Here is a 130,777-nt window from a genome sequence, read left to right as displayed (position 1 = left end):
GAGGCTGAGCCACAACCCCGCCCTGACACCCCCCCAGCAGGTCAGGCCTCACAGGGGACTGGCCTGGGGGAATCTCTGCTGGCAGTATTTAGGTGTAGACCCTCCCTGGAGGTTCCCCCCATCTCCCCCTAGGGCCAACAACAGAGGACGTGTCCTGCACCAGCAGTGACGATAACATGGAGGGGCTGCGGTGGAGGCCGGGCCACAAGCCCCGTCCTGAGCCCACCACTGTCACACCTGCCCCACAACGGGGGACACCAGACACTGGTGATGATGGGCTCAGTATGAGCACGTACCTGCTGGGGGCCTTGGCCGTGGTTGTTGTGGGGCTGCTGATCATCACTGGTAAGTGGGGTCCCAGTGGCCAAGGCCCCAGGGACAGGGGAGGGTCCAGACGTCCCCCTCATTGTCCCCTCCTCTCCCCAGGTGGTATCTACGACGTGGCAGATGGTGAGTAGAGGTGACATGGGCAGGGGGACATCTCACAGCAGCCTGGACATTCAGACCTGTGTCCTTCTCTGCAGGCCCCGTGGAGAGTGTGGGGAGCTGGGACTTGGCTGCTGGGGAGCAGGAGTCACTGCTGTCCATAGACAGCAATGTAAGGAGGGGTCCCAAGCAGGTCTGAGTGAGGGCAGAGGGTGTCCTCAGCGCCCCCAGGGCTCCCAACCTTCCTGTCCTCCAGGACTCGCAGCAGCAGCCCCCTCTGCCAGATGATGGGGGCCCGCAGAGCATGCAGTCCATGAGCCAGCTCCTGGACAAGCTGGCCAAAGAGAACCAGGAGATCCGGCTCATGCAGGCAGAGCTACAGGTTGGTGGTGCCCATTACACCTCTGAGCTGCATCGCGGTGCTTCTATCCCGCTGCCACCTCTTTCACAGCCTCCCACCCCTGCCCCAGGCCCACAAGGAAGATCTGCAGGCGCTGCTGCACAAGAGCGAGGGCGAGGCGGCGGCGGCCGGGGCGCAGCAGCAGAGCCTGGCCGCGGAGAACGCGCGGCTGCGCGCGGCGCTGGAGCGCGAGGTGACGGCGCTGCGCCAGGCCCAGGCTGAGCTGCGGCGCCTGCAGGCCACGGGGGACCCTGGCAGCCCCAGGGAGCCACGGGCAGAGCAGCCACGTGCCACGGGTGTGCCAGGGAATGGCAGAGCCACAGCGCGGCGGCACAGCAGCCTGGACTCGCTGCGGCAGGAGTTGGCGGACACCCTGGACCGTGTGCGGGGCTCTGGGGATCTCAAGGGGCTCGTGGAGGAACTGAGCGCTCTGGAGCAGCACCTGGCCCAGGTGATGGAGGCAGACAGGTCCTTCTCCACACCCTGGAAGAAGCCATCCAAGGTGGAGAAGGAGAGCAAGTGGCACAAGCAGCACGGCGCCAGGGGATCCCCCCATGAGCAGGAGAGGAGAGAGCAGGGCAAACACCACAAAAAGGAGGCCCGAGGCCCCCGTGAGCACAAGCCAGGCAAAGCCTGGGGGAAACCATCTCACAGCCACCCCCGGCACGATTCCCATGAGCTGCCCTGGCACAAGCGGTACCGGGCACCGCAGGGCTGCTCTGGGGTGACCGACTGTGCCCACAAGGAGGGCCGGGAAGTGCTTGGGGTTGCCCTGGAGCCGGTGCAGAAGGCGCAGTTCCTGCAACTGCTGCAGAGCTTCATGGGGCAGCTGGGCTTGGGGAGACAATTTGGGAGGCTGGCACCCCAGCTCGATGGGGCCTTCAGGGCTGATGGTGTCTTTGCCCACGACCGCCTGCGGTTCGTGGATTTTGTGGATGATGTGGAGGATCTGCTTGAGGACGTGGCGTGGCAGGAACAGGGTGACAAGAAGGCGGCTGATGGCTTCGAGGAGTACATGCTGCGGCACTATAGTGGGTGAGCTGGGGTGGGCAGTGCCAGGGGTCCCCAGGGATTCCCTCCTACTGCTGCCCATCACATTTTCCCTTCTCTTGCAGCACCTCCGGGAACGTGTGGAGCCAGAGAGCCCCAAGGCAGCATGGCACACGTGGGTAGAGCCAGCGGGGCAGTAGTGTGCCAGCACCCCTATGCAAGGGCTCCCCACATGCTGTTTATGGGGGTCTAGGGGTGACCCACACCCTGTAGGGCCAAGTAGGGCCACATCCCTAACCAAATGCACTGTGTGACGCTGCACTGCCACCATCAATAAAGTCACTGCTGGGCAGAGCTGTGTAGATGTGGGGAAAATGGGGGTGGGAGAAAAGGAGGGTGCTGAGGGAAGAGGGCTGGAAAAATGGGGGTTCAGAGGAGGCAGGGCATGTAAGGGGAGAGCAGATGGGACTGAAGTGCTGTGGAAAAAGAAGGTGCTGTGAGAGGGAAGGAAGGAGTGCAGGGAGGAGGAAGGGCTGCTGGGGGAGAGGGGGTGCTGATGAAAAGGTGGGGTAGAGGGGAATATGGTGTGTTGGAGGGGAAGGGGGTTGCTGGGGGAGAATAAAGGGTATTGAGGGTGCTGGGGGAAAATGATTTAGAGGAGGAACAGTGAAGAGGAAAGGGGAGTGCTGGAGAAAGTGAGGAGCAGTTGAAAAAGTGGGGTGCAGAGGGGGCATAAGGATGTTGAGGAGGAAGGGTGCTCAGAGAGAAAAGAGGCTACTGGGGGAAACGGATGCTGGCAGAAAGCGGGGTGCAGAAGAGGAGTAGGGATTGTGGGGGGAAGAGTCTGGGGAAATGCAGATGCTGGGAGAAGCAGGGTGCTGAGGAAAGGGAGCATCAGAGGAGAATGGAGGGTGTGGGGAGGAAGTGGGGGCACTGGGAGCAGGGGAGAGCAGGGGGCAGAGATGCAGAGGGGTGTGGGATACTGGGGGCAGAGGGGCAGAGGCGTGCGGGATACCGGGGGCAGAGGAGTGCCGGGGTGCGGGATACCGGGGGCAGAGGAGTGCCGGGGTGCGGGATACCGGGGGCAGAGGAGTGCCGGGTGCGGGATACCGGGGGCAGAGGAGTGCCGGGTGCGGGATACCGGGGGCAGAGGAGTGCCGGGTGCGGGATACCGGGGGCAGAACCCGCCGTGTCCCCGGGGCGGCCTCGCTGTTGTGCCGGCTCTGCCCGGCAGGGGGCGCCGTGAGACGCGCGGGCTGCCGGGGGCGGGGCCAGCGTGGGCGTGACCGAGGGCGTGGTCAGGGGCGGGGCGGAGGCGCCGATGGCGGCGCCGCGCTCGGTGCTGCTGCTGAGCGGGAAGAGGAAATCGGGAAAGGATTTCGTGGCCGAGGAGCTGCGGAGCCGGTACCGGGACGGGCGGGAGTGGGGCCGGGCGTGTGGGCGGGGAAGGCACGGCGGGCGGGGATGGTACCGGAGCACAGGGAGGCCGGGACTTGGCCGAGTAGAGGCGGTGCCAGTGCCCGTCCCGTTCGCCCCTCTCCCGCAGGCTGGGCCCTGATGTCTGCACCATTCTGCGCCTCTCCGGGCCCCTCAAGGAGCAATACGCCAAGGTACGGAGCCATGTCACAGCCGCCGAGCTGTACCGGGACACTGCCGTGCTGTGCCGTGCTGTGCCATCCCACGCTCGTACCGTGCCACACCATCCTGAGCTGTGCCAGGACACTGCTGTGCTGTGCTGTGCCATCCCACGCTCACACCGTGCCACACCGAGCCGTGCCGTGCCACACTGAGTTGTGCCAGGGCACATGTTCGCCTGTTCTCTGCCTTCCCTGCTGCACTGTGCTGTGCCATCTGATGCTTTGCCATGCTGTGCTATGCTGTGCCATGCTGTGCCATGCTGCACCACACCAAGCCATGCCAGCACATGCTGTGCCACGTTGTGCCATCCCACGGCCGTGCTGTACCACACCGTGCTGAGCTGTTGCGTGCTGTGCTGAGCCATCCCGTCCCTGTGCTGTGGCATGCCATGCCATGCCATGCCATGCCATGCCATGCCATGCCATGCCATGCCATGCCATGCCATGCCATGCCATGCCATGCCATGCCGTGTGCCCAGGCCATGCCCACTGACCCTCCTTCCCCACAGGAGCACGGGCTGGACTTTGAGCGCCTCCTGGATGCCAGCGCCTACAAGGAGAGGTTCCGCCAGGACATGATCCGCTGGGGCGAGGAGAAGCGCCGCGCCGACCCCGGCTTCTTCTGCCGGGCCGCGGTGCAGGGGGCGCTGCAGCCGGTCTGGGTGAGCAACGGGAGGGTACAGGGCTCTGTGCCGGTGTGGGTGAGCTCTGGGACCCTGCAGCCGGTGTGGGTGAGCTCTGGGGGTGCTGCAGCTGCTGTGGGTGAGCTCTGGGGCTGGTGTGGGTGAGCTCTGGGGCTGGTGTGCATGAGCTCCGGGAGGACACAGGGCCCTGTGCCAGTGTGGATGAGCTCTGGGGGTGCTGCAGCTGCTGTGGGTGAGCTCTGGGAGGTGCACAGGAGCCCTGGGGGCACAGGCCGGGTGCTGATGGAGCCCTGTGCAGGTGGTGAGCGACACACGGCGCCTCTCAGACGTGGAGTGGTTCCGGGATGCCTACGGGGATGTGGTGCAGACCGTGAGGGTGGTGGCTACTGAGGAGACGAGGAAGAGGAGGAACTGGGTCTTTGTCACTGGTGAGCGAGGGAGGGGCAGCTTGGCCTATGTGACACCAAACCTGTCTGCTGCCTCCACTGCCCTTCCTTGGCAGTGGGAGCAGGAGGCTGGGGATCAAGGCCCCCCCACCTCTGGGGGGTGAGGCCGTGGTGGGGGCACAGGCAGACACATCCTGACCATCCCTGGGGCCTCCCTGGGCTCTGTGCTACCAGGGGTGGACGACGCTGAATCTGAGTGTGGCCTGGACCAGGGAGTGGCCTTTGACTGGGTGATCACCAATGACGGCGATGAGGCGGCTCTGGGCGAGCAGCTGGAGGAGCTGGTGCAGTCTCTCCACAGGAGCCTATAGCTCCACGTCTCTCCACTGGGGCTTGGGGACTGCCTCATCCCCCCAGCCCCTCAGCATCTCCACCTCCTGCTGCTGCTTCCTGTTCTGGAATAAAGCTCTGACGCTGGGAAGTGCTGCCACGCTGGGCCTGTGTCTCATTTCTGGGGAAGGGACACACAAGGTGATCCTGCCCCATGCCCACCACAGGTTTCCCAGCTTTCAGGAGGCAGAACTTCTGTCCTGCAGTTCTGTCTAAGCAGAGGGTCACCAGCTGGATGTCTCATGGTGTCTTTTAATAAGGTTTCTAGCAGCCAATTCCCTACAGATTATCTGCTTCCCAAACTCGTACACTCACATCTGCTCCTCCCCTGCAACAGCTGGGCACGGCAGGGGCTGGGGGTGCCTGGGTGGGCTGGGGGTTTTGAGGGGGGATTAGGGCCCTATATAGATCTGTATGTGTGTATCCCATACTCTGGCTCTACCCCTACCCTGACCCCGACCTTGGGGACACCGTGGGACACACACACCCCGTGCCCCCCGTCCATGGGGTGACCCACGCCAGGATGGGAACACCTGCTCCGGCTGCTGCTCGTAATCCCCGGCCTCTAAACGGATTAAAGGGGATCATATCAAAGGAGGGGGGATGCCCGTGAAGGGGGAACCCAACGGGTTAACCAGATTTGGGGTCGTTCGGGACTCGTCCATCGGTGCAGCCCGGTGCAGCCCCGTGCACTACAAGTCCCGAACGACCCCGCAGAGATGCAGGAGCCGGGGGTGTGCTGGGGGGGGAGATCCAAAGCGGGGAGCGGGCGGGGATGATGTCAGCCTGCGGGGAGCCCCAGCGTGGCCAATGGCGCTGCGGGGCCGGGCCAGCGGCAGCGGCGGGGGCGGTGGCGGCGGCGATAGCGGCGAGAGCAACGGAGCCCATTCATGATCCAGCGAACGGGGCCGGTGGCAAGTAAAGCGGAACCGGTGCCCTGCAAAGCGGCGCCGGTACCGCCGTCATGGAGACATCGGGGCATCTCCACGATTCGGGCGTGGGGGACTTGGAGGAGGATGGTCGGTGTCCCTGCCCGTTACCGGGGGATGAACGGTCACCGCCGCCGCCCTCCGCGCTGCCGCCGCTCCAGCACAGCCTGTTGCACTCCTCGCCCGGGTCGTTACGGGCCCCTCCTCCTCCTCCCGCCGCCCCCGCCGCCCTCCACCCTTCCTCCCGCCACGGCAGCCAGCTCAACCTCGGCGACCACCCCGCGGGCTCCGGGGTGGCGAGCAGCAAACACCGGCAGCCCAGCCCTCTGGTCCACCGGCGGGACAGCAACCCCTTCACCGAGATCGCCATGAGCTCCTGCAAGTACAGCGGGGGGGTGATGAAGCCCCTCAGCCGACTCAGCGCATCCCGACGGAACCTCATCGAGGCCGAGCCGGAGGCGCAACCCCTGCAGCTCTTTGGTGCCGGCGAACCCCCCGAAATTGTTGTCTCACGCGAGGACAACCATGCGCCCACCGCCCACCGTCCCAGCCGCCCGCCCGCCCGGCCGGCCCCCACCACCTTTGGCAAGGGGCCCAAGCGCAAGGCACAGAACATTGGATACCGCCTTGGGCACCGCCGGGCACTGTTCGAGAAGAGGAAGCGCCTCAGTGACTACGCGCTCATCTTCGGCATGTTTGGCATTGTCGTCATGGTCATTGAGACTGAGCTCTCCTGGGGGCTCTACTCCAAGGTACCGGCGGGGCCGGGGGGTGTGTGCGGGGTGAGCGCGGAGCCATTTGCCCCATCTGTGCCACGGGATAAATATGGAGCTCGTGTGGAGCGGAGCAGGGGCAGACAGGCTGGCTGGTGACTGGAGGGACGTTCCCAGCGCTTTCTTTAGCGGATGCCGCAGCCACAGGTGTTGCACAGGGTGAGCACCCGGCTGGAGCTGCAGGGGCTTCGTGCTGGCGGCTGCTGCTCTGTCCGGTCCTGCCCCAGGCACTTGCAGCAGCAGCAGGCACCGACCCACTGAGGTTTGTGGTGCCTGTTGCTGGCATGGCAGTGCACTCCTCACGAGCACTGTGCCCCCGGCCGTGCAGCGAAGCACCCCCTCCCTCCTCCTCCTCCTCCTCCACACCCCTTCCTGCCTTTTTTTTTGGCCTTTTTTTTGCCTTTTTTGCCTTTTTTTTTTTTTTTTTTTTTTTTTTTTGCAGGACAGTGTCTTTTATTTATAATTCTCCCCCCCACGTCCCTTCCAGCTCCTGCTCCCAGGGCTGCGCTGGTTGGCAGCGATATGAATAACTCTTTGTATAGACATCTGTCATGTTATTTATACTTATCCAGAGAGGGGGGAAGGCATCGGCACCCCCACCAGCACCCATGGGCGTCAGCGGGGCCGGCGCTGCTGCCGAGGGGGCTGCGGTGCAGCCAGCGGGGGTCCCGGTGCCGCCGGGGAGGGGAAGGAGCGGTGGGAAGGGGAAGGAGCGGTGGGAAGGGGCTGCTCCCCCCTTCCTGCCATGATCCATGGGCACTGCGAGCACGGGAGGTGGAGGAGGGGAGAAATACAGTCGGGGCTCCTGTGATTTTGGGGACCCTGCTGCCTCCCCAGCCAGGTTTGGGGGGGTGGTCCTGAGCCCCATCTTTGCACGGCTCAGTGGGCATGGGGGGTGCAGGCAGCAGCTGCACTGCTCTGTCTGAGGCTGGGGCATGCCAAGCTGGCATCCTCGCCGAGAAAGGAAGATGCTTCAATGCCAGAGCCTTTTTTTCTGGTGGTTCCCACTCCCCCTTTGGCAGGAGCAATGCCAAACCACCATCCCCCACCTGCATCTGCTACCTGTTGAGGCTGGCAGGCTCCGTGTGCCCGCGTGCCTGGCGCCAGGGGGACTGTCCAGCCTCACCAGCAGAATGCTGCCATGCCCAATGGAGCTGCTGTGTCAGCTGGGGAAGACCCCGTGAGTCAGCGCTGCTGCCATGCAGCAGCTGTGACACGCTGCTGCCCCACTGTCACACCAACAACCGTGCTGACAGCCACAAGCAGGGTGCAGGACAGTGCCTGCCTCTGGCCTCTGCAGGCCCCTTGGCCAGATTTGCAGCAGCTGTGAGTGAATCCCCCGGTGGGAAACCAGAACTCGGCGGCAGGGCCGTGATCACGGGTGTGGGAGTGCCTGTGGTGCAGATGGGGCGCAGGCAGTGCAGCCCCAGCCCTGCCCCACAGCCCCAGCCATGCCAGCCACAGGGTGCCAGGGCTGAGCTGGGCAGCAGGGACACACTGGCCAGGGTTTGCCTGTTCACTGACTGCAGGCAGGACAGGGCCTCTCAGTACTGCTGCTCCCACCACCTGTGTGAGGCATCCTGGCATCCCCGGTGCAGCAGGACGTGTGCCAGGGGTGCCAAGGTCCTTCCCCACTTTGGCCCTGACCCCATGTTGTTTGGGATGCAGGAATGGCTCTTCCTGACAGCTCTCCTCAGGCAGGAGGCATTGGTACACCCCGTGTGACGCTCGCCAGGTGCCCCACGCGGGGTTTGTGCCCCTGAGAAGGGTCTGGCCAGAGCCACCTTGGCACGATGCTGCCCCGGAGCTTGCCTGTTAATAGTAGTGTTTAGTCACAGCACTTTTCTTAGCACCAGCCATTATATCCACACAATTGCACAGCCAGAGCCAAGTCGTTAACAATGCGGTGCCGCCTCCACAGCAAATAGTCCCTTCTCTGCGTGCAAACAGCCTGTGGGGATGAGGAGCACGGGGAAGAGGGAGCCCAGAGCTAGCCCAGAGCCAGGCCAGAGCCAGGCCAGAGCCAGGCCAGAGCCAGGCCAGAGCCAGGCCAGAGCCAGCCCAGAGCCAGCCCAGCACGCTGGGGAAGCCAAGGGTTGGGTGCCATGGGCGAGCTGGGCCTTGGCAGGCCAGGTGTGCCAGGCCTCAGCAGGCCGGGGGTGGCACAGAGGTGTGGGATGGGGGCTAAGGGGGATTGGTTTGGGGTAACATCCTGGTGAGGGGCTGCCAATTCTCCCCATCTGTGGGGCTGGACTGTGGCTGGCATGCACATGGGTGAACCAGCATCCAAAGGGAACCCTGAATCCTGCTTTTCACAGCCATCAGGGAATCAGGGGCTGGTTTAATTTACATAAGGCTAATTAGCTGGAGGGTCTGGTTAGATTTTCTGTGTGGACACCGTAACACTGGGCTCAGGCTGGATGGGGCTGGGGCACTGATGTTGCACATCTCAGAGGGGAGGTTGGGAACTGCACTCAGCAGAACAGAAAACAGAATTTAAAAAGAGTTTTTTTTTATTTTTGCTGGTGGTACCAGTGGTGCTGATGGTCCTGATGGTGCCCTTACTACTGTGTCAAGCTGCTTGGGGGGAAGCTGAAGCAGCAAAAGTGCCTTTGAGGATGGGATAGCAGGTGTTGGGGGCAGTGTTTCCCTTGGGGTGTGGAGCCCAGTGCCAGCAGACCCCACAGCTGTGTGCCCCTTAATGCCTTCCCTGCTTTCCCCCTGCAGGACTCCATGTTCTCCCTGGCCCTGAAATGCCTTATAAGCCTCTCCACCGTCATCCTGCTGGGCCTCATCATCGCCTACCACACCCGGGAGGTGCAGGTAGGTCCTGGTATCACCAGTGAGGGGCTGTGGGGTTTGCCAAGCACCTGAGTGGGACACAGCACCTGAGCTCACACCCTGGAGCATCCTTCCTCTTTGTCAGGGTCTTGGGGGGCACTTCTTGGTCTGTGAGAGCCCCAGGTGCTGGGCAGATATACTGGTGGCTTGGGGAGACTACAGCCAGGAAGGGCTCAAGGCAGTCAAAGTGCCAAGGAAAGCCAAGAAATCCTTTCCTAATCAGGGCTGCACACTCTCTTCCTCCCTGGGAAGTTAAAGGAGTCCCAGTTTGTTCCAGGAAAGCTCTGCTTCCCTGTGCTTCGGCACAATGCCAGCCTGCTCAGGGCCTGGGAGGAATGAATCACCAGGCAGGAGAAGGAGCATCCTGGCAAGGGATGTCAAAACCCCTGGCCCTGAGTGCACCAAAATCCCACCCTGTCCCTCCTGAGGCTGGGGGGCTTTGCCATGGAGGGGCTGGCAGCAGCACCCACTCCCTGCCTGCCCCAGTCCCCACTCCAGCTCAGCCTGCACCCATGGGGACCAAGCCTGGGGGTTTTGAGTTGCTCAATGCAAATATTTGAGAGCTCTGCTTGTTGCTGCAATAATATTTACCCCAGGATGACGGTGGCTGGGGTCAGCCGGGTGAGCTGTGCCCTCCGTGCTCGCTGTTTCCTCTCTGCTTGTTGTTCCTGGCAGTGGGTTGGGCAAACACAGCATCCACCCAGGCAGCACACAGGTCATCCCACCTCTCCTGCCCTGAGCAGAGCCAAAGTGCCACTGTGCTGTCCCTCTGCACCTCACCATGATCCCAGCTGCTCTGCCAGGCCAGTCACGCTGGGAGACAGGGAATGAGACAATGAGATGAGTTGGACTTGATCTGCTCCAAACAAAGTAGTGCTGGCTGCTCATTGCCCTGAGTGTTATAAAATGTTATAAAGAAATTGTTGACAATCCAACAAAAACTGAATGGGGCTGCCAGAGCTGTAAATCCTCAACTTCTTGCACCTCTTGGCCAAGGTGGGGGACTGTGCTCAGCTGGCCATGGCACTTGTCAGACCTCCCAGCCCCTAGGAAACAATCAGCCTCTTCCCTCAGGATTCCCTCTTCAGCTCTTGCCCAGGGAAACTGGGGCTGCCTCATCACTGGAAGTGTCCAAGGCCAGGCTGAATAGAGTTTGGAGCAGCCTGGGGTAGTGGAAGGTGTCCCTGCCCATGAAAGGGGGTGGAATGAGATGAACTTTAAGGTCCTGTTCAACCCAAACCAGTCTGTGATTCTATCATCCTACTAATTGTGTTAATTAGTCCTTTGAAGGTCTTCCTGTGCCTCAGTTTCTCTGGGGCTGAGGCATCACTCAGCACCACGTTATATCACAACAGGTGAAGGAGAGCAGTGCTGGTAACGCTGTCAGCTCCTGCCAGGGTGCTGTGGATGAGCAGAGACCCCCTCATCCCTGTGCTTGGAGTGCCTGGAGCTGTTCAGGCTATTGGTGAAACTTTAGTCCTCATGAGGCGTCTTGGTAGCTTTTCTTGGCCTCTGTTTTTCTGGAGACATGGTGGATCTTGTCCCTGCCCCTGCTGGAGCCAGTGATGCTGCATGTGTTGGGAAATGCCCCCTTGGGTACCACTGAACCACTCCAGGTTTCCATGGAAACCCACTTTGATGCTTTACAGGTACAGAACAGAGAGGGGCTGGCTCAGGGGAATCCTGCCCAAATCTTGCTCCTTCCCCTCCCTGGCCTATGGCAGTTCCCCCTCATACAGTCAAAAGGCTCCTGCCTTTTCCGCTTGCTAATTTGTTTATTTTAACACCCTTTTCCAGGAAGGAATAGGCTGTCAGCTTGCTAAATGCCTGAGGATCTCCCTTGACAGCTTGGAGCATTTTTGTAAACAATTTCTCAAACAAAGCAGCTAAAAGGAGCAGAGTTTTCCCTACAGAAAGGGAGGTGGCTGGGACAGCCACTCTGTGACTCAGTCCCCGTGGCTCCTGCCATCCCCAGGGAGAGCCCCAAATGCCACGCTGGGCTGGCACAGGTGTACTGGGGCCTCTGGGGGGTTGCTCCTGGGCTCAGGGCCAGCTGGGGCCGTGCTCCCCACTCACCTCTCACCCTCTGCCTGGGCTCTGCCCAGCCCTGGCTCTGTGAGCGAGCCAGCGTCGCTCCATGAGTGAGGGATTGAGGACACGGACAATGGCACCAGCTGCCACATCCCCCTTGGATCCCTTCCTGGTGCTTCCTTTGGCAAGTGCTGCTTGCAGAGGGGCCCCGAGCCCGTCCCTCCTGCCGGGTGTCCCTGTCACACCAGGGAGGAGCCAATGGCAGCCTCAGGACTGCCCCTGCCGAGTCACCTGCATGGGTGATTCCCAGGGCTCTGCTGGCATCCCAGGGAGGCCAACGGAGCTGCCACCCCCTCCCAGCTCCTGCAGAGACCCCAGCTCCATCACTGATGATGGGAGAGGAGCTGCTGTACCCAGGATGAACCGTCAGTTGCCATGACAACTGAATCCCATCTCCGCCAGCAGCTGGATGCTCCGACTGTGGTGTTCACTGCCCAGATACTGCCCTGGCACTCAGGGTGTGACAACTGTCAGCAAAATCAGTGCAACCCCAGGAGCAGAGGGACTGGGGTGACTCATGCTGGGGCTCTGTGGCACCATGGCTTGCCCATTTCTGTGGCCTGGATGAGGGGGATGTTTTGGGAGGTGGGCTCCTGCCAGCCAGATTTTGAGTGAGCTTGTCCCCATGCTGTCCCTGGGTGTGTGTGCTCAAGGCCAGGCACCTTAAAGTTTTGGTGACCATCCCTGACACACACTAGCAGGGCAGCACAGAGCTTGGTGGTGACTCATTCCCATGTTTTTCTTCCCCCATCCATCCCCAACCCTTCTGGCTGAGCCACACCCAGCGCTCCTCTTAGCTCTGACCCCCAGATCCTGCGGAGGGAGGGTCAGGGATGGCAGTGGGCAGGTTGTGGGGCCACTGGTGACTGTTCTGCATCCTGGCAGCTCTTTGTGATCGACAATGGAGCTGACGACTGGCGGATAGCGATGACGTACGAGCGCATCCTCTACATCAGCCTGGAGATGCTGGTCTGTGCCATACACCCCATCCCTGGGGAGTACAAATTTTTCTGGACAGCTCGCCTGGCTTTCTCCTACACACCATCTCGGGCAGAGGCCGATGTGGACATCATCCTGTCTATCCCCATGTTCCTGCGCCTCTACCTGATCGCTCGGGTGATGCTGCTGCACAGCAAGCTCTTCACCGACGCCTCCTCGCGCAGCATCGGGGCACTCAACAAGATCAACTTCAACACCCGCTTCGTCATGAAGACACTCATGACCATCTGCCCCGGGACAGTGCTGCTGGTCTTCAGCATTTCCCTCTGGATCATCGCTGCGTGGACAGTCCGTGTGTGTGAGAGGTGAGAGGGGCTGGGGTGCCTGGTGCTCTGGGATTCAGGGTGTTTGCAGTGAGCTGGGGTTAGGGGTTTGTGGCAGCTCAGGATGCTCAGGGCTTGGTGGTTTGGGGTGCTCAGCTGTTAAGGATGCACAGAGGTTCGGGATGCACGGAGTTTTGGGATGCAGGGGGGTTTGGGAGGCTCAGTAGTTCAGGATACGAGCATGATGAGCAGCAGTGTGGAGGTTTGGAATGCTCCACGGTTCAGGATGTGCAGCAATTCAGGATGTGCAGCAGTTCAGGACGTGCAGCAGCAGTTTAGGAACGCACAGAGGGTCAGGATGGAGGGAGGTTTGGGATGCAGGGAGGTTTGGGATGCTCAGGACACGAGCATGACAACAGCAGTTTGGGATGTGTGGAGTCTGGAAAGCTCCACGGTTCAGGATGTGCAGCAGTTCAGGAATGCACAGAGGTTCAGGATGCACAGAGGTTCAGGATGCAGGGAGGTTTGGGATGCAGGGAAGTTTGGGATACAGAGTGGTTTGGGATGCTCAGTAGCTCAGGACACGAGCATGACAAACAGTTTGGGATGTGGGAAGGTTTGGAAAGCTCCACGGTTCAGGACGTGCAGCAGTTCAGGAATGCATGATGAGGTTCAGGATGCAGGGAGGTTCGGGATGCAGGGAGGTTTGGGATGCTCAGTAGCTCAGGACACGAGCATGACAAACAGTTTGGGCTGTGTGGAGGTTTGGAAAGCTCCAGGGTTCAGGATGTGCAGCAGTTCAGGATGTGCAGCGGTTCAGGAATGCGTGATGATGTGCAGTGCCTCTGGAAGCTCAGCAGTTTGTGGTTTGGGATTCACGGCAGTCTGGAATTCTCAATGGAGAGGTGATGTCCCAACAGCCTGGAGGAGGGGGGGTGTTGGGGCCTCAGTGGTTCCCTGCACTGAGCCCTGCTGTTACAGATGATAAATTGCACAGGCAGGAAGCAGAGCAGGGTCAGCCCTGTCCTCACAGGGTCCTTGTGGAGGGAACATCTGTGGTGCCAGAAGCTCCAGGAGCACGGCTGGGGGACAAGGAGAGTGCTGGGAGCTGGGGGCTGTGCATGGGGAGGACCCAGAGGTGCTGATGGGGAGTGACAGGGCCTGGCTCAGGCTCCAGCATCGCTGCAAGTGACTGCCATGACAACACTGTGGTGACATACCCACAGCTTGATGGCATCACGCCAGCACCAGCGTGCTCAGCACCGGGGTTGCTGTGGCGACCAGCCTGGTGGGTATCACTGCACCTCCATCTCTCAGGGACCTGCCACCACTCTTTGTCTACTGAAGGAACCAGGGGGCTGTGCTGGTGGCATCCCAGGGCTGTGCCAGAAGGTTTTCTCCACAGCCACAGTGCAGCGGCACCCGGGGAAGGGAGGGCAGGTTCCTCCAGGAGCTGCCCTGTTGTGGTAGCTTTGTGTCATTCGTGGAGCTGAGGTGTGAGGGATCACAGCAACTGGCAGCCCAGGGTTACCTGGGACACCCAGGTTGCTTCTAGATTGCTTTCAAAGTGAGAGGAAGGCCACCCCCCTCCTCCTCGGGGTGGGACCCGTTGCTGTGCTCACACTGCAAAGGGGCATTAGGGCAGCTGGAAGTGCTGTGGCAGTGGCGTGGGACGGCACGCTGAGATTTTATGAGCTTTTACTGCCTGCATTTGCCTTCCTGCCTCCCTTAATGATGCTCTCCTTATGAGCTGGATGCTCAGGCACTGCCTAATTGTGTTTGAGAGATTGTGGTTTGTGCCTCCTCAGCAGGGAGCAGGAGCACAGGCACCCAGGACACACACAGGAGGGTAATCCAACAGCTGGCAAGGCTCAGGCTGGAGGAAGCAACGAAGAACTATCAGGAACAAAAATCCCCAGAAATTATGCAGACGAGGCACTGCAGATCATTGGCAGTTGCCATCACCTCCCTCAATGTACAGAGAGGCAGAAGAGAACCCAGGTGGGCTGGAGATGCGTCAGTCCTGGGGGATGCAGGGCTGGGGGAATGCAGAGGCCCTGGGACACGCTCTGTGTGTGAGGGATGCCACATCCCTGGGGGATGCACCAGCCCTGGGGGCCTCACACAGCTCCCACAAGGGCTACCCAGGACGTGTCCCCCTGCCCACTGGCACTGGAAAACAGCTTCCAGCCATTTGCAGCACCATTCCCCAGCAGCACCCACTGGGCCCAGGCAGTTTAGAGGTGGTGGTGCCTCTCCAAGACATCCTGGGGCTGGGGTGCCACATCTTATTGGAATATTTACCAATCTAGCCAGACAGGACGTGCCTGAGCTTGTCTGGCCCTTGCTGCTGAACCAAAAAGCAGCAACTGCGGTGTTTCACCCCAGAGACACTTTTGGCTGCCTGGGTGTGTGGTGTTTCACCCCACAGACACTTTTGGCTGGTTGGATGTGTGGTGTTTGACCCCACAGACACTTTTGGCTGGCTGGGTGTGTGGTGTTTGACCCCACAGACACTTTGGGCTGCCTGGGTGTGTGGTGTTTCACCCCACAGACACTTTTGGCTGCCTGGGTGTGTGGTGTTTCACCCCACAGACACTTTTGGCTGGCTGGGTGTGTGGTGTTTCACCCCACAGACACTTTGGGCTGCCTGGGTGCTGCAGCTGGGCCCTGCAGACAAGTCCAGGCCTGCAGGAGCTCTGGTGCTGCTGGGATGGAGCTTCCCCCCATAACAGGGGCTGCTCCTCAGGTTTATCTCTGCCAGAGAAGCTTTAAGGGGATGGTGAAGGAAAGGAGTTGGTTCTGATGGAGGGTTTGGATCCAGAGCTTTATTCTGGCCCAGAGGCCTCTGAATGCAGCACCAGCTCCAACAGAACTCCCTGAGCCCGGGGTTGCTGCTCCTTTAACCCTGGGGAGAGGGGCAGGGAAGGGGCAGGGAGCCACCAAGCAGGGACAGGAGGGGAGGGACAAAGGGACAAAGGACACCTGGATGGCCCAATGCCCTCCAGGGGTGGAAAGCATCTTTTGAATTTTGCCAATCACTTCTGGAATTCCAGGGCTGACAGACAGCGCTGGGAGGGGAAAGGAGAGAGGTGACTGACACACCTGGCAGGGAATTTTCACGGAGGGACCCGAGGTTCTGAGGTAAACCCTGAAATCACAACGCAACAACGGCACCGAGCTGTGCTCTCCGTGGCTGTGGGGGCAGCAGCGGCATCCTCAGCATCCTCAGCATCCTCGGCATCCTCAGCATCCTCAGCATCCTCAGCATCCTCCCGTGCGCCGCGGGGCCGCTCCTCTCGCTGCTTAGCAACCCCGCCCGCCGCTCCGGTGCGCGCCCGCCCGGCCCCGCGGAGCGCACGTGTGCCCCAACGTGTGCCCGGTGCACCGGCCGGGGCTGCCCGGAGCCCGAACGTGGCACCGTGGTCACAGGGGTCCGAGGATGAGGGAGGAGAGGAGGATCTGACTCCGTGTTTCAGGAGGCTTGATTTATTATTTTATTATATATATTATATTAAAACTATACTAAAAGAATAGAAGAAAGGATTTCATCAGAAGGCTGGCTAAGAATAGAATAGGAAGGAATGATAACAAAGGTTTGTGGCTCGGGGTCTCTGTCCGAGCCAGCTGGGCTGTGATTGGCCATTAATTAGAAACATCCACATGAGCCCAATCCCAGATGCACCTGTTGCATTCCACAGCAGCAGATAACCATTGGTTACATTTTGTTCCTGAGGCCTCTCAGCTTCTCAGGAGGAAAAATTCCTCAGGAAAGGATTTTCCATAAAAGATGCCTGGGACACAAACGTGTGCCCAGAGCAGCGGCCAGGGCTGCCCAGAGCCTGGGGTTGGTGCTGCTGCACTCAGGGCAGGGCTGTAGGTGATGCTCAGGGCAGCCAGAGAGGTGAGGGTGGCTGTGTGCAGGTCAAGGGATGACAGAAAGTGCCTCAGACCCTCTGCTCTTCACCCCAGAAAGTGCTGCTGGTGTCTGAGCAGGTGGCCCCTCTTTCTGGTCAACCCCTCTGGTTTATCAATCTTGCTCAAAATGCTGCTCAGTGGAGAAAATGTCCCTCTGTCCAGCAGGCCTGGAACCCCCCCTGTCCAGCATGATGCTCTTGGGGCTGTTCCCTCAGGACATTGCACCCTGTGGGATGAGGTGGGCTCAGATCTCCTCAGGACAAGACACTGGATGGGAGAATTTTGTGTGTGCCCCACTGCTGGCACTGGAATTTTGGGGAGCATCACTGTGGTTATGGGCCCTAACTCCCACAGAGCCCATTACCTATCCAGCTCTGGGATGACTGTGGGTGCCCCACTGCTGGCACTGGAATTTTGGGGAGTGCCACTGAGGTTATGGGCCCTAACTCCCACAGAGCCCATAACCTATCCAGCTCTGGGATGATCGTGGGTGCCCCACTGCTGGCACTGGAATTTTGGGGAGCATCACTGTGGTTATGGGCCCTAACTCCCACAGAGCCCATAACCTATCCAGCTCTGGGATGATCGTGGGTGCCCCACTGCTGGCACTGGAATTTTGGGGAGCATCACTGTGGTTGTGGGCTCTATCTCCCCTGGCCAGCCCTGCCCAGAGTGAGCCTCACCAGGGCTGAGGGTGCTTTCTCCTGCACCAGGACCTCATTTGAGTCTCCAGCTGAGGGAAAAAAACATTTCAGAAGAGGAGAAAACCCAACTGCTCTGCGAGTGGTGCTCTTGGAGCTGGGATTGCCAAAAGCTCCATCTGTTTTCCCTCTCCAGATCCTGTGAAGAGGCTGGGAGAAGCCTGCCAGGGAGGCAGGAGAACAACCATCCTGTTCATAGTGGGGTAAAGGCCCTGCCTGCCCCTGCCAGCTTAGGGCTGAGTTTGGCTGCCAGGAGTCAGCACCACATCCCTGGCAGTTGTACCTGCCTGCCTTGGCTGTGCCCTGGGGAGCTGGAGGCAGCTGGGGCCCCTCTCTGTGTGCTTGCTGGAAGAGCCAAAACCCAGCTCTGGGACAGCCAGAATGGTCACTGACCTCACATCCCCAGCAGGGACCTGGAAAATCTGCAGCGTTCCCAAAGCTGCAGCCACTCCACGTGTGCTGTGTCCTGAGTGTGTGGGAGCTGTTCCTGTGTTCCTGAAAGCCAAGGCTGTGCCTGAGGCTCCACAGGGCCCATCCCCAGCAGTTCTGCTGGCAGCTGTGCCCTCTGGAGTGCCACAGCAGCAGTGGGATGCAGGGGGCTATGCCAAGGGTGAGCTGCTGTGCTCAGAGCCTGTGCAGAGCCACAGCTCTTTGTCCCTCCAGCCAATCCTCACTGCAGCACCACTGGGGACACACAACAGGGCTGGGATGTGGTGACAGGTCTGACTGAAAGCAGAAGCCTTTTCCACCGAGTTTTTGCTCTCATTTTGTCCCATCTGGGTTTCCCAGTGCCAGAAATTACGCAAGCACTGCCACTATGGCACATCCTACTGCGCTGTTAATCCTGCACCCCAGCCCAGCCCAGGCTGGGGGAGCCCAGGTACCCCCATTTCTGCCCATCCATCCCTGTCCCCTGCTGTGACACTGATGCCCCTGTCTCCTTGGCAGGTACCACGACCAGCAGGATGTAACCAGCAACTTCCTGGGTGCTATGTGGCTCATCTCCATCACCTTCCTCTCCATTGGCTACGGGGACATGGTCCCACACACCTACTGTGGCAAGGGAGTCTGCCTGCTCACTGGCATCATGGTAAGGGCCATGCGGAGCTGCTTTCCCTTCTGTGGGCTCTGCCTGTCTCCATGGCAGAGGAGGGGCCTCTGGAGTTTACCAGTGCCTGTTTCTCAATGTACAAGGCCTAATGAGGCCAGCTCTGAGGTCTCACAGCCTGGAAGTTCAGAGAGTTGTCTCAGCTGATGAATTTGGGGTGGGTTTGGACCCACAGTCAGTAAGGGTGGAGTCAGGGAGCAGAAGGGCACCTGAGCATCCCTTGGCCATCCTGGTCCACATCATCTGGCTTCCATTGCTCATCTGCCAGGGGTTCCTTTCCTTCTCAGCCAAAAGGCCACCATTCTCCAGAGTACCTGCCCTTAGAAGCCCACCACGAGATCTCCTGGCTTGTGGGACTTTCCTTTCCAGCCAGGGCTGCTGAAGGAGCAGCTGGGGGCTCCTCACAGATGTTCCCCAGCCATCAGCTCTGCCCACCTCAGCTCCAGGCCCTGGGGATGGAGCCATCCCTCCTCCCAGCTAGGGCAGACCCCATGAGTACCATCAGCTGGGGGGGCTCCACCAGGAAGAATTCATCCTGTATCACCTGCAAATCTTTGATGTGTCTTGGATGAGGCCAGATGCAGCTAGGCTGGTGTTTCTGGTGGGAGAAAATCCCTGTGGATGGGGGTGATGCAGCAACTGCCAGCAGAGGAGGAGCTGCTGGCTCAGCTGAGGGGGTTCCAGCTTCCCAAAACCCTTGCCCAGCCAGAGATGACTTTGAAGTGAGGCCCCATCTGTCAAAGTGTCCCCCCACCCCTGGGAACGGAGACCCCCATGCCCTGTGGGGTTGGAGGCTTTGCTGGGCAGTCAGCACCAGGGTAGAGTCACTGATCCTGGTGGCAGCCAGAGAGTGCAGCAGGACCTTTGAGGACACTGAAGGATTCAGGCCAGCAGGTTAATTAATGGCTCTTTAAGGACAGCTTGCCAGGCTGACAGCTCTCTGCCAGAGCTCTGGGGGCAGGGGCCCAGCTGGAACGAGCAGAGCTCAGGAGCACAGCAGGCACAGAGGCTCTGGGAAGGACAGCTCAGCACAGATGTGCACTGGAGATGGTGGCTGCCACGCACATCTGGCCCTGATTGCTGGGATAAGGGAGTTCCCAGCCGCACCAGTTTGAATTTGGAGCCCCTTCTCTGCTCTCACCTGTGCTGCCTGGTGTTTCCCCACTGCTCTCCCAGCCCAGCCCTCTCTTGGGAATGGAGGGCTCCTCATCCCACAGGGCTCTGGCACGGGGCAGATCTCTGGTCTGCAGTGGCACAGGCTCCCCATCAACCACTGCTGACCTTGCTGACAGCCCTGGCCTCTCCTGTTAGTCACAGAGCCCTTCATCAGCCACTCAAGGACACCCAGGCTCTGCCAGATCTTGTCAGGATAACAGGGAGGACACGTAGCTTTAGGAATCTGCAGGTTTCAAGGGTGAGGGTGGGAGTGCTGGTGTTACAAAACAGTGACAAAAACTGTTTCCCCACCTGATGTCCCTGCACAGGGTGCTGGATGTACAGCACTGGTGGTGGCTGTGGTGGCCAGGAAGCTGGAGCTCACCAAAGCTGAGAAGCACGTCCACAACTTCATGATGGACACACAGCTGACAAAGAGGGTAAGGTGCCATGGGGGCATTGCTGAGTGCCAGGAGCTGGGGTTTGGGCCACCGTGGCAGGAGGGAGGCGTCAGCACCTCTGGATCCTGTGGGTATCACAGTGGAAGGAGGTGCCAGCATCTCTGAGTGAAGCTACAACAGGACAGGAAGGTGTTGGCACCTTTGGGTGCGGGTCCTGTGGGTACCACTGCTGAGGAAGTTTTCCAGATGCTGTGGACATTGCACAAGTGTTACACTGAGACAAAGAGCAGCAGCTCTCTTCCAGGCATTGAGGTGATTTTGGGAGCACACTCCCTCCTCTTCCAGAGCATGATCTCACTCCTCTTGCTGTCAGGAAGACAACTGGATTTCAGTGATTCAGTGTCCACCACAGATAAGAACCATACTGCAAGGCTCCCCTGAGGAGAGCCTGCAGCAGGGTGCTCATGGGGTCACCAGAACTGGTGTCACATCCCTGCTAGCATGTAGGAGCAGCAGGAGGTCGCTGGTGTTGGCAGCCTCATCGTGGCAAAGCATCAGCCAACCAACAGAGGTGTGTCATAGAATGGCCCCTGCTCAATAGAAAACATTTCAGAGGGGATGCTGGCAAAAGGAGCATCAGTGCAGCCCTTGGAAAGGCAAGCAGTGGTGGGATGCAAGCAGGGCACCCACTTCACCCCAGAGAGCAGAGCCCCAGACAAAGCCCTGACATCCCAGCAATAGTCAGGACCTTGGTGTGACCAGGCTGGGAGAGCAGAACAGCTGGTGAGCCCCTCTGCTCTGCCATTGATAGGGATCTGCAGGCTCCATGCCAGGCAGAGAGCAGCCAATTGCTCCTGGAGTGAGCAGCTCAGCTGTGGTTCAGGCACAGAGCCTGCAGAAATCACATCCCAGCACCAGCAGCACAACTGGGACCTGCTGGTCTGGGACCTGCCAGGATTCACAGATGGGTTCCCCCCTGTCCATCGTGCCCAGCAGAAGCTGCTGCTGATCTCTCTCAGGAGGCTGCCAGCATAGCAATGGAGAATATGTTAGAAATTCTGAGAAAGAGCCTGAAATGCAGCATTTTCTCCAGCCTGCAGGCAGCTGGTGGAGAAAAAAAACTGGTTTTTTTTTGGTTTTTTTTTTAATTGAGGTTTATGGTACAACTTTGTGTGTAGGCAAAGAGCCAGGACTGGGATGTGGGTACACCAGGGGCCAACAGCTCTGCCTTCTCTTGCTGCTTGAAGTGCTCAGCATCCCCTGGAACAGTCCAGGAGAGCTTTGTGGGTGCAGAGCCCCGCTCCAGCTGGGGCAGGGCATGTGCAGCAGGTCCATGGCAGAGCCAGGGCAGCGCCTCTGGGCTCCCACATGGCTGGTGACCTGCAGCCACTCTTCCTTCTCAGATCAAGAACGCGGCAGCCAACGTCCTGCGGGAGACATGGCTGATCTACAAACACACCAAGCTGCTCAAGAAGATCGACCATGCTAAAGTCAGGAAGCACCAGAGGAAGTTCCTACAAGCCATCCACCAGTAAGAGGCTGTGCAGTGGGCTGGGGGCAGGCTGAGCTCCAGATAAAGCAGGATCCTGTCCCTGGCAGGGCTCTGGGGACAGTTTTGCGTTGCCCAAGATGCAGGCAGGTGCCCAAGTGCAGTTTGGAAGAGGGGAGGGAGTGCAGCCTCGTGCTCTTTCCTTCTCCCCAGGTTACGGAGCGTGAAGATGGAGCAGAGGAAGCTGAGTGACCAAGCCAACACCCTTGTCGACCTCTCAAAGGCAAGTCCCACAGGAACCCTGTGGCTTGGCCAGACTGAGTGTTTCTCTTTGCTTGGAATAAGTAAAGCAGACTTGGCTGACCGCAAAATGCTCCGACTCAGTAAATGTCAGCAAGGAATAGCTGCTGTGGGATGGCTGCCCTTGCAAAGCAGGAGATACACATTCATGAGCCAGAGGTTCCCTGCAACCCTTTTTGCAAGGGGTACCACGGCTCAGCAGCACAGGGCCAGCAGAGTTTCCTTGCTTTGACGGCCAGGGATGAGCCAAACTGCAGTGGCAGAGCCCTTGGAGAAGCTGGGGTGGGCTGAGATGGGGCAGCTCTCAGGGCAGAAAGGGGTAAAGGGGTGAGCTGAGCCAAGCTGCAGTGGCAGAGCCCTTGGAGAAGCTGGGGTGAGCTGAGATGGGGCAGCTCTCAGGGTGAGCTCTGTGGCATTCACCCCTCCAGCCATGGTACTAACTGTCCCCCGTGTGCCCTCCCCAGATGCAGAACGTGATGTACGACCTCATCACAGAGCTAAACGACCGCAGTGAGGACCTGGAGAAGCAGATCAGTGGCCTGGAATCCAAGCTGGAGCAGCTCAGTGCCAGCTTCAACTCCCTGCCCCTGCTGATGGCTGACATGCTGCGGCAGCAGCAGCAGCGCCTGCTCAGCGCCGTCCTGGAGGCCAGAGGGGTTGGGGTGCCCGTGGGCACCCCCCAGACCCCTCTCTCTGAGAGCCCCATCGGGGTCAGCTCCACCTCCTTCCCCACCCCTTACACGAGCTCAAGCAGCTGCTAAAACACTTCAGCCCCTTCAGCCCCGCCGTGGACAGGGGAAGCATTTCCACACAGATCGCGAGGTCTCTGTGAACTTTTCCTCTGGTCCTTGAACCGCTGCAGGAGCCTTCAGCTGGAGCCAGTAGTGGGACCAGCAGTGCCGAGCGTCGCTCGGAGCTTTGCCAACGCCTTGGTATTGGGAATTGCATCCCTCTTCAGGTGCCTCTACACGTGGTGAAGGAAGGGGACAGAAGGTGATGCCTTGGGCCAGCCTGTGCCGCGGCGTCCGGTGGCAGACGGGAAAAACCCACGCTCAATCTCAGGTCTTCACATTTGAAAACAAAACAAAACAAAACAAAACAAAACAAAACAAAACACCAAGTCAGAAGCACTGAAGCAACGGAGACACCGGAGGGAGAGTTTTTTCTCCCTGGGGCGCCCCCCTGGCCCCCTGGCCCTCTCAAGATTGCCAAACCTCGCCAGGCAGATGCCAGCGTGGGGAGGTTGGTGATGCAGGCTCTGGCTGACGCTGCCTATGCTCCATTCCATCTCCTGGCCACAGGACAGCCCCCTCACACTGACAGCTGGGTGACCATGCCTGACTGTAACCTTCCTGTGGAGTTCTCTGGAGCTGTGAGTGTTTTCTACCCAGAGAAGAAACGATGGACACTTCTTCTTTCTGGTCCTTAGTGTCACATTCTGCCTGGAGACACGTGCCAGAGCCAGGAGAGCAGTGCCTACAGCGTGCAGGGCCACGCAGGGCTGCCCCCAGAGCCAACGTGTTGGTGGCCAGTGGTGGGGCTGGCAGGCCAGCTCGGGCACTGAGGGGGTCTCCAGGTGCTCACATCACTGCCTGCTGGGAGCCTCCCAGCACTTTGCAAAGCCAGTGGGCTCTTTGCAGCAGTCTCAGAAGTGCTGGATGAACACCCCATCAGCTCCAGCTGTCTCCACTCGTGCTGGGAACATCCATGCTTGAGCCCAGTTGGCAATGCCCAATCCACCAGGATCAAGCAGGAGCTCACTGGCAAGTGATGTGGTAGCAGGGGCAGGTGCTTCATCTGTTTAAAACAAAGCCCATGGCCTTCATGCCACTTCTGCTGGGTTTGGTGGAGGGCAGCCGCACTCTCTGGCTCCGTCTTGGCACAGGCACTGCTGCCCATGCCTGCCAAAGAGCAGCACATCAGACCCCATTACAGTTTTTTTGCTGGTGTTCAGCTTCCTGAGGTACCCTTGGCATCACCTGGCTGCTTCTGGAACCAGCCACTTTCTGGTTTGCTTTCACCATTTCTCCCTTTTTCCTCCTGAGTTCTTCTTCCCCAGTGTCATGTTCTGGCTTTCCTGGGTCCTTGCATGGAGCCATGCCAGGCTCTGACTTTGGGGTTGGTGTTTGCTGCTTTCCACGAAAACTCAGCAGAGAATATTTCTATATTTTTAAACAGATGAAGTAACCATGTAATTACTCTGCAATATTAATTGCACCTCACCCAGCAGTGTCAGTAATTGTAATCAGTCACTGTGTTACTCCAGGTATACTCAGCCTGTAACGCTCTCCTTTGTAACTTTTCCCCCTTCCATAAATAATGCTGGATTTTGTGCACACGTAGGGGTAGAGACCCACCACCCTCCTGCACCACCACCACCACCCCTACACCCCCAATGCTGAAGGATTTCCTTGCTGCCAGTGGTGTGAGGTGGTTTCACTCCCTGTGCCCTGCAGCTGGAGTTACATAGAAAATAAGCAGAAATTAGTGAGGAGTGCTGCCCCCATGCTGGCCCTAGGAGGAGGAGGAGGAGGAAGGCTGCAAAATGAGATCTCTGTGCTGCAGAGGTGTTGGAAGCAGGGGACAAACACAACCCATCCCTGTTGCCTTCAGGCAGGCACGTGCCCATTGCTGCTGGTCCTTGGCCAGTGGGAGAGAAACTGGCTTTGGGAAGGAGCTGCTCTTCCAAGCTCTTGTAATTACTATCACTGATGTCCCACGGATGGCTGGGGATTCACTGCTGCCTTGGAAGCCCCCCATGGTCTATTCTCAGCCCAGCTGCTGCTCCCTGGGTGCCTGTGGGTGCCCCCCCTGTCCATCGTGCTGATCTCTCTCAGGAGGCTCCCAGCAGAGCAATGGAGAATATGTTAGAAATTCTGAGAAAGAGCCTGAAATGCAGCATTTTCCCCAGCCTGCAGGCAGCTGGTGGAGAAAAAAAAATGCTTTCTGGGCTTCAGATAGGAGCAAACTGCCCATGGAATGGTGCTGTGAAGATGTGTCCTGGGGCATCAGGGAGCCAGAGGAAGTATTGATCCTTAAAGATCAACGTTGCCAGCAGGAACCTCCCTGCCAGGCACAAATCAAGTCTGGGAAATCCAACCAAGTGAGACAAGAGCAGGAGCTGCCTGGAGGTGCTAAGGGCCACAGTGAGAGTGTTGGGATTGCAGCTGGAGCAAGGGCCCCCTGTTCTGGGGCAGAGCAGCTGCTGCTGCTGCAGTGGGATTTCCACAGGGCTGGGGCAGTGGATCCCTGTGCACCCCACAGCCTTCCTGCCCTGGCCTCATCTCAGCACAACCTGCAGTGCAGCCACCCTTCTGCCTGTGACCTGGGGTCTGCACCCTGTGCCCTGCACCCTGCACCCTGCATCCCACAGACCCTCACACCCATATCCCCACACCCCTTCACCCCCATTCCACACCCCTGGATGCCCATCCCAATCCCCACTCCCCTATCCCACCCCTTCACCCCCATCCCACACCCCTGAATGCCCATCCCAATCCCCAAAGCCCCCATCCCACCCCTTCACCCCCATCCCACACCTGAATGCCCATCCCAATCCCCCTATCCCACCCCTTCACCCCCATTCCACACCTGAATGCCCATCCCAATCCCCCTATCCCACCCCTTCACCCCCATTCCACACCTGAATGCCCATCCCAATCCCCACACCCCTATCCCACCCCTTCACCCCCATTCCACCCCCCTGGATGCCCATCCCAATCCCTACACCCCTATCCCACCCACCCCCCTGCCAGTTTGAGCAGCAGCCCTGACCCATTGCTCCCAGCACCAGACTCCACCATGGCCAGCACTGAGACCAACCCCCTCCAGCCCTGCTCCAGGAGCCCAAATCCCACCTGAGGCCACGGGGGGAGGCAGGAGGAGTGAGGAGCCCCCAGGGCCCGCCGTGCCCACCCAGAGCTGCTCCCTGATGGCAGCTCCAGGTCACCAGCAGCCTTGGCTGGCACAGCCCCGCTGAACAGCTCCAGTAAATGCTCCCCAGCCAGTCCAGCCCAGCCCACACACCTGAGATGATCACTTTGGGTACCCTAAGGGACATCAGGACAGAGAGAAGAGATCGGCAGCCGAGGTGGAAGAACAGCACGAGAGGAAAATCGCAGAGATGCCGACCTCCTGCAAGCTGGGAAGCATCTGATCCCACAGCCCAGTGGGGCCAATGCCCCTCCAGGACCCACCTGACCCAGCCAGTCCCATTTTTGGCACAGTCTTGGGGGCTTTTTTTTTGGCTCCACGAGTCTCCTTCCTGCTCCGCCTGCAAGGAACTGTCCTAGAAATCCCAGAAAAATTCCACAATCTCTCTGCAAACTCATGGATGTTTCTGTCCAGACTTAAGGAGCTTTGACCTGGGTTTGCATCTTGCCTCTGTACTGCTCGCTTCTTTTTTAATGATAGGGGAAAGCATAATAGTTTATTTTAACTATGAAATATATTGCTATATTATGATGGTTATGGTAACTTTCAATTATGGTTTTGTACCCAACACGGTTGTTAGCAAGGCAGCAACACCAGGCTGCTGCCAAAAATGTCTGTTTCTGAGTACAGCTACCACTGCCAGTGAGGATGGGGGACAGGGAGAGGTGCAGAACCCACACTCTTATCCTTTATCACCCTTGTACTCATTTCCAGTACTTGGAAGCTGACCTCTAACAGGTCTGGATCTGTGTGTGGCCCAGTGGCACCAGAGCTTTGCTTCTCCCCACAGAAAGGTCAGGCTCCCCCCTTTTTTTTTCCCCAGGTTCTGGAAAGCCATTTTGCCCCAGGTTGTGTCCTCCAGCAGAAGGAGGGACTCTGCTCCCTGGGCACAAGCTCTGCAAGAGTCAAAATTCCCCTTTTCCTCCAGGGTGGAGGCTCTTGAGAAAGCAGCGCTGCAGAGCACATTTTCATAGAATTATGGAATCATTAAGGTTGGAAAAGTCCTCAGAGAGCATCAAGTCCAGCTGTTAACCCAGCAGCACCACCAAGCCCACGTGCCCGAGTGCCACAAACACAAATTTTCTGGATTCCTCCAGGGATGGGGACTCCACTACTGCCCTGGGCAGCCTGTACCAGAGCCTGGCCACACTTACACGCCAGAAATTTTCCCAATATCCAACCCAAACATCCCCTGGCACGACTTTCGGGCATTGTCTCTTGTCCTTTCACTTGTTACTTGGGAGAAGAGACTGGGACAGGTCCAGTTCACGTTTCACACCCTGCCCTGGGGAGCTGCAGCTTCTGCTGAACCTCAGGGTATGATGGCATGGGAGGACAAAACCCTGAGCCTGAAAGAGAAATGAGAAGAGGCTGCAGGGATTGTTTTGTCTCAGCATTCCAGGCTGCCCAGAGTTGTGTCTGCCCCATCTCTGGAAGTGTTCAAGGCCAGGTTAGATGGGGCTTGGAGCAACCTGGTCTAGGGGAAGGTGTCTCAGCCCGTGGCATGGGGAATGAGATGAGCTTTAAGTCCCTTCCAACCCAAACTGTTCTGTGATTCCATGATTCTGTGATTCTATGGGCTCCTTGAGCCTCAGAGAGCATCACTACCTTACCTCCAGCCCCTCCTGAGCTGCTGGACCTGATCCCTGCTGGATCCTAAGTCTTAAACTGCTCTTTGGCAGCCACACTTTGCCCTGGCCAGCTTTCACAGAGCACGATGTGTCTGGGAATGAGCAGCACCTATGGAAACAATTCCTGCTGCTTTTGTCCAGAGAAAGTCCAAAAGTCCCTGCACTGGCCCTTCCTGGTCAGAGCTGCAGCCACTGCCATGCTGTCACCATAGAGCTGTGCTGGTCTCACCCTTCCAGGCCAGTCCAACCCAGCAGAGCCCCAGCAGCAATGAGCTGCCATGAGGTCTGGATGCTCCTTGCTGGACCCCAGACCTGAAATCTCCCCGCAGAAACCAGCTCTGATGGAGGAAAGAGGCTGGTTCTTCTTCTGAGAGGCCAGGGCTGAGCCTCTGCTGCTGCCAGCCAGGTCTGGGGCTGCCAGGGGATTCCTGGTCCTCTCCCTTGGGCTTTGCCTTGGCCACCAGGTATGTTTGGTGGGGGGCAATGGTGGTGATTGCTCAGCAGGTTGGGAAGATTCTGCTGCCAGGCTCTTGACTGCTCTGAGCTTCTTCTCACCTAACTCCAAGCTCCCTCCTAACAGGCATCCAAAGGGTCCAAGGTTGTAGAGAGGGGAGTTTGCAGGAGAGAGAAAAAGCTTCTTCCCCATGGCATTGGTTATTTCCCTATGGGATGAGCCACCTCAGAGCCCCGTGAGGCACCAGGCAGGGCTCCAGAGCCCAGTGGGTGCTCTTGGCTGGGGGCTCTGCGCACCCAGCTCTGCTCCTTCTTCCACCCAAAGTGTTCTTCCCCCCGCTGGGGTCTCAGCACTGCCCATGCACCTTCCAGTGGGAGCTGCTTGCATGTTCTCTGTGGTCAGGAGCCAGTCCTGGGCTTTACCTTCCTCCTTCAGGGCCGGTCTCTCAGCTGGAGGACAGGAGTGAGGGCTGGCCTGTACAACAACAGCCCATCCCCACAGCATTGCCATAAACCCGAGCTGTACCCAGAAACAGGCATGTTTTAAACTATGGCTTTAACCTGTTCACTGTAAAAAGTGCCTTGGACTTTAATCTGAAGAGGTCACTATCTAGAAGTATTTACCTGTGCGGGTGTGTAAGGATGCAGCTCTGTGTGCAGAGTTACACACACAAATATATGATCTATACGTACAGCCACCAGTGCCTCAGACCCTCTGTTCTGCAAGCCACGAGAGCTCTTTCCTTTCAGGCAGGCATTCCTGACCCAGGCACCCCTGGCCAAGGTGAAACTTTGTGCTCGAGGGTTGTGCTGGGTGCAGGGATTGCCCTCAGCAGTGCTGTTCATCCCCAGGAAGCAGGTTGGTGCTCCTCAGGGTCCATCTGCACAGCCTGGGAAGCCCCCAGGGCAGGGGATAAATCCCTGTCCCCTTGTGCAGGGGTCACATCTCTGGGCTCCCCATGCCAGGAGCTGCTGGGCACTTTGGAAAACCAGGGGGAACCCCCAGGTGCTTTGTTCTATGGGAGTGGTGAGGAGTTTTCCAGACTCCTGGTCCCCAAAAGGATTTTTGGTTGCCAAGTTCTTGGGCTGTGGCTCGAGAAAGGAGCGTAGGAGGTTGGTGCTTTTTCCTCTGGCTCTGCACTGAGGCTCCTCACGCTCACCCAGCTCTGCTCAAACATCAGAGCTGGGCTGCTCCCTCCAGTTCATCCCTCACCTCTATAAAAAACCACAAGGATAAAAGTTGTCTGGGGTGTGCAAAGAGCGCACACATAACTTTCCCAAATTGAATGCACTGGTTGAGATAAGGGGAAGCTTTCCCAGTGAGCAGCACTCTGAGCCCAGCAACGGGGCAGTGCTGGTTTCAGCTCACCCTGAAGATGGTACCCCAAATTCCACCCTCATTTGCAAGCTAGGAGGATGCCAACAGAAACAGCTCCCCCAGCTAAACATGGTGCTGTGGAGCCAGCAGAGGAGGAGGGAGATGTGCAGTAGCTGAACTGTGATTAATCAATAAATCAGGCTTTTTTAGTTTTGAGCTAATACGTCTAAATCCTAAAAATACCTCCAGCAGCCCGGGGGGCTCTCTGATAGGTGATTAAACCCTTGGAGCTTCATTTCCAGGATTAATGGCTTAGAGCAGCAGAGCCCTGCTGTACAAAGGCAGCTCTGGTTCTGATACTGCCCATGAAGGCAAGGCAAAATATGTTAATCTTTATGTGCAGCATGAAATCTGTTTTAAATAATGGCTCAGGATTAAAGTTTCTCTGAACAGAAAGGTAATAATGGCCATAGTGCAGATCTCCACCTCCCTGTGCCTGCCCTTTGCTTTCCCAGTCCCAGGAGTGGGAGGGAGGAGGAGGAGGATGCTGTTGGTGTGAAGGTCTGGGCAGCCTTTTACACCCAGCTCAATGTGCCTGCATCAGTGCTGGAATGTGCAGTGACAGGAGGGGAAGTGCATTCTGAAGAAAAGAGGGGAAAAAAGGAAGGGGGGAAAAAAACCCAAAAACCGAAATAAAAAAAAATCGACCAAAAAAAAAAAACCAAAAAAAAAACCAACCCCCCCCAAAAAAAAAACTAAACCCCAAAAACACACACAAAAAAAAAACCAAAAAAAAACCACAAAAAACCCACCAAACCCCAAAAACACACACACAAAAAAAAAAAACAACCAAAAAAACCCACAAAAAACAAAAAAACAACCCAAAAACACACACACAAAAAAAAAAAACCCAAAAACCAGAAAAACTCCCGAAAAAAACCCCCAAAAAACCCAAACAAAGCTGTTGTTTTGCTAAACAGTTCCTTACAGATAGAACTTTCATAAAAAGTGGGGAACTACTGGCTTTCCACAAGGCCGAGGAAAATCCCAAGCAAACCGGCTCCACAGGGCACAGGTTTGAATCAGCATCTGCCTGCTGGGAGTGAGCAGATGTGGGAGGCAGCTCCTGGGGGCGAGGGAGGGGCAGGCAGGGAACAGGGGCTTTGGAGCAGGCTTTGCCTTTGCAGGCAGGCAAGTGTTCTGTGCTGAGCTGAGGCCTCTAAATAAAAATAAAAAATAAAAATAAAAATATAAAAATAAAAAAATAAAAATATAGAAATATAGAAATATAGAAATATAGAAATATAAAAATATAAAAATCATAAAAATACAAATAAATAAATAAATATATAAATGTATAAATGTATAAATATATAAATATATAAATATATAAATATATAAATATATAAAATACAAAAATATATAAATATAAAAATATATAAATATATAAATATATAAATATACAAAAATACAAAAATATAAAAATATAGAAATATAAAATTATAAAAAATATAAAAATATAAATAAATAAAAATATACATATATCAATATATAAAATATAAAAATATAAATATATAAATATATAAAAATATACAAATATAAATAAATAAAAAGGTCATTTTCCCAGTCAGGAGCTGGGAGTCTCACTCCCTGCAGAGAAGCTTTTGCTTCCTAGGGGATGGGGTGGGTGGTGAGTGAGCAGGAGAGGTGGATTCCAGCTGGGCAATGCAGATCTGGTGCCCAGCTCTTGAAGGCAGGAAGAAAAGCATTCAGGAAAGCCTCTTCTGCACTCGCTGCAGAGATAAAATGAGGTGGTGGGGACCTGTCCTGTAGCTATTTCCATCTTGGATGTGCTGCTCCTTTTCCAAGGTAAAATTGAGGCTGCTGTGCTGCTAATTCACCCACCCAGCCTTGGTGCTCCTGGCACGGAGGGGTTCATTCATTATTGCTCATTACCAGCAGTGGTGTGAGCTCTGCAGGCCAGATCAGAGCGGGTAACATCAGCCAAGCAGCTTGGGCACCACAAAAACTGCTCCTGAGCCCTCACAAACCCACTCAGGGCTGCTCCAGGGATGGAGCAATGGGATCAGGGAACTGCTGGAGCCTGTGGCAGTGCCAGCTCCCCTGCTCAGGCAGGAAAGCACAGCTGGGGCTGCATGCAGGGGCTGGGGGGAGGCTTTTTCATGCTTTTTCCCTTCTGAGCTTCCTGCTCAGCCCCAGCATTTGCATCTCGGCTTCCTCCTCTCTCCCTGTAATTCCTGAGAGCACCTGCAAAGGATGGAGCTGCCTGATGAGAGGCCAGGCTGGATTTAACAGCATCTGTGCCCCTGTACATGTTAAACAGGTGGAAGAAGTCATCTCAGTTTCCCAGAGGCTGCTGGCCTGGTGCTGCCACCATAAGAAAGGTTTTTGAGCAGGGATGGGCTGGAAAATGACTCAAATGATGGTTTTGGGGTTTTCTGCTGGGGAGCAGTCACTGTGTTGGAACAACAGCAGCCATCCCAAGCCAGTTGGTGCTGGGGGCTTTGCTACAAAACCCACAGACAGATGAAGCTGTCACTTCATCCATCACGACATTTCAATAGAACTAGCAACCCAGGGCCAGGAGTGGGGGCCAACTCCTGGGTCTGCTGGGGAGGAGCTGTGAGAGGACAGCAGAGCCCCCACAGCCACCCTGCACCCTTGCACAAGTCACAGGGACCAAAGAATTAAAACCATGAGGTGGCATTGCCAAAAGCATTTGAGATGTGAGCAGGTGCTGAGATGGGGGATGAGGTTGGACACTGTCACCTAACCTGTACCAGCCAGTGCAGAGCCTGTTTCCATGGAATCACAGACTGGTTTGAGCTGGGAAAGAGCTTAAAACTCATCTTGTCCCACCCCTGCCATGGGAAGGGGCACCTTCCACTATCCCAGGTTGCTCCAAGCCCTGTCCAACCTGGCCTTGGACACTGCCAGGGATGGGGCAGCCACAGCTTCTCTGGGCAGCCTCTGCCAGGGTCTCCCCACCCTCACAGGGGAGAATTCCCTCCCAAAATCCCATCTAACCCTGCCCTCTGGCAGTGGGAAGCCATCCCCCCTTGTCCTGTACCTCCAGACCTTTGACCAAAGTCCCTTTCCCACTCTCCTGGAGCTCCTTTAGGCACTGGAGAGGGCTCTAAGATCTCTTTGGAGGCTTCAATTCTCCAGGCTCTCCCAGCCCATCTCCAGTGCAGAGGTGCCTCAGCCATGGGAGCATCTTCATGGCTTCCTCTGGAACCTCTCCAGCAGCTCCATGTCCTTGTGCTGGGGCCCCAGAGCTGGACACAGCCCTGCAGGTGGAGGGGTCCCCAACACCCATTCAAAACTGAAGAGGCAAAAAAGCAGAGAAATCATTTCACTGCAAACGAAGCCGAGCTCTTTCCCATTTTAAAAATAACTGGATTTGTGGGAGAAGCGGTGAGCAGTTCCCAAGTGAGGTCAGGCACAGGCACAGAAATCCCTGCGAAGTCTCAGTTACTCCAGTTAATCCCAGCCAAGCCCCTTGCTGCAGCTCAGCGTGCAACAGACACTGGCATGCTTGGCTCTCCTTCATCCTGCTCTTGCTGCCTCGGAGAAAGTTGTAGGAGCTGGAGTTTGCCTGAATTCCCAGGTGTGGAAGAGGCACTGTCAGCTTCACACGGCTCCCCGAGGTTCCTCTCCTCCCTCCATGCCAAGCTGTGCTGGTACAGGGCCAGGGAAGATGCTGCTTTCTCCAAAGCTGGCACTGAATGCTGGTTGAGTGCAACAGGTTTTGTTCTAATTAAAGAGGAATCAATTAGGCTGCAAGATATTCAGCCACCTGGTGCTTCTGACTATTTTTTCCTCCTCCTTCTCTTTTTTCCTTAACATGCTGCTGCTGCCTCCAGGGAAGCCATGAATGAAGCAAGACATGTTCCAGTTTCTTGCATTCTTTTAGATTAAAAAATGCTGTTTTGGGAGGAAATCTGTGCAAGCCAACCAATGACAGTGCTGTACATGTCCCTGTGATCTGCAGCTGGCATCTCCTCTGCCATCCATTACTCCCTCCAGTCAAGCCTCCTGTGTCTCCAGCAGCACATGGCACTGACTCCATCAGAAGTCAGTTTGTGCTGCATGGAAAAAAAAAAAAAATCATCTGCAGCAATTAAAGAAAAAGCAGTGGAAGAGGTGTAATGGGACCTCACGGGAGGCACAAAGGAGTCCTACGTGCAAGGAAGTCCTTGGGAGATCCAGCTGTGCCAGGCTTTTCCCTGTGAGCTGGTGCTTTAGAATCTCTCTGTGCTCAACAGCACATAAATCAAGAGGAGAGGAGAGCAGCAGCTGCTGCCTCGGGCAGCTTTGGAGTTTGCTGAGCACTGAGCTCCAGGAAAAAGGGGGGGGTCAGCAAGCACCTCAAGCAACACAGGTAAAAATCAGGCACTGGAGTGGTGCTAAGTGGTGAGGGAGTAGTGGTGGAGGGCTCTGTCCTCGGTGCATGTGGTGCTTTTCCCCTCAGGTCAGTGCTTTTCTCCTCAGGGCAATGCTTTTCCCACCCATGGCTCTGCCTCAGGGATGGGTTGTGAAATCCCTTTGGTTTGTCTGAGCACATGATAAAGCCCCCGTGCAGCTAAATCAGATTTAATATTAAATATGAAAGGGCAAAAAGGGGAGCCTGGGCTTGGATGGTGATGTAAAGGTCACAGAAGGGAGTGTTAATGCCACGTCAGCTGACATGCACTGGGAAGATCTTTGAATTCTGGCTTTAGGAAGGATTCATTAATTCAGCTGATTGACTCTCTGGAAACCTCTGCATCAGATGTGCAGGAAAGGGAACCCCCTCGTCCTCACAAGCTGGGAGGTTCATGGCCTGTCTAGGATCCCACCTGACCTCCTGCAGCAAGGCTTTGGCCAACACCTGAGCCAACAGCTCTGCAAGGGACAGGCTGACCATGGAGCCATGCCAGGGACACACTGACATTTGAGCAGCCAGGATTCCCACAGCTCCTTTCCAAGCTGAAGGAGCCCCTGGGCATCAAGGCACTGGGAGGGAGCCCATTCCAAAACCACACATGCTGTGATGGCTCTAAAACCACACAAAAAGAGCCCCCGAGTGTGAAAAACGCCAATCACTTGTTTTTAAGATTTTAAAAGTTTAATAGTAATAACATGGTTATAAAAATAGTAACACAATTAGAGTAATAATAATTTGGACAATTTGAATTAGGACAATATGAGACAATAAAGACAAAGAGTTACAAACAGTCCAGGTACCTTTTTCTGGGCAGCACGAGCCCCATTAACAAAGGATTAACCCTTAAAAACAACAGCCTGTTGCATATTCATACACTTCATCCATGATGCATAAATTCCATTCAAACACAGGATTCTGTCTGGTCATCATCAACTTCTTCCTCTGAATCCTGACAGCACCTTCGAGGTGGGAAGAAGTTCGTTTCTTCTGATAAGAGGGCAATAAATTCCTTTTCTCTGAAAGATTGAGGTATCCTGTGGCTGCTATCTCGCTGTGAGTCCTTTCTTTAAAAAAAGTATCCTACACAGCATCGTTTCTATTTTAACATTTTGTTATAAGCTAAAACTCTATTTAACACAGTACTTAAGAGAATGAATACAGCATTACTTTCTAACACAACACATATAATATTCATTTTAATATTTAAAATAATAACAATAATAATAGTAATGACGATAATAATAATAATAATAATAATAATAATAATAATAATAATAATAATAATAATAATAATAATATATTTAATAATAATAATATTTCACATGAGCATCCAAGAACTCAAAGAGGAGGCCGTGCTCACATAGCACGTCCTGCCTGAGCCACAGTCTGCCTTCTGCCTTTTTTCAAGGGTACCTTTTGTACCAGGCAGAATAAAACCTGTGCCTGCTTCCCACCACTGCAGCTGCCGTGGGAGTCAGCGTTGCTGCCTCCTTCTGCTGCAGATGTGCCAGGCCCAGCTGCCTTGCAGTGAAGCAGCTCCTTGCTCTGGTGCCCATTCCAAGGGCACAGGCTCAGAATGGGGCAGCACCTCCCATGTGTTACCTGCTCCATGTTTACAGCTACCATAAAAATCAATTGGAAGGAAATAAAGCATTTTTTTTCCCTTCTAGGGGAACCGATGCTGTGGAGTTAGGAAGATTTTCCATGTCAGTTCCCAGCTGTGCGTGTACAGACAGACTGTAGAAAGTGCAACACTTAGAAGGACGTGGGAACCAGCTCAGCCCAGCTCCTCACTTCTCATATGAGGAGCCTGCAGTGTTTGATGGGTGCTTCTGCAAGGAGGCCAAACCCTAATTGCACCTCTTAGCAGTAGTGTGAGAGCACAGCTTGGCCCTGGGGCAGAGAGGGGATCAAGCAGCAGCACAGCAGGTGATAAACCACCACTCCCAGGGCTGCCTTCCCTTGGAAACCACCATCAGCTGACTAAGAAGTACAAATCTCTCCTGAAGGAACAGGCTGTTTGCAAGAGCAAGGAAGTGATATTTTAGAGTGTCTAATAAAGGAGCTTAAAATGAAACTCTGCAGAACAATAGCCTGAGCTGGTAACTGGCACCCGAGCAGAATGTCAGGCGGGGGAGCTGTGCCACAATTTATTTCCTCTCTTTTCATTTCATAAGAGGGAAGCAAATCCAAGCAGACACCTGAGGCATCTCCAGCTGATGCTGGAGCTTTAGTGAATGCTGCCATCCTGTGGGGAAGCCTCTGCTCAGCCTGGGGAACGTGGGAGGTTTGGGGCAGCCCCCAAAGAAGCAGGGGAGCAGGATGAGACTCAGCATAAAAGAGCAAATAACGGAGCTTTTTCCACCCTCCACCAAAATCAGCCAGGCAGCCTCAGGTACGGTGGTTATCAGCTCCTTATCTCCACCACAAATTGACTGCTTTGGCCATGCCTGCAGTCTCCAGAGGGTTCAGGAAGCTTCTGTCACGGCCAAGCAGATGCCATGGCTGTGTCAATGCTGGGACTTCAGCAGCTGGAGGTCTCCTGCTCTCCCAGCCCGTTCCTATGGAAACAGGTTGGGAGTCTGCCAATTTTCCATAAAGAAGGAGAAAGGAGAAGGAGCTTGTGTGGATGAAGCGCCTGTTTGTCAGGTTTAGGGTGTTGCAATTCTAAAGGATACGTGGCCCAACAGTGCCAGCAGCACAGGATTTCACGAGCAGCCATGTCACACCAAGCAGGGCTGGAACCCTCCCATTCCATCTCCACAGCAGCCAAGATGAATCACATCACTGAGCCTGGAGCAAAGCTTGGGAGTGATCACCAGCAATTAAAAGAGGGTGGAAAAAAAGAAAAAAAAGAACAGATTGAGGAGTGGGTAGTTGTGTGCTCTGTGTGCTCAGTGAAGTGGATGGGAGACACTGCTGATGTGCACTGTGACCCCTGTGTTTGCCATGAGCCTTGTCCCAGGCAGGAGCCTCTGTGCTTCCAGACCCTCCAGGAACAGATGTGACAACTTCAGTGAGTGTGCAGAGGTCTTTTTTAGGCAAGGAATCTCTCCATTAAAGAAAAAAAACCAAAACAAAACACCAAAACCACGCCATGACACAGAAGGCCTAAAATCTCTAAATCCAGAAATAATCTGAAAAAGAAAAAATCCCCAAACCCTGAACAATCCACAACCTTCACTGAACAAGAGCAGCAGCTGAGCCTGGCAATTCTGGGGTCTGATTCACCATTTCTGCACCCTGCCACTACTCCAGGTTCATTGAAATGCCTTTGGAAAGCTGCAGGGAAGAGCCCACGGTGGGTTAAGGTCCCCACTCCACTGGGACACACACAGAGCTGCTGGGAGGACCAGGGTGCTCTGAGGAGCTTGTCTTTGTATGTTTTGTCCATTCATGGACAAATGTAGGCAGATGGACACCTAAAATTCATCCAGAACCCGTGACCATCCCTCCTGGCTCCCTCCACAGCCACCACTTGAGTGGAAGAGGGTCTGGGCACTCCCAGGGGATGGTGCTGCATGTGATGGTTGCTCACTGGTTGTACCACAGCAGCAGGGTTATAGAATTGCAGATTCTCAGTGCTGAGATTGGGAAAGCCCTGTAAAATCACAGATTCCAGCTCTTGATTCCCCACCACTGCCAAGGCCACCACTAATCCATATCCCCAGATGCCACATCCATTCCATTTCTGAGCACTTCCAGGGATGATGGCTTCACCAACGCCTCTTCCAGTGCCTGATCACCCCTTCCCTGAAGAAACATCTCCTAACATCCAATCTAAACCTGCTCTTGTGCATCCTGAAGCCATTTCCTCTTGTCCTGCCACTTGTTGCCTGGAGCAAGAACCCGACCCCCAGGGCTGCTCCATCTCACAGCTCGGCTCCCAAGCCTTTTGGTTATGATCCTGTGAAAAACGCCAATCCCTTGTTTTTAAAATTTTAAAAGTTTAGTAGTAATAACATGGTTATAAAAATAGTAATACAATTAGAGTAATAATGATTTGGACGATTTGAATTAGGACAATATGAGACAATAGAGACAAAGAGTTACAGACAGTCCAGGTACCCTTTTCTGGTACGAGCCCAAAAAAGGGACCCCCATTAACAAAGGATTAACCCTTAAAAACAACAGCCTGTTGTATATTCATACACTTCATACATGATGCATAAATTCCATTCAAACACAGGATTCTGTCTGGTCATCATCAACTTCTTCCTCTGAATCCTGACAGCACCTTCGAGGCGGGAAGAAGTTCGTTTCTTCTGATAAGAGGGCAATAAATTCTTTTTCTCTGAAAGATTGAGGTGTCCTGTGGCTGCTATCTCACTGCAAGTCCTTCTTTAAAAAAAGTATCCTACACAGCATAGTTTCTATTTTAACAATTTTTATAACCTAAAACTCTATTTAACACAGTACTTAAGAGAATGAATACAGCATTACTTTCTAACACAACACATATAATATTCATTTTAATATTTGCAAAAAGCCAATCATAAAACACATGCATTTTTCACACCCCCACGTGTCCATTTTGCTAGAAAGAACCTCGGACAGGGTGGGATGTGACTTACTGCACCTCCAGCATTAAAATAATGGATTAAAAAGGGGCTGAGAGGCGTCCCACAGGAAACCTGTGGTAAAAGAGGAGCCCCGCTGGGGAGACCTCGGTGAGGGGCACAGGGGATAAGGAAGCTGCAAGGGAGGAGAGAGCCCATCCACAGACACAGAGCCCACAGGAAATGGGTGTCCAAAAGGCCATGGCGGCGCACGGAGGAGGGGAGAACCCCCCCAGCCCTGAGGGCACCGCGGCACGGCGGGGCCGGGGGGGACCGGAGCCGTTCGGCGGCGCTCAGGGCGCACGCGCGGGCCGGGGGAACACCGTGTGAGGCGCACGGGCAGCACCGCTCAGGCCACCGCTCCCCCGCGGCACAGCGGGAGTGGCGCTGCCTTTCAGCCGGGGGACTGGGCGGTTGTGCTGCCTCTCCCACAGCGGAGCGGCCGAGCCGAACCCCACCGGGCCCGCGGCACCGGCACGTCCGAGCGCTGCCCACGGCAAACATGGCCGCGCCCAGGCCTGGGGAAAGATGGCTGCCGCAGGGCTCACTGCGCAGGCGCGCGGGGCTCGCCTGCGTCATCAGCGGGCGCCGGCAGCGGCGGCAGCGGCAAGGTAGCGGGGCGCGAGGAGGGGGCGGCCGCGAGCCGGGTCCGGGCCCCCGTGCGTTCCTCCGGCCTCGCGTGTCGGGTTTGGGCCCCTGTGGGTCCCTCCGGCCTCGCGTGTCCTGCAGTGGCCGCGGGTCGGGTTTGGGCCCCCGTGGGTCCCTCCGGCCTCGCGTGTTTTGCCGCGGCCGCAGGCCGGGTTCGGGCCCCCGTGGGTCGGGTCCTGGTCCCCACGGACCTTCGGGGATCCCTCCTGGCCTGCGTGTCCCGCAGTAGCTGTGGCCGGGGCCGGGCCCCTACGGCCCCGCCAGTCCCGGTGACACCGCGAACCCGCCTCCAGCGCAGGCAGCCCCGCGAGCGTTCGGGACGCGGTGTGACCGTGTCCTGGCCCCCCAAGATCCTTGTCGGGACCGGCTTCCACAGGGCAGAACGCGTAGAATAAAAGCCTCGACTCCCGGCTTTCGGTGCTCGCCGCCCTGTATCCCTGAGCCCACCCTCCGGGCTCGGCGGCCTCGTCCGGTGCCGCCACTCCCGCCGTGGGTGCGGGGGAACGGGGTTTGTTTGACACGGGTGCGGGCGGCAGCCGTCCTGCCGCTGTCCCCAGGTGTCCTTTGGGGTGTAGCTGAAGGTGGCAGGCGCTCCCGGGGGCAGGCGTTCCCGGGCAGGCGTTCCCGCAGCCCCTCCCTCAGCCCGCTCCGGTGTGCGGACCGGGACCCCGTCCCGGCGGCGGCTCCTGAGCGGCGGGGCTGCAGCGCCACAGGGACCGGGGGAAGGAGCTGCCCTCCCGGGGTCCCCTTCCCGCCGCTGGTACGGAGCCTGCTGATCGCTCCCGAAGCCCGGAGCCTGCCCGGGAAAGCCCCAAACCCGGCCGGCCCCCGCTGCGAGCTCCCTGGGCGGGGCGGAGCGGCTGCTGCGGGAAACGAAACTGAAACGGAGCTCGCAGCCATCTTGGCGGTGTCCCGGGTGCCTCTTCTGCTGCTCGGCCTTTGTTTTTTTTCCCCCCTGTATTTTCTCATAAAATAATTTGGCGTGCGGATGAGACTGAGGTAAGAGCGGTTTTGGTTTTGTTTTTTTTTTTTTTTTGTTAAAGTCCTCATCCTGTTTTTGCCCTGCCCTTGGCTCAGGGAGCGCTTGTAAAACGGGGTCACTGAGCAGGGGGCAGCAGTGGGACTCGCGGGGAGGTGGGGACCTGGCGCTCTGCACTCTGCCTTCCCCGTGTTTGTTGTAAAAATAAGTCCTGGTGAAGGCAGCCGAGTGCAGCTATTCAATGGAAGTGAAATTTAAGTTGACCTTGAGGTGTTTGGTGAAGATGGGGAGCTTTATGAAGATGAAACTCGGATCAGAAAAACTATCTTTGTGACGAGAGATGCCGTAAGGAGGTCAAGGAGGAGCAGGTGGGACGAGGACCCGGCACCGTGTATCATGTTCCTTGTCCTTATCCTCTCAGTTTTGTAGCAAGTGTTATCAGAAAATTAGAATATGCTGGGCTGGATTCCTTACTTTTAAACAGCATATGAATAGTTTAGTCTTACCCCTGTACCCCAGGGGGGGCAGCACGACTTTGTGTGATAGAGTGAAATTTGGGCTATAATGGAAAAGAACTTGTTGTACCATTGCCAGCTGCACACCTATCCAATTTCTCTGCCTGTTATCACTTTCATTCCCCTGTCGTGTGATGTTTTGCCTCTACAGGTCACAAAATGTCCAGGGAGGAAAAGACACTTGGCATTTCAGACTGTTTTGGCCATGAATCTGACAATAATTGCAGCTCTGCTCTGTGTGACCATGCAGGTCGCTCCAGCTCCTTGTTCTCCTTTACCTCCTCATGCCCCCGTTTCTCAGGTTGCAAAGTAGGTCTGAGATTCTCCTCTCCCTCGAGGCAGGGCAGTGGAGCTCGCTGCGTTTCAGGAGTGCATCCTGAGCAGGCCACCCAGCCCCGTGCTGGAATCAAGCCCGAGAGTGGCAAAGATGCTTCTTGGCATTGACTTGAGCTGCTGGTTCTCTGCCGGGCAGCTAGAGTTTGCCATTTTTGTTTTTACAGGACTAGACTACTAGAAAGTAGAAAAAAAATAAAATCGACAAGCGAGAAGATGCTCGAAGTGCCTCAGTAGCTGGGCAGCTGTTTAAACTGCGTTTCTGGAATGCTGTCGTTGTGAGAAGATGTTCTGAGCTGCTGTGTTTTCTCTCCTCAGGGCGGGAGAGTGTGGAGTGAGTGGCAGCTCCTGTCCTGGCTCAGCAGCAGCCTGGCTCCCCCACGTGTCCCAGCAGTGCGCTATGAGCAGAGGCACTGGGCGAGGCAGAGGCTCCTGTCTCCCCCAGCCAAGGCACCGTTACCCCAACACTAACCGAGGTCCTTTTAACCACCCTCGTACCCCACACGAAACTAATCAGGAAAGCTTTTTACACCAGCGGCTGCTGGCAGAGCAGGACGCTGAAGTCTCTGTGTTACAGGGATCACACAAGGAGTGGCGCACCAGAGGCGGGCGGGCTGCGGCACCGGCTCCTGCAGGCAGAGGTCAGCCCAGCTCCGGCAGGGCTGCCGGCCGTAGCTTCTTCTCCAGCCAGCACCCGCGGGTTGAGACTCTGCCTCGCTACTGCCCTCCGCAGCACCACTGGCAGGAGAGCTCCAGGAGAGAGTCTGACGCTGTGAGGCTGAATTTCCAAAGGCTGTCTCTTGCTGGGCAGGACTATGAACGAGAAATTCTGACTGTTTTCAGGCAGCTCGGGGAGGGGAGGACTTGCACGGCTCATGAGCTGGCACGTAAACTTAGAACTCAAAAGAAAGAGGTCAACCGTGTTTTGTATAAACTCCTCAAAGAAGGGAAATTGCACAAAGAGGGAGAGACACCACCACTGTGGAGAGTTGCCAGCCCTGGTTCAGGGAGAGATAGAAGCCCTACTGACCACAGTGCCACCTGCACAGACCCAGCAAATTGTGAGAGCAGAGGAGGAGAGCGGAGCGCGTTTGGCTTGGGAGACACAGAGATGGCTGAGACAAAGGAGAAAATCTGCAACTACTTGTTCAGTGTGGTGGAAACAACAGCTCTCAATCTTGCCAAGAACATTGGGTTTTCGAGAGCCAAGGATGTTAATGCATTTCTTAGTGCTCTGGAAAAGCTGGGGGACGTCCACAAGCAGAATGCAACTCCACCACGGTGGTCCCTGACAGACAGGAAACGTGAGAGGATGCAGATGAGGATGAAGGCCAGCACAATAATGCAGATGGCAGATGCCACACCTCCTGAGCCAGGTCTTCCCTCTTCCTTTGTCCCTCCATGTCCCCCAGAGGTGACTGCAGCTTCGCCAGCAGCGGTGAAAGAAGAAGAAGAAAGTGCAGAAAATGGGCAGCAGCCTTTGGGGCAGGCTGGTCAGGGCAATGTCAGTGACACAGAAGCAGATGCATCTGAGGACACTAAGCCTGACTTCTCCAGTTTGAATAATTATGATAACTCAGAAAACAGCAAGTGGACCACAGATGATATCCCAGATAATCTGAATGCTATCAGCGAGCAGCCTGATAAGTCAGAATGCATCATGAATTCTCAGTCTTCCCCCACTTATGCTGCCCAGTTTGAAACTGCTTTGCCATGTACACCTGTAGAGAAACTGATGGCTTGTCAGGAGAAGAACCCAGTGAGTGGCCTTACAGAATATTCCCAGTACACATACCAACACTGTGATTTTGTCATGCTGGAGCAGAATGGACCCTCTCATGAGCCACGGTAAGAAAATGTCCTGCCTTTTCTGAGCTCTTTTTCAATTAAATTATTTAAGTTCACCCACTCAACTGTCCTGAAGGGGCCTGCTATTAATGTTTCTTTCATTTCAGAAGGATTAGCCTAGTTGATTCCTTGCATCAACTTAAAAAAAAATAAAGCAAGGCTAAAATTTAACCCTAGGTAGCCCAGTTTTGGTATTCTTCAATCTGAGCAGAAAAATATGGGATTAATTTCTTCACTAGGTCCCATCTCAATTATTTACCTTCAATTTGACCATACAGGGGGAAACTAGTATTTCTAAGGTGCCTCTTAAGATGCTCTCATCCTGGAAATGGTGTAAAGGGAGCCCAGAACAAAGTGTTTGGGGGAGATAATTTAAACAAGGTGGCCCCACTTTGCACATTTCTGTGTTGTAGCAGGTCAGAGCCAATTCTCTGAGCTGAGCATGTGGCATGACACTGCAGTTGGCTAAGTCAGTCTCTGGAGTCCCTTCAGAATCGTGGCTGTTACTGAGCATAAGCAAGACCAAGAAAATCTCCATATGTGCCACACTGGAATATGTCAATAGATCCACCAGACAGGAAAATTGGCCTAATTTCTAAAGATGGAGAGATGGAGTCCCAGGGTTTTGTTATTTTGTTTTTTTGGTTTTTTGGGTTTGGTTTTTTGTGTTGGTTTTTTTTTTTTGTTTGTTTGTTTGTGTTTTTTTTTTTTTTTTTTTTTTTTTTTCTTCTGTTATTTTTTTTTAAGAAAGGATCTGAATGGATTCAGCACCATAATCCCTCTCCAGATCTGGTTTGAGCCACTCTCCTTGGAAGGAGCTTGCCAGGGCTGGAGGATGGAAGATCAACTTGTTTGTTAGAGGTCACAGGAATGGGGGAGGCAGAAATGTCAAAGGCAGGAGGTTTATGTGAGGCAACACCTTTCAAAGAGAATGCCAGAGGGAGCAGTGACCCCTGAATGATGAGGTGCAAATAAAACAGTGCTGGCTGCTTTTGAGCTTTCTTATTGCTGGCCAGGAGCCACAACAGAGCTGCTGCCTGCACACAGCCATTACCTGCTCCTGGCACCTGTGGTGGAACACAACAATTCATCCTGATCCTTCAGAACAAAACGTGGAGCTGCTCCTCTGTTGTGAAATGTAATGATGGAAATGTAATGATGTAATGTAGCCTTGGTATTTTTGTCTCCTGCTCATGGCAGCCTGGATTTACTCTCCCAGCTGGGACCTGGCTGTTTCTTCTCCTTTGAATTCCAAGAGCAGCCTTGCTTGCTCTGAGCAGACCACACTTGTGCCTCTCAATATGCTCATTTGGTTTTCTCTTTCAAAGGTTTAAGTTCCAGGTAGTGATCAACGGGCGCCGATTCCCACCAGCAGAAGCAGGGAGCAAAAAGTTGGCTAAGCAGGAGGCAGCAGCTAATGCCATGAGGGTCCTGATAAGTGAAGTGGAGAATGGAAGGCAAGGTGGAATTAAATGTGAGGAGTCATTACCCTCCAACAGCTCAGAACCAGAACTGGTGAGTGCTGTTTTCTTTACTTAGTGAAGCTCTTCAAACAGTATTGAGTTCTGATTTCCTCCATCTTCTTGCTGTAGCCTTTGCAGCTGGAGCCAGAGCTGGCATCTGCAGCAGCTCCCCTCAACCTGCTTCCTGGGAAGCACCCTATCAGCATATTAATGGAGTATGGTCAAAAATCAGGGAACATCATTGAATTCCAGCTGCTCTCTCAGGAAGGCCCACCTCATGATCCCAGGTATGGCATATTCTTGTCAGCTGTGAGGGAGGAAACTCTTTCTTCACTGTCCTTCCCCTTCAGCACGCTGCCCACATTGCTGGATTTGCCACTGGCCTGGCTGAGTGCTTCTCTTAGCCAAGGATTCTGGGCATGTTCCAGGTGGAGACCCAAAGTGGTGCCCTTTCTCAGAGCAAGGATGCTGCTGCTTCTACCAGAGCAGGAAGGGGCTTCCAGTCCTGTACCCTTCCTGGGGCTGCTCTACTGGAAGTGTTTAGGGCCATCACAGTAGATTTCAATTGGAGATAACCCAGAAGGATTTATCTGGAAGTGGGACGTGGGGATAATAACCAGATTGAGACACCTGTGGTTAACACTTTTCATGTACTATAATGTCCTGTCAGGTTCAGCTACTGTGTGAAAATGGGTGACCAAATTTTCCCTGCTGTGGTAGGAAACAGCAAGAAGGGAGCAAAGCAAATGGCAGCAGAAGTTGCTGTGAAGATTCTTTCTGGAGAGTCTGTACCCCATGTCTTGCCTGAACAGGTATGAAGAGCTTTTTTATAAGACCCAAGTGTTTGGAATTGGGTGTTCCCCCCCCTTTTATTTCCTATTCTGCTGGATTTCACCCCACAAGGTCACGTGGGGCAGTTTTCCGGCACTAAATGCAGCTGCTCAGTGTTTAACAATCTTCTCCTGTCTAACTCTGCTCTAGCCTGTTGTGAAGCCCCTCAGTGACCAGTCCATGCAGGATATTGCCACTCCAGATGAATCCAAAGTGGTGAAAACGAAGGGTGTTGGGGAGCTCATCAAATACCTTAACGTCAATCCTGTCAGTGGCCTGCTGGAATACGCCCGTTCCAATGGGTTTGCTGCAGAGTTCAAACTCATTGACCAGTCAGGACCTCCCCATGACCCCAAGTAAGTAGCAGCATCTGGCTGAAGGAAGTTTTTTGTGCTGCTGCTGTTGTCCTAGGAAAAGGGCAGAAAGCTCAAAATGGCTGATGCCTTTTGAGATGGCAACGGGGCTAGTTGCTGCCTCTGCCAAATCTTGTCCCTCTGATTCCCTCCTCTCTCCACTTTGAGAAATGTAAAAACCAAACTGAAATCCACAGGTTTCTTGGTTTCCTTGTAGGTTTGTCTATCAGGCAAAGGTTGGAGGCCGCTGGTTCCCAGCTGTAACTGCACACAGCAAGAAGCAGGGCAAGCAGGAGGCAGCTGATGCAGCTCTCAGAGTCCTGATTGGGGAATCAGAGAAGACCGAGCGCATGGAAGGGATGAGCATCACTGAGGTGAATCTTCTGCCCAAGCTGGGCTTGTGTTTGTAGTCCTGCCTATCCCCCTCCTCTCAGTCCAGCCAAAAAAATGCTTTCAAAATCAGCTGTGATCCCTTTGTTCTCTGCAGCTGTTGATAACCTGATGTGGTTTTCCTGAAGTGGGTTAGATGTTTCCTCAGGGCACAGAAATACCCTTCTGTCCTACAGGCCTCTGCTTTAGGGCTAAATTATTATCAGATTCTTCCACAAGCTACTAAAATGTGTTCCTGTGTTGAAGTAGGAACATGCTTATTTTTAATTGTACGACTTTTTTTATTACTTCTTCCAAATTTCTTTGTGCTGCATTAAAAATTGTGTGTCACCTCAGAAAATTCATGCATCAGTTAAACGCAAAGCCCTGGTTATGTCAGGATGGCTGTCCCAAACTTGGGCTGATATAAATCACACTTAACAGTGTTGTGAGCTCTGAAAAGCCTCATTCCAGGCAGCACAACTGGGCACAGCAGCTGGGGCTCTAAATACCAAAGCCATCAGGGAGGATTTGTCAGTCAGCAGTGCTGGAGGAGATGGGTTGGCCTGTGCTGGAATGACTGTGCACTCCCCTCACAGGCAGCCAGAGGAGCAATTCCTCCAAAGCCAGGAACAGATTTCCTTGGCTGAGTCTCTGCAAATGGGCAGGTTGGTTTTGTTCCTTCTTGCTCAGGGCTTTCCCTGGCATTCTCAGGAGGCCATTCCTCAGCCTGTGTCGCTTGCTGCTGTCTCTGATGTGCCTAAAGCAGAGCTCAAAACATTGGATGAGGTTTTCCCAGAAATACCTAAAAGAACTCCACCTGCCCATTGAAACAGCACTGCCCAAAGCTCAGGGTTTTCTGTGCCTTCTGCTTAGAAAGCTGTGAAATAGGAGTTTCCTTGAGCCAGGTCTCACAAGCTCTTGGAGATCTATTTCACACCCAAGATAGCTCAGCTGTTTTAAAAGGCATAAAATCAGCAAAATGGCTTCTGTGGCAGTGTTGGAAACAAGAAGGTTTTAATAAAAAGCAAAATAACAAACTCTTTACAAAGAAAAACTGATTCAAGTGCAAGAGTCCCTCCTGCCCCTAGTAAAACACCTCACAAAAGCAATTGGTTTCTTTGCTCTCTTCTTTTTCTAGTAAATTGCCTAGGCAGGACTTTTTGGCTTCTGTCCAATTAGCTGTCCTTAAATTTGAAGTCCCCCAAGTCCTATGAGATGTCTTTTTCACCTAATCAAACAGAAAAACTTCTGGGCTTATTTCCTTTTTAAGGAGACAAAAGATACTTTGGTCACTCCTTCAACAAAGAGCACATTCCTACAAAGCTGTGCTGCAGGTTAGCTCACTCTTGAGTGTGGCCACCAAAAAATTGTTGTGGTGTTGCTGTGAGGGTCCCCAGGACGAGGTGAGAGATGAGAATTGACTCCAAGTTCTCAGAAGGCTGATTAATTGTTTTATTATATGTGACATGATATATGACATTAAAAGAAAATTATATACTAAAACTATACTCAAGAAAGAGAAAGTAGACATCAGAAGGTTAGAAAAGAATGAATAATAAAAACCTGTGACTGACCAGAGTCCTGACACATGCTGGGTAAAACAATTCTCCAAATCACATTCCAAAGGAGCAAAACATGGAGAAGCTGAGGCTTGCCGGGAGAAGAAATCCCGGCGAAGGGATTTTTCCATAGAATACCACAGTGACACTGGAGCTGTGTGCTGTGACCTGCTCACACACGTGTCCTGTGCTGCTGTCCCTGTCCCCAGCTCCCTGTGAGTGGCAGCACCCTGCACGATCAGCTGGCCATGCTGAGCCACCAGCGCTTCAACTCGCTCACAGCTCGACTCCAGCACAGCCTGCTGGGCCGCAAGATCCTGGCTGCCATCATCATGAGGAGAGGAGACCAGGGCCTGGGAGTGGTGGTCAGCATTGGAACAGGTATGAGCAGCTTCTTGAGCACACTCTGAGCTCTTTTCCATGCTTGGTTTCCCTGTCAGCCGTGGTTCAGGGATGGGTGTTGCTGCAGGCGTCCTCAGAGAGGGTACAGAGCGTTGCCAGGGCTCACACGGTGTCATGAGGGATCTGGTTAGAGAGAGAGAGAGAACAAAGCAAATGTGCCTGCAGCTAGATTGCTCTTAATCTTTGCTTGCATTGCTGTGTCCTGCTCTGTGCATCAGAGCATGGGTTCCTTATGTGCACATGATCCCCCAGTTTCTGCCAGCTGCACGTACCTGATCTCCCTGCTTTGCTGCCAGGCTTCTACCTGGAGTGATGGGGCTGAAAAGCCCTCAGGAAGGTACAGTCCCCCAAAACTCATGGCAGTTTGTCTGTCCTTAAAGTGGTGTCCCTTTGTTTTCTTAACTATAGAATTTGCAGGGAGATCCCCGACGAGGGGAGAGAATGATGAGGAGGACTCTGTCTTATCAGAAGGCTAATTAATTACTTTATTATACTATGTTACATTACATCTGAACTGAATCTGCCAAGCACTCAACTCTGCACACAACTGCACAGAATCTCATGACTCAGTGACAGTCCTGACACACACACACACACACACTTGGCCCTGATAGGCCAAGGAAACAAAACCCCATCACTTTGGGTAAACAGTCTCCATATTGCATTCTACTTTGGCACAACACAGGCACAGCAAATAAGATAAGAATCGTTTTTCCTTTCTCTGAGGTTCAGAGAAAGTGAATCTCAGAAATATTCTTGGGAAGAATTGTGCCTTGCTTTTCTCTGTGAAGAGAAATGTGGTGGCATTTAACAGCTTGTGATAGTGATTTAATAGGCAGGGTGCTCGTGCTGGTGCTGCTGGTCAAAAGCCCAAAGAAATAAGAATTCCTCCCTCTGTCTCTGAAGCCATCTTGACTTTGATACCTGCCCTATTATTTGATTCTCTCTTTCTTTCTTTGTTTCAGGAAATCGCTGTGTGAAAGGAGAAGAGCTGAGCTTGAAGGGGGAGACAGTAAATGACTGTCATGCAGAAATCATTTCTCGAAGAGGCTTTGTGAGGTGAGGAAAGGGGAAACTCCAAAGGACAAGGAGAGGGACCTGCCAGGAGCTGCTCTCCCAGTCTGGAGGGGTGTAGCTGAAACACAGCCCTGGTTTTTTGCTGTGCTGAGAGATGCTGTGATCCTCAGACAGTGTTTGCTCACGTGTTGTTGAATAGAGGGAAGTTATTTCTCATAAGAAGGGGCCATACCTGAATGATGCCCAAGTAAGAACTGAATGGGAGACTTGCCAGGAGCCCAAGGGCTGCATTTGATGGACTTTAATATTAAGGCTCCTGCTGAAGCTGCTGGGTTGATGTACAGGGGGCTCTCCAGCCTGAAGCTCCTGCCACACCAAGCCACTGCAGGCTTGCTCTCCTGGCCTTTCTGTGGAAGGATTCATGAAAACATACTGCATATGTTTGCTTTGATAATTAATTGTTTTTCAGGAGCTGGAAAGGGTTTTGCCCTTTCTACACAACTAAACAACACAATTATTTTCTTCCTCTTCCCCTCCCACATTCACTGTGGCACTTTTTAGTTTTTGAAACCTAAAGTGAGATGAAGCTGGACTGCTTGGTTAACATCTGTCCTTCAGTTATGAACAAAAATCAGCTGCTTCCTCCAAGGCTTTGTGTGCTGCCTGTGTGCTCTGCATTCCTCAGCAAGGGGAAGTGTTGAGGGCAGGTCCCTGGGAAGTGATGAATCAGGATTGCATCTTGCTTTACTGGCTGTTTCAGCTGTTACTCTTGACAGCAGTGGCTGCTCTGGCACAGCAGAGTGAACTCTGCCTCTCCTTAAAAATCAGTCCCTGCACAGCCTCTGCTCAAGGACTGTCTGGGAGGCTGCAGTTTCTCTTTAGTTCAGGGTTTTCCCTGGCCAGAATCAGCCATAAAAGACCCATCAGTGTAAAGAGATCATGGGCTCCTTCTAATACCACTTGAATTCAGCTGCCTGCAGGTTTGTTTACTTTTAATGCAAACTTGCTGCTGACTAAAGGTGCTGGTTAACAACCTTGAAGTCTTCTTCACACTGGGATCAGATGCATGAGAGCAGCACCTGGACAGGATACTGCTTTTCTACTGCTTGTCCTCTGCATGGCAGAAAATCTGCTGGATTTTTTTGCCCTTTTTGTGCATCAAGCATTGTTTGCTGTCTTCCCAGGCATCCTCAGCCACAGCTCCTGGTCTCTGCTCTTCCATGTGGCAGGAATGGGTGATGTGGGACCCTGCCTGTCAGTCGAAGCATTTGTTTTCTGAGATACAGAGCAGCCTTTTGACAGGATGGTGGTTTGTTGGTTTGTTTTTTTTCAGGTTTCTTTACAGTGAGCTGATGAAGTATGACCCATCTAATCCTTCCTCTGCAGAAGAGAGCATTTTTGAGCAAGCAGGAGGACAGAAACTCAAAATAAAGAGCAATGTTACCTTCCACCTCTATGTCAGGTTGGTGGGGGGAGTTGAATGCCTGGTGTCAGCAGCACTGTCATGCCCCTGGCCCTGGCTGTTTCCTTTACACTCAGGGCTAACCAGGGAGGGTTTGTTTTCTAGCACAGCACCGTGTGGGGATGGAGCACTCTTTGATAAATCCTGCAGTGATCAGGCAAACGAGATGGGGCAGCCCCAACATCAGCCTCTCTTTGAGAACCCCAAGCAAGGCAAGCTGCGGACCAAGGTGGAGAACGGTGAGTACAGTCACTCCCTGCACCATGGGGTGGCTTCAGTCCTCTCCTGGGAGCCTTTCTGGTGCTCCAGAGCTTCCTTACCCCTCTCTGTGGGCTGTTGTGGGATTTGAAGCATTCAGGAAGCAAAAGAAGTAGATGGAAGGCTTGAGAGAGAGTCCCTTTCCCCTTCCCAGCCCTGCCTATTGCACTGCCATGCTTGTGAAGTTTGCAGCTGAAGTTTGATGCAAAGTTCAGATATAAGTCTGTGTCCTGGCTTTCAGGCAAAGTTCTATTCTGCTTCAGCCATGTTGAAAATTATTCATCAGTACCCAAATACTGAACGCCAGATTCTTCCCTGAACCTGGTGTCAAACTCTGCGTATCCAGAAGTTTCTCGAGCACTTGCTGGTGGGGTTTTGATTTATTGAATATCTGACACTATACAGAAAAGCTTTTTTCTTCTCTTGTGCAGGGGAAGGTACCATTCCTGTGGAGTCAAGTGACATTGTGCCCACGTGGGACGGGATCCAGCACGGGGAGCGCTTGCGGACCATGTCCTGCAGTGACAAAATCTTACGCTGGAATGTTCTGGGCCTGCAAGGGGCATTGCTCTCACACTTCCTGGAGCCAGTTTATCTCCACTCTCTTACACTGGGTGAGAAACCCTCTGTCCTCTCAGGGTGAAACCAGGCTGCAGTGACAGCTTGTCTGATGGCCACGTTTGTTTGTGGAGGGTGTAGGAGTAGCAGACTGAAATGGCTTTCTTGGCAGAGTTGTTTGAAAATGCAAAGGGAATCTCTGGATTTTAGGCTGTGGGTATAGACAGTGTCTCTGCAAAGTTCTGGATTTTTAGGAGGCACAAGTGGTCTAGGAGAGTGAGACAAAACCTGCATGTTTGTGTCTTGAGTGAGAAGTGTTGCAGTGTGAACACCATTGTCTTACTCACCCAGGATACACACAGCTATGCTGATCCACATGCTCTGAGCCTTCAGGAGCCTGTGAGCAGTGCTGCAGGTTTTGGGGTTTGGCCAGTCCATCATCCTGTTTCCTCACACCCTCCCCTCTGTCTCCACAGGTTACTTGTACAGCCAGGGTCACTTGACCCGTGCCATCTGCTGCCGTATGGAGAGGGATGGGAGCACTCTGAAGGAAAAGCTCCAGGCTCCATATCACATCAACCACCCCGAGGTACTGCAGCTGTAGCACTTCTTCATCTTTGCCTGTGCCTTTGGGGGTCCCTGAGGTGCTCTGCAGGGAGGGTCATTGTGCAGCAGCCCTCCAACCAGGGGCAAGAATTAGTGACCAGAAGCACAAAATCATACAAGCAAGGGATATCCTGGGTTGGAAGGGAACCACATCAGGTGTCTCATCAGGTCTAGCTCCTGGCCCTACACAGGACAACCCCAAGAACCTGCCCTCTTTGTGTCACCCCACAGTTTGGGGGTTACTGGCAATGTCTTAGGCTGGAAAAAAAGGACACTAAAGTGCCTCTCCAGCCTTCAACTCAGTAAGAACCTTTTCCTTGCGGCTCTGGAAAGTTTGGGATGAGCTAAAACTGTGAGAGATGAAAGAGGCAAGAGACTGAGGCACCAGGTTAAGCTTCCTTTCTGTGCAGGTGGGGCGAGTCAGCGTCTACGACTCTGCCAGGCAGACAGGCAAGACCAAGGAGTCCTCAGTGAACTGGTGTCTTGCTGATGAAGGCGAAGTGGAAATCTTGGATGGCACCAAAGGGAAAGTAGATGGGTAAGAGGAGCCTTTCCTGACACTGCCTTTTCCTGACACTGCCCGGGGGAAGGGGGGCAGCTCTGAGGTGGGGAGTACACTCTGCACTGTTACAGCACCCTGTGTAGTGGATGCTTTTACCCCCAACAAGGGGGAGAGAATGATGCATCTGACTGTCTTATCAGAAGGCTAATTAATTACTTTATTACACTATATTATTCTGTATTATATTACATTACATCTAAACTGAATCTGCCAAGCACTCAACTGCACAGCATCTCCCAACACACACACACACACCTGGCCCTGACAGGCCAAGGAAACAAAACACCACCACTCTGGGTAAGCAATTTTCATATTGCATTCTACTTTGGCACAACACAGGCATAGCAAATAAGATAAGAATTGTTTTTCCTTTCTCTGAGGTTCAGAGAGTGTGAAACCCAGACATATTCTTGGGAGGAATTGTGCCTTGCTTTTCTCTGTGAAGAAAAAGGTGGCAACACCCTACACATGGGGAGGGTTGGATAGAGGAATTTTAAACAGACATAAGCAAACACTCCTGAAGGAAAACAAAATGTTCCCCTACCTGGACCCTACCACTGAGCCCTGCCAAGCCCAGAGCTCCTCCATCATGGGATTTTCCTGAGCTCCCTGCTTCTCTTGGCTCTCCTCTGTGTGCTGTCCCTCATTGCTGTCATTGTCTTCCTTCCCAGTGTGAAGCTGGAGGTGTCTCGTGTGTCCAAGAGGAAAATGTTCACCCTGTTCCAGCAGCTCTGTGCAAAGAACAACCGCAAAGACCTGCAGGGTTTCTCTGTGTACTCAGATGCCAAGGAAGCAGCCACAGCTTACCAGGCAGCCAAGCAGAGCTTCTTCAGCACGCTGCAAGAGCTGGGCTACGGCAGCTGGATCCGCAAACCCCAAGAGGAAGAAAATTTCTCTGTCCTTGATGCGTAAGGAAGCACTCTGCAAGGACTGGGGGGTGAATGTGCACAGGCTGGGCATGGCTGTGCTCATCCTTCTTTCACCACCTTTTTGCAGTGGAATCAGGACTGTGCAGTGGTTTCCTCGTAGGCCTGGCTGCCTTGTCACTGTCACTCAGACCCTGTGTTTTTAAAATGTGCATGTAAATGATTCTCCTGTTTTTTAAAGCAAGGGCAGGCTCAGTCCCCCTTTGCTTTTTTTATAGTTTTGTCCCCCCCTTTATTGTTTTTTAAAGAAGGCATGAGAAACCAGAGGAATTTTCGAGACTGTGAGCTTGAAACCTTTGGACCATGTACTGCAAATCCCTCTGGCAGGTTTTGAGGCAAATTTTCTCCTTTGAGATTAAAAAAAAAAAAAAACCAAACCAAAACAGGCTGTTTGATTGGTTTTCTGTGTCTCTGTTGGAAGATGACTGGCAGCCCAGCCAAGCTGGGACGTGGGACTGACCTCTGCAATGTGCAACCATAGGACCAGCCTAACATTCTGCATTAATAACAAAGAAGAAAGTTTCAGCAGTGTTGGCCATGGGTGTTTTTAATTCCCACTGAGGTGAAGAGGGCCCCGTGGTGGGGTTTGGAGAGGGACAGAGATGATTTAGTGTTCGCTGGATGATGAAGGGAGCCAGGTAGAGCTTGAACTTGAGCCTCAAGCCCAAAGTGAGGAGCCCAAGGCTGGGAGCAAGACCCCAGCTCTGGCTGTGGATCTCCACAGAACAGCCAGGCTGGGGCCAAGCAGGGTCACCATTGTCACACGTTCACCCTGCCTGCAGCTGCCCGTGGGCATCCACTGCCATGCAGAGCTGCCAGGGGCAGGAGCTGGGGGCTCCTCTGTCTGAGGCTGCTCAGGGAGCTGTGCCTGAGGCTCTGGGGGCTCTTGTTGTGCTCCCCACACTCTCCCAATACTGATTGATCTCCAGTCCCCACCGGGATGCAGCAAGACCCTCCCATCCTGCACTCACTGAGGTGGGACCAACAGCAGAGTTGGCACAGAGTGGGTGGGATGAACTGGGACGAGTCCCTGCCACGGGGCTGCTTTAGGAGCAAAGCTCTTAACATTGAGGTATTGGGGTGCACCCCTGAGCTCCAGGAGCAGCAGCTGCAGCAGCTGGGATTTCTCTGGCTGCGTGAAGTGCTGGGATTTAAATTAATTTCTAGCGTGCAGCTTCCCCTGGCCCTGTGTGTCGCCAGGCCCCGCCACCACCACTCCCCCCAGCCTCGGGGATTAGTGGTATTTATAGCAAACACTCCATCTCAGTTTTCCCCAATGAGGCCAATTCCTGCTGGCCAAGGGAGTGCAGGCAGTGCTGCTGGCCTTGGTGTCAGCCCAGTGACCCACGCTGGGGCCCTGTTGCCAGCAGCTCCCAGCTTGGGTTGATTAATTGTGTTTTCCTTTTCCTTGTGCAACTCATCTCGTGCCTGCTCTTGGCTCCAGCACGCTGAGCCTGGAGTGGAACAGAAGAAGATGAAGCTGGAGCAGCCCCTGGCACTTGCTGCCCTTGCCCTGCCTGCAGGTAGGACCTAAAAATAGCATCTTCTGCTTGGTCCATGTGTTCACCTCAGAGCCAGGGCTGAGCAGCTCTGTCCTCTCCATGCCTCTGCTCCTGCTCTGTCATCTCCTGGGAGCCCCAGAGCTGGCACAGGGCTTGGCAGCACCAGGGGCTGCCCAATGAGGCTGGGGCTCTGGCCCCACATGGTCTGAGAGGAGATGCAGTGAGTGACTGGTGCTCCCAGGAGCAGAGCAGAGAGCTGAGCACGTCCCCGTGGATCAGGTTTCACGCTCCTGTGCTCTCTGCCTCGGCAGCTGGGATTTTCCTCTCACAGAGATGATGCCTTCCTACCTTCTTACCTTGGTCACAGGCAGCCAGAGTCACCCCAGCCCTGGCTGCATCCTGCTCTCTCAGGCCTGCAGAGCACAGTGTAGGATGAAATGACACCAGATGGAACCAGCCCGGTCCTGTGGGAATATTTATTGGTTTGCAGGGGCTGCCTGAGCCCAGTACCCATCTCTCTGGCCCTGGGACTGGCCATTCCCCATGCTATTTGGAGGTGGGGGTGCCCTGGCCGAGCTGCAGCAGGGAGTTGGTGGTGTAGTTCTGGAAGAGGGGCTGCAGGAACATGCCAACGGTGCCAAAGACACAGACGAAGACGAAGATCCATAGGAAGAGGCGGTCGATGACCATGGCCACGTACTTCCAGTCCTCGCTCACCTGCACGGGGCCAGGAAAAACGCTGGGTCAGGCTGGGGCCTTGGGTATTGCCTGACACTGCCCTGGCTGGGGATTTGCATATCTCAGAGCCTGGAATCTGCTCCCTCAGCACTGCAGCGCCTGGGGCTGCCTGCCAGCCTGCCGTGGGCCCCGTGGGGCTCACTCCCCCTGCTGTCACCCGCACTGCTGAGCCCAGGAAACATTTCCCCAGTGAGCAGAGCTGGCAGGGGGGAACTCTGCAGAATCTGCAGCCTGACTGCCATGCAGGGCCGGGCCTGCTGGGAACCTCTGTGTTTCCAGAGCAGCTGCTTCAGCCTGGCACTGCAGTGGTAGGTCAGGGATCAGTGAGCACGGGGCTAGGCAGGGATCCCCTTGGTGCTTGTGCACATCACTCCTTGTGGCACAGCCACGAGCCAGAACACCCTCTACACCCCCCCAGCTCTGCCCACTCCCAGATTCTCACAACTCACCTCGATTTATGCTCTGATGGATCAGGGATCAGTGCTGGACCCCACTGAGCACGGGGCTAGGCAGGGACCCCCACTCCCTGTAGTGCAGCCATGAGCCAGAACACCCTCTGCACCCCCAGCTCTGCCCACTCCCAGATTCTCACCACTCACCTCGACTTAGAATCTGATGGGTCAGGGATCAGTGCTGGACCCCACTGAGCACGGGGCTAGGCAGGGACCCCCTTGGCGCTTGTGCAGTCACTCCCTGTGGCACAGCCACGAGCCAGAACACCCTCTGCACCCCCAGCTCTGCCCACTCCCAGATTCCCACCTCCACTTACGCTCTGATCGTCGTCCTCGCTGCGCATGTGGTCGGCGATGAAGCGCACGCCGTCCACCGCCTCCTCCAGCCCGCAGCCGCAGCCCGCCCCGGGCCCCGCCGCCTGCCCCTGCCGCTCCCGGTAACCGTTGAGCCCCTCGGCGGCCTTGGCGGCGCCGGGGTTGGCGTAGCAGGTGCAGGTGTGAGCACCGGCCTGCACGAAGAGCGTGGCGGCGGCGGCGGCCGCGCGTTCCTGCGTGTGCCGGCGCTGGCGCAGGCGCTGGCGGGCGCAGCTCTGCCGCGGCTGCTTCATGAAGAGCAGCGCCGGGAGCTTGTGCAGGAAGAGGGTGCGGACCCAGGGCGGCATGGTGTGCGTGGTGGGCGAGCGGTGGTGCACGTTGAGGACGCAGACGCTGGTGACGATGGAGAAGGTCACCAGCACCATGGTGAACATAAGGTACTTGCCCACCAGGGGTACGTCCAGTGAGGTGGGTGGCACGATCTTGGAGATGAGCAGGAGGAAAACGGTGAGGGCGAGCAGGACAGAGATGCAGAGCGTCATCTTCTCGCCGCAGTCGGATGGGAGGTAAAACACGAGGATGGCCAGGGAGGTGATGAGGATGCAGGGGATGATGAGGTTGATGGTGTAGAAGAGCGGCTTACGCCGGATGATGAAGTCGTACGTGATGTCCACGTAGGTGGAGTCGTCGGGGTTCTCATTGCGCCGCCCCGGCAGCGCCACGATGTCCCACTCGCCGCTGGGGGTGAAGTCATCCAGGCTGGCCACCTCACTCTTCAGCACCAGGTCGATCTCGGTGCGGTCGTAGGTCCAGGAACGGAACTTCATGGTGCAGTTCTGCTGGTCAAAGGGGAAGTGCTTCACCTCGATCTTGCAGGCGCTCTTGTAGATGGCGGGCGGCAGCCAGAAGATGCTGCCATCGTAGGAGATCACCGCGTTGGAGTAAAAGGAGACCTCGTACATCCCATCGGCACTGGGGTGAAGAGAGCTGCTGTCAGTCCTGCTGTTGTCAGCCCCAGCAGTACAACGTGGCCCCCTGCCCTGGGTGGGGCTGGGGAACACATAGCCCCCCTCCCTGCCCACCCCCCAGAAATGACCTACTTGTTGTAGAGCACCACATCAGGCAGCCAGATGTGCTTGGAGGGCAAGCGGACCTTCTTCATGTTGTCAAAGTCCTCAGGCTTCCACGTGAGGCGATAGTCCTCCCACTCCTGAGGACAGGTGGGATCAGCCCAGCCCAGCCACAGGATGGGCAAGGGGCTGGTTCAGGACAGGGGGGACACAGGGGTCCCACACGGGCTTTATGGGGGGCTATAACAGGGCAGGGTAGACATTAGGGTCCCACAGAGGATGTATGGGATAGGGATGGGTCTCAAGACAGAGGCAGGGTGGACATAGGGGTCTCAGGGCCACGTCAGAGTCCAGGGTGCCCACCTGGGTCAGCCAGACATTCGTGGTCATGATCTGCTCCCGCTCGTGCTGCAGAGAGAGAGAAGGGCCAGTCACCCAGGGTGCTGGGAGGGTTTGGGGCCCCCCTCACTTTACCAGGAGCAGAGTCCTGGCCAACTCACCACGCTGATGAGCTGCGCCAGCGACACCATCAGCTGCACGGTCACCAGCTCCGAGCCATTGGTCGCCGGCCGGATCAGCTTGTTATAGCGAGCAGGGTCCAGCAGGTACTCAACCAGCCGCTCCTCCGTGTCCGTGCCCAGGCTCCCTGGGGCATGGCCGAGCCTGAGCCCCGTGGTGCCGGGCAGGGCCCCCACGAGGCTCTGGGGATCCCCCGGGATAGAGCCTGGGGCTCTGAGCCTGGCAGCCCGAGAGCAGGGATGGTGGGGTGCACGGTGATGGGGTGCACGGCGATGGGGTGCACGACGATGGGGTGTGGGTGCCACAGCCGGGCACGGAGCAGGGAGGGCCGGGGTGGGCTGGGGGGCTCCGGGAGCTGCTCCGGCTGCACCGCGCTGGGGGTTCCTGTCCGCCCTCCCCTGCCCGTCCCCGCCATTCCGCGCCCGTTCGTGACACCCCATCCCCTGTTCAGGTCGGTCCCTGCCCGCCCCTGGCACCGCCTCGGGGAGCCGCAGCCCCGGGGCGCTCGGGGAGCGGCACCGGCACCGCGGAACGGCCGGTACCGGCCCCACTCCGGACCTGTCCTGTGCAACAGGCGCAGCCCCCGGGCCCGGCCCGGTCCGCTCCGGTCCCCTCCCCGCCCGTGCCGGTGCCATCCCGCCCAGCCCCCGGCACTTACGTCTGAGGGCAGCGAGAAGGCAGAGGACGCGGAGCAGCGCCATGGGGGCGGCCCGGTGCCGCCACCGGCACCCGGCGCTGTCCGCGGTTCTGGCCGGGCGCTGTCCGAGGTGCTGGAGCCGGCGGCGGCGGCGGCCCGGGCGGGGCGGCCCCGGGCGGGAGGCGGTGCCGGGCGCTGTGCCGGGGCCGTCCCGTGCTCCGGCTCCGTCGCCGTCACCGCCGCCGTCAGCGGCCCCGGGGCCGCCCCCGCCTCCGCCCCGCCGCGGCCCGGGGACACGGCGGAGGGCTCTGAGCTGCCCCGGCCCGCCGCTGCACCGGGGTCCCTGCGCGGGGCCAGCGGGGCGGCGGAGCCCCGGGCTGGGATCTGAGCGGGAGAGTTGGCGGGTGGGGGCCGGGACCGGAGCGCCCGCGGCCCCGCCGTAGGCCCGTAGGGGGGTCTCAGAGCCGGCACTGCCGGGCCTCGGCGAGCGCCGTCCCCGCCGGGCTCCGGCCGTGCCCGGTGCCCCCCCCTCCCCGTGACCCCCGGTGACCCCTCCGGGCAGGGGCGGGGCTCCGCGCCGGCCCCGCCCCGCTTCCCCGGGGCTTAGGAGCCGTCACTTCCCGTATGTCGCGAGACGCTTCCGGCGGGGCCGCCCCGCCCGTTCCGGCGACGGCACTTCCGGGAGCGGGGCCGTCCCGCCGCCATCTTGGGCGGGCTCCGGGGCTGCGGCGGCGGCGGCGGCGGAGCGGGTCCCTCCATGGGAAGATGCAGCGGGCGGGGCCGGAGGAGGCGGCGAGGACGCAGGCGGCGGCGGGGGGACCCGGGCGGAGCGGGGCCGAGGTGGCGGCGGCCCCCGCCGGGCGGCTCCTGAGGCGGGAGCTGCGGCTGCTCGAGTCCATCTTCCACCGCGGCCACGAGCGGTTCCGCATTGGCAGCGCCTGCCCGGACGAGATCAGCTGCGAGTTCGTCCCGGGGGCCGGGGCCCGCGCCGGCGCCTCTGCCTCCCGGGGGCCGCCGCCGGGACCCGTCCGCATTCACTGCAACATCACGGTGAGGCCCGGGGGGCGGCGGGCCCGGGCTCTGCGGGGGCACCGCCAGGCGGCCCCGGCACCGAGGGCTGCTCCTTCGCGGGGACGGGGCTGTCGCCGTTGGGGCCCGGCGTGAACCGGGCCTGTGCCCCAACGTCCCTGGCGGTGGCTGCGGGGGGCGGCTGCCCCCGTTCCCGTTCTCCGTGGGGCCTCCGGGAGTTCCTCGGGGCCGCGGCTCACGCAGAGAACAACCGGGGGGCAGTCCCGCCGTCCCGGTGTACGAGAGCTGGCGGTTCCCCGTGGCGTTTGGAACCCACAGTCCTGTCCCGCTGCTCGTCGCCAGGCATGGAGCCCCGTTTTTCCCGTTTTCCCCCGGTTTTGTTTTGGAGGGGGGGCCTGATCTCCGTGGAGAAGCGGAACCTGGGGCAGCAGCGGCAGCTCCTCCTCCCTGCTCTGGTTCATCCGCGCCGGTGTTTTAGAGATCCCGGTGCTGCTGTGCCGATGCCCTCTTTGACCACGAGTTACAGCTGGTTTGTGTCTCCAGGCGAGGAGGGCTAGCAGAGCTTGGACAGCCCCTGGTGTAGAGTCTGAATGGGACTAACAACCAGAATTTTCTGGAGGGGCATGTTGGGAGTATTGCCAGAGGCTTTGTCCTGGATTAAAGGTGCCTGCTTGGCCTCTGCTTTGCGTGGGTGCTGCCAGGTTCTTCTGTAACTGCTGGTGCAAAGCTGTGAGGGCAGTCACCCATGGGACACCCTCAGTGTCCTGCCTCTACTGCCTTCCACCCCCAGTAGCCCCACAGCCAGAGGGGTGGCCAAAATGCCACTGTCCTCCCTCCCTGTTTTACCCTGGGTCAGGGGACACAGCCCAGCATGGTCACAGTAGGGGTTTGTGCTGCCCTCAGCCCCAGGTTTATGCTAGAGGGGGTGGATCAGTCAGCTGTGGCCTGATCTATGTGGTACAGAGGGATCTTCAGCCCTCAGCCCATCTGGCTCACTGCCCTGTGCACCACAATGGTTTCCATCCCACCAACACCCCCTTCTCCCCCTGTCCAGGAGTCTTATCCAGCTGTTCCCCCCATATGGTCTGTGGAGTCAGATGATCCCAACCTGGCAGCTATCCTGGAGAGGCTGGTGGAAGTCAGGAAAGGAAACACCTTGGTGAGATGTGCTCTGCTGCCTGGGCAGGGGAGGGCTGGCACCTTTGGGGGGTAACTCCCTGCTTACATGTCCCCAGCTGCCTCAAGTGGGGATTGCCTCTGGTCCCATAAAGGTTCCAGATATTTGGGGTGAACTTCTCTGACATCATTTGATGCCAGGGTGGGATTTTGCACCTGTGTCTCCTGCTGCTTGGAGCAGGAGGGAGCAGCCCTGGGGCTTTTGCTGCTGGGCACAGAGCTCCCCACACTTCACTGACCCTCTGTTCTCTGGACAGCTTTTGCAGCACCTGAAGCGAATAATCTCTGACCTGTGCAAACTCTACAACCTCCCCCAACATCCAGATGTTGAAATGCTGGACCAGCCTCTGCCAGCAGAACAGGTAAGTGGCTCAGGAAAAGGCTCCCAGAGCTCAGAAAACAAGTTTACATGTTCCCTGATGTTTGCTCTGGAGGCTTCTGGGCTTACCAGAGGAGGACCACAGTGGGTGAGAGGTTGGATTCCTGTCCTGGGTGATGCCAGCCTGCTCTGCTGGCCCTTGGTGCTGTTTTCTGTAAAGGCTCTCAGCTGCTCTTTGCTTTTAATTTGGCTCTGCTTGTTCATCCCTGTTTGAGCTCGCTTTGGAAGCGTCTGGGAAAGCAGGAGAGCATTTCCCCAGGATGCTGAGCACACAATCTCCATCCTTGTCCTCTCCACAGAGCACCCAGGAAGAGGTGTCCTCTGAAGAGGAAGATGAAGAAATGCCAGAGGTAAGTGCCACCTTAGGGTGTGAGGAGCTGAGCACAGGGAGAAAGGTGCTGAAAGGTGTGAGGGCACAGGGGTCTTGCTTGGGAGAAGCTTGTGGCCACCAGACAGGGAAGTTTGGACCAAAGGCTGGATAATTCTTGGCATTTTGATGCTGAGGATTCTGAGGCACAGCTGGGCTCCACATAGTCACAAACCCCAGGAGAGCACCATAGCCACATTTCTCTTCACAGAGAAAAGCAAGGCACAATTCTTCCCAAGAATATTTCTGGGTTTCACATTCTCTGAACCTCAGAGAAAGAAAAAACAGTTCTTATCTTATTTAGTGCTCTGGTGTTGTTCACAAGTGGAATGCATGGTGGAAGATTGTTTACCTGAAGGGAATTGATAACTGGATTCTGGTGGGAGTGTTTTGATTCACTGACCAGTTGAATCCAGGTGTGTGCGTGTGTGGGGGGACTGTGGGCTGACAGCCATGAGATTCTGAGCAGTTGAGAGCTGGGCAGAGTCAGTTTAGATGTAATGTAATATAGCATAGAATAATATAGCATAATAAAGTAATTAATTAGCTTCTTGATAAGATGGAGTCCTCCTCATCTTTCCTCTCCTTCACTGGGGGCAAAGATATCCACTACAGAGCACAGAGGCTCTATAGAATAATATAGTGTAATAAAGTAATTAATTAGCTTGATTGATAAGGTGGAGTCCTCCTCATCCTTTCTCTCCTTCAGTGGGGGCAAAGATATCCACTATAGAGCACAGAGGCTCTATAGAATAATATAGTGTAATAAAGTAATTAATTAGCTTCTTGATAAGGTGGAGTCCTCCTCATCCTTTCTCTCCTTCATTGGGGACAAAGATATCCTCTATAGAATAATACAGTATCGAATAATATAGCATAATAAAGTAATTAATTAGCTTTTTGATAAGATGGAGTCCTCCTCATCCTTCCTCTCCTTCACTGGGGGCAAAGATATCCTCTATAGAATAATATAGTATAGAATAATAGAGTATAATAAAGTAATTAATTATCTTTTTGATAAGATGGAGTCCTCCTCATCCTTCCTTCACTGGGGGCAAAGACATCCACCCTAGAGCAGAGCATGGCCATGTAGCCATGGCCTCCAGAGGCATGTGGATGAGCTGTGAGCAGAGCTGCTGGGGCAGTACGTGCTGTTCTCTGAAGCCTGAAATTCCTGCAGGAGAGCTGCATTTCTGGGTTGCTGTTGCTGGCAGGGAAATCTCTGTTGCACGGAGCTCCCACAGAGAGGATGAGGTCAGGTGGCTGAGTGTGCAAGTGAGCTAATTGCCAGCAGTGGTGGAGGCAGCCACACTTCACTGCAAGCTGAGGGCACCTTGCTGCACAACCCACAGGCTCTGCTTGTTTGGTTTGCAGTTTAGAGATCTGTGGAAGTGGGTGGAATAATCTTGGATCTCCATGGTGACGTTTAGCAATGCCTCAGACACGAGAACAGCACGGGCACTGAGTCAGCAGTGCTGTGGAGCCTGGGGGCAGGTCACTGAGCAGCAGCACCCAGCACTTGGGGGGCTTTGGCAAAGTTAATTGCTTGCTAAATTAAGGCTGGGCTTTGCCACTGTCCGTGGGGAAAAGGGGGAGGGTTAAACTGGCACCAGCATAACCTTGTGAATCTGCAAATCTGCAGCTTTATGGCAAACCAGAGTCTGCAAGGCCTCCACTCCTCTGGGCTGGAGAAATAAATCCTGAGGAGCTGAGCATTCCCTCTTGTGCTTTTTGCCAATGCCAGGTGTTGTGGAGGGAGAGTGCTCGTGTAGAGCAAAGGTTTTGTGCTGAGCACTGGGATTTGTTCAGCTGTGTGGAGGAGTGAAGCAGCAGAACTGTGCCCTGGCACACAGATTTATTATGCAGGTTAATCTACTCGAGGGATTTTCTAGGAGGATCTGTTTTCCTGTGCGAGTCTAAAAATGTCCCAGCCCTTCCAAAAACACTGCTCAGTAGCCACAACCAGCCCAGAGAGGCCAGAGGAAACACTTGTTCAGAGGATTTAGTGCCAGAGCTGGAGCTGTGCATGCCCACAGCCATTTCCAGGCAGCTGAACCCTGAGTGCACGGGGAGAGATTTCTGTAGTGGGTCCAGATGGCTGCAACTGGTTTTTCCTATCAGGGGATTGTACTGCCATGTGTTATTTTGGGAAACAATGAGGGCCAAAGGCTCTTCTGAGGTCAGGTACTACACTTGGGGTGTGCTGAGCTGATCTACTGAGAGACCTGCTGTGAAATCCCCGCTCTTATTAAGGGAATAACATCCCATGCAGCTGGATCTGGGTGCAGGGCTCTGTTCTTCTCGTGGTGCTGGTGCCCTGTGTCCCTGTTGGGGTTTGGCTAGCCCAGGGGGTCTGGCAGCTCTGTGCCAAGGGGCTGTGCTTTGTTCCAGCCACCACCAGTGTGGCAAAAGCTGCTGAAGCCACAGGTGTGCCAAGATCCAGGGCCATGGTTACATGGGGCTTGCTGAGGACTCAAAGATTGTTATAAACGGGCATGAGACGTGGCAGGGGAGAATCCAGCAAAGATCTCACATGAGCCCAGTTGAGTGCCCAGACCTTGTGTTTTCCACTCTGTTTGTACCTCAGATCAGGAGCTGGGACTCCCTGAGGTGAAGGATTGCACTAGGGATCCTTCCTGGGTGAGGGCAGCCCAGCACTCAGAGCAGGGAGGAGCAGAGGCACATCTCTTTGAGCTTTCCTCTTCCCTTCCCAGGACACTGAGGACTTGGACCACTATGAGATGAAAGAGGAAGAGCCGGCAGATGGGAGAAAGACAGAGGATGAAGGCATTGGGAAAGAAAACCTGGCCATTTTAGAGAAAATAAAAAAGAACCAGAGGCAAGATTACTTAAATGTACGTGTCACCCAGTGGGCAGGTGGGCTGGGGAAGCAGAGGGACTCAAGGGCAAGAATGATGGAGGCCCTTGCCAGCCCTCCAGCCCTGAATCAGAGGGTCCCCAGCCAAAGTACAGCAGTACCAGTTCTCCAGGGCTGATGGGGCTGAAGCAGAGCAGTCTGTGAGCTGCCTCTGCAGCTCAGGGAGGGCGCTGGGCTGACCCCAGGGGCACTGGTGCCTCATGGGGCACTCCTGCAGCAAGATCTGGGGCTGCCTTGTGCCCCATGAGCTGTGCCCCTATGAGCACCTGAGGCTGTGGAGGTGGATTGTGCTTTTGTACCCCTGGGCTGAGATTCTAAGGCAGTAGAGGGACACAGAGGTGTTTCTGCTGCAGCTGTGCTGCCTGAGGTGACACATTTGGGGCTGAGAGGTGCCAGGCAGGATAGAGTCTGGTCTAGAGGCTGGACTGAGTTGTAGCTCAGGTGTTGAGCTCATAGAGCAGCAGCCATGGTTGGGTGCAGCATAACAATGCAACTTTCCCCTGCCTGTTCCTTGCAGGGTGCAGTGTCTGGGTCTGTGCAGGCCACTGACCGGCTGATGAAGGAGCTCAGGGATATTTACCGATCACCAAGTTTCAAGGGCGGTGAGTGCTGCCAGGAGCTCGGGGCAGGAGGAGGATTCCTTCTCCTCCTCTGGGGTACCCAGTGGGCCTTGGGGCTGTGCTGCTCAGCTGAGGGGGAGGATCTCCAGCATTGCATGGCTGGGGCTCTGTTAAGAGTGATCAAAAACCACCTTATAGCCTCTCTCTTCCCTGCCACTGCTGGATGGAAGTGAGGAGCGTGCTGTGGGTCAGAGAATCATCTGACTTTGAGGGGGATGGTGTTCCTGCTCCTTTCCTGAGCCCAGGGACTCAGAGAAAGAAACTGCTGCCCTCAGGACTGTCCTGGATAGGTGCTGCTTCTCATGGAGGGACAGTGCCCAAATGAAGTTGTGCTGCAGAGCCTGGGGAGTTTGAAATCTGGGTGATGGCTCGAGCCCCTCTCAGTGTCCCCCCACAGTGACCCCCCTGTGTTCTCCTTGCAGGATACTATGCAGTTGAACTAGTGAATGACAGCCTGTACGATTGGAACGTCAAACTCCTGAAGTAGGTGGCCCAGCTTGGGATCATGCATTTGTTGGTGATGGGACCAGTGGGGGGGACATGAGCATGGCAGGGCAGCACCAAGCAGACCTTGAGTTAGCCTCTCTCAGGCAGCTGGCTTGCTGTCTCCACGACAAAAAGGAGATGATATCTCCAGCCCAGGTGAGGTAATCAGAGGACTCTGCAAGTCTCTGCTGTTCCTAGAGCCCGCAGAGAGGCGCAGCAGGCAAACCCTGAGCTTTCACACCCTCCAGACACCAGTGCTGCCTTTTCCTTGGGCCAGGCAGCCTTTATTTTTAAGCTGGCAGCATGGAAAAGGGGTGTGATGGTCTTCTCTGCAAACCAGAAGCAGAATGCTGGCAGTTTGTGCTGTCTGTGTGGCTGTGCAGGTACGGCAGCTCCGGGTGTTGGTGGCAGCGAGCTGGGCTGGCCTGGGGTGCACGGCCCTGCCTGACCCCTCTGGGCTTTTCCTCTCACAGGGTTGACGAGGACAGCGCTTTGCACAACGATCTTCAAATCCTCAAAGAGAAAGAAGGAACAGATTTCATCCTCCTCAACTTCTCTTTTAAAGTAAGGCTCCCCCTCCCTGAGAGGCGCCTCACCCAGCGAGGCATCAGAGAACTCAGTGGCTCTGCTTCCCTTCTCTCATTGCAGGATAACTTTCCTTTTGATCCACCATTTGTAAGGGTTGTATCCCCAGTGCTGTCAGGGGGGTGAGTAATTATCTGTCTCTCTCTGTGCTCTGCAGTGCTGCTTTCTGCAGCAGGTTTCACTGGGTTTATCCAGAGCTGTGACTTCCTTGACGTGGATTTGCCATTGGGTACCAGACAGTGATGGTGTTTTTAGCATATTGTTTCCATCATAAATCTAATCAGAGAAGATGTTTCACCTCTGGAGCAGTGGGTGGGTATAATCACACATCTGTCTGTGTGGTAACTTTGTCTGATTCCTTCCCAGGTATGTTTTGGGTGGTGGTGCCATCTGCATGGAGCTGCTTACGAAACAGGTGGGTGCTGATCCCTGTGGGAGCTGTTCTGCCTACCACACTCCATATTCCTGACATCTCCTGCTCTGCCACTGCCTGCCAGAGCTGGGGAAGGCCCTTTGGTTGCTCTGGGAGCACGGTTGGGTGGGTCTGGTCTCACTTTGTGTTTCATCCCCAAGGGCTGGAGTAGTGCCTACTCCATCGAGTCTGTGATCATGCAGATCAGTGCAACGCTGGTGAAAGGGAAGGCACGAGTACAATTTGGAGCCAACAAGGTAGGGCTTGGGCAGTGTTGGAGAATGGGGGCACAGCCAGGTCTGGCTGCACCTTGGTTTCTGCTGCACTAATGGTCTCCTTGCCTTCTTCCCTTGCAGAACCAGTACAGCCTGACAAGAGCACAGCAGTCCTACAAGTCCCTGGTTCAGATCCATGAGAAGAATGGTAAGGGCTGAGGGAGAGGGCCTGCATTTTCCCTTGCTTGTTTGGGCTGCCCAGACAAGCCACTCGAGTTTTGTCCTGCCTCAGGTGCAGAGGTGACAGCAGCAATGGCAGCTGCTGTAACACAGTGTGGCTGCAGAGGGCTGCTGCCCTCTCTGGGCTCTGAGGCTGTAACTAGAGGTAGCCCCTCACTGATTGCTTGGACTTGATGATCTGAGACATCTTTTCCAACCTAAATGATTCTGTGTGGTGTTGGGAAGTCAGCCAGAGGGAAAAGCTCCCAATAATCAGGAATATGTGGCCCTTTAGAAGTGGGACTTGGCTGCTTTTGACAGCTTCTCCAGGTGCAGTTTCCTCCCTCACAGATCTCTCCTCATTGCAGGTTGGTATACACCACCCAAGGAGGATGGCTAGTGTGGATGCTGCAGGACCAATCTGAATATCTTCTGGATGCTCTACTTGGATCTTAGTGATGCCTCTTGGCTTTCTCCCAGGATGTAATAGCTCTGCCTGTTGCAGGACAATACTGGCTGTTCAAAACTCTAAATAACTGTTTAAGGAGTTGGACTGACCCAGAACACTTGCTGGGCCCATGCTAGCAGGCATTCTTGTTAAAACAAACTCTTGAGCCTCTTGTATTGCTGGAAACTTTTGACTCTACTCCAGTCTAGAGCATCCTCCTTACCTATGCTATGGATTTAATTTATTTTCTTATTTCATGTACACTGCTTTTTTTTGTTACGGTGTATGATGGATGTGTATGGAAAATGTATCTTTGGAGAAAAATTACAGTTTGTTAATTTGAGAATGCTGGTCTAACTAATTTTTTTTTCCAAGCTCCTGCTGGGTGGGTTGTGCCCTGCAAACCCTGCTGCAGCCCTGGTCCCAGGGTGGGGCAGTCGGTGGAGCTGTGCTGGGCCCATACCCTGCAGGAAGACTTGGGAGAAGAAAAGCCCTTTTGTTTTTTGGCATGGAGGGAGCAGGGTTTCTGCCCCATCTCCCCTGGGCAAACCCAGCTTTTCTCTGTCAGCTGCAGCCTCTCAGCTCAAAGCACAGAGGGGGAGATAGGTGAGGCTGCCCTCTCTGCTGCAGTGAGGAAGGGTCTGTGGGTGTACCCAGGGCTGCCAGCTCCCACCCCACACTTCTCCCTGTCCTCCTGCTGAGCAGTGAGATGAGCTGAGGCCTGAGCTTTGCCCTCTTTCTCCCCACTAGCATGGAGGCTGAGCCCCTTGTCCCCATCCCTGCTGTGCTGTGGCTGCAAGCTTCTCTTCTGCAGGGAGTGGAGCAGGGGCACTGCTCTGTCCTGCCACTGCCCCCAGCCCTGGCCAGGACCCGTTCCAGCAGTGAACACCCCGTTCTATGGGGTTTTCTTTTACTCTCCTTAAGCTACTGTTCCTGCTCGCCTCTTTGTGCTCCAGCCCTCCATGGATGGGGTTGCTGCAGTTGTGGCCTCTTTCCTTGAACCCCCACAGCCCTGGTTTGAGGCAGCTGGAAGGAGATTTTGGCTGTTGGAGCTCCTCCACCTCGGGCCACGTCCTCGTCTGGAGGACAGAAGTGACGCACCAGTGTCAAAGATGGAACCATGCATATCAACTCACTGTGTTTGAATAAAAGTCATTAGAAAATCAAAGAGCCTCAGAACTCCATTATCTACTCCAGCAGCTGCTTCCCTGTCCTGCTCTCAGAGCCTTGGAATAAAAAGATGCTGTTAGGAGAAGGATTACTCACAGCTGCAGGAGTGGCCCTGGCCTCAGCTTGAGGACTATTTTTAAGTACTTTGCTGAAGGACCAGAGGATTTGTGAAGCTGAGCAGCTCTGCCCTGTGTCCTCCAGCCCAAACCAGCACCTCTTGGGGTTCTGGCTCCTCTCCAGCCCTGCTCCTGGTACCTGGGGCTGGGAGGGCAGAAGTAGCTGCACTCAGTTCCCACCTTTAGCTCAGGAATCTGCTAGGTAGCAGGATAACTCAGTTTAACGAAGGTTTAAAACATTTGTGGGGCTGTCTCTTGGGTGAAGGAGGGGCTGCTCTGCTGAGCCCAGCAGTGGGGTTGGGTTGGGACTGGGTGTGCTGAGTTGGTCGGGAGAGCCCATGGTGTCTTTACAGGCTGGGATGAGCAGAGCTGAAAAGGGCCCTGCAGGACACTCTGTCCCTGGGACGCTGACCTGGCGAGCATCAAGGCTGACAGTGGAGCAGGAGCAGGTGTCTTGCAGGCCCCCTGCCAGTCCTGTCTGCTCACACCTGCCCAGGGAGGAGCCATCCCCCTTGAGCAGGGCTTGGCCTTCGTGGCCACCAGGCTGCTCAGGGAAGGAGCTGGGCAGAGCCACCTCTGCCAAAGGCACTCCCAAGGCCCTCCCCTGTGGGAGCTGGCAGAGAACAAGGACGAGGGAAGTCTTCCTGAAGGAGAAATGTGGCACATTGGTGTGAACACCACTGCAGCACAAAGCGACAGTGCTTGCCTGCGTGTCTGTCCAATTCAGGCCCCATAAAAACTGAGGGGGATTGAAATCTGCCTTATGAAGGAAAGAAAAGAAACCAGCACCCGAGTTTGCTGGTGGAGAAGTAGAATTTTCCTAGGCCTCAAGAAGGCAAAGCTGAAGGCAGGAAAGATCCCAGCGGCAGTTCGGGCACCAGCCTGCCAGGGGCATCGCACACTGCACGGCACATCCTGCCCCGCAGCGCCAGCGAGGAAATCGCCATCACTTCCTATGGCGCTGCCAGCGCCCAGCGCCTCCCCCTGTACAGAAGAGGAGCCTCTGTTCTGCCACAAACTCCCATCCTGGGGCTATGGGAGCGATTCTGCCACAAACCCCTCTTCTCCTCTTCCCGTGCAGTTGCAAAGGGGTTGCTTTGCTGTTGTGAGGCATTGCAGCCTGACAGAGGCCAAACCAGTGGGCTCTGCTGTGCTTTTCCAGCAAGGTGACAGCACGGTCACAACTTGGCTGGAGTGGTGTGAGCCACAGAGAGTGCCCTGGCTGCACGCAGCGCTTGTGCCCCGTCGGGCTGTGCTCGGGGTCTCTGTAAAGGTGCTGTGCTCGGGGTCCCTGTAAGGGTGCTGTGCTCGGGGTCCCTGTAAGGGTGCTGTGCTCGGGGTCCCTGTAAGGGTGCTGTGCTCGGGGTCTCTGTAAGGGTGCTGTGCTCGGGGTCCCTATAAAGGTGCTGTGCTCGGGGTCCCTATAAGGATGCTGTGCTCGGGGTCCCTGTAAAGGTGCTGTGCTCGGGGTCCCTATAAGGATGCTGTGCTCGGGATCCCTATAAAGGTGCTGTGCTCGGGGTCCCTGTAAGGATGCTGTGCTCGGGGTCTCTGTAAGGGTGCTGTGCTCGGGATCCCTATAAAGGTGCTGTGCTCGGGGTCCCTGTAAGGGTGCTGTGCACAGGGGGCTGTGCAGAATCTCCATCCACAGCGAGCAGAGCCCATGCCCAGGTTCAATCCTCGGGCTGCGTGCCCAGGGTCTCTGGAGGGGCCGCTCTGCGCTGTCCTGGAGTCTCTGCGCGGGGTCCACTCGTTCGGTCCGTCGGGGGATCCCTGTCTAGGGTGGTGCCATCAGCCAGGCAGGGTCAGGGAGTGTCTCAGCCCCACCGGGACCGGACCCCCACCGAAGCTTCCCACGGCTCCCCGGGCCCGCCGGGGCCGCGCCGTTCCCCGGGGCCGCCCCCTCCGGATCTGGGCGGGGAGCGCCGGCCCTGCCGCCCCCTCCGGCCCCTCCGGCCCGGCCCGGCCCCGGCCCATCCCGTCGCAGCCGCATGGGGCCCCCCGGGCCGGCCTGACCCCTCTCCGAAGCCCCTCTGCCCCCGGAGACCGGCCCTGCCGAGGAGCCGCAACGGGACCCCCCGGCTGCCCCTTCCCGGCCGGGCCCTCCCGAGCTCGGAGAGACCCCCACGAGCCCCGTCCCCAGGGGCAGCGGACCCCTGGAACCTCCCCGGGACTGCCCCGGCCGGACTCCTCCGACCCCCGGCGGGACCCCCCGACTCACCCCATTGCTGGAGCAGATACGCCGAACCCCTCCGAGACCCTTCCCCGGGGCCAGGGACCTCCCCGGGCCGCAGGAGCCGGCACCCCTGGGGACCCACCGGCCGTCCCCGCCGGGGCCGAGGACGCCTGGAGCCCCCCACGAAGGCCCCGGTCCCCCGGCCCGCGTCCCCGCTCCCGGGCTGGCCCCAGTGCGCAGAGGTTCCCGTTGCCGGGGCTGGGGGCAGCCGGGCTGAGCCCACTCCGAGCCGGCGGGGCAGCCGGGGGGTGTCGCGGAGCCCCGGGGGGGCTGCGGCACCCTCGGTCTCCCCAGCTCGATGGCGGCCAAGTGGTTCAAGGAGTTCCCATCCAACCTGAAGACGGTTTCAGAGAAGGCTCGGCCGGGCAGCGGGAGCCTCGGGAAGAGCCGCAAGAATTCAACGGCTGAGCTGGGGGGGTACCGGGCGGCCGGGGGTGGCAAGGAAGGGGGCAGCCGGCTGTCACGGGACAACCTGCAGGGTCTGCTCCAGGCCGCCACCGGGAAGATGAGGAAGAATTCCCGAGTGGAGGGAGGCGCGCCGGAGGGACCCTCCAAAACCTACATCAACCGCCTGATCAAGGTGGAGGCTTCCGAGAAGAACGGGAAGGGGCACCCCGGAGCCCTGCCTGCCAGCCTGCCTGCCCCCGAGCAGGACAAGGGGAAGCCCCCCAAGACAGAGACGGTAAGGCAGGGACTGGGAGCCGGGGACAGAAGGGGAGATGTGGGGAGCGGGAAGCGCTGGCAGCTTTAACTGCTTTGGTCTCCGACTCATTAGCCTGGCTGACTTCATCCTTTTATCCTGCCCGGCTCCACTGCCTTTAAATTCCTTCAAAGCTGCCTTCATCCCAGCTGCCCTTCATCACCCATTCGGGGGTGGGGGGGCACCCTCATCATAGCCAGCCTGACCCCAGAGCTCATCTGCTGGTTAAACAAAGGCTGATGCAAAGCTTTTCTGGGAAGCTGGTCTTTCACCCCTGCACAGCCTTGGGAGCACTGGCTGCCAGTCAGCAGGGTTGCTGCCACCCAGAAGGGTCCCAGAGCTCCCCCCAGGCTCTTCACCATCATTGAGGGGCATAGGAATGGTCTGGACTGCCCCCACCCAAAGGTGTCACTGGGTGCATCCTCTGGGGTTGTGGCACGGCTCCATTTACCCCAGATAAGCCGCCATCCTTCCCTGGGGACCCCAGTGTGCCTGTTCCCTGCCTGGCTCTGTGCTGGTGACATCTCTGCCACCCCTGCTGGGACCCCCACGGCCCCCTGAAGCCAGACACGCCTGTTCTCTGCCCAGGTCATCATCCTGGAGGATTACGCAGACCCTTACGACGCCAAACGCACCAAGGGGCAGCGGGACGCTGAGCGCCTGGGGGAGAACGATGGGTACATGGAGCCCTACGATGCCCAGCAGATGATCACAGGTAAGTGCCACGTTGAGCCGTGCCACAGCAGCACAGCTGGCACCACTCCCCAGGCAGGAGCCTGTGGCTGCCCTCGGAGCCACCCGGCTCAGGAGGCTCCGGGAACAGGAAAGCTCTCGCCGCTTCCTGCGGCTGCGCGGGGCCAGATAAGGAGTGGGAGCAAGGCCGGACACTGACCCGTGCTGGCCGGCCCCTCAGCCGTGTCCGTGACCTGCTGCCATCACCCACGGGCACATGTGGCCACTGCAGAGCCCTCCATGCCCCCCAGCCATGCCAGGGTACCACCCCCCAAGAGCTCCCCATGGACGTGCCCCCCAGGCAGCGACACCCCGGCCGGCGTGGCCACCGTCCAGCTGGCCACAACAACAGGAACTGACTGGGCCGGAAGCTGGAAATAAAAGATTTGCTGCTGATTTTTTTTTTTTTTTTTTTTTTTCCGTGCGGGGCAGCCCAGGCTGTTAAGCAAGGACTGGCGCCGTGGGGAGAAGCAGGGGGCTGGGAGGGGCGAGCCCCTGGGGCGGCCTCCCGCACAGCTGAGCTCCAGTTTGGGGTGTAGCATCCTGCTGCCATGGAGCCCAGCTGGCCCCACTGGCATGGGCCTGTGGTGCCAGCAACGCCAGGGCTGGACAGCAGAGCAGGCGCCATGAGGATGAGGATGAGGATGGGCCCCTTCCTGCTCCAGCTCCTCCCGAGCTGGCTCCCAATGGGGCGTTGCCGGCACATCCATCCCTCACTGAGGGCTGGTAGTGGGATTGGGGGGGTCTCAGGGGACACTCAGACCCACCCCTGACCCACCATCCCTCTTCCCCACAGAAATCCGTCGTCGTGGCTCCAAGGATCCCCTGGTCAAAGCCATCCTGCTGCTGGATGGCCCCGGAGAGGCTGGGGAGGGGGGTGCCAAGTTGGATCTTGCCAAGAGGCTGGGGGGCAAGGAGGTGGCAGGGAAGGGGCCACAGCTCTATGACACCCCTTACGAGCCTGGGGAGGGGGTGGCCGGGGGGACCCCGGAGCGCAGGGTGAGGGCTGGGGATGGGCGCCTGCCCGAGAACGACGAGCGCCCGGCCGGGGAGTATGAGCAGCCCTGGGAGTGGAAGAAGGAGCAGATTGTCAAAGCACTGTCAGGTAGGGGACAGGGACAGGGTGGGAGTGAGCATGGGGGGAAGGGACAGGCGTGGGGTGGGAATGGGGGTGGCAACAGGGACGGGGATGGGGACAGACTTTCTAGCAGGGCTTGTGACAACAGGACAAGGGCAATGGTTTTTAACTATAAGGGGCACTTTAGATACAAGAATTTTCTTGGGCTGAGGGTGGCAAGGCACTGGCACAGGTTGCCCAAAGAGGTGGTGCCTGCCAGGTCAGGTTGGATGGGGCTCTGATGTAACTGAAGGTGTCCCTTTTCATGGTGGGTGTTGGACCAGATGGGGACAGGCACATGGTTGGAGAAGGGGTTAGGACTGGCAACGGGGGAGGTGCTGGGGCTGGGGACAGGCATGGAACTAGGGATGGGGATCAAAAGTAGAGGTGGGGCTTTGGGGGGCTCACATCTTGTCCCTCCCAGTCCAGTTTGAGGGCTCGGAGCGTCCTAAGGAGGAGACTCCGCGGCAGCACCTGCGCCAGAAGAGCTGGACCCCCAAGATGCTGAAGCCGGCGGGCACCGAGCACAGCGAGGGGGAGCGGGTGGACCCGGCCCTGGCGCTGGAGAAGCAGCCGTGAGTGCGAGGCCGATCCAGGCGTGGGGAACGGGGCGAGCAGGGACGGAGTGGCCGCTGTTCTGCCAGGGCTCAGCGTCGCTCCCCGTGTCCCGCAGCTGGTACCACGGGGCCATCACTCGGGCGGAGGCGGAGAGCCGGCTGCAGCCGTGCCGGGAGGCCGGGTACCTGGTGCGCACCAGCGAGAGCGGCAGCGGCAAGTACTCCATCGCGCTCAAGTGAGTGTCGGGGTGCCCACAGAGATTGGGGGTGTCCCACCCTCCTGGGGACGTGCGGGGAATCCTCACCCTGGGGCGCTGCTTCGGCGGGAGTTGCCCCTGGTTGTTCCCACCAAAAACCCTGATGGGGAGGGAGCACCCGCACCCCCAGGGATGGCACCCCCCGATCGGGGGGGACCCAGGCATCCTGGTGTGAGGCCGGGGCGGAGGGGGGGTACGGCGTGTCCCCCTCCCCGGCGCATTGTCGGGAGCGCCAGCGGCGTTTCCTTCCTGAGGAAGTGCAGCCCCTGGAGCCGAAACAATCAGAGCGGGACGGGAACAAACAGGGGTGGATACGGCCGCGGGGCAGGCGGGCGCCGGGGGGCTGGCGGCAGCACTGATGCCTGCTGGCCGCCCAGGACCAGCCAGGGCTGCGTCCACATCATCGTGGCCCAGACCAAGGACAACAAGTACACGCTCAGCCAGGCCAGCGGCGTCTTCTCCAGCATCCCCGAAGTTGTGCACTACTACTCCACCGAGAAGCTGCCCTTCAAGGGGGCTGAGCACATGGCCCTGCTACACCCCGTCCACTGCAAGCTGCATTAGCGTCGCCTGATGCCGCCCCCGAGTGGTCTGCGAGCCTTCCCCACCCCGAGGCATGAGACAACGATGGGCATGAACCACGGGAAGGGTCCGGTGAGAGAAACCCTGTCACGTCTGCAGTCCTGAAGGGACCCCGCTCCTGGACTCCAGCAGGGCTGTGCCCCTTTCGCTGGGACAATCCTGACCAGAACCGTGCCCGAGCTGGGGGCATGCAGTGAGACTGGCATGTGTAATGATCTAGTAAAATAAACTTGTTGGCTGAGAGGGAGCAGTGGTCCTGGGGGCTTGGGCTGGGCCTTGTGCTGGCAGGAGTCACCACAGTTTTGGGGGCCAGTGGTACTGGGGCTCCCCCAAGAGCACATCTGCATCCTGCCAGGCTTTTTATAGCAGGGGGCCAGCAGAAGGGAAGAGGAACACGGTCCCCAGGGTGCCTGAGCACCCTCTTCCCTCGAGCTGTGGTTTCCTGCCCGGGTGCAGCTGCAGCTCCCTGGGCTGTTGCACAACCCAGCACAGGGTGGGCACTGCAGGGCAGAGGAGGCACGGCTTGGGTGCAGGGCAGGGGGTGCAGGGTTGGGGTGCAGGGCTGGGAGTGCAGGGCTGGGAGTGCAGGGTTGGGAGTGCAGGGTTGGGGTACAGGGTTGGGAGTGCAGGGTTGGGGTGCAGGGCTGGGGTGCAGGGTTGGGGTGCAGGGCTGGGGATCTGTGGCAGGAAGACGTGCACAGCACAGGGGGTACAGCCTGGGAGGCACCACTGAACCACAGAGCACAGCCTGGGGTACATGGTGGGGATGCAGAGAGTACAGGAAGGTGAATAAAGTGGGGTACAACCCCACTGGAGCCACTCCCAGACAATGAGGGGACTGCAGCGACCCCTCTGCCACCCCACTCCCAGCAGCCACTCCAGTATAAATCCAAAGCATTTATTTGAGCCACATTGTCCTGTTTCCCCAACATGTGTTTTAAAAAGGAGCCCCAAGGGGGCTGCAGCAGAGGTATGGGGCTGATCCAGCCAGGCCCTCCCTCCCCGATCCCTGTGGCACTGTAGGGACCAGGCCCTTCCTTCCCTGTGGGACCCCCAGACTGGGTCCCAGGCCAGCTCCCAAGCTCTGGTTCCAGTGCTGTCACTCCTGGCCATCCCAGCTTGGTGCTGAAGGTGCCCCCAGGACCCAGTTTGAGTTTTTCCTAGCTGCTCCCCATGGGGGATGGCACTGATTCTCCTCCTCAGAGGCTTGTCCCAACCACAGAGCCACCAGATACTGGGGGGAACTGCTCCCAGAGCCATATCAAAGCCTTGGGACCCTCCATCCAACCCCCAAGCACCTACCAGCATATTCAGCCCCTGGCTACTGCCCTGAGGAGGAATAATCTGCCTGAGCTGTGTGGAGCCCTCCAGGGGCTGAGGGGGCAGGGTGTGGGAGCAGAGGGGTGTCACTGAGGGCGGGTGGGGGTAAGCTCAGAGGCACCAGCATGTGCTGCCCCTCGGCCTCTGGCTTGGTCGTCTCCTGGCCACTCGTCCACCACATCTGCCTGTACCTGCAGGGGAGAAGAGAGGCTCCAGGTGAGGGAGGGGGCAGACACAGCCCCCTGGGCCAGTCCCCCTGGCACTCACCTCACCACGATGCCAACAAAGAGGGCGATGCCAAGGAGCAGACTGCCCCCGGTGACCAGGAAGGCGTAGGGGGATGCCACAGGATGGGTGCTGGATTCCATGACAGCCCCTGACACACAGAATGGGTGAGGATAAGGGACTGGGTGTCCCTGCCCCCCCAGCCCCAGTCCAGGAATCCTTCCTCACCATTAGTATCTTCCTCCTCGAAGAGCCTGGGGTGCAGTGTCACCCCATAGATGCCATCTTCTGTGGGGACCTGCAAAGGGTAGGGGGGCACAATGGGACAGGTCAGCCCTCATACCCTGGTGTCCTCATGTCCCACATGGGGACAGGAGACCCCTTCAGGAGCGTGTGACGCTTCCCAAGGCTGAGACCATTGTTACCTGTGAGCTGTAAGGCTCCATTTCAGAGGTGAGCTCCCAAGGGTCTGCACAGAGAGGGGGGGAGTATGAGACTGGGAGAGCCCATGCTGAGCCCCCAGTCCCAGAGCCCCCCAATCCCCTCCTACCTGTCCAGGGGGTGCCCACAGCCTCCTGGCTCCACTCGCTCCACGTGCCATGGCCAAACTCATCCTTGGCCCTCACCTGCACCACGTGCCTCGTTCCACGCCACGCATCTCGGATGTCGAGCCAAGTTGTCATCACCTGATCTACCTGGAGGCGGGGACACGGGGCTGGGGACAGTCTGGCCAGGGACAAGGGGCGTGCCAGCGGGCGGGGTCTCACCTCCGTGAAGGTCTGGGCGGGCTCAGGGCGGTAGCGGACCTGGAAGCGGAGCCAGTAGAAGCGGGGGTCCCAGGAAGGGGGGTAGGACCAGTTCACCTGCAGCCGCTGTGGTGCCTTCTCCAGAGCCTGCACCGTCACATTCACCGGCGGGTCTGGCCTCACTGCGGGGGGAATGGGGGCTCAGGGCCTCACACCGCACCCTCACCACCCCAGCTCCCAGCCACGGGCAGCACTCACGGACACTGCTGAGGGTGATGATCTTATCTTTGCCAGCCGAGCCACCGGCGCCGTTGCTGACACACGTGGACACCACGAGGCTTTTGGTATCGTCAGTGCCAGGCGGCACCTTCAGCCGGCAAACGAACTTCTGTGCCTTGGAGAAGTAGCGGCACCGCTGCTCTGTGGCATTCTCAGCCACAAACCTGCGAGGTCACAGCTCAGGGAGGGCTGCAGTGTGCTCCAGGCACAGGGCAGCTGTGGGGGACATGTCCTGCGCTGTGGGGTCCCCAGCAGTGTTAGAAAAAGGGTCTGTGGGGAGGGATACATTCTGTGCCACGGGCACATGGGGCCATGGGGAAGGAACACGTCCTGTGCTGTGAGCTCCCAGCTACCAGCAGCTGCTAGGGAAAGGGTCTGCAGGGAGGCAAGCAGCCTGAGCCATGGGGTCCCAGATGGCACCAGGTCCATGGAGAGGGACGTGTTCTGTCCTATTGGGGTCCCAGCCCACGGTGGATGCAGTGGACAGCACTCACCTCCTCCTCACCCAGAGCATGGCCCGCGTCCCTAGGGACGGCTTCTTCTGCTGTGGCCACTCACACAGGACATCCTTGTCGTGGCTCCGCCGGTAGCAGGACACCTGGGGAGTTTCAGGGGGCTCTGCAGACAAAGCAGGGAGCTGCTGGGGGACAGGGGCCATCACAGGCATTGCTGAGAGGGACATTCCCACCCCAGCGTGGACCCACCTGCCACCAGCAGCCGCAGGGAGCGCAGCAGGTGGCTCCCCACGGAGCAGCTGTAGTGCCCTGAGTCCTCGTAGCGCAGCTGCCTCAGGAGCAGCGTGTTCCCCTCTGCCAGCTGCCCTGCTGCTCCCTGCTTCTCCACCTGCCACAACACCGTGGTGTTTGCAGGCACCTCGTCCTGGCAGGTCAGAGTGATGTTGGCTCCCAGGCGGCCCAACACCGTGTCCCGTGGCAGTCCTGGAGGAACAAGAGGGGAGCAGGCGATGAAGGTGAGACCTCAGGGTGTCCCTGGAGATGGGAGGCACCCAATCATCCGCTCCCCATGTCTGGTGATTGCTGGGGGTCAGGGCACTGAGCTGCAGAGTGGCTCCTCGCATTGTGGGATATGAGGGGTCTGGTGGTGGGGAGCACAGCTCGGGGAAGGTGGCACACAGGGACTGGTGGTCCCGGGAGTCCCTGGGTCCAGTGCCAGAGGGGTTAAGTGACTGTGCTGGCTGCCGGCCCTCGTCAGGCCTGGGCAGCGCTCCCGGCTCCTTCCAAAGGTCAGCGGCCAGCGTGAACCTGCTGTTCCCTTTGGCTCCTGCTGCTGGGAACGCACCCAGCACCCACGATATAGCACGGGGACGCGGCACAGCACCGGGACTCAGCACCGGGACACGACACAGCACCGGGGACATAGCACCGGGGACACAGCACTGGGGACACAGCACCGGGGACACAGCACCCGGGACACAGCACCCAGCACCCAGCAGCACCCGGGACCCCGCACCGGGACACCGCACCCAGCCTGAGCCCCCACTGCCCAGGGGTCCCGCACCACCCCCCGCCCGCCTCCCCGGGCCCGGCTGAGCTCCTGTGGGGCCGGCCCGGATCCCCGTGTGTCCCCTCGCCGTGGCCGGACCCACGAGGCCCAGGTAGCGGCAGAGGCTCGGGGCCAGCCCCGCTCCCGCCCTGCCCGGTGCCGGTCGCACTCACCGGCGGGGCCGCAGGGCCGCCCGGCGGCCTCGGCGAGGTGCAGGAGGAAGCGGAGAGGAAGGAGAAGGAGCAGAAGCGGCCCCGGCGGCCGCGCCATGCGCCCAGTCCCGGGTAGGAAAACATCGGCGGCGGCGCCGGGGTTGTGAAAGCGGCGCGGGGCGGAGCGGCACGTGCGCCCGGGGCCCGGCGGCCAACACCGCCCCGTCCCTGCCCCCGCGCCCCGGGACCTCCGCCCTCCCGCTCCTCCTCCCCCGGATACAGGACACGGCACGATCGGCTCAGAACATTATTTTCTTTTTTGGAAATTAAAAAAAAAAAAAAAAAAAGCTGTTTTGGGGTTGTTTTTTTTTTGTTTTTCCCTTAAGAACTATAAAATGATACTATTCCGCCAGATAGAAACGTGCCAGAAATGATCCAGCTCGATCCGCGGCCCCTCCACTGAAACAACCCCAAAACCTCCCTAAATCTCCTCCAGCCCTCATCAACACCCGTCTTAATAAGCTCCTCTTTGGTATCGCGTCCCTGGGAGCCCAGCAGCTCCAGAGGCTCCCCAGGATCCCCGTTGCCCACCCACACTTGAGTCCCGCAGGAGCTGGAGAGGAGGAGGAGGAGGGAGGAAGCAGAGGCCGAGCGTTGCGCAAGACCACGCGTGGGAGTGAATCACGGCAGCCGCCAAATCCGAGCCTCCCTGTGGTACACAACACTTCCCCTTTCCGACCCGGCACCCACCGGCCTGGGGAACCCTGAGGAGCGTGAACTTCCTCCCCCCTTCTCCCTGTACCCAGCCAAGAAACGAGTCGCTCTGTAAACTCAGAGTATTTTTCCCTTACCTTTTTTTTTGTTTGTTTTGGTTGCTATTTTTTTTTTGGGGGGGGGGGTGTCTTTTTTTTTTTCTTTTTTTTGTTTATATTAAAAAAAAAGACACGTGGGTGAAGGCCAGGGAGAGGCCACACAGTCCTCCCACAGCCCTGCACCTCTGGTACAATACATTCATGTGCGATGGGGCGTTTGCACTCAGTGGAATTGAATACTGATGGAGGAGTGAATGGGGGGTGGGGTGGGGCTGATGGTGATGACATCCATCCATCCATCCATCCGTCCATCCGTCCATCCATCCATCCGTCCATCCATCCATCCATCCATCCATCCATCCATCCATCCATCCCAGGGAGGGACAGACTGTATTTTTTGGCTAGAAGGCGACAGTCCAGACTCCTCCAAACCTCAGCACTGGCCCCCACATCACCTCTGCTCCTACCATGAGACCCTGCTGACAAGGGGCTTTGCCCTCCTCAGGGCCAGGGGCAGAGGAGGGCAGCCCCCAGCTGCACAGGAGGGGATGTGACCCCTTCCAGCCTCACACCCTGAGAGTCTTGTCGGCCACGCCACTGGGGCTGCCGGCGCTGCTGCCCTCGCCGCCCTTCTTCTTCCGCAGGGTGTCAATCCAGCTGGTGCTGGGGCGGGGGGCAAAGCTGGACAGTGCCAAGGAGCTAAGCCTCATGTTCTTGCCAGACATGATGAGCTCCCCAAAGCCCTCCTGATGGGAGAAGGCGTAGCCAGAGCGGCGGGAGCCCGCGCGCCCTGCGTGCTGCATGCACCGGTGCTGTGTCTTCTGCTTCTTCCGTACCAGCTGAGTGTAGCGCACCTGGGGACACAGGGCAGGCTCAGGGGCCTGAGGAACCCCCTCTCCTCAGGGCTGGGACCCTGTGAGTGCTCCTAGAGCCACGCACTCTCACCGTATCCGAGAGCTCTGGCTTCAGGTCCAGCTTAAGGAAGCGAAAGGCCACAACGGGCACGATACAGACTACGGCGGTGAGGGCGATGGTCAGCCAGACCGTGGGCTGGGCCAGCGTGTTCTGTGCGTTACCTGGGGGAAGGAATGAACCCAGTGAGGGCCAGGCCAAGGCAGCTCCTGCTGGGGTGGGAACATGGGGCGCACAGGGACTCACCCACAAAGCGGAACTGGTTGGGGAACATCCGGAAGAGGCCGTCGCTGTGCATGGTGAAGAGGATGGCGAAGTAGGCGGCCAGGCTGCCCCAGATGAAGAAGTGGTTGATGGCTGTCCAGAATCCTGTGTCTAAGCCGATCTGGTGGGGGGGATGCAGGAAGAATCAGGGCTCAGGGGATGCCTGAGGTGCCTTGAGGGTCTGGGGCTGAGTAGCCACGTCCCTACCTGCACACTGACGACAATCACGAGGGAGGTGGCGACAGTGACGGCGAAGGACTGGTAGTCGGCCAGCTGGGCACCATCATCACGGGTGGCATCAGCAAAGACGCCATAGGGGATGAAGAACATGAGGATGGAGGTGTAGATGCCCTGGGCAATGCAGATGAAGAACTCCCTCTTGTTGAAGAGCAGGTTCAGCTGCCCAGGCTCGTAGAGTTTGGGGTACTCCATGCTCCGCTGCTCTGGCACATCCTGGGGGCATGGGCACCTCCCCTTAGCCCTGGGTGGGAGCAGCCTCCACCACAGTCCATGGAATGACAAGGACAGCCTGACTCTGGCACCCAGGCAGCCCTTCTTCCCACAGGGTGGGTACAGACTCCTCACACACCCAGGGACCTCTCACTACCCCCTGCCATACCTGGTCAAAGACACCCATAGCGAGCACAGGCAGCGATGTGTAGACAATGTTGTACAGCGTGATGAAGTACTGGTCATACACTGTCTGCATGGAACAGAGCACTCAGCAGGGCACAAGACCTGCCCACCCTGTGCCCCAGCCAGCCCCCCAGTCCCTGTGCCCACAGCTGCAGGGACAGGAGAGCTGTCTCAGCCCCCCAGGACTGCCCACCCTGACCACAGATTCCTCACACACTGCACGCTGGATGCCAGGCTCTGCCTCCTGGCTCAGGATGAGTCCCCACGGGGAGTCCATGGACCTGAACACGCTTCAGAGCCGAGGAGCCCTGCAGGAAAACCCTCCCCAGCTCTCAGTGAGAAAGGCCACCAACCCACCTGTGCTGAGAAGCCGCAGAAGAAGCCAAACCAGAAGTGGACCATGGTGAAGGCAAAGTTCTTATAGAAGAAGTAGCAAAGAAACTTGCACATGCGCAGGTAGGACCAGCGCCCATGCACCAGGAGCAGGCGCTGCAGGAACTTGAACTGGGAGAAGGAGTAGTCGGAGGCCAGCACGGCCTGGATGCCTTCCTGCCCACTGATGCCCACCCCAATGTGGGCAGCTGTGGAGGGAAGGAGAGATAGGTAAAGAGAGGGCTGCCAGGAGCACAGGGGACGAGAGCAGCACCCCCAGCACAGGCACTTTGTTCCTGTGGGGCACAGAGGGGTGAGCACAGAAGCTCCCATGGGCCCCAGGACGGTGCAGGGGGGTGGCCTGTCTTCTCCTGTGGTCCCCCAGATCCCAGGCCTTACTCTTGATCATGCTGACATCGTTGGCCCCATCCCCAATGGCCAAAGTGACGGCTTTCTTGTACTTCTTGACCAGCTCCACCACCTGGGCTTTCTGCAGGGGTGTGACACGGCAGCAGATAACGGCCTTGCAGGCACACGCCGTCTCCAGGAATTCCACCTCCATGTCTGCCTCCAGTGCATGGGCCTGCAAGGAGAGCAAGGGACAGCTGGGATCATGGTGCACAGCCAGGCCTTGTCCTGCCTGGCACTCCCAGGGCCCTACCAGGCTGTGCCCGTTGATGACCAGGGCGTATTCGCCCGCAATGGCTTCCAGCACTGAGGTAAGCTTGGAGGAGAGTTTCTCCTGGTAGGAGAAGCCATTGCACACAGAACGTGATGCATCCATCATCTTCTCCCGGGCTTTCCTGAGGAGAGAGGGGCCACAGGGTTCCATCTCAAGGCCTTTCCATAGCTCTAGCTCCCCCAGCCACAGCTGTGCCCCACACTGGCACTGCTCTGTGTCCTTTGCCCCACAACCCTCACCTTAGCTCCTCTCGCACCTCCAGCACAGTGTGGCCTGTGACCACAAACACCTCTGTCATGTCATCTGTCAGCATCTTGCAGGAGTAGCCGATGTTCACAGCTGTTTCTGTGGACAGGAAACCAGGGGCTGAGCCAGAGTCCATTCCAGAGAGAGCACTAGGGATCCCAGGCAGGTGGAATCCAGCCCACAAACACCCTCATCTCCAGCCAGCACCTCAGCCACGCCTCACCCTGCTTGTCCCCCGTCAGCACCCAGATCTTGATGTTGGCCAGCGTCAGGATGGCAATGGTTTCGGGGACCCCCTGCTGCAGTTTGTCCTCGATGGCCGTGGCTCCGAGCAGCTTGGGGACCCAAATGGGTGGGAGGTCAGCAGGGGCTGACCTGCAGCCACCACCAGCCTCAGCCTCCAGCCCACCTACCATCATATCATGCTCCACCTCATCGTAGAGCCGAGCCAGGTGATCCTCACGGGCCTCAGGGGCACTGCCAGCTCGATGCAGCCGCTCAGACCAGTCCTTGTAGTAGCTCTCCTCCAGGTCTCTGTAAGCCAGCACCAGTGTCCGCAGCCCCTCGCCAGCGTACTCCTGCAAGAGGTCAGAGCTGGCTGTGCTGGAGACCCTCAGTGTGTCCCCAGACCCCAGCAGCGCTGCTAGGGCAGGGCACAAGCCCAGCTCAGGCTCTGGGCAGCCACTCTTTCCTCCCCACGCTGCCTGCAGGACCCTGTCCTACGCACATTGAGGTGGTCGGTGGTGACGCTGGTCAGCTCCTGGTTGAGGGGGTGCAGCCTCTCCAGCAGGATGGTGTCAGCACCTTTGCAGTACAGCCGGATCTTGCCCTCAGGGCTGCGCACTGCAGGGAGGAGGGGAAGAGATGCCTGGCTCAGGGGTGCAGGAGCAGATCCTGCTCCTGCTCTGACCCCCAGGCATCAACCTGCTGATGCCTCCACTGTCACATCCCCATCAGTGCTGGACTGGTCCCCCAGCACACCACAATGAGCCCTGTGCTGCAGCCCCACGTGCCCTCCCAGCCCCTGTGCTGTGCTCAGGACCTCACCGATGACAGACATGCGCTTGCGGATGTTGTTGAAGTCCAGGATGGCCAGCAGCTGGTAGGTGATGGCCTGACCCAGCTCCTGCACTGTGATGGTCTTGGGCGTGCGGGACCGGAACACAAAGCCAAAGTTTCTGGCAGCTGTGACCAGTGCTCCCTCATCTGGGGACTGTGCCTTGTACAACAGCTCCCCTGCAGACAGCACGGGGCTCAGTGACAGTGTCTTGTGACCCACAGGGACAGATCCTGCCCCGCTCTGCCTACCTTCACTCTTCTCCTCGGACATGACGGTGTGGCAGAGCGAGAGCAGGCGGAAGAACTCGTGCACGTGGAGGTCTCCCAGCTTGACGGCTTCCAGCAGGCTGGGGTCCCAGAACTGGAACCGTGGGTCTGCCAGTGGGTTGAAGGAGAAGTCTACAGGCTCTGGCCTCTGCAGGGGCAAAGTCAGGGTTACCTAACCCTTACCCAAAGTTAGGGTTACCTCCCCGTGGCACTTAGTGTGGGCAGGCACCGAACTGACAGCACCCTTACCTCTCCCAGCTCTGCCTTGTGGCCCAGCACGTCCTGCACATCACCTGCAAAACAGGGCATGGAGTTAACTATGACAGAGACCCAACACCACAGCAGCTGTTGCTGCCCCACAACGCTCTTGCTAAGCCCCCTTGTCCCCTGACTGCCCCAAACAGAGGTGGGGAGCCCCAGCCTGGCATCTGGAGCTCACCATAGCTGTGCCCGTTCACAGAGCACTTGCTGAAGACCATGATATTCTGGGTGAGGGTGCCAGTCTTGTCAGAGAAGATGTACTCCACCTGCCCCAGCTCCTCGTTGAGGGTGGTGGTGCGGGCTTCAGCCGGCGTCCGGCGCTTGGCACAGTACATCTTCTTGTCCCAGTTGATGAAGTAGCTGTGCCCAAGCCGGATCACCTCGACGCTGCAGGAGGATGGCTGGGTGTCACTGGGGCAGGGCAGCACACTCTGCTGAGCCAGCGACAGGCACACACATGCCCACCCCAGACCCTCAGTGCCCTGGGCACTCCAGCACCCCGGGTGCCCCCCATGGCTTGCTAGCCCCCACACCCTTCCCAGGGGCTGGCTTGCAACCCATTCCTGCTGACAGCCACCGCTAAGCCAGGGCTGGGGACCAAGGCAAGGCACCCAGGGGAAGCCCATGGGGCTCCCCAAGCATCTCACACACCTACAAACCCTGAACCCCTCCCAAGCCCACAGGGCAGACAGCAATGAGTGGGAGGGGTGGAGGTGACACATTCTTACCTCGGGGCTAAGGGTGACAGAACCCATGCTGGGGAACGAAAAGAGAGAGAAATTAAAAGAGAGAGAGAAGGGGACAGTGCAGGAGCCTGGGAGCTGCAGGAGGGCAGAGCAAAATAGCCAGCGTGCAGCCAGGGCAGGGAGAGACGGGCAGCCAGACACAGCCAGGGGGGCCCTGAGGGACCTGTGTGGTCCTTAGGTCTTGGGGTGTCCCTGAAGGCAGACATGGCCTGTCACCAAGAGAGTAGCCCACACCCACCCTCAGAACACACCGTTCTGCCTGTGGATCTCCATCCCTGTCTCCCCTCCCCAGAGGGCACCCCTAATTTCTCATACACCCCCTGCCCAGCCCCTCTGCCCCCTGCCCTACCTCACATAGAGCGAGATGGGCACCACAGTGTTGAGGATGATGATGTAGGACCAGAAGGAGAGGAAGCCAGAGAAGAAGGCACTGTGCACCCCCTCGTCCCAGGGCAAGTAGATCTGGAAGCAGACGCCCACCTCGTGCTCCCAGATGGCGTTGCCAATGGCCAGGATCACTCCCATGCACACCAGGAACCCAAAGATCTGGGGAAGGAACATTACATAAGAGCCCTGACTGGGTCAGAGCCAGGGCTCCCAGGATCTCCCTTCTGCATACCCAGAGCACCAGTGTGTTCATCAGCCGGTCGATGCTCGTCCGCTTAAATTTGGTCCGGCCGCTGTTCTGCATCAGTTTTGTGTCAGGTCCTGGGGAGCAGGAAGGCATCAGGGGGGGTCTTTCCCTCCCCTGTGTGCAGCACAGCAGCAGCTGCTGCCTCAGCCCACCTGCAAAGATGACGAGGCCAAAGCACCACTCAGTGTTGCGCAGGACGCAGCCCCGCAGCAGCATGTTCTGGTTGCTCAGGGGGTACTTGTTCTCCTTCCAGTACAGTGTCCCACCAAACTTGTCCAGCTTGTTGTTGGGGGGTTCACAGATCACCTCACCTGGGTGCACAGTATGGCTCAGCTGGGACTTGCCTTCTCCACAGGGCCAGCTCCATCCCAGTGCTGCCAGCACCATCCCTGGCTCCCCAGAGATCCGCTTCGAGCCACAGCATGACAGTGCCACGTGGCTGGTCCTTGTCTACCAAGGGTGGGAGAGGAGGGAAGGTGGGGGGCTGCCCTGTGGCAGAGGGCTGGGCACAGGCACTCACCATCAAAGAGAGCCAGCTGGCTGGTGTCCCCAAGCTCTGCGGTGACAGGGATGGCCTGACGCACCTTCATGTTGGTCTCTCTGCAGGCAGGATGGCACCACATGGGTTAGAGACAGCCTGGCAGGGACAGCCTTTGCAGGTGCTCCTGCCCTGCCTGCAGCCCAGCCTCACTCCCACCTCTTGCCTCCCCTGGCCCCCCAAGGTGAGCAGGGACACCTACCCATCCAGCTCTGCAGTCTCTATGTAGCATAACCCATGGGGTTCGCTGCTGGAGAGGAGGAGGAGGTCAGCCTGCTGGGAAAGACTTGTGAAGGGTTGTGCCAACACTGGGGCTCCCCCATGCCTTCCCCAGGGAAGCCTCTGGCCCTTGGATGTCCTTGGAACTCCCTGGAGCATCTGCAAAGGCCATCCCTAACCCCATGTGTCCTTTGCACCATCGCTCCAAGTGCCCACATCCTCAGAGTTCAAAACATGGCACCACTGTGGCCCCAACTCTCCAACCTAAATGCAACTTCCAGGCTGGAAGTCCCTAAAATCCCCACCCCGGGCAGAGACAGAGGAGCACAAAAGCAAAGTGGGAGTGGCACCACACCCTTCCATGGTCCCTGTGTGCCAACCACCCTGCTGGAACCACACTTGTCTCAGGGCTGCACTCACCGCCACAAACTGGTTGTTCTCCAACTTGATGATGTCTCCAACACGGACGTTCATCCACTGCTCCTGCCGAAGGCTGAAGAGGGAACACCAAACTGTAGTCAGGCAGGAGCCCTGCCCTGCCCACTGCCACGTCCCACAGGGTCCCTGGCTCCCTCTGCACTGCTCTGTGCCCGTGACACTCACACTCCACCGATCAGGACCTGAGACTGCCGGTTGTTCACCTGGTTGTCGCTTTTATGGCGGAACTGGGAGCAGGGGGAAGAGACAGCAGTGTCAGCCTCTTGGGGATGGGGTGCTGCACTCCCCCAGCATCTCAAATGCCACGGCCCCAGACACTGAACCCCTGCACAGCATCCCAACCTCCTGCCCAGAGGGCAGAGGGGCGCAGGGGGAACCACTCACGTAGTCATCGGTGGCATCTTTGACAGCTGTGATGGTTAAGACAAGAACCAAAGGCACGATGGTGGTAAACCAGGAGAGCGAAGAAATCTGAGGAATCAGCTGGGGACAGGGAACAGGAAATTACACAGGAACCAGCCAGCCCCAGGTCCATACTGCCCCTGCTCAAGGGTGCCAAACCTCTCCACCTCCAAAGTATGGCACTACTTGGAGCCCTCCTGTATGTCCAGGCAGGGAAGGACTGCACTCACCTGCAGGATGAGGAGGAAGAGGAAATAGGTGTTGGCCACTTCTTGGAACTGCTCGAAGAGGTTGACAGGCAGGAAGGTGACAATGTTGTACTTGGAGGTCTTGATGCAGTTGCTCTAGGAACAGATGGGGCAAGAAGGGGGTTTACAGGCTGCCAAGGCCCCATAACCCCCCAGGATGAGATCACTCTGGAGGGCAGGGGCTGTGGCTCACCATGCTCTTTTTTGGGGGGTCAGGCTCCTGCTCCTGTGCTACCTCTGGCAGCTTCCTTGGGAAGCCAGTTCCTCAGGCTCAGTCACCAGCTGGTACCCTGGGACCAGCAGCAGCACCTGGCCCCCACAAGGGTGACCCCAACCCAGATCCCCCTTCTCCCCTCTCTGCATCAGCTCTGGAACAGCCAAGGATAACCTCCAGCGTGGGGGGAGGTCAATGTGAGCACTGCCCTCCCTTGGCACCTTCAGAAGCTACCCCATGATCCACACTGGGATGTGGCACCAGGCTGGGATCTGGGCAGAGCCAGAGGGTTCTGGGCCTTGGCCAAGGATGGGTGGGCTGAATCCTCCACATGGACAGCACTGTGCCCAGCCAGCCCCACAGCTATACTGGCATTCATGTCATCAGCACCATTTTTTCAGGGACAAATATCTATTTTGTAGTCATAACACCTCCCCCCTGCCACCGAAGTGTGGGTGATTCAGACCCCAGCCCCACAGACCTGCCCGAGGAGCCCCGGGAAGGGGTTCAGCCCCCCTCACTCACTGCGTACTGGAACTTCTCGTTGTACTCCCGCGCGTTGGCTCGCACTCGACGCTCTTCCTCTACAACACAGCACCCTGTCACCCCCAAGCACCCCAACACCCCCTGTAGCTGCAGCCAGACAGCCCCAAAACCCTGAACCCTGACACCCCAATCTCCTCTCCGTCCTGGGAGCCAAGCTAGTCCCAGAATCCCAGAAGGCAGGGAACGGGGAGTCTCCCCAGCTGTGTGATGTGGTCCTGTGCTCCCCCATGCAGGACCTGCATCCCTGCCCACCTTGAACCCCAACCTTGCTTAACTGCACCTCCACTCCCAAACTCTGCATCCCCAGATCCCCCCAAGCCTGTAGTGCGAGACCCCCAGCTCTACTTACCTGTACTCCCAGAGCCTCAGATTCTGCATCTCCCTGCTCCCCCAGCTCGGCACCCTGAGGTCACCGGGCCTTTCCAGCCCAGACACTGCACCCCCAGAGGACACCTCTGCTCCCTCAGCCCTGCTTTGCTGCATTCCTGGATCCCCAAAGTCCGCCCTCCCAGCCCCGCTTAGCTGCATCCCCATCTCTGCATCCCCGGCCCCATTGCGGCTCCCCCGCCGCACCCACCGCCCCGCCGGGGTCGCGGAGCCGCTGCCACCCCTGGGACATCCCCGGGGCACGGCCCCGGCCCAGCTGCCGCTGCTGGCCCGGCCCGGCCCTCCCTCCCCACCGCGTTACTGAGGCAACGCCGCACCGGGGCCCGCCCGGGACCCACCCGGGCTTCCCCCGGGCCCAGCGCGGCCCCGCTTACCCGGAGCTTGGCGGGCCGCGCACCGCTCCATGTCCCGCGGCCCCGCAGCCCATGGGGAGCGGGCGGGCGGCCGGGCCGGGCCGGGGCCGCTGCCTCTGCCGCCGCCTCAGCTCCCCATGGCCGCGGCGGCGCCGGTCGGCGGCGGAAGTGAGGTGGGGGGCGCGGGGAAGCGGCGGAGCGCGGCCGCGGGGCTGGCCGAGAGTGCGGCCCCGGCGGCGGCCTGGCCAGCGGGGCGGCTCCCGGGGAGCCGTGTGAGTCCGGGAGGAGGGCAGAGACAGCCCCACGGGGTACCGGGGGCAGGGCCGGGGTCCCGGGACATCCCCGGATCCCATGGGGCAGCCCCACACTAGCAGCTCGTGTCCCCCTGCAGCCAGGCCTGGCTGGCCTTCCACCACATCCCTGCATCCCCCTGTGCACAGACAAGGCACCCCGTGCTCTCCAACCCCACACCAGCAGCTCATGTCCCCCAGGCTGGGGTCTGCCTGCAGGGCCTGGCTGGCCTTCCACCACATCCCTGCACCCCCATATTCATAGACAAGACACCCCGAGCTCTCAGGACTCTTTTAATGGTGTGATAGCGACTGTGGGGGGGACTGTGCTGCTGGGGCTCTGTGGTGGGGGATACTCGGCAGGCTCTGTCTCCCCAGAGTCCGTTTCCTTGGGCAACCTCCCAATGTCTGCGCTGCTGATGGCGGTGTTGACCAGAACGATGGAGCCCTGCTCTGCCAGGACTTCGCTCTTCTCCTCTGGGTAGTGGAAAGCCACGAAGAGCTGGTACAGGTACGTGCCCACGGCGGCCCCCAGCAGCGGTGCTACAAGTGGCACCCACCACCAACCATTGCCCCTGCTGAGGATGGGACAGGGTAGGCTCAGCATCATCCCTGCCATCCCCACCTCACCCCCCTTCCCTCTACCCACCTGAAGACCTCTGGGCCCCAACCTGCCAGATAGGTGAAGAGCCGGGGCCCGATGTCCCGGGCAGGGTTCAGGGGGCAGCCACAGTTGGCCCCCATGGAGCACTCGATAGAGAGCACCAAGAGAGCCACAACCACTGGTTCCAGGCCCTTGGGGACAGGCTTGTTGCGGGGGTCCATGATGCCCATGACAACAATAATCAGGACCCCTGTGCCGATCACCTGCGAGGACAGCACAGCAGCTCAGCACCACGGGGACTGAGGGGGCTCGGGGGAGCTGACAGTGGCACCCACCTGGTCCAAGAAGCCATTGCCAATAGACACAAAGTCAGCAGGGTAAGTGGCAAAGATGGAGGCAGTTTCTTGGGGGCCAGTGACAGTAAGGGTCCCATTGCTATGGTGCCAGATGGCATCTGGGGGCAGAAGCAGAGCATGTACAAAAGCCTGGCCACCTCAGCATCACCGTGGAGTTCCCCTGTCCGATGCTGCTCCCCCATACCATAGTAGAGGATGTAAACAGCTCCAGCAGATATGAAAGATCCCAAGATCTGCACAACCACAAAGATGGGAAACTTCCACCAGGGGAACTGCTCTATCAGGCACATGGCTAAGGAGAACGCCGGGTTCATGTGGGCCCCTGCAATGGAATAGGGAGAAGGGCTGGGAGTGGAGGGTCCTGGGGGACTCAGAGCCAGGGGATAGCAAGAGCTGGGACGCCTTCCTCGGTCTCACCAGAGATTCCCCCTGCTGTGTAGATGCCTGCCATGACACCCAGGGCACCTCCCAGGTAGCTGGTGATGAGGTTCCCCTTTGTCTCAAAGAAGGCAATCTTCTGTGCAGCGCTGGCCAGGGTAATTGTCTGGAGAAGAGGGAGCCCCATCTCAGCCCTGGTGGCCTTGTGCTGAGACCCTCCCAGCACTGATATTGCAGGGCAGCAAGGCGAGGGCTGTGCTGGTGCTGTCCCCCTGGTTTTGCTCCCCAATACTTGGACACCAGACAGGGACTGGCAGGGAGGTGATTACTGCCCTCACTTGTGATTTTGATGGCAAAATAACCAAATTATAAGCAATTAAATAAACTGCTTTCTGTGGGGAGGAGTGCCACAACATAGATCCGGGGACACCATTTGCCATCATGGGATGTAGCCCAAAGGCTAAGAACAGCACCAAAGCCCCAACCTTTGCCTGCTCTGAGGCAGGAGGTATCAGGGCACACACTGCCCAGCACCACACCCTGATTGCACTGCAGCTGGTGGCACAGGGTGGACCATGCTGTGGGAACAGGGTCCAAGGGGGAGGACAGGCAGTGCTGAGTTACACATTTGAGTGTGTGTGGTGCAGCCCCAAAACCCTTCCAACCCCAAGGGGCAAGCAGCAGAGCCCCAGGGACCCCTGGCACCTGCCAGCACGACACCATCAGCCCTGTGACACACACATGACACCCCCCAGCCCCAAGCCACCTGCGTGCCCTGCTTACCATCATCACGAAGGTGGCCAACACCTCAGCCAGGCACTCCCTCACCAGCTGGTTCCGGATGCGGAGCAGCCTCTGGGCTCTTGTCAAGAAAGAAGTGGTGCCCATGGTGCCAGCTGGGCAGAGGCAGCAGTGGCAGCGCTGGCAGTGGTGAGAGTGGTGTAGATGTCTAATTCGCAGCAGGTTTTATGAGCCCCACAGCCAGGTGGGTGATTATGTGCAGACTTTAAACCAATCATGGCTGCAGCACGGGAGACGCCTGGCAGCGACCAGAGTCCTGTGTGTGGCCGGGGACACCGTGTGACAATGCTGCACCCCAGCAGGGCAAGGCCAGGTAGGAACACCCTGAGCCCCAAGTGGCCCTGGGGAGCCAAGACCTCGCTCAGGTGAGCAGGCACAGGTATTGCCTGACCAGGAACCTCCTTTATCCCTGGCCAAGCCACAGCTGCAGTCAACACTAATAAAGAGATCCTGGAAAGCTACAGTCAACACTAATAAAGAGATCCTAGAAAGGCCTCCAGGCTGGGCCAGGCCCTCAAGAGTGGCCCAGGGGAGGCATTAGCACAGCATGGGGCAGGGAAATGGCAGAGGGAGGTAAGAAAGAAGCAGTGCAGGCACAGGAGCCTGGCAATCACCTGCACCCCTGAGGCAGCCCCCCAGAGTCATCCTGGTGGACAGGGGGAATCTGCCTCCAAACATATGAGATTCCAGTCTGAAGGAGCATGGAAGGTCACCATTTAGCATAAATAGACTTTATTGCTCTGTACACACATACACTTGACCCCCACAGGGCTCCCTGTGGCTCTGCAGCGCTGCAGAAGGTGGACAGCCTCCAGCCCAGGCACCACTTCCCAGCAAGATCTGACCCATCTACGACAAAAACAGGTGGTGAGAAGAGGCTGCTGCCCACTGCCTGCTCTGACAGGCCTGGCAAGCCCAGGGTCCCACCATCCTGCACCTGTCACACACGTGGGCTGCTCAGTCAGGACTGGACACAGCTACCAGCTCGAGAACCAGCGTCGGAGGAAGCTGCCCAGCGCAGATGAGGGGCCTGGGTTGGCAGCAGGAAGCTCTTCTTGCTGTGGCCACGTGCCAGCAAACTGTGCCAGCTCCCCTGGGAGGGCAGAGAGAACTCCCTCAGTGGGGGCCCCCATCCACTTTTTGCCCCCTCCCCAGAGCTCCACTCACGGTCATCCATGTTGAGCACCTCCTCGCGGTAGTCCTTGCTCTGCCCGTGCTCCCTGGTGGTGCTGATGAAGGCCTGGTCCCCTCTCCGCCGTGTCACCGTGGTCTCGCGGCGGCCCTGGCTGTCCTGCACGGTGCGGCGCTCCTCCACCCCCTGCGCACAGCACCGAGCCCTGAGAGACCCCCAAACCACGGGGACGGTGTCCCCAGGCCTCCCACAGCCCTGCTGCACCTGCAGGGACACTCACCCCATCAGGGAGAGTCACTGTGGTGACAGAGACGCTCTGGAAGTAAGAGTGGGACCTGGGCTCGTTGGGTCTCAGGATGGTGCCCAGCCCAGCGGAGGAGACCTGGGAGTCCAGATCTGGGGGGAGAGGGAAGGTGGTGGCTGCAGTGCGGGGACTCGCCTCAGAGGCTGTGGCAGCACAGGCGGCTGGAGCAGGGAGGGCCCCTCAGCCCCTGCTCCCAGCACCCACCTTGGTCTTCCTTGAGGCCGGGAGGAGCTCGGGGAGCATCTTCCAGCTGCAAGACAAAGCCACGCACCACTGACGGCAGTGATGGGAAGCAAAGCACGACACTGGGGCAGCACCGCACCGGCACAGAGCTGGCTGCCGCTGCGGGAGGCAGAGCCCAGACCCCTAACCCACCCCTAAGAAGGGTCTCCATGGCCGGGCCAGATCGCCGGAGCTCCCCGGGGCGGCGCTGGCAGGGGGATTCTCCGGCTGCTTCAGCATCGAGTCCCGCAGCGGTCGCCTTGCGCTCCCTTCCCCGGGGCCAGGCAGGGCGGGCTCTGGGCAGCACAAGGGCGTCGGTCAGGCCGAGGGGCTCCGAGCGGCCCCCGGAGTCTCGCTCAGCCCTTCCCGTACCCACCGAAAGGCTGCTGGGGCGCGGCCCAGAACCCCCCCAGGACGCCAAGGAGCTCGCCCATGTCCCGGAATAGCTCCTCGAAGGCGCCGCGGGAGGAGCCAGGGCTGAACCCGAAACCGAAGTCCTGGGGGGGCTGCGACATGGACGGGCCGCCATCCTCCTCCTCATCCTCCTCCTCGTCCCACGCCGCGCCGCCGAACAGCGGGTCCCGGGGTCTGCGGGACGGCGGCAGTGAGAGACCGGACAGCCCGGAGCAAGCGGGGGAGGGCCGGGGCCGGTGGGGCAACGGGCGGCTGAGAGAGGGACAGGTGCGGGCGAGGCCGGGGGCACCCGGGGGACGGGCGGGGTCCCGGTCACCTGCACCGTCCCGGGAAGCCGAAGAAGCCGCGGAACACGTCGTAGAAGCTCATCCCGCTCCGGGTCCCTCCGGGTCCCGCTACCCCGTCCCGACCGGGTCGCGCTGCCGCCAAGCGCCGCGGCCGTAAAGCGCCGCCGGCTGTCGCGAGGCGTTGCGGCAGCGCGGCCGTCCCGTGTCCCACCCGGGCCCTCGAGAGCCGCACGGGCCGGAGCCGCCCCGGTGTGACCGGCCCAGACCCCCGAGAGCTGCCCCGGTGTGACCGGCCCGGGCCCTCGAGAGCCGCACGGGCCGGAGCCGCCCCGGTGTGACCAGCCCAGACCCCCGAGAGCTGCCCCGGTGTGACCGGCCCGGGCCCCCGAGAGCCGCACGGGCCGGAGCCGGCCCAGACCCCTGAGAGCCGCACGGGCCGGAGCGGACCCGGTGGGACGGGCCCAGGCCCCGAGAGCCGCTCGGGCCGGAACCACCCTGGTGTGACCCCCCCCGGGCCCCCGAGAGCCGCTCGGGCCGGAACCACCCTGGTGTGACCCCCCCCGGGCCCCCGAGAGCCGCACGGGCCGGAGCCGGCCCAGTGTGACTGGCCCAGACCCCTGAGAGCCGCATGGGCCGGAGCGGACCCGGTGGGACGGGCCCAGGCCCCGAGAGCCGCTCGGGCCAGAACCGCCCCAGTGTGACCCCCCCCGGGCCCCCGAGAGCCGCAGGGGCCGGAGCGGACGCGGTGGGACCGGCGCAGCCCCGCAGGCCCCGCTGTTCGCCCGAGCTACCCCGGGGAGTGCGCCGGGCCCCCGTGGGGGCGGTGGGGGCTGGCAGGGTCCCGGGCTTCGGTAGCGGCACCTGCGCTCTCCCAGCCGCGCTCCGGAGCCCAGCCCGGCCCCGCCGCTCCCCCGCAGCCCAGGAGGGCTCCAGCTGTGCCCCGGCCCCTTACCGGCAGCGAGGGGAAGCTCGGCGGGCACTGCAGGACTGGGCACGGCTTTTCCAGTGTCTCACTGCCCTCCCCGGTGCCTGTGAGCATCCTCCCGGACTGCCCGGCGGGGATGAGGGGCTGGGGATAGCACCCCTGAACCCCCAAAAGGAGGAGCATTAGCACCAGAGCTCAGTAAGAATAGGAAGCAGAAATGAAGGGTGAAGGTCGGGCATTATCCCTGTGCTGGCATCCTGGTGCCCAGCGTTGCAGCTGGGAAAAGGAAAAATCCACAAAAGGAGGGGACAAAAACACCAGCAAGAAGCTGGGGAGGGGTGGGGGAAGTGCTGCCCCCACCGCCCAGGGCCACCCAACCCCCTGCACCAAAAATAGGGAACGAGGCTGAGAAGGTGGAAAAAATACACACATCACTTTGTGATCTTTATTCTCTTCAGTAAATCCCCGCTCGGGGCTGCAGCTGAAGGGATCAGGTGGAACTGAAAAATACAAGATCTGGACTGCATAGAAAAAACCAAAAATAATACCCCCAAAAAACCAAACCAAATCAATCAAAATCCCACAAAACAAAACAGGAAAAAAAAAAGGGAAAAAAAAAAAAGAAAATAAAAAAATCCCCAACCCAAAAGCAGAAGATACTTACAGCGTGCAAGCAGGGCAGGACCTGCACTCTGGGCCCGTGAGGATGGAGGGACGCAGATGGAAAACATAAAATACCAGGGGGGACCCCTCGGTGGGGTGGGGGAGAAATGAGAGAACTAGAGGACAGCATGGGGTTTTTGTTTTTATATACAAGACACATTTATCCATTAAATTTAGAACACGGTACAAAAAAAACACTTCAACTAATTAATCTTACAATGCTGCTCATATCAATTACTGGTCTTAATCCTAATAATAAGGGGGTTTGCTGTAGGCGACTTGCAGCTTCCACTCCTTTGGATCTGAGAGATTCTGGGGCAACTGGATGGGAGAGGGGATAGAAAGGAGTAAAAACCAAAAAAGGCCCCTACGGCAAACGGTTCAGATCTGAATGCGGAGAGAGAGAGAGAGAGAGAGAGAAAAAAAAAAAGGAAAAAAAAAAAAAAAAAGAAAAAATACAAATTCTATATTACATACAACAGGAAAGTGGCTGAAGACAGACAACGCAGAGGTGCCTGCGGCCTGCCCTGCAGGGCCCTGCTGGGCTGGGGGCCCGGGCGCTCCCCGCCGCAGGGCTCTCTCCTCCCTGGGGTCCTTCCTCATCATCGGGGGCACTGGGATTCTCTTCTGGAAGCGAGTGGTGCCGAGGGCCCGGCCTCAGTTGGCGCCCCAGCTGTAGCTGTTGTAGGCAGACTTGTTGGCCTGGGATTTCTGAGGGATGGAGCTGCCTTGGCTGCGCTGCCCGGAGCCGCTCTGCAGGAAAGGGCAGAGGAGAGGGTGGTGAGTGCAGGGGAGGCACCCCCAGCCTGCCCCACAGGGTAACACCGGCATGCCTGGGCCCCTGGCCAGGTGCTCTGCGCAGCTGCTGATCCACCTGGGCCCAGCTCAGCTCCCTGGCACTGGGGCAGCCTCCAGCACCTCACAGCTGTGCCCCAGCACCCTCCCTCGGCTGCACACCTTGCTCCAGGCCAGCACACACAGGGCTGTGGGCAGCAGGGAGGGAGGAGACGGGGAAGGGTTGGTGTGGGTTGTGTCTGCTTGCAGCTCTCTGTGTGTGTGTGTGTGCACATACTGCCTGAGGGCCTCTCTCCTCACCTCCTGGGGCCATGGGGGAGAAGGAAGGGGCTGTGTGATCCTGGGGAGCCTTAGGGGCAGGGGCAGAGCCCACGGCAAGTGCAATGCATTTTCAGAGAGTTCATTACCTGATCTTCCTGCTGGCGTTGGCAGCACAGTATCATCTGCAAATATGGAAGCTGTTGCAGTACCAGGATATGTAAAATAAAGGGACAAACTATGACAATAGAAATCCACGGTTAGACCTGAAAGCTCCTGCAGGGTGGTGGCTATGGCGAGGAACCCCTTTGGTGCTGGCCTGCAGAGCTGCCCCTCAGAGGATGGGAGAGGTCAGGGTGCCCCAGACGTGTCTGCATGAGGGGGCACTACCTGGCCATAGCTGGTGCAGCCCGGCAGCAGGGTACCCACCCTGGCAGAGCACACCCCAGGCCTTCCTCCTCACCTCATCATCCTCCTACCGGCCCTGTGTGTATGTGCAGGTGTGAGCATGTGCCTGTCGCTGCATGTGTCCGCCGCAGAGCATGAGGGAGGGAGGGACAGAGGGACAGAAGGACCAGGGAAGTCAAGGGGGAGCACGAGCCCTAGGAGATAGCCCAGCAAGGGGCTGAGGTGCCAGGGGCACTGCTTACCTGCCCATCCTGCTGCAGGTGGTGGTGGAGGATCTGCGAGTGAGGCTGCTGATGCGGGGTCAGGATGTGCATGAAGGGGGTCGGGGGGTACGCCGCCGCCGTGGCGGGGTTGATGGGGCCACCACTGCCCAGAGCTGAAGGCAGGTTGAAGGAGGCTGCTGGGGTTCCAGTGTGAAATCCCTGCTTCTCGAAGGATTGCTGAGGAGGAAGGAGATGCCAAAGGCAGAATAAGGGCAGGGAGCCAAGCTGGCAGTGTGCCCCTCCCATCTCTACACGTCACAGGCCCACAGTCAGCCTGTGGTACACAGAACAGCTAAGAGTCTCTTCCCATGGCTCTTTCTGGCCTTGGAATTGCTGTAAGCTGGGAAATGTCAAGCATTTCCCTTCTCCCTGGCTGTCTGATCCAAGGGGATGAGACCTCATTGCCCAGAGAGGCTGTCTCAGACCTTGGCTTCTCCTCCCCAGCAAGGCAGGAAGCACACAGACACTGACCTGAGTTTTGGAGTAGACAGAGCCCGAGATGTCTGGCACGCCTGTATTACTGGATGTCACGGATACACCTGGGGAGGAGGAAGGGAGAGGTGGGTGTTAGGCAGCAGCCAGTGGGTCAGCATGAGCCTCTTGCTGCTAACACCAGCAGCACCTGCTGGAGAGCTCCAGTGGTCAGAGATCTGCAGCCAGATTGGCCTGTGTCACAGACATCTTTTATGAAAAATCTTTTCTTTAGGATTTTTTCTCTTGAGAAGATGAGAGGCCTCAAGAACAAAATGTAAACAATGGTTATCTGCTGCTGTGGAATGCAACAAGTAGATCTGTGATTAGTCTCATGCAGTTGTTTCTAATTAATAACTAATCACAGTGAGCTGGCTTGGACAGAGTCCGAGCCACAAGCTTTTGTTATCATTCTTCTTTATTTTTCTGTTCTTAGCTAGCCTTCTGATGAAATCCTCTCTTCTATTCTTTTAGTATAGTTTTAATATAATATATATCATAAAATAATAAATCAAGCCTTCTGAAACATGGAGTCAGATCCTCATCTCTTCCCTCATCCTAAGACCCCTGTGAACACCATCACAGGCCTGGGCATGACCACCTGCAAAGCACCCATATAAGTTATTTTGCTCTGGACACACTCTGTTTCAAAATGCCTCCAGAAACCAGCTGAAGGGCTGGCTGCCACCCAGAGAAACACATGGAAAACAGCAGGTCTGAGGAGAGCTGGAGAACACAATGGACAGACAGGAAAACAAACCCACAGCAGCAAAAACAACCCAAAAGCTCCTCTGATGTAAAACAGGCAATTGCATGTAAAGGCAAATCAGCTGTAGGCTGGGATGGCTGGTGCAGTGACTGACAACACAAGCCCTGTGGGGTGTTGGCTGTCCATAAAAGGGGGTGGCCATGAGGACACCTCAGCCATCATTTAATGCCTGCCTGGAAAAAGTGCTGAAATGAAAGCAGTTTGAAGGACTCAGCAACAGGTGACCCTGTACAAAGCTGAAATACCTTCTCAAAGAGAAAATACTATCTTGAAGGGCTCTAATGCAGTGAAAAAAGGGACAAAAGGAATTTAAAGACTGGCAGAGGGAGCCAAATGCAGCCCTGTGTAAGTCAGCCAGACACCAACCAAGTACCAAGACAGGCAGCAGGTTCATGACCTTCCTGCATCTTTGAATCAAGGACACTTCCTTAGAAAGTGTCTGCCAAACACTGGTGGGAAACAAGTTCAAATCCACAACAACTGCTGTTCTGTTAATCACATACAGGCAGATAAAAAAAACAACAAACCAAACCATTGAGCAGCTTAAGCTTCTGATAGTAGTGCAAGGGCCCAGACAGCTGATTGTGGGGCACAGAGGAGGACATGAAGTTATCTGTAATCCCCAAACCTGCCCCAGACCTGGATGCAGAACAATCCTTTCTAAGGATAATCAATCAATCTCCTTGGAAGCAGCATCCCTGGAATTTTTCTGCTGTATTACTGCTGTAAGGCAGCAGTCCCTACCACAGCCAGTAAGCAAGCATGAAGTGATCTGTAACCCCCAAGAGGATCTGTAACCCCACAGAGGAGGGCATGAAGTGATCTATAACCCCCAAACCTGCCCCAGACCTGGATGCAGAACAATCCTGGGCCTTTCTAAGGATAATCAATCTCCTTGGAAGCAGCATCCTGGAATTTTTCTCTATTACTGCTATAAGACAGCAGTCCCTATCACAGCCAGTAAGACTGGGAACAAGCCCTGCTGCTGGGAAAAGTGCTCTTGTGGGTCTCTTACCAGTGCTGTACCCATGAGAGCCATAGCCACTGGGCTGCTGGAAAGGGGTTGCTGATGCATTGACGCTGACATTCACACCATGCTGCTTGGAAGAGGTAGGAGCAACCTACAGAACAGAGAGGAAAGGAGTGAGGAGAGGCTTTGCTGTGCCACCCCCTTCTGCCCAAATGCCACACCTTGCCTCTGGGGCACTCACAGGGAACACGGCGGGCCCGTACTGGAAGGTGCTGGGGAGCCCTGGTACCCCTGTGTAGTATGGCAGACTGGTGTAACTGTAGCCAGGAGGCAGCGCCGGGTTCAGGAACGTTTGCTGCGTGGTGTGGTGGGTCTGGGTCTGGCTCTGCTGAGGCTGAGCCAAAGTTGTTGCAGGAGCAGGGGAAGAGGCATCACCACGGCCAAATTTTGTTAAATCACCTGAAATAGAGGAGGTGAGAGTGAAGAATAATCTCAGATCCTGATGCATTTCAACTCAGCCCAAAGGTGAGCCAGCCTTTTGATAAACAGTGACTTCAGTCACACCGCCCTCCCCCCCACCTCCTGCCAGTGCCAAGGACTGTGGTCCTCAGACTTTTGCACACTGATAAGGTGAAGCTATTAATTGCCCCTTGGCCCTAACAGGACTACAGAGGCAAAGGGAAGACACAGTAGCAAAGCCCATAATCTGGCACTGGATAAACCTGCTAGCAGAGCCTGATTCCAGAGCTGTCCCGCTCCATGCACCACCAGCAGGACTGAACACAACCCAGATCCTTGCCTGGCTGTGCAGGGCTTGGCTGCAGGGCTGGGGGAAGCTCCCTGTTCTGATCTTGATGAGCACTCACCTGGCTCATCCATGCAAACACACTCTCCTAGTCAAAGCTCACACAGTTCAAAGCTCATAGAGCTCTGAGCTTTCAGCCTCAGCTGGGCAAAAGCACTTCCACACAAACCAGCTCCTGCCAAAGCTGAGAAGTGGTGCTGGAAAAAGAGTGAACCTCCAAGTGCAACAATTCCTAAAGCATGTGAAAGCTCAGTCACCACCCACTGCAGACTGGCAGTGTGTTAACCAAAGTTAGCAAGGTCAGTGTGAGGTAATGCACCCACTGGGTGCTTGGCTTGAATTTGACAAGTCCCAAATTTCTCACCTGCTTTCTCCATGAAACTGTCCCATATTAAAAAAAAAATTAATTTCTCCATATTTTGTGTTTCTTTCTATTTTTACTCTTAGTGCTTGAGAAGCACTGCTTATCACCTGCCTCACAACCACCTGGAAAGCAGTTCCCCAGTTGTAGGCCTTGAAGAATTTTCCAGCCCTTTTTCACTCCCTTTCTAACTGCCCCACATTAAGTCCTATTTTGCCCACCTCTTCCCAGTATCAGACCTTGACACAACCAGATGCTCAAATGGAAAGCAAGAATTTAGCTGTGAGAAGCATGCTCCAAAGCAAAAGCACTGCAGGAGGCACAGTGCAGGTGCAGAGGTAGCTCCAGTGAACAAACAAAGACACAGGACCCTGGTAGAAGCAGCACAAACTCTGGTGGGATGGGAATCAGAGCAGTGTTTTTCCCTACCAGAGTATGGATTGCTGCTCAGGCTGCCATCTCTTCCAGTCAGTGGTGTGGTGGGTGTAGGGAATGGGATGCTGTAGTAATCCTGATGAATAAAAACAAAAGAAGGCGTTTATCAGCTCTGTCCAAAGTGCAAAGCAGTATATTTGGGAGAGAGGAATTTCTGTACTCTAGCTGCAAGATATGTCTGAGTATTGCAGTCCAACCAGCCACATCAGGCTGATCACAGCCTACAGCAGCCCCAGGTTTTTGTAGCATGTACCATCCCCCTCATCTGGCTATTAGAAGAACCAGATAAGGTCTACTGGTATGCAGCTCTTTAACTGGCTGGACTTTCCCCCCCTCTTCACAATAAAATGGACATGTCCTGTTGCTAAATAAAGCCCATTCTCATCAGGTATTTAGTCACTGGCTCTGTCATGGATCAGAGGTGAATCTCTATAATGGCCCTGCTGCTGGAACTCGTGCTCCTTGGCTCCACAAGGAATATTGCTGCATGAGTAACTCGTGCAGGCCGCTCCCCACGTGCCAAGGAGCAACTGATTAACTCCTCACTGCATTACAGAGGTGCATCCAACCAGCAGCTCCATTCTGCCAGCTCTTCAGCCGACTTTGTCTCTACCCAAAAGCAGCACCAGGGGAAGTGGCATAGTGGCATGTCCTTGTCATTCTGCAGTACTCACCAATGGGAATCTCGTCTGGAGCATTTGCAAGTCATCATATCCATACACCTGTGGCTAGAAAAAGAGCCAGGGATGACATTGGGGACATGGACAACATAAGGATTTTAGATTAAACATTTAGATAAACATGAGAGAAAGCCAGAAGTAGCCACTCAGCAGCCACCAGGTGCAGGCAGCCAGGGCCTTGACACAGGCTGATGCTGCCAGAAGTTCCTGTGAGTTGCTCAAAGGAAAGTGCTCTAGACCATAAAAGCCACTTGACAGTTTTTCTCTGGAAATCATCCCAAAACTGAAGTCTGTCCTCACCTTTAGGAGAGGGTGTGACACATACCCCTAGACTTTGTGGCTGCTGCTACCCTTGCCCTGAGTGCCCTTTGTCACACCATATTTCTAACACAGCTCTGTGCTTCCACACACTGTGCTCTGCCCAAGGGCTCTTAAAAGGCTGGAGAGGCTTCAAAGGACAGACTCTGGGGTGATCACACCACACATTTACCCCCACAGGCACATGGAAATTATGGAAAAAACCAGCAGGTCCAAACTCTGCCTGTCCAAGGCAATCCTGCTGGGCTATGTCACAGTTTTTAGTTTCCCCACTATGCTACATCCATCCCTCCCTGCTGCAGAGGGAGCTGGGACACCACTGCCAAGTTCCACTCACCGGGTAGGCATGTAGCAACCCTGGAGCCATGATGTATGGATTAGGCAACAACGGTGGGACTCCAGGAGGGAGATTGGGAGGGGCTTTTCCTGCAAAAGGAGGAGAAAGGAGAAGTTCCACAGTGAAGCAAACAGCAGAAGCTCACTCTCTTAGCCCTCACACTGTTCTCTGGTAGTACCTGATGTGGTTGCAACAGAGCTGCGAGTCGAGGCCGTCACTGTGGAGTTGCTGCTGAGGCTGAGGCCCAGGCTGCTGACATTGCTGAGGCTGGAGGAAACGCTGACAACTGGTGGGGCAGCTGACACCGTGCTGGAGGAGGTGGAGAAAGTACTAGCAGAAGAATGGAGGCTTGCTTCACTCTCCACACTTGTGTGCTAAGGAAGGAAGGGAGGAGAGTCAGGGGATCAGGAGGATGGAAACAAGTGCACAGGTAGCACAGGACATTCACTGTGCTGAATATCATGCACCTCTGTCTGCATCTGGATCTTTCTGCAGTGAGCCTGGCTTAAGTCCAAAGTCCTGACAGCAGCCATTCCCTAATGCTTACAAATCTCTCTCGTGGTTCCATCCCAACTCATCTGTCTGAGGAGCAGAGCAGGGCTTGACATCACATTTGCAGCAGGGTGATTTATTCTGCTGCAAAAGCCAATACCCAGGAACTGTGCTGCAAGAGCTCCAGCAGTAGAGATATTTGGTTCCACTGCATCAGCTACCAGTTTGCTCTGACATGTGGCTGTGACTCTGCAGCATCTTCAAGGGCTACTACAGGCTCAAAAGAAGGCACTGCTCAGTCAGAAACAGGCAGAGTGTCAACAGCCTTGAGCCACAGGTGTACAGTGCTCTGACACAACCCTCTGTTGTCTCTCTCCACACAACATCCAGACTCCAGCAGGACAGCCAGCAGCCTGGCAGCTCCTGCCACAACCACAGCCCCAAGGGCAGGCACCCCAGCAGACCCTGCCAAGCTGAGCAGAAATGGGGCACACAGTGGGAGATCATACCCAGACTCACCAGAAGGGTTGAAGTTGATGTTCGCCCAGAGGATGTGGATGAGGACAGACTGTTCTGCTGGGTGGGTAATGCACTGACAGGAAGAGAAATAAAACATTGTCAGACCAAGGTGAGAGCCAACATCAGTAACACCATCCCATTCCCCATCTGCTTGAATGGGATGAGTCATCTTAGTCTTCCTCACTAGACAGACCCTGATGTCTGCTATAGATTCCTGCTTCTAGCTCTGCTTCTTCAGAAATCCACCCCTGACTCCCTCACCTGCTGAGCTGGGCAGTGCTTGTACTGGGGAGCTCCTCGCTGTGGCTCAGGCTGCTCAGAGCTGTTGAGTGTTGGCTGGCTGTTGTCAGCAGGGACGATGCAGACACCCCATCGTTGAGAGGGGCAATGCTGGGAGCAGAGGGGGAGTCGGATTTCACTGCAGGGCCCGTAGCACCTGAGAACAAAAGCTTTGGGTTAAGGGCAGCTACTGGCAGCTTCCAGAGGGTAACACAAGGGCAAGGATCAGCAAGTGCTCAGCTAGAGGAGCTGTGAGATTGATTTGGAACAGTTATACACTTATGATTGTGTTCTATGTCTCACTTTACCCCAACACTACCACTGGCTCTGCAAAGAGCTTCAAGACCTACAAATGAAGTGCCTTCCACACACAAAGCAGAGAAAGTTATTGTCATAGGTGACCCTTCAAGGATCAGCACAAAGTTGAATGTTTTGAGGCAAACAATTAATCTGAATGGCAGCAATTAGTCCAGCAAGGAAAGGACTTGCTATTAGCACAGATAAAACTCCTCATTCAAAGCAGAGAACACAAGAGATACAGGACACCCACTGTACTGGCAAGACTCTTACCTTCAACAGCCTGTGTGGTTTGTAATGGCGTGGGTTGTACAGAACTGAAACCATTCTGAGGAAGAAGAGAAAAAAGGAGTATTGGGCATTATTGCTACACATTTCCAGAGGCAGAGCTAGTGTCACCTCTCTCTCCCACTCCCTTGCACAGTTATGAAAAGGTCCTGCTACCAGCATGTGCCAGCAGACTGTGTTTGGGTCAGTCCCAAGGTCCAGCCCCATGCCAGCATGGTCCCCAAGTGTATGTGAGAGAAATCAGTGCAAGAAGTTTCTCAACACTCTCAATCCAAGCTCATTAGCCAAACCTGACATTACTGAGCTGGTGTGCAGCCTACAGGAACCAAATCCATAACACAAAACAAAATTCTTTGTCTGCATGCCCCTCTAGCAGGGTACATGACACAACACATGCCCTGCAATCACCTTGACTGCTCAGGCACAAAACACAGCAGCCACAAGAGAGCTCTCATTAGAGCCCACAAGCCACACAATGAGGCTGAAAGGTGACAGAACCCTTTGATAAGCCATTCAGCTTTCCCCAAGACACTTCACAAGTGAGGCTCACTCAGCACAACAGGTGAGCAAAGCTGCTGTCTTACCTTAGCCTGGGTCAGATCTTTCTGGGGCGAAGAGGAGATAGAATTTGGGTATCGCCTCGTCTGGGTGGATCTCTGTTCATACAGTGGTCCCTGAGCACTGTTCTGGGAGGTAAATGTTGCTGTCTGTATTGTGCCACTCTGGTAACCAGACTCCTGGCTTTGATTGGACGAAATTGTGGATGAAGATTCACTACAAAAGGGAAAAAAGAAAAAAAAAAGTGTTCCTCTGTTTTGCTCTGAAACAGCCCTGCTGTAAGCTGCTGGCCCAGACTGGGCTCTTCACTTCAAATATTCAAGATAAAAAAGCTCCAAGCATCAGTATAAAGGCACCACATGAAGCAGCCAAGCCAAGAAACATGCCCAGAGAGCAGGGATGGACATCCAGCTGCAGCCTTGCCTCACACACTGCTGTGCCTTAGGCAACACTTCATGAGCTGCCAGCACTCAGGTCCCAGTACTCAAGGGACTGGCCAGTTACTGAGGGTCAGCCCAACAGAAGACAAACACACCATCACTGAAGATACTCCTACCCCACTGTGTCCCAGTTTGCCAGGCAAAAAGAAGGACAAAGCACTCAGAATGTGTTCACTAGAGACGTGGAGCAGTTGTGCTGGAGATTCCCCATCTGTGTTTTCAACAACACAGTTTAAAGGAAGCAGAAAAACTATTTTCTGTGCAAGTGCCACAGGCCAAAGAGCCACAGAGCTGCCCAATGAGTCTGCTGGCAACTTGTGCTTTGCTGTTGCATACATTGTCCCCCCTTTATGACCAAAGCATAGTCAGAAAGGGTCTACTAGTATGCATGACAACTCAAGTGCACAGGACCAACTTCCAAAGCTTCCTGCTTGGATTCAAGGCTCCTGGTGCTCACCTGGCCGAGCTGGTGTAGAGGCTGCTCTGAGACTGGCTAACGGCGGCGCTGGTTGTGGGCGTCGATTCATACTCAGCAAGAACAGGCTCTGAACCAAACTGTAATGCCCCAAACTGCAGGTTTAGCCCTGAGATATCTGAGGAGCCAGGCATTTCCACAGCAAGTGCAGGAATCTGCAAGGGAGGAACAATAGAACGGGTCAATCATTCCCAGGGATTAGCCCAGAGAATGATTTTATTACCCTTGTTTCCCTGCACACAGTAGCAGTTACAGGCTTGCAGCCCCTGAATTACAGTGTTCAACCCAGGCAGGCACACAACTCCATCACCCCCACAAGCACTCACTGCTAACTAATAAAGTACTGGAATGAATAATAAAGTACTGGAATGCTCTTCCCAGGGAGGTGGTAGAATCACCATCTCTGGATGTGTTTATAAAAAGACTGGACATGGAACTTGGTGTTAGAGTCTAGTTGAGGTGTTAGGGCATAGGTTGGACTTGATGATCTTAGAGATCTCTTCCAACCTCATTATTCTGTGATTCTAACAAGAGGAAGGCCAAGCCCAGACCTTCCCTGAGCAGCCCAAATGGCTGTTTCTGCAGCTCTAACACAACTCAATTGTCTCCTTCCCCACCACTGCACCTTTGATGTTAACGATGCTTTTTTCTTTTGCTGCTTGAGCTTCTGCTGTGCTGGCTGGGGACTGGAGGACTGGTTGTCCGAGGAGCCTGGAGACATCTGGGGAACTGGATTGGTTTTGCTGGGCAGTGGTGAGGATGGAGGGGCCGGTGTGGTTGTGGAGGCAGTCACCACAGGCTGCTTCTCCTGCATGAACACTTCTATCATGGTTGAAGTTGATGTGAAGCCCTGACGCTTGGTGAAGGGACTATGCACGGAAGAGTCTGTTGGATTCTTGAGATCTATGGCACAAGACAGAGGTGAGTCAGCAGGGTTTGTTTCCTGAAAAATAACTCAAATTCTGACACTTAGCAAGAAAAAGAAATCCTTTTCCTCTCTTTCATCCTGAGGCTTGTTAGAGAGCAGAAAACTTAAGCATCTCTGCTCCCAGCCTCACACTCTCACTGCCATCAATGCCAAGCCTTTTTAAGCACTTTATCCTTCAATTGCTTCCACCACCCCTACAGGACAAAGCCAACTTGCACGGCTGAAGTCCTCCATTCTCCAAGCAAAGCTGGGCTCCAGAGTCCCTCGTGTGGAGACACTGCATATCAGAGTCCTGCAGGCCACTTCCTTCCCATCTCTGTCAACAGTCCTGCATTCCATGGCCTCACCCTTCTCCTGCAGGGATGAGGTATCTCCAAGCAACATCACTGCTTGGGGCTGCCTACCCTCAGGTTTTTGCACCACCTTCCTCCTCTGACTAAGCCTTTCCACAGTTGATTCAAAATCAACTCCTATTCTCTGTGACTCTCCTCTCCAAGGATTCTTGTCTGAGAAGATCAGAAGCTGCCAACACTGACTGTCACTAGGACAGGGCTCGATTTTTCTTCAGCTTAGATTTGAACCAGAGCCATTTCCCTATAAAAAGCACAAGCTGAAGGAAATGAAACTAGCACTCAGCCACAGCAAAACTCAGCTTCTCATGTGAAAAGAGCCTCTCAATCCCTGATTATTCCCTCATGCCAGCCCAGCAAGAGAGTTACTTCTTGGCATTTAACAGCAAATCCCCTTAAAATTCCTTTAAAAGATAACAGGAATTCAGCAGGGAGAAGAGACTGACAAGTCTCATATTTGGGAGCTATTCCCCACAGGTGCTCTTCCAGAACTTTTTCTGGCACAGCTTTACACTGGGAAGTAATTCTGCACACTTGGAGAGGCTCAGGAACATCAGATCCCTGGCCCTGAACCTGTCTGGAATGACAAATTCAACTGTTCCAAGTATAAAAGGAACAGGGAGAGACTCACACACACACTATTACATTTTAGTCTCACCCACAGCTCTCTTTAATTTTCCCAGCTAAACTTCCTGAGAGTTTACATTCAATGCAAAACCCATCTGCAGTTTAGAAACCTAAATTCCCACAGTCCTCAGATTTTTTTTTGGTGCCCTCATAGCAGTAGTGGGAAGGCTGCTTTCCAACTTGTGAGCAGATCCTCTGCTGAATCCCTCCCACTGCTGCTCCCTGCAGTTCTGGGGGAACACATTGCCTCCCCTCTGGGAGCTGCTGCTCCTCCTTACCGTACTGCACCAGAGACGAGGTCTGTGTGGTGGATGCCATGTCCCAGGAAGCAGCAGTGGTGCTCCCAGCAGGCTGGGTGTGCTGAGCTGCCAGCTGAGCCAGTGCCTGGGCTGTCTTGAACTGCTCCAGGAACTGGGACCCTGTGGTACTGCTGCCTTTGGCCTCCCCGACATCTCCAAAGCCTTTCCCCAACATGCTCACCTGCAATTTCAACAAGGAGAAAAAGTCAATGTCTGCCATGGCTTGGAACTTGGCTCAGAGGACAGACACAGCTCTGAATATCATCCCAAACGCTCTGTACCCTGCTGCTTCTCACTGGCTGCCTCACTCAACACTCTTGAGCTCCAAATGCACACACACTGCTGGCAGGAAGGTTCTTTCCCAGCCTCCACCATGTGTGAACACAGGTATGTTCATCCCCTGCCCAACCCATGCCATGGTATGGTGTCACAGGGGGTTACAAAGGAAGTTAATAGACAGGATCTTTAAAAAATATACTGAATTATTCTCATGCATTCAGTTGCACTAAAAGAAAAAACATCAGGAGATCTTGGCTTTATAGTTAATGTGGTTTTGAAAATCTTTCCTCAACTATCTCACCATTAAGCAAACAATTTTTATTTCTTTTTGCCCAAGTTACACAAAGCAGCATCTGCCCAAGTCTCTGCAGATCCCTGACTCTGACTCAATGTCTCCTTCCTTCTCCTGTCAGTGGGTGCCAGCATTCCATCCCACACCAGTCCCCAAGCAGTTCTGTTTCTCAAACTGTTGGAATTGCAGCCCTGGACTAAAAGAGCTTTTCCTTTCCTTTAAGCAGGAATGAAGCATGTGTTGCAAATCTGACAAGGGCAGCAGGGGAGGAATTATCACAATTATTTCAAATTGAGCAATGAACTTCAGGCCACTGCTTTTAAAGCAGACTAGCAAATTATTTCACTTTACCAGCCCCAAGCAGAGAGCATCAGGATTGTATTTCCTATATTACCCAAACAGACACAACAACAGGGGACAAAAGCAACCTCAGGGAAACACCCACTGGGCAGAGACCAGCACTTCCTTACCATGCTGTGGTGAGAGAAGGAGTTTCCAGAGGCAGGCTGGGATAGAGCACTCTGTTTAGAATTGCTGAACACCAGTGGCTGTGCCAGGGAAGGAGTCTGGGATGACTCCAGGTTTGTTGACTCATTCTCCATAGAAGAGGGTGTCTTTCCTAGCAGGACTGCGAGATCAATTCTGGGTAGACAAAGACCCACTGAGGTTACCAAAGCTCCTACTTCCATGAGAACAAATTCCCCCTCAAGCCTCACAGCTTTTACTTTACAAATGGGAGGAATCTGAAGAACACCAACTCACAACTGCCAGTAGCAGCCTCAAAAAGACAGATTGACCAAGCAAGACCCTGCATGGCCTTTGATTTTAAATAATTTTAAATGGACAATAATTTAATACAGCAAAATTTCCCCAAACCTGAAGAATCAGCAATAGAGCCTAGGAAAATTCTAATCCAGGATTAGGACCCAATAACTCCAAAGTCAACTCTTCCACCCCACCTCATTCAGAGCTGCTGCATTTTAGCTAGCTAGGAAGGTTTAGCTGAATTTGGCAAATTGTTCTAAGACTCATGTGCCACTTTTCCCAGGTAAACAGCATCACCATGGGCTCTCACCTTTGTCCAGCTGTGATTGTCACATTCTCAGCAGGGAGAGGCACTGAAGACACATTGGAGGCTGTGAAGATCTTTGTCTCTGACAGCTGAAAGATAAAAAAGGAGAAAAGAATCCAAAAGTGAGAACAGCACCTCATAAAAGTCCCTATGACACGAAGCACACGAATGTTTGAGACAAACAGCCACAGAAAAATTCAAAATTCAAGTGCTTAGACTGAAACTTCTCTAGCATTTGGCTCCCATCAGAATCAGCTTTTATTTCATTTGTTTCTCTCAGGCAAGTGTACAAATTATCTGCCAGTGGAGGAAAAAAAAACCTCTCAAACGCTTCTACAAATTTCCCATAGTCCATAAATCCCCAAGGGCTGCCCTAGGACTCTGGGCTGTTGCTCTGAGTCAATGGCATGCAGCACAGACCTGCAAAAGCCCCAGCACAGTAGGGGCAAGCACTGTAGCAAAGACAAAGAGAAACTTTGGATCCATAGCTAAGCTTCCAATAATCTGGGTTCACTTGGATGATATGACCAACAGATCAGCTATGGAAGGGAAAATAACATTGCTCAAAATCTGGTGGAGGTTAGTGATGACCTGGCCTGAAACATGTCTGAACATGAACAGCTGAGGAGCTGCTACAAACATAACTGCAGAGTTTAAGAAGTAAATCCAGAACTCCTGGGAGCATCTCAGACACACTGAGGGTAAGACAGGCTCTTAGAAGCTCCCTTCTAGCAGAGACCTGACTGAACAAAGAAAAGCTGCTCATCTCTCCAAACACAGCAGCAGTGCCTCCCCAGGTGGTGCCTGGCAAATCAATGCCTGCCATGCTTGCCCATTCTGCCAGCTGAGCCAAAATGAGCACACAAAACAATCACATTAAAATGCCCAACCCTGCTCCATCTGCAAGAACAGAACACAGCACTGGTGTTCCTTGATTCAGAGAGGGACTGAAGCCCATTTCAGAAGAAATTTATAGACAGGCATTAGGAGAAGGTGCTAACAATGCCCACTCTCTCCTGAAGGAGATGAGGTAGAGAACACAAGGTGGTGGGACACACCAAACAGCATGTCAGAAGGTGAAGTCAAGAGCTTCTTTTCCATTCAAATCACAAGGAGCAGCTGAGGCACATGATGTGCACGAAACCATGAAACTGCTGCTGCTGTGATCAAAAGCAAAACTTCCCCAACTGCCACACACCACAGCAGTGGAGCAAGAGCCCTGTGTGGAGTCAGGCCAGTTTTGGGAAGAATTCCATCTTGCAGTTACAGGAAAGGAGAGGACCAGCCTCAATGCCCCAGGAGATCTCCTCCAGCCTTTATGACAAGCTCTAGAACACACATCCTGCAGAAGATCCAACAACCACTTATTGATCAGAGCTCCTGGGGCTGGGGTTCTGTCCAAAGTTTGGGGAGGATGGGCTGGCAGCTCTGTGTGTACACACAAGACAGCAGCCTGCTGGCAGCTGCACAGAGGAGGTGAGTTCAGGGAATACCTACATCTTCATTCCAGTCCTCCGTGCCCCATTCTTCTGTCGCTGCCCTCCATGCACCTATAAGGACAACAACAGGTACAGAAGTTATGCATGCATCAAAGCTCTGTGTCCAACAGCTGGGGGAGCACTGGGGAGCTTTGCAGGCAGCCAGGAGGGTTTCTATTTGCCAATCAGACAAGTTAAAGCAGTCAACCTCAACCCCAGGCTTTATGCTCAAGATAGGATCCCCCTCTGCCTTGCTGCTGCAGGCTGGGATGGAAAAGAGACTGCCAGGCTGGCAGACAGGGCAACACACATCCTGCCAACACCCATTAGGGAAGCTGAGCTCTGCAAGGAAGGCCCAGCACTGTCCCCAGCCTCCTTGTGCCATTTTCCTGGCTCCCCCTTGTAGTGCAGTAGCTGCAGGTTTGTGCAAGCAGTGTTACCCCAGCAGCTCCTCCCTCGTGGCTTCCAGCTCTGGCACAGGATTTCACCATCCAGGCAAACCTCAAGTTTCTATAAAACTTAAGGATAACTGAGCCATTCCCATAGTTCATCTTCCACCCCATAAAAAAGTTTTGAAACCTCAGTGCTCCAGAACCTCCTGTGCTCAGGCAAATGGGATTCAGGAAAGAAAATATATGGGACTAAGCAATTCCTGCCTTTTCTGTGACCAGTTTCAGAGATATGCTCAAAGTGTGCAGCTTGAAGTACCAGGGAGAAAAGCAGGAAACCTCAGCTGCAATCCAGCACAGCAAAATTTAGGTGAGCAAAAATTTGCCAGAAAAAAAAGAGTTTTGCCTGGCTGCATTTTCAACTTGTTCCAATCCTTGCTTCCATCACAGTTCAATTGCTGTACTTTGAATATTATGTGTCAGTTTCAGATTCCATTTAACAACTAAAATTTGGTTTGGGAAGAGAACAGGAGCTTTCACATCCCCAAAAACCTCAGAGCATAAAGAGCATAAAGCCAGTCCCATTTTGTGCAGCTTGCTTTCAGTTCACACAAACCAGATCAAGAAAAACTGAGAGCACCAGCAGGGTTAATCCTCAAGACACTTAGTGGATGGAACAAGCTGGTATCAGCCCTTTTACAGCATAAAACAAAGCATGTGGGGAAGGAGAACATTCTGAGCTCTTCTGCAGGACACAGATCTCCCCTTACAGAACTTCACTTGTGTATTTAAACAAGCACTTGTCTAGACTTGGGGGATCTAATACATGAAATAAGTATCAGTGAATTATTCTTTTTTCATTGCTTTTTTTCTCTTGCTTGATGGATTGAGCCAATTCAAGAAGTCTCCCAGGATTTACTGTTTTATATATTCAACTTTGAAATACAGATATTAATACAACAATACTTGCCAGAGTGCCAGAAGTTTTAAGGCACTGCCCCTTCCTCCACAGCCAGAACTATCAAAACATTCAATGCAAAACCCATCTGCAGTTTAGAAATCCAAATTCCCACAATCCTTAGATTTTTTGGTGCCCTCACAGCAGTAGTGGGAAGGCTGCTTTCCAAATTTTCATGGATCAGGAAGGTCATTGTAGCCCAAGGCTGACCCAAGAGGTGAAGTGGGAGCTGGATGTACCTGCAGCTGGCCCAGAGAGCAGGAAGACAGGAGAGCTGCCCCAAGAGTTTGAGCATGCAGGAATACAGCATAGGGCTCTTAAGTCTTGTTTGTTTGGGGGAAATAAGAAGAAAAGCAGCACTAAAAGCAGAAGGAAACCCTGCAGATGAAGAACAGCCATTGACAGGGCTTTCCCAGCAAATCTGCTCCTCAAATACCAGACACTGACTCAGCATGGCTCGAGGGGCACATGGAGAATCAAAGAGCTGTGATGAATTCACCAGGAGCACCCCAGAAAGCTCCCAGCTGGCACAGCATGGGAGGCTTTTTTAAAGAAACCAACTGTATCACTCTCCATCAGGCTCTGCTGAAGGGGAGAGCTGCAACACCAGCAGTACCCTGAGCTTTCTAACACCATTTCAGAAGGGTGGTCTGAACAACAAGCCTTCCTCTCTGCTTTCAGCAAGCCCTTCAAAAAGCTGCTGGTCTTGAAGCTCCTCAAACCAAAAATTAAAAAAAAAAAAAAAAGAGGAAAAACATAAAATTAAGCCAACAACATGTGCAAATATAAATGTGGTGAAGGAAAAAAAATCCTATTGTGTCTCCAAGTTTTTCAAATCCCTCCCCAAATCCACTCTCTCTCTTCATTTTAAACTGGGAGACAACCACCCAGCCTGCTCCTCCTCCCACAGCCCAGCAGGCAGGAATGGATCCAGGCTTGTCACCCTGCACCAGCAAGGCAACACACCCAAAGGCCCCCACTCTGCACCTCGAAGGAATGCTAATCCAAACAAAGCCAAAGGGCAGCAAAACCACAATGGCAGTGCTGGAGCAGATGGCCTTGTGCTGCCTGGGGAAGTTAAAGATTAACCCAAAATGCTCCAACACAGCAGAAGCTCTCCATGTGTCTGCCTGATTTCAGGCCCTTGCATGAGAGACTCCTCAGCCTGAGCACTTCTCCTCCTGCCCTGACCTTCGAGAGGAAAATGGCAAATTCTTCTGGAAGGTCCCTTAGCCTCAACTTCAAAACCTCAGGTTAGATGGAGGAGACAAACAAGATGTTGGCCTGATTATGGACACAATGGAATTCTGTAGGTGTGAGCAAACTGCATCCCCTCATGGGTGTCTCTTGGCCTCCTAAGGATAAATCATCCCCTCATGGGTGTCTCTTGGCCTCCTAAGGATAAATATTTGAGCAGGAAATCAAGTGGCAGGCACAGAGCAGCTTTGCCATCAAGCACCCCTGTCATCCCCAAATCCACCATCATCTTCAACTGCAGGGAGGTGAAGAGGAGCAGCCAGGCAGGCTGAGCATGCCAGAGCAGCCTTTGGGCTCTGCTCACCCAGCAGCAGCCAAAAGCAGAGGCAAAGCACAGAGAGAGCTCAGCCAGAGCAGCTGCCCTGAGAGCAGGGCTGTGACCCTGAGCAGGAACAGCAGGGAGGACACAAGAATGGCACAGGGACAACAGCAAGTCACAACTTTGGGCATGTGAGACACAGGGAGTATGACTGCCTCACACCTCCTGCCCTCTGTCACCAGAGCTGCTCTGGGCATCCAAAAGCAATGGTTGAAGTTCAAATTTGCATAATCCACAGGAATTGCTGTTAGCTTCTCCCAATTTACATTTCAAGGTGTCAACGTTAGTAAAAGCACAGTCAGAACAAAGTCAAATATTAATTAAAATGAACAAATTAAGAGAGAGAAGAATGACATATCCACAGATATTTCAGATTTTTTTTTTAAAAATAGCTATAAAGTAAAGGTATCCGGGGCAGTTAGTGCACCTGGATGTATCGTACCAGGAGCAGTGTCAAATTTTCGGGGATAATTTGACCCCTCACCCCCAATGAAATCAAGTCCTGAAACAAAAAAAAAGAAAAGAAAAACAACCAGTGAAATTTTGACTTAAAGTGTAGGTGAGTTTCATTGCCCCCATGTACACCAGTCACATTGTACCTGTGGATATTATTAATTTAAAGAGAATGCCTGTGGCTACTAAATTGCAAACAAAACAACCACACACAACACAGGTGACCAGTGGTGTTGCACAATAAACTTTACAGCTGTGTTGTAGTACTAGAGCAAATCTGAGTTGTTTGTCAGAAAAATCTTCAGTTCTCTCCCTAACCACACTCTAACCCACTTCATTCCACAAAACACCAACACAGGGAAATGGAAACCATTCAAACAGAAGCCTGTTCCCATTAGATAGTTAAACTTCCAGCACACAGAGCTGTGTCCACTCCCTCTGGTATTTAAAACCCCTCCTCAGCTGCCAAGATGATCATTTTGTCTGCTGGTGTCTCATAAAAACACCCTCCTGCCACAATAGCTGTTTTCTGAAGAAAAAAAATACTGAACAAAACCCAAACAAAACCCATGAAAACACAAAGGAACCACCCCCATCCCTCTCCCTGACACCAACAGTAAAAGGCATCCCCCAGATAATGGGACTTTAATTCTCTCTTTCTAAACCTATCACTTTTTCAGCAAAACCAAGAAGTATGGAAGGGGCCTAAAGCACCATTAACACAGGTGTGGATGCTTCTTATACCCAAGACATGATATTTACTTAAATACTCAGTGATTGTGGAAAAATAGTTAGGCCTATTTACAGTCAAGGACTGTGACTGTCCCATTCTCACACTGCAAAATCTGAGCTCTCTAATATTGTGCATACATGAAACAAACCCCAGAGCACCAATTTTCCAATGCAGGAGAATGGGCAGAGGGCAGCTGGGTGCTCAGAATCACCCAGCAAACACACTTGCTTCAAACAGGGAAGGAAGCAGAACTGCTTTCAGCTTGTTTCTGTGACAAAATCCTATCCCCACCATGGTTTGAGCAAGATGACCATGAAAGAAAGACTGCTCTCAGTACCAAAATAAAGAGTAATTCTCTGGAGGATGCACCAAACACTTGGAGATCTTGGATCTGCCTGCCACACTACAGTTTATTAAGAACAGCTTTCCAAGCAGTAGCATGGTTTCTACAGGAAAACAAATAGAGGTGAGTGTTCCTGTGCCTCTGTCAGGCAACAGCACCCACAAGCTCAGCCCAGAGCAATCACCCAGCTCCCGTTTCTAACATGCAAAGTGCGCAAAGTACCAGGGTCACCAAAATCCATCCCTGAGCCTAAACCTGCCTAGAATGTCCTCAGTGCAACTGGATGGATTTGCAAAACCCACTCAACACTGTCCCCACAAGGCAGCACACACTCGTGGGGAGGCTCTTACTTGTGCCATCGTCCGGCTCAAAGCTCCCGGTGTTGTTCCACGTGTTGTTGCTGTTCCCGTAGTTCTCGTCCGTGCTGGCCGGCTCGGCGTAGTCAGCTGGGTTGAAAGTTCTGCAGGAAACAGAGAGGATGGAAATGGTCACTTGCTGTCCAAGTGTTTTGAAAGCAGTTGGTTTTATTCAGACTGTAATACAGATCACAAGGCAGCTCTTGTGGCAGAGAGATGTTTCGGCTCCACACGACATCCTCAGTTTAAGTTATCGTGGTGCAGTTTGGGCCTTATTAACCAAAAAAAAAGCAATGCGAAACAAAGACACCCAAACAAACAAAACATCAAAACAACAAAAAAAACCAACCAAAAAAACCCCCAAACAAACAAACAAAACAAAAAACAAAACTCAAAAAACTCCCAAAACAAAAAAAAACCCCAAAACACCCCCAAAAACAAACAAAACAAACAAAAACCCCCAAAACAAAAAAACCCAAAGAACCCCGAAAAAACCCCACTGAAAACCCCCCTAAACAAACAAAAAACCCCAAATCAAAAATAAAAAAACCCCTAGCAAAACAAAAACCAAAACACGAAAAACCAAAACACAAAAAAAAACAAAAACCACAAAAAAAACCACAAAAAACAAAAAACACTGGGAAAAAAAGCACCCAAAACCCCCGAAAACAAAAAAAACCCAAACCAAAAATAAAAAAACCCCAGCAAAACAAAAAACCAAAACACCAAAAAAAAACAAACACCAAAAAAAACACCAAAAAAAACAAACACCAAAAAAAACCAAAACACCCAAAAACACAAAACCCTCAACAAACAAGAAAAAACCCCAACAAACAAGAAAAAACCCCAACAAATAAGAAAAAACAAAAACAAAAACAAAAAAAAAAAAAACAAAACAAAAAATAAGAAAATGGGAACAGCAATGACTGACACAAACAGTACCATTCAAGCACAGACTTTTCATTTATTTTTGCTGTGGTTTATGTCAGTGAAACTCACCCCATGCCTTGGGCAGAAAATCTTCCCCCTCGCCGTCCAGAGCCACCTGTAAACACACACACATGCACTGCTGTCCCTTGGCTCTACACCACTGGGCAAAGAAACCCTTGAACAACACACACAGGACCAGAATATCAAAGTGGAGAGGACTTTCCTGGGTTGATGGGATTGCCAGCAACATCTTTTGATGGATGGGAGTGACCTCAGCTGGCTGGCAGCATGATTAGCAATGCATCAATCCAGGCTAACATGAGGTTTCCAGCTGGCACAAATCAGAAGTATTGGACCCCAGATTCTGATTTCTGCAGTATGTGACCTCAGCAACAATTCCTAAGCAGCAGATTTTGGGGTAAAACTAATTTCTGCCCCAAGTATTTAAAGTCCAAGCCAGTGGTGGTGCTCAGATACATGTATAATAATGATGAGGTAGCAGGTTCTGTTGTTAACAAAACATGGGCCACCTGCTAAAATAAGTTAACCTTGAGTTTTTTAACCTCCCACCTCTGCAATAAAGCAGTTTTTTTAATTTCTAACTCCATGGATGTGATGCAAGAACGAGGTGCTGTTTGTAGCACATTTAAGAAGGAAAGCAACATGTAGGCACTAAAAGTAAGCACAAGAACAGAAAAATCAAATGCATATGCTCAGTTTGGCAATCCCTCCCATACAACAGGCTTTGGAACCCTCATGGGAGATAGATAAACTGACAAAATTCTCCTCCTCCCACCCCCTGAGGGCCTCACATCCCTGAGGACCTCACATCCCGTGCGTACCTCGGCCTCGGCCACGTCCCCGCCTCCCTCTTTCCGTGCCTCTTCCAGAGGATCCTCCGCTCTTACCACCATCCAATCCATTCTCCTGGCCCCGAACTGAAACACAGAACAAAGCAAAGATCAAGACTCATCCTGCTTTAAACCACATCTCCAACCCCAAAATGCAGTGGCTGTGTGTGTGTGGGGGGGGAGCAGATCACCACGTGCTCCCTGAACTTCTGATTTAAGCTGACCGTAAGCGAGGCCATCACGCAAAGAATCATCTCGGACAGGGGAGCATTGAACAGATCCACACACACAGATGGGTCTGCCCAAAAAGCTCTGCTGACAGCTGTTACACAGCACAGTGCTTCAGTGGGAGGCTTTTGGGGTTATTCAAGGGAAGGTCCATACACTCTCTTCCACGGGTGGCACCTCGGCCTCGCCTCGGCAGCCCTCCACGTCGTCTGCTGAAATCCCGCTCCCGATCCCGGTTCTCTTTGCTTTCTTCACTGGGTTCTGTCTGTCCACTCTCCTTCTGTCCTGAGACACCTTTCTTCTTCCCAACCATTTCCCAGGAATGCTGAAAGGTTGGCAGAGGGGAAAGAAATGAATCCCAGTTAGATCAATGAAAGGTGCAAATACATGAAGATTTAAACGTGCTACGGAGAATGTAACAGAGAATGTCTCCTCAAAAACAGTTTCCAGAGCAATTTTTTAAAGAGTCTATCAGTCTACACACAGCACATCATCCTTCTTCAAGCCAAGCTTTCTTACAGTTGACTGGCACCCAATTTGAGGTAACAGGAGATGAGTTATTCTATTTCTGCAAAGATCTACTAAAATTCTTCAATAGAGATGGCACGATACTTCTAGAATTCAAAGCATGGATACATTTATACCTTGCTTAGGGGGGGAAAAAAGCCTAAAAAGGCTTTTTAGGAAAAAAAAGCTTAGGGGAAATAAAAACCACAGGAGCTCTCAGAATAACCCAGGTAAATATTTCATTGTGATCTGCAGTCAACATTTGGGGTAAGTTCTTTCAGCAGATGCAAAGTTATTAAAAAACTTCTCCCTCAAATATCATTGTAGATGGAGAGAGGCATCACAGAATTTAACCAACAGGCAAGTTCAGCTGCAAAATATTAAGTCTGCCTCCAGCTTACTGCCATGGGCCTGCACCCATGTATCTTCTGACAGTTGCAGTGTTTCATACTCTTAAACTGATGCTGCACACTGTTAGAACAATTAAAAATAGTCTTAAGTCATTTACAATCACCTGAAAACACAACTGGCAGACAGCTGAGTTTCAATGGCAGCATGCAGGGACAGTGACCAAAAAGCCAACAACACAGTGGCACAAACTGCCATCAAACCCAAGGCTTCCAAAGTCTTTCTCCATGGGTGTCTGCCTTAGAAATAAACTTTAAAATTACAGTAAATGGTTTTTTTTTTAAACCAAATTTAATCTAATGCTAAGATCATAGCTGCAGTTAAACTGCTGTGATAGCAGGAGTTTGTTCTCTGACTAGAAGTCACTGGTTACAAAAGGTGTGGAGAACACAGCTGTGGCAGAGCTGTGCACATCCCTATCATTCCCTTTTCTAAAAGGATTTCCAGAAGCTGCTTTATTCACTTGTCAATGGAAAGGGCTTTCTAAAGACAAGGAGGAATGCATCCATGTGTTGTACAGAACTTGTCTGAAGCCAAAGCAAGCAGAGAACCAGACACTGGGGAGCAGCTGCAATACACAAAATATAATCTGAGGTGTCCAGCTCATCCACACACCCCCAGGTCTCATCACAAGCAGAAAATTGAGCTAAAGCATAATATTCTAAAATGATATTTAGACTCACAACTCAGAGCTGAGTTGGCTCCAACCAAACCAGGGTGCCAGGAGGATATGTGATATCAGCAGTGGTTTGGAAGGAGCTCACATTTCTAGGCTTTTTCTTGCTCTGTAACAGTACTTGCATCTCTGCTGTCTTTGTCACAAAAGGAATGACACCCTGCATGCTGGAAGGTTCCTCCTAAGCAAGTACTCTTGTTCTTGGGGCTGCTCAGGCTGTTCTCAGCTTGCCTGAGACAAGCACCTGCATGAGAAACAGCAGCCAAGCCCAATTCCACAAAAACAAACAGAAAAAAGGCCCTCAAAACCACGGCATAGGCAGCAGCACAGCAGCCAGTCAGCAAATCACTGAGAAATGAATCTTTAGGGCCAGAGACACAAAAATCACATTGCTCTGACAGAAAGGAACCCCAGCTGGCACACACCTGCCTTTCAATGCAGGTTACACAGCCCTGATGGGGAAAGGCAAGTTCCTTCATACTCACTGGTGTGAAAGCACAGAGATGCCACTCTGCTACTGCTGAACTGCTTAGATTCAAAAGTAATAGGAAGGAAATGACTTCTGGCATTTTCTCCTCTATTCCTTCAAACCTAGGGCCATTCTCACAGCCCACAGAGAGCAGCATTCAGCAGCCAGGTCACAGCCACACTGTGGAACTACTCAGTCACAGTGGCTCTCCTTATCTTGTCATTCCTGGATGCCTCACCTGCAAACAGGCAGTTAGACTGAACTAGACCTCAGGAGATTTCCAGGAGCCAGCCCTACCGTGTCAGGATTGCCCTCCAGCAGCACGTTGATGGCTCTGTTGACATCCCCATTGCAGTCATGCAGAGCAATCACACACTCATCCTGGTTCTTGCCTGTGATGTCGATCAGCTGGAGAGAAAACAACACCATGGTCAGCATGTTCCAAACCAAGATGGCACCAAAATCCCTATGGGTCTCTCTCAGGAGGAAAGCGACTTGAATTCCAGACCAAAAACCTTTCAACAAAAAATTGAAGGGCTAGGGAATCTGCCCAGCCTTCCCAGCTTAACTGTGCTCCTCAACAAGAAGTGTGAATTTTTGAGTTACCACTGTTTTTTACCATACACCTCCTTTCACTACAACCTCCTTTTGCTCAGGATAACACAGTTACCTGCAGAAACAAACTAAAAGTTCAGCTCCACAGAAGTTGCTGCACCCACATCAAGGCAATGCCAAACACAAACACAGGCTGGGGGACAATGGATGCAGAGCAGCCCTGAGGAGAAGGACTTGGGGGCTTCAGTTAACATCACCTGGCCATGTGCACTGGGAGCCCAGTATCAGCCCAGACAGTATCTGCCAATACTGCCCTAGGCTCACCCAGAGCAGGGGATTCTGCCCCTCTGCTCTGCTGAGACCCTGCCCTGCAGAGCTGCCCCAGCTCTGGGCTCCCCAGCACAGGGAGGACAAGGAGCTGCTGCAGTGAGTCCAGGGGAGGCCACAGAGATGATCTGAGGGCTCTGGAGCTCCTCTGCTCTGGACACAGCCTGGGAGAGCTGGGGGTGTTGGGCCTGCAGAAGTAAAAGCTCCAGGGAGACTTCAGAGCCCCTTCCAGGGCCTAAAGAGGCTCCAAGAGAGCCAGAGAGGGACTTTGGACAAGGCCTGGAGTGACAGGACAGGGGAATGGCTTTCCATTGCCAGAGGGCAGGGTTATACAGGCTATTGAGAAGAAATTCTTCCCTGTGAGGGTGGTGAGGCTCTGGCACTGCTGGAACAATTTGGGATAGTGGAAGATATCACCATAGCACAGGGGTGGAACTGGATCCCCTTTAACGCCCCTACTGACCCAAGCCATGCTATGATACAACTTTATCAAGGCAGTCCAAGGAAATCCAGGCAGCAGCCAGGTGTGTCCCTCCCATCCCCTCAGCATTCACACTGCTCCCAGTGCTGATCTCAGCTTCCTGTCAGAGTTCACCTTCGTTTTCACACTCACTTGTTTCACCTTCTCCTCAAAGTCAGCATCGTTGTGGTCCGAAATCATCTGTGCAAGTCGAATCTGTTCTGCAGTAGCCTAAAGAAACCAGGGAGAGACAGAGCACATTGTCACAGTGGTGCATTTCAAACCATCCTCAAAAAGCCATTCTGCTACCCCAGGTTCTCTGGAAACCCTGGAAAGGAATCAATACAGCAAAGACAAGGGTCAGAGAAGGAGAGCTGCAGGGAGAAAGGGAGATGAAAAAGGAGCAAGAAGAGGAACCTGGAAGAAAGGGATTTATTGTTGAAGGGATGTATCTGCTGGCCTCATGGTACCAGATAAGCAGCAGCCACCCAAACCACATCTGTTTTGGGGCAGACCTTACCACCACCACACCACCAAGACCCACTGCAGGTGGCTTCTCAGCCACTCACATTCATTAAAGCGTGCAAGGAACAGACGAATGGAAATCAACCCAAATTTTAGCAGCAGCTCCCACTTGGAGAGAGAAATGAAAACCCCAGACACATGGGGAGCTGATTTAGGCCAGGCCAGCTGTTAGCACTCAGCAGCCAGGTCTCCCCTGAGCTCTCTGGACACTGCTCTTACCTGTGGCCGCTGCTTGTGCTGCGTCTGGCTCTGTGTCTGTGTCTGCTCCCAGCTGCCCCGGGCTCGGGTAGTGCCCACCGATGTCATCATTTACAGTATATACAAATAACAGTATTTACAAGGTTTCAACTCTGTGGTGGGGCAGGGGAGAAGAGAGAAGGGACTGTTAGATACCAAAAGCAAAAGGCAGCACCGAGAGTGAACAATCACAAAGGTAACAGAGGCAGAATGGCTGCTGTAGGTCCCCACCCTCCCCACCACTTCCCCAAAAACCACAGTGGGCCAAGGCTGCCACCACCACGTGCTCCCAACACAAAATGGCCACTTGCACTTCTGGAGGTTTCTCCCTGGACAGCATGGCAGAGTGCTCCAGATGGAAAGATGGAATATCACCTGCATCCAGGTGACAGCAATCAGGCACCAGGAGCCAAGGGAAAATCACAGACTCACAGACTGCTTTGGGTTGGAAGGGACCTTGAAGCTCATCCAGTTCCACCCCCCTGCCATGGGCAGGGACACCTTCCAACAGCCCAGGTTGCTCCAAGCCCTGTCCAATCTGGCATTGAATGTTTCCAGAGGTGGGGCAGCCACAACTTCTCTGGGCCTCACCACCCTCATGGTAAAAAACCTCTTTTTCAGGTAATCTAGATTGACCTTCCTTCAGTTTGAAGCCATTTCCTGGACCTGAGGCAAAGAGTTTAACAACTTCTTGTTGGAACATGTGAGTGGGCACAGATCTGCCATGCACCCAAGCTGAGGCTGTGGCCATCAAATGGAGCAGGAAGGCTTGAAAAAAGCTTCAAAAAAAACATCACTTGAAGGACAGAGCATCTCAGAGCCTCAGACACATCAGCTACTTCCCCTTCTCCTTTCTTGCCTTTAAAGCAGGGCAGGGGAAGCAAAATGCTCCAGCAATAAGTGGTGCTACAGGTCTGTGGAATTTTTGTTTTAAGGAACACCTGCCCTTGCAGAAGTGCCTATTTTTGCTTTTTAAAATTATTCCCTTGAACTAGAAAACCAAAATTTTTCCTAGTATTTTTGATCACAAACATACTAAAAAAGTGAATAATATGTCTGCAAGGAATAACAGCCAGTAACACTGTTGGATAACACTGCTTGAGGCAAAAAATCCCAAGAAAAGTTTGAGTGTCCAAAGCAAGCAGAGTTTTCTAAACTCACACTGAGCCTCAGGGCAGGGGTGTTGGAAAGGGATCAGCACTGAGGTTTTACCCTCTGTAGTGCCTTTCAGGCAAAAAGGATGTGAGAGACATCCCACAGCACTTGTCAGGACTCACAGCTTCTGAGCCCCTGAAAACTCAATAAGCACAGAATTCACATTTTTGTATTTCATTCCTAAGACTGCAAAGCCTTCCCCCAAAGCAGCAGGACCCGCTGCTGTGCCCCAGGCAGACACAAAGGACATGGGAAGGAGCCACAGAGTGCAGAAACAGGGAGCTCAGCAAGACAATCAGTGCAGGATCTGATCTGAAACACTTCTGTCCACGAGCAGGGCAGCACAGGGAAAACACAGGGTGCCAAGGAGGGAGCTCAGGAGCTGCATTAGCAAACAGTGCAGGAAAAGCTGGGGAATCTCCTGTTGAAGTCTGACTGGGTGAGAAATCCCTCCTGAGAGCAGGGAGGCTCTAACACTGCCCCTACACCCCCCACAGCTGCTCCCACCAGTGCCTGGCCTTGCTCTGTAGGCAACTTTCTGTGCAAGTGCTCCTGCAGCTCCCCACAAAAGCTTCAAATTCCCCCCCTCACAACCACCCATGCCTCATGGCAACTTAACACCACAGTTTTACAGCTATACAGAGCCAAGGTCCCTTATGAGGAAACAATCCCAGCCACCAGGAGCCCCAGAGGTACAGGGGAAGAGCACCAAGGCTGCACTTCTGCCAAGGCAGAGCAGAGAAAGCCTTCTATCCCCAGCCATCCCCTCTGGGCAGGCTCCATTCCCATGGTATAGATTTATTTTTGCTTTCTTCCAGTTGCAAGTTTCACGCACAATTTGTTGTATTAAACCAACCCAACAGCAGAACCACGGGCCCAGAGGGAAGTGATTTCACACACCCACAGAAACCCTGGGCTGCAGGTCCAGCAGCCTGAGCCCAAACCTTGTGCAGCCCAGGCATTGCTCAGCAGCTGCTGCACTCCACCCTGCCACCAGGAACACGAGCATTTCTCCTTTCACGTGCTGAAAACTCATAAAAAAACCATCTATGGTAAAAACCTCAGCCAGAGCCTGACTCTGGTGAGGCTGTCAGGTGAGGTGTCCCCATGCAGACCCCACAGCAGCCTTGGGGAAAGAGGATTTGGCTACTGGGAACTCATTCCTCACTGGGGGAGCTGGGGATCAGCTCAGTGGCAGCAGTAACCCACAGAACCCCAATGCCTGCGCTGCCCCACAGCTGCAAGAAAGCTCCCAGACCAAAGCTGCTCTCGTCAAAAGCATTGCACCTCATCTTGAAAGAGCAAACCATGCACCAAGAGCTGAAAGAGCAGTTCCAGGCCAAGGGAGTGGTGGCCAGTCCACACAGGAGCAGAGCTCACACCTCAGGCCAACAGCTCTGCACTCCAGGGCTCAGGGAAAACAAAGGAATTTCACAGTTAGAGGTTACAACACCCTCTGCTCAAAGCCACTGCATCAGATGAGACATTTGCTGTTACCCCCTTTCCTTCTCAGAGCTGCCTTCCCAGCAGGCCTAAAGAGGAGAGTCTCAACTACACAAGGAAAGTGCAGAGTCTCCAGAAAATGAGGGGATACAAAAATGTAACAAACTGTTCATTTTATTAGAAACGTCAGATAAGTTACAGTTTCAGAACCAGGATCTGTAGGTCCCAAGGCGGTGCCAGACCTGCTGGCTGCTGCTCGCCCTGGCACATCCCAGTTTCAGTTTCCTGATGCGTTAATACAGAAAAATGGTAATTTCATCCCATTCTGACAAACCTTAACAACATGTGCAAAAAAGCTCCAAAGCCCGAAAGGAAAGGGCCAGAGAAGGCAAAGCTTTTCCTGCAACACGGGGCAGAATGAGGACCCAAAAAAAGGTTATCAATACGAGAAGTTTTCCCCAGAGCAAAGACACGGTGGCCGCAAACCAAATCATTCCATGTATGCAAACCACGAGCTTTTTTAGGGAGATACTCCCGGATATTCCATCAGAGACCCCGACTCGGTATCGACAGACAGCGCTTTGCTCGGGAGACTTCCGGGCCGGAGGGCGCAGGGAGAGCCCCCCGGCCGGGATGGAGGGACGTGGAGCAGGGCGGCACTCGCAGCCCGGGGCTCCTGCAGGACCCCCGAACCGCTGCTGCCCGGGAATTTCACGTGGGCAGCGGAAGCAGCCGTACCACGGCCCACGGGGCGCCACCGAGGAGCGGTGGCAGGAGCGGGCCTGGCGGCCCGCAAGGAGCCCGGCAGGGCGGGAGCACGGCTCCCATTGTTACCGCCGGCAGCGGCGGGGACGGGCGGGCCCCGAGAGCGCGGCAAGGTCGGAGCCGCCCGACCCCGCGGCCCAACCCGCGGCTCACAACGAGGCAACGAACCGGACCGAAGCGGAGGGCACCGGCGGGGCCGGGCGGGAGCCCCCACGGCGGCGCCAGGCCAGGCCCGCAACGGAGAGGCGGGCGAGTTCGGGCCGCTTCCGCCCTCATGGCCGCGGCCGCCATTTCACCCCCCCCACCCGCACCCGGCCCGCCCGCCTGCCTCACCTGCGGCGGCCGCGCGCTACGCCAGCCCCCGGCTACGGCCCGGCCCACTAGGCCGCGCGGGGCCCAGCGGCGCCGGCGGCGGGGCTCAGAGCCGCCCCCGGGGCACCGGACGCAGCTGGGCCGGGCGGGCGGGAGGCGGCGAGGCCGGGCAGGCAGGGGGCGGCGGCGGGAGCCGGTGGGGGGCGGGTTCGGGGGCCGCGCGGTACCGGAGCCGCCGCCGCCGCCGCCGCAACTTTACCTGGGTCCGCCCGCACTGACAACTCCCCCGACCCCGCCCCCGGCACGTGACCGCGCGGGGCGGGGCCGCCCGCGCCGAACACGTGACGGACGCGGGGCCGCTGCGGAGGCCCCGTACTGGTCACGTGATCGGGGCTCCTCCGGTCACGTGGTGGGCGCGCAGGGCGGCTTTGTGGCCGCCATGTTGTGCGGCCCCGGGCCGGGCCGGGCATGGCGGGGGCCGGCAGCAATTGGCTCTCGGGGGTCAACGTGGTGCTGGTCATGGCTTACGGCAGCCTGGTGAGCGCCGGCGGGACGGGGCGGGACGGGCTGGCAGCCTGGAGTGTCCGCTGGGCCGCAGCACGCGTGTCCGTGGAGCCCCCGCGAGGCTGATCCTGGCGCGTCCGTGGAGCTGCCGTGGGCCCGGGCCTGAGGGGGCGAAACGGCTCCCGTGAGACACGGCCCGGACTGTCCGTGGGGAGCCTCTCGGAGTCGGGCTCGGGGCCCTCAGGGGGCTGGAGCGCCCGTGGGGTCGGTGGGGCGGGGAGGGGACGTGAGGGGTAGGCTCTGTGGAGATGGGGAGGGCGTGGGGCTGACCTGAGCGTCCCTGGGGCTCCCAGAGGGCTGAACTGGGGGCGGAGGGGCTGCCAAGCGGGAGCCAGAGGGGTGGGCACGGGCTGGCTGTGAGACCTCCCCCCCCGGCGCACACCTGACCCCCGCCCCGTTGTGGCTCCGCAGGTCTTTGTGCTGCTCTTCATCTTCGTGAAACGCCAGATCATGCGCTTCGCCATGAAGTCCCGCCGTGGCCCCCACGTGCCTGTGGGGCAGCATGCACCCAAGGTGGGTATTCTGCATTCCCTGCACCCATCCATGCCTGAAGGGACGTGCAGGAGCTGCTGCCTCAGAGTGGTGAGAGGCAGTGGTTAGGGTTTATCTAGGGCTGTTCTTATCCCTTTGATCCCACAAGCAAAGGGAGTGGTCTGTAAATGTTGTTTTGCTGCTGTACAGGATTTAAAGGAAGAGATTGACATTCGACTGTCCAGGGTGCAGGACATCAAGTACGAGCCACGGCTGCTGGCTGAGGATGATGGTCGGCTCCTGCAGCTGGAGACACCAGGTACTGTGCCAGAGCTCTGTCCTGCACTGTTCCCTGGGGCCAAGCCACACCTCTGACTGCTCCTTTTGGTGTCCTGCTACATGAGATGCTGTCTCTTCTCCTGGTTTCCTTTTCCTCGCTTCCCTCCAAGGTTTGCAGAGATCTCAGTTTGTGCTTTCCCTTTTCCAGGCTGCTATAACTACCTGTACAGGATGAAGGCACTGGATGCAATCAGGACATCAGGTGAGGGAGCCCAGGGCAAGAGTGGGAGCAGAGGGGTGCAGAGGGACCCTGAATGAGGGTGCCAGCAGCCCCTTCCAGGTGCTCACTGGGGAGTAGCAGTCACTTCTCCCACTGGTGGCCTTAGGGTTGGATGTGCTGGGGCAGTGGGCATGGATGGAGATTTATCCAGGCAGTGCTTCCTGACCAGAGGGATGAGCACAGGCATTTTCACCTGTGCTTCAGCTGTTGTGCCTTTTTCCAGAAATCCCATTCCAAGCAGAGGCTCGGTACCCAAAGTCTTTAATAGGGAAGAACTTCTGTGCCTACCTTCTGGAGCTGAGGAATTCCAGCACCTCCTTCAAGGGCATCCGCAAAGCCTTGATCGACACGCTCCTGGATGGCTACGAGAGCGCCCGCTATGGCACTGGGGTGAGTGCTGGGGGGCCCTGCTGTGCCCACAGGGCATTCCTGTGCCCTGCCCTGCTGCTGGGACTCAGCTCACACCCCAACTGCAGCTGCATGTTCCGTGGTATTTTCTGTTTGTATCCAGGTCTTTGGGAAAACGGAATATCTGAAGTATGAGGAAGCTCTGAATGAACTGGCAAACATGTAAGTGCTGCTGGCCAGATGCAGTGCTGGGTTCCTGGGCCCCAGCAGCCCGTGGGAAGGTGTGAACAGAGATGGGTTTAGGGCACAGGTGTTATGAGACAGGGTCTGTCTGTGCCCATCTGTCCCTCTGCGTTCACTCCTTCCTTGCAGCCCATCCATTACTGCACTTTTGGGTTTGTTCCATTCTCACAGTCACCATTCCTGCTTGTCCCTGACCACCTCGAGTCAGGGACTTGCACAGAGCCAGTAGCTTTAGATGCCAAGACCTCAGTGAGTGCTGTCATCAGGAAGGCAGATTTGCTTCATGTTGGACAGACAGACATACAGGCTGAGCAGCTGAGCAGTGATGGTGCCTCTTCTCTGCCCACAGCACCAAGGCCCGGGGTGGCAGCAGCCAGCGGCAGCACCAGTCAGCAGTGAAAGACCTCACGCTGTCCCCTGAAGCCTCCAGCCCCACCACCATCCAGGTCACCTACCTTCCTTCCAGCCAGAAGAGCAAACGTGCCAAACACTTCCTGGAGCTGAAGAGTTTCAAGGACAACTACAACACACTGGAGAGCACCCTGTGAGCGCGCGGGGGCCTGGTGCAGTGGGTGTGCTGGGTGGGTCTGGGCTGCAGTGCAGGCAGCACTGAGAGGAACCAGCTGCACTCTCAGCTCTCCCCCTCAGCCCGCTTTGGAGGTCATCACTCGGCGGGGGCTCCATTCCAGCTGCTGGAGTTTGGCCCTCACCAGGAGCCCGTTCTGGAGCTGCTGAGCCCATGGGGGTCAGCCCCACGGCCTTCTCTGCCACAGGCTTGTGACTCTCCAGCCTTTGAGTCCTGCATTGTCTTGGACCCTGTGAATAAACTCATGAGCTTGAGCTTATTTATAAAGACATGGATCCCAGCCAGCGCTCCCCTCCGCCCGTCCTTCCCTGCGGCAGCTGGCGGGAGCTGATGTTTGTCCGTCCTGTCCGTGAGGGTCTTGGGCACTGGAGCCACTTGTCTGTTTTTTCTGAAGGGTGAACACTTTTCCCCATGACGTCATTGTTCCTGCTGTCAGCCCTTTGTGCCCAGCCTGCCTGTGCTCCTGGATGGGGTAGAAATAGTTTGGTGCCTGTTCTTAGCACCATGGCTAAGCCACCGCTTTGGGCTGAGGTTTCTACTCGTTCTCCTGCACCCAGAGGGCATTTGGGGACGTCTCGAGGGGACAGAGTGGTGTTAAATGTCCCATCTGTTCTGCCAAGGGGGTGTTTGCTCCCGGTCTCACCAGCGCCTCGCATGCCAGCGTCTGCCGAGCTCCTGGGGCTGACAGCTCATGGCCCCCACCTCGAGTCTGCGTCCTGCCGGGCTGAGGACAGCGCTGGCAGCAGCTCACCCGACACTGTGGTGTGGGCAGCACAGAGTGGAGGGTACAGACCTCGGCACTTTTTAATTACTGTTTAATAAAATGACAGTTTAGCTCAAGTAGGATGTGTGCCACTGGCCTCTGACTGCAGAGCCCCGTCCCTCCCCTCCTGAATCCTGGCATCCTGGCCTGCGTTAGGAATTGTGTGGCCAGCAGGAGCAGGGAGGTCATTCTTCCCCTGACTCGGTGCTGGTGAGGGCACATCTTGAGTGCTGTGTCCAGTTCTGAGCCCCTCAGTTTGGGGAGGACATTGAGATGCTTGAGGAGGGCAACAAGGCTGGTGAGGGGCTTGGAACACAAGCCCTGTGAGGAATGTTTGAAGGAACTGGGGTTGTTTAGCCTGGAGAAGAGGAGGCTTAGAGGTGACCTTATTGCTCTCTGCAACTTCCTGAAGGGAGGTTGTAGACAGGTGAGGGTTGGTCTCTGACAGAACCAGAGGACACAGTCTCAAGCTATGTCAGGGAAGCTATAGGTTGGATATCAGGAAGAAATTTTTCACTGGAAGAATAATGAAGTACTGGAATGCTCTTCCCAGGGAGGTGGTAGAATCTCCATCTCTGGATGTGTTTAAAAAAAGACTGGACATGGCACTTGGTGCTATAGTTGAGGTGTTAGGGCATAGGTTGGACTCAATGATCTTAAAGATCTCTTCCAACCTCATTATTCTGTGATTCTGTGAAGCTGCTACGAAGTAGCCAGGACACCATTAATGGTAGCCAGGATGCTGCCATTCCTGCTGTGGTGACTGGGATGCTGTGGCAGTAACTGGCATGCAGTGATGGCAGCCAGGATGGCACCATTACAGTAACTGGGAGGCTGTTACTGTAACCAGGACGCCGTTACTGCCCCGGTGTTCCATTAACTCCCCGCCGTTACAGGGGCCCTGTGGCACTGGCCATGGCAGCACCCAACAGCCAGAGCTCCTCACTGCAGCAGGAGGAGGTCAGACAGGGCAGGGGCTGGGAAGATGGAAGCTGTCCTGGGAGATAGTGGGCTGCAGTGTGCCCTGGTGCAGGTTAAACCCCGGGCCACACAAGTGTTGCTCTTTGTTTGCAGGTCCAGGCGAATGGGAATGCTGGAGCAGGGTTCCTGAGGAGGTAGAGCTGGCAGAGCTCCCTGGGGGCTCAATCCCCTGTACTGCTGGGGATCTGTGGGCAATGAGGAGCCCTAGCACAGGGCAGGCTGGGGGGGACATCTCTGCATCCCTGACCTGCCCACCCTGTGTCTCAATAGCGGGCAGGGGGCCAGGGAGAACCCACAGTGCTGGGCATCATCCCTTGGGGTGCTGCAGTGGATCGTGGAGTCACGGCTGAAGAAGTGCGTGGAGCTGGAGCTGCACCTTGCAGACAGGGAGCAGGCAGTGGTGAGGCTGGGCACTGGGTGGGTGCAGCTGGGGTCCCCCAGCCCTCTGCTGCCAGGGGTGGGTGCCCCCCTTGTCCTGGGGAACAATGTCTCCCAGCACTGATGAGCCAGGGAGACGTGAGGGTTCAGCACTGCCCCTGTACCTGGCAGATCCGCCGAGATGCCCTGTGCCAGCTCGTCCTGGATGAGCACCTACAGCACCAGCAGGAGCTGTGCCAGCAGGGAAAAGCCTTTTATGTGGAGCGGCTCTGAGTGCTCAGCCCAGTGTGTGGCACTGGCCTGGCATCTCCCAGCTCCCGACTGAGAATAAAACATGTTGAGCAAGACAGGCTGTGTCTGCTGCATGTGAGGCATGGGACAGCCCAGGGCAGCAGTGGGGGGAAGACACAGCCCAGCACAATTCCTGTGGCTGGGATCCAGACATGTCGCCTGCAAC

At 55.6% G+C, this 130,777-nt stretch overlaps 13 protein-coding genes across 31 annotated transcripts in view; 7 read left to right on the top strand and 6 right to left on the bottom strand.

Moving 5' to 3' along the window:
* Nucleotides 1–2,168, top strand: part of PBXIP1 (PBX homeobox interacting protein 1) — a 3,507-nt gene extending 1,339 nt beyond the window's left edge. The window contains exons 5-11 of the mRNA XM_054651232.2: nt 1–40; nt 133–345; nt 427–450; nt 525–598; nt 683–808; nt 897–1,861; nt 1,942–2,168. The exon at nt 1–40 is cut by the window's left edge and continues 105 nt beyond it. Coding sequence (XP_054507207.2) covers nt 1–40; nt 133–345; nt 427–450; nt 525–598; nt 683–808; nt 897–1,861; nt 1,942–1,999 — 1,500 coding nt within the window. The 3' untranslated portion in view covers nt 2,000–2,168. The remainder of the gene's footprint in view (nt 41–132; nt 346–426; nt 451–524; nt 599–682; nt 809–896; nt 1,862–1,941) is intronic.
* A 902-nt stretch (nt 2,169–3,070) lies between these two features.
* Nucleotides 3,071–4,973, top strand: PMVK (phosphomevalonate kinase). The gene is made up of 5 exons (XM_054651078.2): nt 3,071–3,220; nt 3,363–3,426; nt 3,963–4,115; nt 4,396–4,525; nt 4,718–4,973. The coding sequence occupies exons 1-5, from the start codon at nt 3,138–3,140 to the stop codon at nt 4,852–4,854; spliced, it is 567 nt and encodes a 188-aa protein (XP_054507053.2). The 5' UTR covers nt 3,071–3,137; the 3' UTR covers nt 4,855–4,973.
* A 709-nt stretch (nt 4,974–5,682) lies between these two features.
* KCNN3 (potassium calcium-activated channel subfamily N member 3) lies at nt 5,683–28,556 on the top strand. Its single transcript, XM_054651289.2, has 8 exons — nt 5,683–6,554; nt 9,303–9,398; nt 12,393–12,811; nt 18,337–18,478; nt 19,981–20,091; nt 21,456–21,583; nt 21,755–21,824; nt 22,306–28,556. The coding sequence occupies exons 1-8, from the start codon at nt 5,838–5,840 to the stop codon at nt 22,600–22,602; spliced, it is 1,980 nt and encodes a 659-aa protein (XP_054507264.2). The 5' UTR covers nt 5,683–5,837; the 3' UTR covers nt 22,603–28,556.
* A 9,934-nt stretch (nt 28,557–38,490) lies between these two features.
* ADAR (adenosine deaminase RNA specific) lies at nt 38,491–53,260 on the top strand. Of its 3 annotated transcripts, none has more exons than XM_077192120.1 (15): nt 38,491–38,796; nt 40,979–42,508; nt 43,837–44,023; nt 44,101–44,258; nt 44,642–44,783; nt 44,953–45,158; nt 45,373–45,529; nt 47,296–47,467; nt 48,454–48,547; nt 49,839–49,967; nt 50,073–50,206; nt 50,657–50,839; nt 51,260–51,372; nt 51,800–51,927; nt 52,623–53,260. In XM_077192120.1, the coding sequence occupies exons 1-15, from the start codon at nt 38,714–38,716 to the stop codon at nt 52,861–52,863; spliced, it is 3,657 nt and encodes a 1,218-aa protein (XP_077048235.1). In that variant the 5' UTR covers nt 38,491–38,713; the 3' UTR covers nt 52,864–53,260. The 3 variants fall into 3 exon arrangements, with proteins under 3 accessions (XP_077048235.1, XP_054507147.2, XP_054507148.2); XM_054651172.2 differs by lacking the exon at nt 38,491–38,796 and adding an exon at nt 38,894–39,832; XM_054651173.2 differs by lacking the exon at nt 38,491–38,796 and adding an exon at nt 39,734–39,832 and having other exon boundaries at nt 41,238–42,508.
* Nucleotides 53,261–54,841: 1,581 nt separating this feature from the next.
* On the bottom strand, nt 54,842–58,326 carry CHRNB2 (cholinergic receptor nicotinic beta 2 subunit). Its single transcript, XM_054651174.2, has 6 exons — nt 58,132–58,326; nt 57,455–57,600; nt 57,318–57,362; nt 56,985–57,094; nt 55,887–56,856; nt 54,842–55,096 (listed from the first exon to the last, which is right to left on the bottom strand). Exons 1-6 carry the CDS (start codon nt 58,172–58,174, stop codon nt 54,926–54,928), a joined length of 1,485 nt encoding a protein of 494 aa, XP_054507149.2. The 5' UTR covers nt 58,175–58,326; the 3' UTR covers nt 54,842–54,925.
* A 248-nt stretch (nt 58,327–58,574) lies between these two features.
* On the top strand, nt 58,575–67,270 carry UBE2Q1 (ubiquitin conjugating enzyme E2 Q1). 3 transcript variants are annotated; one of them, XM_077192121.1, is made up of 13 exons: nt 58,575–59,160; nt 60,194–60,298; nt 60,573–60,677; nt 60,994–61,044; nt 63,776–63,916; nt 64,457–64,541; nt 64,982–65,042; nt 65,519–65,609; nt 65,694–65,752; nt 65,997–66,045; nt 66,204–66,299; nt 66,399–66,465; nt 66,845–67,270. In XM_077192121.1, exons 1-13 carry the CDS (start codon nt 58,735–58,737, stop codon nt 66,874–66,876), a joined length of 1,368 nt encoding a protein of 455 aa, XP_077048236.1. In that variant the 5' UTR covers nt 58,575–58,734; the 3' UTR covers nt 66,877–67,270. The 3 variants fall into 3 exon arrangements, 2 of the variants coding, with proteins under 2 accessions (XP_077048236.1, XP_054507151.1); XR_008535776.2 differs by lacking the exons at nt 66,399–66,465; nt 66,845–67,270 and adding an exon at nt 65,244–65,428 and having other exon boundaries at nt 66,204–66,293; XM_054651176.2 differs by lacking the exon at nt 63,776–63,916.
* Nucleotides 67,271–70,156: 2,886 nt separating this feature from the next.
* On the top strand, nt 70,157–74,634 carry SHE (Src homology 2 domain containing E). 2 transcript variants are annotated; one of them, XM_054651219.2, is made up of 6 exons: nt 70,157–71,128; nt 71,735–71,861; nt 72,675–72,983; nt 73,420–73,570; nt 73,669–73,788; nt 74,254–74,634. In XM_054651219.2, the coding sequence occupies exons 1-6, from the start codon at nt 70,745–70,747 to the stop codon at nt 74,381–74,383; spliced, it is 1,221 nt and encodes a 406-aa protein (XP_054507194.1). In that variant the 5' UTR covers nt 70,157–70,744; the 3' UTR covers nt 74,384–74,634. The 2 variants fall into 2 exon arrangements, with proteins under 2 accessions (XP_054507194.1, XP_054507193.1); XM_054651218.2 differs by having other exon boundaries at nt 74,187–74,634.
* A 641-nt stretch (nt 74,635–75,275) lies between these two features.
* On the bottom strand, nt 75,276–79,504 carry IL6R (interleukin 6 receptor). 2 transcript variants are annotated; one of them, XM_054651253.2, is made up of 10 exons: nt 78,638–79,504; nt 77,666–77,899; nt 77,456–77,579; nt 76,941–77,125; nt 76,704–76,864; nt 76,487–76,631; nt 76,362–76,405; nt 76,165–76,234; nt 75,979–76,087; nt 75,276–75,902 (listed from the first exon to the last, which is right to left on the bottom strand). In XM_054651253.2, the coding sequence occupies exons 1-10, from the start codon at nt 78,732–78,734 to the stop codon at nt 75,713–75,715; spliced, it is 1,359 nt and encodes a 452-aa protein (XP_054507228.2). In that variant the 5' UTR covers nt 78,735–79,504; the 3' UTR covers nt 75,276–75,712. The 2 variants fall into 2 exon arrangements, with proteins under 2 accessions (XP_054507228.2, XP_054507227.2); XM_054651252.2 differs by having other exon boundaries at nt 76,487–76,864.
* Nucleotides 79,505–79,641: 137 nt separating this feature from the next.
* Nucleotides 79,642–89,220, bottom strand: ATP8B2 (ATPase phospholipid transporting 8B2). Of its 9 annotated transcripts, XM_077192148.1 has the most exons (28): nt 88,874–89,039; nt 88,092–88,150; nt 87,335–87,448; nt 87,087–87,185; nt 86,868–86,929; nt 86,685–86,757; nt 86,248–86,318; nt 86,028–86,107; nt 85,660–85,818; nt 85,493–85,581; nt 85,223–85,419; nt 84,856–84,883; nt 84,306–84,528; nt 84,116–84,159; nt 83,849–84,014; nt 83,588–83,776; nt 83,268–83,383; nt 82,954–83,118; nt 82,764–82,875; nt 82,534–82,639; nt 82,274–82,415; nt 82,012–82,195; nt 81,598–81,821; nt 81,224–81,307; nt 80,812–81,057; nt 80,587–80,725; nt 80,374–80,504; nt 79,642–80,282 (listed from the first exon to the last, which is right to left on the bottom strand). In XM_077192148.1, the coding sequence occupies exons 1-28, from the start codon at nt 88,902–88,904 to the stop codon at nt 79,995–79,997; spliced, it is 3,621 nt and encodes a 1,206-aa protein (XP_077048263.1). In that variant the 5' UTR covers nt 88,905–89,039; the 3' UTR covers nt 79,642–79,994. The 9 variants fall into 9 exon arrangements, with proteins under 9 accessions (XP_077048263.1, XP_077048256.1, XP_077048258.1 ...); XM_077192141.1 differs by lacking the exon at nt 84,856–84,883 and having other exon boundaries at nt 80,368–80,504; nt 84,306–84,514; nt 86,248–86,321; nt 88,099–88,150; nt 88,874–89,220; XM_077192143.1 differs by lacking the exon at nt 84,856–84,883 and having other exon boundaries at nt 84,306–84,514; nt 86,248–86,321; nt 88,099–88,150; nt 88,874–89,220.
* A 203-nt stretch (nt 89,221–89,423) lies between these two features.
* AQP10 (aquaporin 10) lies at nt 89,424–91,866 on the bottom strand. Its single transcript, XM_054651277.2, has 6 exons — nt 91,264–91,866; nt 90,520–90,646; nt 90,287–90,424; nt 90,082–90,200; nt 89,792–90,009; nt 89,424–89,720 (listed from the first exon to the last, which is right to left on the bottom strand). Exons 1-6 carry the CDS (start codon nt 91,366–91,368, stop codon nt 89,426–89,428), a joined length of 1,002 nt encoding a protein of 333 aa, XP_054507252.1. The 5' UTR covers nt 91,369–91,866; the 3' UTR covers nt 89,424–89,425.
* Nucleotides 91,867–91,996: 130 nt separating this feature from the next.
* HAX1 (HCLS1 associated protein X-1) lies at nt 91,997–93,828 on the bottom strand. Its single transcript, XM_054651353.2, has 8 exons — nt 93,670–93,828; nt 93,316–93,527; nt 93,093–93,235; nt 92,922–92,967; nt 92,694–92,809; nt 92,449–92,599; nt 92,219–92,374; nt 91,997–92,130 (listed from the first exon to the last, which is right to left on the bottom strand). The coding sequence occupies exons 1-7, from the start codon at nt 93,720–93,722 to the stop codon at nt 92,259–92,261; spliced, it is 837 nt and encodes a 278-aa protein (XP_054507328.1). The 5' UTR covers nt 93,723–93,828; the 3' UTR covers nt 91,997–92,130; nt 92,219–92,258.
* A 1,168-nt stretch (nt 93,829–94,996) lies between these two features.
* UBAP2L (ubiquitin associated protein 2 like) lies at nt 94,997–125,809 on the bottom strand. 5 transcript variants are annotated; one of them, XM_054651349.2, is made up of 28 exons: nt 125,687–125,809; nt 121,735–121,865; nt 121,144–121,221; nt 119,946–120,056; nt 117,745–117,913; nt 117,352–117,447; nt 116,579–116,624; nt 115,574–115,683; nt 114,122–114,196; nt 110,791–110,843; nt 109,297–109,382; nt 108,692–108,863; nt 107,630–107,831; nt 106,072–106,349; nt 105,429–105,601; nt 104,558–104,747; nt 103,959–104,013; nt 103,371–103,545; nt 103,110–103,182; nt 102,277–102,472; nt 102,099–102,187; nt 101,438–101,491; nt 100,758–100,839; nt 99,404–99,621; nt 99,208–99,313; nt 97,424–97,491; nt 96,932–97,129; nt 94,997–95,981 (listed from the first exon to the last, which is right to left on the bottom strand). In XM_054651349.2, exons 2-28 carry the CDS (start codon nt 121,822–121,824, stop codon nt 95,886–95,888), a joined length of 3,339 nt encoding a protein of 1,112 aa, XP_054507324.1. In that variant the 5' UTR covers nt 121,825–121,865; nt 125,687–125,809; the 3' UTR covers nt 94,997–95,885. The 5 variants fall into 5 exon arrangements, with proteins under 5 accessions (XP_054507324.1, XP_077048264.1, XP_077048265.1 ...); XM_077192149.1 differs by having other exon boundaries at nt 101,438–101,485; XM_077192150.1 differs by having other exon boundaries at nt 114,137–114,196.
* Nucleotides 125,800–129,038, top strand: LTAP1 (lipid transport auxiliary protein 1). The gene is made up of 7 exons (XM_054651354.2): nt 125,800–125,964; nt 126,403–126,504; nt 126,673–126,781; nt 126,950–127,003; nt 127,245–127,411; nt 127,533–127,591; nt 127,962–129,038. The coding sequence occupies exons 1-7, from the start codon at nt 125,896–125,898 to the stop codon at nt 128,158–128,160; spliced, it is 759 nt and encodes a 252-aa protein (XP_054507329.1). The 5' UTR covers nt 125,800–125,895; the 3' UTR covers nt 128,161–129,038.
* Nucleotides 129,039–130,777: the final 1,739 nt, after the last annotated feature.

The sequence above is a fragment of the Agelaius phoeniceus genome, chromosome 31 (genome assembly GCF_051311805.1).
Source record: "Agelaius phoeniceus isolate bAgePho1 chromosome 31, bAgePho1.hap1, whole genome shotgun sequence".
Taxonomy (NCBI): domain Eukaryota; kingdom Metazoa; phylum Chordata; class Aves; order Passeriformes; family Icteridae; genus Agelaius; species Agelaius phoeniceus.
Note: the sequence above shows the minus strand (reverse complement) of the source record. Positions and strands in the feature narration are given on the sequence as shown.

Bases quoted from the DNA above. Each gene is read 5' to 3' on its own strand.
- LTAP1 (XM_054651354.2), top strand. From the start codon at position 125,896: ATGGCGGGGGCCGGCAGCAATTGGCTCTCGGGGGTCAACGTGGTGCTG. The intron at 126,782-126,949 runs GTACTGTGCCAG...TCCCTTTTCCAG, and splicing joins CCTGCAGCTGGAGACACCAG to GCTGCTATAACTACCTGTAC. The intron at 127,412-127,532 runs GTGAGTGCTGGG...GTTTGTATCCAG, and splicing joins GCGCCCGCTATGGCACTGGG to GTCTTTGGGAAAACGGAATA.
- SHE (XM_054651218.2), top strand. From the start codon at position 70,745: ATGGCGGCCAAGTGGTTCAAGGAGTTCCCATCCAACCTGAAGACGGTT. The intron at 71,129-71,734 runs GTAAGGCAGGGA...TTCTCTGCCCAG, and splicing joins AGCCCCCCAAGACAGAGACG to GTCATCATCCTGGAGGATTA. The intron at 72,984-73,419 runs GTAGGGGACAGG...TGTCCCTCCCAG, and splicing joins GATTGTCAAAGCACTGTCAG to TCCAGTTTGAGGGCTCGGAG.
- ADAR (XM_077192120.1), top strand. From the start codon at position 38,714: ATGGCTGCCGCAGGGCTCACTGCGCAGGCGCGCGGGGCTCGCCTGCGT. The intron at 49,968-50,072 runs GTTGGTGGGGGG...TTTGTTTTCTAG, and splicing joins ACCTTCCACCTCTATGTCAG to CACAGCACCGTGTGGGGATG. The intron at 50,207-50,656 runs GTGAGTACAGTC...TCTCTTGTGCAG, and splicing joins GCGGACCAAGGTGGAGAACG to GGGAAGGTACCATTCCTGTG.
- UBE2Q1 (XM_077192121.1), top strand. From the start codon at position 58,735: ATGTCGCGAGACGCTTCCGGCGGGGCCGCCCCGCCCGTTCCGGCGACG. The intron at 61,045-63,775 runs GTAAGTGCCACC...TTCCCTTCCCAG, and splicing joins AAGATGAAGAAATGCCAGAG to GACACTGAGGACTTGGACCA. The intron at 66,046-66,203 runs GTGGGTGCTGAT...TTCATCCCCAAG, and splicing joins TGGAGCTGCTTACGAAACAG to GGCTGGAGTAGTGCCTACTC.
- AQP10 (XM_054651277.2), bottom strand. From the start codon at position 91,368: ATGGGCACCACTTCTTTCTTGACAAGAGCCCAGAGGCTGCTCCGCATC. The intron at 90,425-90,519 runs GTGAGACCGAGG...ATTCCATTGCAG, and splicing joins CACAGCAGGGGGAATCTCTG to GGGCCCACATGAACCCGGCG. The intron at 90,010-90,081 runs GTGGGTGCCACT...CTGTCCTCGCAG, and splicing joins GCAATGGCTTCTTGGACCAG to GTGATCGGCACAGGGGTCCT.
- PMVK (XM_054651078.2), top strand. From the start codon at position 3,138: ATGGCGGCGCCGCGCTCGGTGCTGCTGCTGAGCGGGAAGAGGAAATCG. The intron at 3,427-3,962 runs GTACGGAGCCAT...CCTTCCCCACAG, and splicing joins TCAAGGAGCAATACGCCAAG to GAGCACGGGCTGGACTTTGA. The intron at 4,116-4,395 runs GTGAGCAACGGG...AGCCCTGTGCAG, and splicing joins GGGCGCTGCAGCCGGTCTGG to GTGGTGAGCGACACACGGCG.
- KCNN3 (XM_054651289.2), top strand. From the start codon at position 5,838: ATGGAGACATCGGGGCATCTCCACGATTCGGGCGTGGGGGACTTGGAG. The intron at 20,092-21,455 runs GTAAGGTGCCAT...CTTCCTTCTCAG, and splicing joins ACACACAGCTGACAAAGAGG to ATCAAGAACGCGGCAGCCAA. The intron at 21,825-22,305 runs GCAAGTCCCACA...TGCCCTCCCCAG, and splicing joins CCCTTGTCGACCTCTCAAAG to ATGCAGAACGTGATGTACGA.
- UBAP2L (XM_054651349.2), bottom strand. From the start codon at position 121,824: ATGATGACATCGGTGGGCACTACCCGAGCCCGGGGCAGCTGGGAGCAG. The intron at 117,914-119,945 runs GTAGGGCTGGCT...CCAACCTTTCAG, and splicing joins TGGAGGGCAATCCTGACACG to CATTCCTGGGAAATGGTTGG. The intron at 103,183-103,370 runs GTGAGGGAGTCA...TCTTCCTGTCAG, and splicing joins AGCACTGCCCAGCTCAGCAG to TGCATTACCCACCCAGCAGA.
- HAX1 (XM_054651353.2), bottom strand. From the start codon at position 93,722: ATGAGCTTCTACGACGTGTTCCGCGGCTTCTTCGGCTTCCCGGGACGG. The intron at 93,528-93,669 runs GTGACCGGGACC...GCCGTCCCGCAG, and splicing joins GGCTTCCCGGGACGGTGCAG to ACCCCGGGACCCGCTGTTCG. The intron at 92,375-92,448 runs GTGAGTGGAGCT...CTGCCCTCCCAG, and splicing joins GGTGCTCAACATGGATGACC to GGGAGCTGGCACAGTTTGCT.
- IL6R (XM_054651252.2), bottom strand. From the start codon at position 78,734: ATGGCGCGGCCGCCGGGGCCGCTTCTGCTCCTTCTCCTTCCTCTCCGC. The intron at 76,088-76,164 runs GTGAGGAAGGAT...TCTGTGTGTCAG, and splicing joins CGAGGAGGAAGATACTAATG to GGGCTGTCATGGAATCCAGC. The intron at 75,903-75,978 runs GTGAGTGCCAGG...TCTCCCCTGCAG, and splicing joins TTTGTTGGCATCGTGGTGAG to GTACAGGCAGATGTGGTGGA.
- ATP8B2 (XM_077192141.1), bottom strand. From the start codon at position 89,205: ATGGGATCCGGGGATGTCCCGGGACCCCGGCCCTGCCCCCGGTACCCC. The intron at 82,876-82,953 runs GTAGGTGGGCTG...TGGGTCCCCAAG, and splicing joins AGGTGGAGCATGATATGATG to CTGCTCGGAGCCACGGCCAT. The intron at 82,640-82,763 runs GTGAGGCGTGGC...TCCTGTCCACAG, and splicing joins GCTGACGGGGGACAAGCAGG to AAACAGCTGTGAACATCGGC.
- CHRNB2 (XM_054651174.2), bottom strand. From the start codon at position 58,174: ATGGCGCTGCTCCGCGTCCTCTGCCTTCTCGCTGCCCTCAGAC. The intron at 57,601-58,131 runs GTAAGTGCCGGG...GCCATGCCCCAG, and splicing joins CCTTCTCGCTGCCCTCAGAC to GGAGCCTGGGCACGGACACG. The intron at 55,097-55,886 runs GTAAGTGGAGGT...GGCCCCGTGCAG, and splicing joins GCGAGGACGACGATCAGAGC to GTGAGCGAGGACTGGAAGTA.